Raw genomic sequence first — 138,240 nt, forward strand, 5'->3', positions numbered from 1 at the left:
TAAATTTGATTTATGGAGTTTAAAAGCACCAGGTTGGAGGCACCTGGGTGGCTCAGTAGGTTAGGCATCTGCCTTTAGCTGAGGTCCTGATCCGGCTCAGCGGGGAGACTGCTTCTCCCTCTTCCTCTCCCCCTGCTTGTGTTCTCTCTCTCTCTCTCTCTGTCAAATAAATAAAATCATTAAAAAAAATAAAATACTCAGGAATAAATTTAATCAAGAAGATGAAAGATCTATACACTCAAAACTAGGAAACACTGATGAAAGACACTGAAGAAGATGCACAAGAATGGAAAGCTAGCCTGTGTCGATGGATTGGAAGAGTTGCATTGTGAAAATGTCAATACCAGGAGCCTGGGTGGCTCAGTTCATTGGGCGACTGCCTTCTGCTCAGGTCATGATCCCGGAGTCTGGGAATCGAGTCCCGCATCGGGTCCCCAACTCCATGGGGAGTCTGCTTCTCCCTCTGACCTTCTCCCCTCTCATGCTCTCTCTCACTCACTCTCTCTCAAACAAATAAAATCTTTAAAAAAATAAATAAAATAAAATGTCCATACCATACAGAGCCATCTGTAGATGGAATGCAATTCCTATCAAAATTCCAATGGCTCAGTGGGTTGGGCCTCTGCCTTCGGCTTGGGTCGTGATCTCAGGATCCTGGGATCGGGCCCTGCGTCGGGCTCTCTGCTCAGCGGGGAGCCTACTTCCTCCTCTCTCTCTCTGCCTGCCTCTCTGCCTACTTGTGATTTCTGTAAAATAAATAAGTAAAATCTTAAAAAAAAATTTCCAATGGCATTTTTTACAGGAATAGAAAAACAACCGTAAAATTCATATGAAATTACAAAAGACCCTGAATAGACAAAAGAAAAAAATCAAAAAACAAAAACAAACCTGGAGAAAGAACAAAGCTGGAGGCATCACTCTTTCTGCTTTCAAGTTACACTACAAAGTTGTAATAATCAAACCAGTGTGGTATTGGCATAAAAACAGATATATAGATCAATGGAACAGAACAGAGCCCAGAAATAAATCCATGCATATTTAGTCAATTAATTTTGACAAAGGAGCCAAGAATATACAATCAGGAAAGGATAGTCCCTTCAGTAAATGGTGTTGGAACAATTGTATATCCATCTGCAAAGGATGATACTGGACCCCTGTCTTACACTATACCCAAACACCAACTCCACATGGATTAAAGACTTGAATTTAAGAAGAACTCTAAGAAGAAAATGTAGGGGATAATCTCCTTGACATTAGTTTTGGCAATGATTTTTTGGACTTGACATAGAGCAAAAGCAACAAAAGCAAAAATATAAAAATGGGACTAAATCAAACTAAAGCACACCAAAAAAAAATAACAGGGAAAAAAACCCATCAACACAACAAAAAGAAACTATGGAATGAGAGAAAATACTTACAGACCATATGTCCAATAAGAGGTTAATACAAAAAATCTGTAAGGAATTCAACAACTCAACAGCAAAACAACCAAACAAAACATATAACCCCGTTAAAAAAAATTTAAAAAAAAAAAAAAACAGGCAAAGGACCTGAATAGATGATAATCAAATGGCCAGCAGGTACATGAAAAGATGCTCACTAATCATCAGGGAAATGCAAATCAAAACTACAGTGAGCTATAAGCTCACACCTGTTAGAACAGCTATGATCAAAAAGATAAATATTAAATGCGAGCAAAGACGTGGAGAAAAGGGAACCCTTGGACATTTGTGAGAACGTAAAACCACTCTGGAAAACAGAATGAACTTTTGTCAAGAAATTAAAAATAGAGGGGCAACTGGGTGGCTCGGTGGGTTAAAGCCTCTGCCTTTGGCTCAGGTCATGATCTCAGGGTCCTGGGATCGAGCCCCACATTGGGCTCTCTGCTCCACGGGGAGCCTGCTTCCCCCTCTCTCTGCCTACCTCTCTGCCTACTTGTGATCTCTATCTGTCAAATAAATAAAATCTTTAAAAAAAAATTAAAAATAGAAATACCATGTGATCCAGCAATCCTACTTTTGGGTATACATCCAAAGTAACAAAATAATTATCTCAAAGAGATATCTGTACCTCACTATTCATTGTAACACTATTTGCAATAGCCTCAACCTAAGTATATGCTGACAGTAAATATGATTTTATGTATATATAAGTTCAGCCATAAAAAAAAGTTAATCCTGGGGTGCCTGGGTGGCTCAGTGGGTTAAAGCCTCTGCCTTCAGCTCAGGTCATGATCCCAGGGTCATGGGGTGCAGCCCCGCATCTGCTCAGCAGGGAGCTTGCTTCCCTTCCTCCTCTCTCTCTCTGCCTGCCTCTCTGCCTACTTGTGATCTCTGTCTGTTAAATAAATAAATAAAATCTTTAAAAAAAATTTAATCCCGTCATTTGCATCAACATGAGTGAACATGGAAAGGCATTATGCTAAGTGAAATAAGCCAGACAGAGGAGGACAAGTACTGTATTCTATTATTACTAATATTCTATATTATATGTGCCTCAGAGGAAAAAAAAAAAAAAGTCAAACTAGAAACATAGTAGGATAATGGTAGACAGAGGCTGGGGAGGAGGGATAAGGGCAGGTTGGTAAAGGGTACAAACTTTCAGTTATAAGATGAACAATGTATGAGGATCTAATGACAGCATGGGGACTACAGTCATTGAAATTTGCTAAGAGAGAACTTAAGTGTTCTCACACACACACAAAAGTGATGGAAGGTGGGAATTCTTTCACAATGTATATCAAAATATCACATTGCACAATTTAAATATATTGCAATCTCTTGGGGCGCCTGGGTGGCTCAGTGGGTTAAAGCCTCTGCCTTCGGTCATGATCCCCGGGTCCTGGGATGGAGCCCCACATCGGGCTCAGCAGGGCCTCTCTCTCTCTGCCTGCCTCTCTGTCTACTTGTGATCTCTACCTGTCAAATAAATAAATAAAATATTTTTTAAAAAGTGGGGTTAAATATATTGCAATCTCACTTGTCAGTTATACCTCCATAAAGTTGAAGGGGAAAAAACAAGGTAAAATCGAAATGATGAGAAAGATGGGAAACGGCTCATTCTCACAGACCCCAGTGTCTTCTACCTCTGCCCCACAAGGTGTCACTGCTGAAACACAGAAGATCAGCTATGTTACATGCTCACCAGACAGAGCTGTTACTGAAACAAGTACTCAGAGTCTGCAGTTCCAATGTTACAAACACCAAGGGCTCTTCCTCTTAGGACACACAAGAGCGAAATTTATAAAGACTGAGCTGGAAGCCTGTCCTCCAGGCCAGCAAGGTTAGGTCCAAGCACCCCCTCCTTTGTGGTGAATTGCTCCTGGGTGGCCCTTGTGTCTTGCTGCCGTCTCAGGTCGGGGCCACTTGAGGGCGTTGACAGTGCTATCATAACACTAACCCTCCTGAAGAAAGCGGCCCGGGTCTCAAAAACTTCCTTCTGAGAACTTCCTTCCTTCTTCCCGGGAGACCTCCCAGAAGTCTCCTTCGTCTTTGGGAAATCGACTGACTTGCTCCCAAAGAATCTGACAAGAGGAGCAGCATTCACAATTCCCAACGTGCCCCACTACACCCTTCCCCTGCTTGCCTTACTCCTACCTAATTAAAAGGAATCCCCCTTCCAGAACAAAGGATAAGTGGGGGACCTCAACCAACAGAGACACAGCTGTCAATTTTATTTTTTAAACTTAGTTATCTCTATAGCTAGTGTAGAGGGGATTGAACTTAGGACCCGGAGATCGGGAGTTGCATGCTCATGCCAGGTCGCCCACAGCTGTCAATTTTTTCTTTTTTTAAGACTTTATTTCTTCATTTGAGAGAAAGAAAGAGAGCATGAGGGAGAGCAGCAGAGAGAGAGGGAGAAGCAGGATCCCGCTGAGCAGAGAGCCTGATGCGGGGCTTGATCCCAGGAGTCTGGGATCATGACCTGAGCCGAAGGCAGCTGCTTAAGGGACTGAGCCACCTCACACCCCAATAGCTGTCAATTTTAAATGGTATTAGCTCTGTAATAAAAATGCAAAATTCTACCTTGCTGAGCAGCTTATTACATACAAAAATGGGATTTCCGAGGCGGTGGGAAGGCCGCTGGGCAGCCAGCAGAGGCAGGTCCTGAGGGCCACACACCCCCGCCCCCGCGCCCAACCAGCTCTGCGCCTCTCGTGCCGCCTCTCCCACCCACCAGCCCCAGGCCCCTAGTCCCCCAACCACCCAGCCCAGGACAGCGCCCCGCCGCAGCAGCCTCTCCACCTCCTGGGGGAACGCCCACATCCCCCACCTCCAGGCGGGAGGGACCTGTCAGGACGTGGCCACCGCGTGCTCTAAGGATTAGCCGTGGGCGGGGGGGGGGAACCTTCGTCAACATCACGCCAGCGGAGGTTGGTGTCCTGGTTGGCAAAGACCCGTCAAGTTCTTTCGTGAATGGACTGACACTGGGGAGCCCCAAATGTTCTGTTAAGCGGGACTCGCTGCTGCAGGACGGGGAATTTCAGCGGAGCTCCAACTGTCAACATCACTGTTACCACGACTGCCAAGCCGCTAGTCCTGCTGACCAACAAAGGTGTCCACCGCAGTGAGATCAACAAGAAATGGGATGAAATGGCCTCCCACCTGCAGCGCTCCCAGTTACCTGGGCTGCCCCTTTAACACCCCCCCAACACACACACACACACACACATACACACACACCCGCTTTTGCACCCTTCCCATACACACACCTTTTTTATTTGGAGGGCCCTTACCCCCACAGGCCTACTGCTGCCAAAACCATATGGACTGGGGCTGGGGCTGGATGGACAGACACCTACCCCTACCCCTACCCCTCCTGTGTGTGGTTGCCAAAGTTTTTTGTTTTGACTTTTGTTTTGTTTTGAATAAAAAAGATCCTGCCAACAAAAATACAAACAACAAAAGTTGGATTTTACCACACATACTGTCTTAAGTCTGTTTTCTTTACTTGCAGTATCATCCAGTGGTTAAGAATGTCTAGAATCCCAATGTCTTCATCTACTCCAACTTCTATAACAAAAATACCACAAACTGGGTGACTTAAACAGCAAACATTTATTCCTCACAGTTCTGAAGGCTGGAAAGTTCAACGTGGAGGTGTGGGCTGATTTGGTACTTGGTGAGGTGAGGGCCCTCTTCCTGGTTTGCAGATGTCCTTCCCTGTATCCTCACGTGGTAGAAAGCAGAGAGAAGCAATGCTCTCCTGGCTCCTCTTATAAGGGCACTAATCCCATCATGATCTAATTACTTCCCAAAGGCCCCACCTCCAAAACCATCACATTGGGGATTTGGGTTCCAACATACGAATTTGTGGGGGAACACAAACATGTAGTATAAAACCTGACTGACAAATTTTGAATTCTAACTTCAACATTTATTATCTGTGCCACTTTGGGCCATTTATTCAACATCTCCAAGTATCACTCTTCACATCTAGAGATATGCAATACTACCTACCCCAAAGGTTTACTGCAGAAATTAAATAAACTATATTAAAGACTTGACAGGTTCCTTACCACACAGTACATACTCAATGCTAGCTACTGCTAAATTATTTTGTTGTTATGATTGAAAGCCTTTCTTTGTATCCCCTCAAAGACTGGAAGTAGAAGTAGTTCATCACTAAAAAAGAAACAACATGGGGTACCTGGGTGGCTCAGTAAGTTAAATGCTGGACTCTTGATTTCAGCTCAGGTCATGATCTCAGGATCATGATCTTGGGGTCATGAGATCCAGTCCCACATCAGGATCTGCTTCTGGGTATGGAGCCTGCTTCTAATTCTCCCCCTCCCTCTCTCTCTCTTCCTGTCTTAAAAAAGGGGGGGGCAGCAATATATTACAACCCATTAATGATTTTTATACAGAAGTAAACAGAGCAATGGAAATTCAATATAAAGCAGGAGGAGAAAATGCAAATAAGGAAACAACTAAAAAATGACATAGAAGATGTTTCTCAAACTGTAGACAGACATTGTTTCTGTTCAGATTGGTGGAATAGCTATATTCTTAGGACAACCCTGGTCACCTATCTAAGGTGACAACACAGCCAGAAGTAAAGTAGATTGTGATTCCTTGGTCAATTATGGAATCGGATTACTGGCACCAAAGGAGGAAATATGACATTAGGTTTCCATACTTCTGTGGCTCCCCAATATCAAATAAGAGAGTGGAGCCTCTAGGTCTCTCACAACAGAAGGCAAATATGGTCTTAAGGATATGTTGGCAAAAGGGAACCAAAATACCTTTATTACTGCTACGCCTGTGGCTACACCTCTGACTGTGGCCTTGATGTTTCCCCAAACAGTTACACAAAATAGGGGAAACTGGAGGAGAGTACACCATCTGCCAGCCTCATGCTAACCTATTATAGTCATGCAAAAACCAAGGAACTCAACATGATAAAGCATATAAAACTAAAGCATATAAAACTGAAACAGGAAATGAGTGTGATAGTAGGAGAAAAAAAACACTGCTTGGGGTTAAAGAAGATAAAGGAACTAGGCAAATAACCAAGGGAATATTTCATATTGGACTTTTGAAAGTTAATCTAATAAATGCAAATTTTATATTAGAAAACTAAAAACAACATTTCAAAGATGAGACTAATTTTGACTAAAGTCAAAATAACTTTGTAGGAATTGAAAAGATAAAAAAAACACATGCATTACCCAAAATAATGATAACCTTGAATTCTGATGTTTTGGCAAAGGACTGTGTGCTTGATAGTGCTGTGTAAGCTTGTATCCTGGGAGCTGTACTTGGAAATGTAATTGTCAAGGAAGTTGCACAAGGTGGCTTAAGGCACTTAACTTTTGGTCAGTTGGTGATTGGATATGGCCCCACGTCGAAGAGTCCTTTTTCATGTTTACATTGATAATATTAGGAATATGGTTGCTTACACTGGTGATTAACGTATGATGTGAAAGAATGTGCATCAACGTAGGAAGATAAACAGAATATAATTGTGTGTGATTAAGATTGCAATTGATGGAGACGCCTGGGTGGCTCAGTGGGTTAAGCCGCTGCCTTCGTCTCGGGTCGTGATCCCAGAGTCCTGGGAGGAGTCCTGCGTCGGGCTCCTTGCCCAGCAGGGAGCCTGCCTCTCTCTCCGCCTCTGCCTGCCTCTCTGCCTGCCTCTCTGCCTGCTTGTGTGCTTTCTCTCTCTCTCTCTGACAAATAAATAAATAAAATCTTTAAAAAAAAAAAAAAAAAGATTGCAATTGATGTAGAATCAGATGGTGGGCTGGTATTTTTGTGAACTTGGATTTGTTAGGGCATTAAGCCCTAGCATTCATTAGTGTCTGAGTGACTTGAAACCACAGGATGGATTGTGGTGGTTTGATATGATCTCAAATCCACTCATTTATGGCAAAGACAAAATTGTGGGGTTTTGGGGGGGGGTTAAAGATTTTATTTATCTACTTGAGAGAGAGCGGGAGACTGAGAGAGAGCCCAAGCTGGGGACGCTGCAGAGAGAGAGGGAGAAGCAGGCTCCCTGCTGAGCAGGAAGCCAGATGCAGCTCAATCCCAGGACCCTGGGACCAGGACCTGCATCAAAGGCAGATGCTTAACCAACTGAGCCACCCAGGTGCCCCCCAAAAGTTGTTTTTCGTAATAAAGTTGTTTTGGTGTAAGAAAGAAGTGAGTCGTGTCAGGATGTCATTGTCTCTTCTATTCTCACCCATGAGAACTCAGTAGTAGCTCTGCGGCAGAGGGACCCCGTGGGGGTTCACCAGTGGAAACATAGGAAGATGCCACTAGACAGACAAAGGGACATTTAGAACATGAATCCTAGGAGCTATAAGGACTCTCTGAGAGTGCTCTCAATGGCAAGTTTCCACTTTGCTCATCTAAAGTATCTTTCCAAACACCTTGGAGAAATTCGCTGCTGCTACAGCAAAGGAGACACTTTCCAGACAGTGGTAAAAGCCATGCAAAGGCCCCTCAGCAAAGTACATCTTGCCCATCAACACCAGCACCCTCCTTCCCTGAAAGGTGCTCTAGCATTCCTGAACTTTTACTCCTGACCTGGCAGCTGAAGATGAGAACTCGACTGGCTCAGTCAGATGTCTCTCCAATTACCTACTTATAAAAATACAGCTCAAATTAATTTGAACTTTATTCCTTTCTTCTCCCCTTACCTGGACAATAGTGTGATTAATGGGATTGATCTAACGTGGAACTATGTTACTTCTGTAATGGTCAATTTTTTTTTTTAAGATTTTATTCATTCAGGGGCACCTGGGTGACTCAGCGGGTTAAGGCCTCTGCCCTTGGCTCAGGTCATGATCCCAGGGTCCTGGGATTGAACCCCGCATCGGGCTCTCTGCAAAGCAATGAGCCTTCTTCCCTTCCTCTTTCTCTGCCTACTTGTGATCTCTGTCTATCAAATAAATAAATAAAATCTATAAAAAAAAAGATTTTATTCATTCATTAGAGAGAGAGAGAGTGCACCCACAAGCAGGGAGAAAGGCAGAGGGAAAGGGAGAAGCAGACTCCCGGCTGAGCAGGGACCTCGATCCCAGGACCCCAGGATCACAACCTGAACCAAAGGCAGATGCTGAATCATCTGAGCCACCCAGGTAGCCCTGTAATCCTGTCAGTTTAAAACACAATCCTGTATGCTGTTGGTTGGAGAAATCTACACAGGGAATCAGCACTAAAGACAGTGTTGGCAAAGACATAATCAGTCTGAGCATTATTTGCCCCCCAAATCAAGCAGATGTCAGGGAGATCATGTGCATGTGTACACTCTCGGGCTGGGTTTAGGCAGACGCCAGGTATCCCCAAGAGCCTGCTACTGTGACCCACCCTTACCCAACATGGCCCCCTGTCCCAGGCTACCTTGACCTGTGAGGCTCACATCTGAGCAGGACACAGCCTGTCAACTACCCATGGAGCTGGGGTCCATCCCTAATTGCCTGCATTGCCTCAGGTGTGGAAGGGGCCCACCCCTGAAATTCCCTTGGAGGCAGCCCCTGAAATGGGTGGAGGCCAGTCCCCAGGGGTACTTACTGTGTGCAGCAATCCTGGGCTTCTCCAACAATCAAGCCTCCCAGGTTTCCCTTTTTGGAGTGGAGCCTGACCATCCCAAAGGGCACGTACGTACCCAGCAGGTCCAAATTCCTACACCTCTGCCTTCAGGGAGAATATACTCCTTCGTGTGACTTGTGGCTTGGAATTATGAGGATGCCACGTATCCGTGGTAGCCCCCCTTCCAACACGGCCTCTCCTACAGCTGCCTGCTTCAGATCCATGGACATACTGATGTGTACAGCTCCTCCGTGCACCGTGAGCACATCGCCTAGCCAGCAGGGTGCAGCCGGGCAGGGGAGCCCTCCAGGCCCATGGATCATCCGCGCAACCCCAAACCACCCGAATATCCTTCACGAAGGTAGGAGACCTCCCACAAAAAGACTTTTCTGAGGCTGACATGTTAAACAGTGCTTGCCAGTCTACATACCCAGTGGACAAGCTGCCTGACAGAATCTCCGGCTTCTCCAGCCATCAAGGCAAACAGGGTCCCTTACTGGAGGACATTCCAGCCATAAGCCAGGTTCCCCAACCCCCAGTCTGGCAAAAATGACCATTCGCCTCAAGTCCTGCCTTCAGAGGGAAAGGTGTGCGCTTGTTTAGGCTAGGCGGGGAGCAGGCAGAGACGGGGACGCACCCCTCCCCACCCCCCACCCCGCCAAGCCTCACCGATGGCCTCCCTGCAGTCACTTGGCTAGCACATAGGCACCGCACTCCACCTCAGCGTGCCTGAAACAGCTGGCGCTGTCTGGGCCTGAGCCTCAGGGGCCTTAGGGCTCACCCTGCCTAAGCCACAGGGCATACAAAGCAACACATAAAGCTCTTTGTGAGGTGATGCCATTCAACTGAAGCCACTCAGTCCCTATTTCGCCCAACTGCCTGTTGGGGTCCTGTGCTTACCGCCATTCAAGGCTCCCAAGTGTCTGGTACTGAACAATGCCCATGCAGCCCAACAGGCCACTTCTGGGCAACACAGCCCATAGTCCTCCAGCTTCACCTTCCAGAAGAAATATGGATGCGTGTTTTTGTAGGTTAAGGCCTTAAAGTAGGCAGACACCCGGTAGCCCCAACTGGTTGTCCAGGGAATCCATGCCCTCAAGACACTTAGGCTAGGGTCCCAAGAATTCTGAACTGCACAGCCTGGCAGTCATACTGTGCACTGCACATGCCTTCCTCGGGGCAGCTGGGGCCACTCCAGGCCTAGAAGCCGGAGCCCCTCTGGAGGAACCACTTGCTTTGGCTAGTGAGCGAAATGTGCCTAAGCCAGATATTTCTGAGGCAAAGGCTAAGGTGACAAAGGTCAGTGTCCATCTGGGCTAGCTGCCTGATAAGAGCCCAGACCCCTTCAGCAGTAATAGCTCCCAGATGTCTCTCAGCGGAGGATAACCCAGCCAGTGGCCTCAGCCCCAGGCTGGCAAAGGACTTCATAGCTGACAGTTCTCCATTTAGGGGCATGGTCAGTTGCCCACCTCCTCTGAGCTACGCAGCTCCCAAATGCGCAGTAGACACCCCGTACTGCCTCGCAGGGCCCACCCCTTCCCCACCCAGGCTTTAGGGGCTGTGGCCAGTCTGCACCCCTGCTAGGCCCCTGGCTGGAGGGAGCTCAGCCCTGAAGCTCTTGCTGAAGGTGCGGTTTTTCAAGGGGCCAGAATCAGTCCCTAGCCCTTTTGGACTAGCTGCCTGGTGAGCTCGCAGCCACAGCCATCCAGGCTCCCAGGTGTCTCTTGTTGGAGGAGGCCTAGCAGCCTGCTAAGCGCCTGGTAAAACAGTCCAGCCATGACAAATACACGCATTTGTGCAGGTCAGGGCTTGGAATTAGGCAGCTGTCAAAAAACATCACCAGCGGGCGGCCAAAACATCCCCACTGGGCGGCCAAAACTGCCTGCCCTGCTCCCCGTGGGCCTCTTCCCAGACTCCCACTACTGGCCAGGCCAGACTGGCACGTGCACAGTAGGCATCCTGTCAGCCGTCGTGCTGCCAGTAACCGGGAGCCTGAGCAGTTCATTGGTTCCCGAACCACCTGCTAGGGCTCGGGGCAGAGGAGCCCACAACCAAACATCTTTCTGAGGTGGCAGCTTGAGAGTGCCCCACTCAGTCCCCATTTCCTCTGACTGCCTGATGGGGTGGTGGGCTTCCCAGCGATCACCGCTCCCAGGTGTCCCTTGTAGGAGGAGCCCCGGCAGCCCTACCATCCCCAGCTGTTCAAGGCAGGCCACACTCCTCGAGTTTCCCCTTCAGAAGGAAAATGGACTCGAGCTTGTGTAGGTTGGGGCTTAGAAGGAGGAAGATGCATGTACCCCCAACAGCCTGCTCTTGGAACCATCCTCTACAGAGCCTGGTTGCATTCCAGCCCCACCCCCAACCCTGACCTGGCAGCCTGCGCTTGAGTAATATGCACTGCCTCAGCCTCCTAACTCTGACCTGCCCTTTAGACCTGAGGGCTGTGGCCAGTCCCACACCCCCTGCCTAGGTCCCCAGGCAGAGGGAGCCCACCCCTGAAGCTTTTTCTGACTTGGCCTCTCTTAGCAGGTGTCAGTTGCTGTCCTTTGGGCCCTGCCTCCTGATGAATTTCTCACTCCACCAGCTGTCAAGTGTCTGTGGTTCCTCTTATGAGAGAGCACCATCCCTACTAGGGAGTGCCATCTTGTCAAGGCAGTCCAGACTCCTCCAGCTTTCCTTGTGGAAGGAAGACATATGTTCATTTGTGCTGCTTAGGGCTTGGAAGGAGGCATAGGTTTTTCTGTTCAACAGCCTGTTCTCATGACCTGATCTCTTTAGACACTCCGTTTGGGTCCCTGGTAATCCTGATTGGCTTGGCTTGCACATATGCACAATATAGAACCCATCAGCTCATCTGGAGCAACCTCGTCCCTCAAGGTTGGTGGTACTAGGCACCACCAGGCTTTGGGAGCTCAGGCTGTATGGCAACCCACTGAATAGCCTTTCTAGGAGGCTATTCCTCGAGAAGTATATTCCCCCATCTGGCAGCTAGTCCACCTGGGGACTGTAGGTCACCAGTTTTAAGCTGCTGCCTGATAAAGAAACTCAGGGTGGGATCCCTCTGCCCAGGACTACGCAGGTGTTTCTGGACCAAAGGATCTTTTCAGGCCTGTGGGTTCTTCACCACCCATCCTAGAGTATCAAAAGTCATAATGTTCATTCAGGAGCATGGCAAGTCAGGGTAGCCAGGGACCTGCCATCAGATAGGCTGATCACAAGATGAGCTGTTGGAATACAAGGCATCTTAGCTTCTTTCCAAGGTCTAACATACACAAGTGTACATACTTATTCTCCCTTAGGGTAAAGCTGGAGAATTTAGACTGCCTCGCCAAGACAGGTGCTGAGAGGCTGCAGGGATAGTCTCCCATGAGAAACACCTAGCAGTCTTGATTACTGGAAAGCAGAGACTTCATCAGGCAGCCAGTCCAAATGGGCACTGTCACCAGATGAAGGATGCTGCCTTAGAAAGATTTTTGTGGGATGGACTTTCTTTGCCCTAGAGGCAGGCAAGTGATACTCAACTGATACCAGGTACACAGGTCTTAGGGTCTTGGCCCCCTTGCCAGACTGATGGAGGACATAGTGTGTGCGTGCAAGTTGCATGGATCAAGGCCCCCAGGGTCCTTGAACAGGACTGTGTATCTTTTTTTTTTAGGACCGTGTATCTTGAGGCTGTTTCATGGAGGGGATTATCGGGGGGTACCCGCATCTGCCTAATTCCAAGCCATAATCTATACAAATGCACATATTCCTTCTGAAGAGAAAGCTAGAGAAATCTCAACTACATTGCCAGGGCTAGGAGGAGATGGGACCTTGCACAGAATGGTCCTGTCGGCCTGGTTCCCAAGCCCAACGTACACACATGAGCATAGATATTGGCTTTTCCTCCATCCCTGTTTTTAACTCAGGTCACATAGGACCACATGCCCAAATAAATGACTTACACATAAGATTTAACAGTAAGATCTGATTTCAGGGGCATCAGTGTCCATAAAAATTATTTTTTTCAAAAAAATTATTTTTTTTCGGATTATAGAATCAGCTTTTCAAAGATACACAGTAAAGGAAAGGAATAAGATTTATTCTAGATTCCTGAAGATTCCTATGAGAATTCCTTCTCCCATATGTACCCTTTCCCTCAAGGCTGCCCACGCCAAATCCCATTCCACCATCATTTCTTGGAACTCAATAAATCACAGCCACTTCTCTCTGCAAAAAGCCCAAAGAGGACACAAGTGGCACATGGCAAAGGCATATTACCAAAATAAGGCTGAGGCCAAGAGTTTCTATGATGGACGAGTCTTTTCACTCTGAGCAATCTCAGATGCAAGCCTGGCCAACAAACTTAATGCTCAGAAAGCACCTTCGACCATGAGTTCTACATGACTCAGAGCAGACACCTGCAGTATCTGATAAACCCATTACTCTTTAACACTTGATCTCTTTGGTCCATATTTCTGGTTATAAATATAACCATGGACTATGTTGAGCAATTTATCACTTTCACCATAATATTTTACTAAAAATAATTTTTTGGTCAAAAAAATATATATATATGGTTTCTTGACCAAACAATTTGTGATCATTGGACTTTTGAGCAATTGTCATTAATGGATAGTTTTTTAAACAGGATAATTTCACGACTCTCATGCAAATATAAAATAAGAACAGGTCAAAGATGTTATTTAACACATTGACAAGTTAGAGGACAAAGATAATTACAATTGGTTCAAAGAATAATTCAAATATATATATGTACACACACACACACACATGCAGTCAGTAACACTGAAATGAATTTATAAATTGTTGCAAAATTGGAAAAACTCCAAGAGAAAGGGAACCCAATTGCATTTCCACACATCAAAATTTATCTGCATGTCTGTGGATAAGAGGCGTTTGCATTGCTCTCAGCCATCTACAATTCATAGACTTACAAAAGGATCACTCAGAAGGGCATGTTTAGACAATATCCACCTGCTTTTCTATTAAACACACCTGGTAATCATTTTGCTCTGTTTCAGCATCTTTCACATCTCTCCCCACGTTGTCTTGTTTAATCCCCTCATTTTACAGATAAAGAAAAGGAGGCCTAGATGAAAATAGCAGCCATTATAATATATTTGCCACGCAGAAGTCAGTCAAATCTGAAGTTCCGGGCACCTGCTTCTCCGGGACCTGGACTTTGTGTGTGTGTGTGTGTGTGTGTGTGTGTGTGTGTGTGTGATTTTATTTATTAATTTGACAGAGACAGAGATCACAAGCAGACAGAGAGGCAGGCAGAGAGAGCGAGCGCGGGAAGTAGACTCCCTGCTGAGCAGAGAGCCCAATGTGGGACTTGATCCCGGACCCCGAGATCATGACCTGAGCTGAAGGCAGCGGTGTAACCCCCTGAGGCACCCAGGTGCCCTGGACCTGGACTTCTGACCTTCACTTCTCCATCTTCCTTCAGTCACTACGTTCCTTTATTTCCACTGTTCATTGAATTAACCTATTGCTTTTCATTTCCTAATATCATCCTTCTGCCAACCTCATTCTTACCCTAGGTCAAGGTGACAGTCTGTTTTGTCTAGTGACTTCTCATAGGTAACCTCAGCTGCTGTCATTTTATTTGCCAAACTTGGAATAAAGTCAGAGCCTTATGTTGTTTCTGCATTGCTATCCACCGATAAACCCGAGGTTTGTGATCAGAAGACAAGAACTGCTTTGAATCCCACAGACCAAAAAAAAAAAAAAAAAGTAGGTTAGCTCAAAGTATCTTTTCGTACCTTGCTGGTTTCTCAGTTTCTGTTTTTTTCTCTCAGAAGAGTTAACAGAGAATGCAAACCAGAGGAGATTTCCCGGCCGGTTAGCTGGGACTGCTGTCTCTCATGGAAACTCACCTGTCAATCTCTTCCTCCACCTTCCCTACTTTCAAATCCTCTGCATCCTCTAATACTCTGCCAGAGGCAAAGTCCTTCACAGAGTGGCCTGTGTACAGTTTAAAAAGGGGTCTTGATATATACTGTGGGATGACTATGCTTTGAATCAAGAATGATAGGGACATGAAATAAAGCAAAAACCCACGACAGGAAATCAGATAGCAAGACTTGTCCACTACAAGCCCCATGGGACTGCAAGCCCCATGGGACAAGATGGAAGGACACTTGGGTCAGATTTCCTAGCATTCAGTGCCACTGAGCAAGGTTAAGCTGCTTGCAGGGCTTGGGAAATATGGCTGCAGTCATCTAAGGAAGTGAAAAAGCAACAAGGAACCAGAACAATCAATTTACCTACAGAGAAAAGGTATCTTGATTTATTTCCTCTTGTATTGTTTGTTATAAATAGCTTGGCATTGGCCTCCTTGTACTTGCTTAAGGGAAAGGATTTGAGGTCTTATTGTTCTTCCTTCTGTTATACTGATACATGAAAGGGCAAAGGTGGAAGGTTACTCCCCATTGGCAAATTTCTGACACCAAACCAGCTGAACTAAGGAGGAGACTCATGAGATTGGCATGTTCAGAGATATCTGGTAGTCCAGACAGAAGTAAATCACAAGAAAAAAAAGAAGTCATAAGACTCATTTCTACAGAAAGGAAGTGGCTAATACATGGTAGACAATACATACAGAATGAACAGGGGAGAAACAGAGTGAGAGACCACAACCAGTTTCACTATATGGTTACTTGTTTAAAGGTTTTTTAAAATTCATATTGGAGGGTACCTGGGTGGCTCAGTCAGTTAGGCATCTGCCTTCCCTCCAGTCATGATCCTGGGGTCCTGGGATTGAGCACTGTGTCAGGCTCCCTCCTGGGCGGGGAGTCTGCTTCTTCCCCTCCCTCTGCCCCTCTGCCCTGCTCATGCTCTCTCTCCCTCAAATAAATAAATAAAATCTTAATAAATAAATAAAATCTTATTAATTGATTGATTGATTGATTGATTCATATCAGGACTGAATCCACTATATGTAAACTTGACACTCCTGAGGGAGGGCGGATCAGACATTCTCAAGGAAAGCTTGTCTTCAAATGCCTACCCTAAATGTGGTATACTGTGCTTTGGGACAGGGTGCCACCTGGTGGTCAATGGTAAATTTGTTTTCAAGTTGGGGGTCAGTAAGCCAACCAAGTCAAAAGTCTGAACTAGTACTGTCCAATTTATCTGTAAAGCGAGCCACATATGTGGGAAGTATGTGGAGAACTGAGGACCATGTGGGTGCTAGCATGTGTTAGCAGTTTCTGTAGAAATGGGCAAAGGTTGTGGGAAACATTTCTTGAGAATAGAGATGATGAGAGACGAATCTTGGTTTGACACTAGATTCTTCTCACTAGGCCATCCATCTCATCTAAGAATCTGTTGAATGATCCACAAGCTCCAGGAACTGAGCCTTATTCTGGGTACCCAGCTTTTTATTCAGGAATATTTTGGACCACCTGTATTGACCTGAGGTCAGAGTGGGTAATGAATGAGGACTATTTGTGCTGAGCGTACTTAAGTGGAGCCCCAGAGTACTAGTACATATTATTTAACTCCAAGTTTAACGAGGGTCACCTGGGGAACCTGGGTGGCTCTGACGGTTAAGCAGCTGCCTTTGCCTCAGGTCATGATCCCAGAGTCGGGAGGTCGAGCGCTGCACTGGGCTCCTTGCTCAGTGGAGAGCCTGCTTCTCCCTCTGCCTCTGCCACTCCCCCTGCTTGTGCGCACACTCTATCAAATAAATACATTAAAAAAAAAAAAAGTTGCATGCACCACCAACTGAGCCAGGCAGGCATCCCTCATAACCTCACCTTTTATGGTTCAGCATTCCTAACCACAAAAAGACTTGAAACCATTCACAATCTTGAGATGTACAGGTCTATACCTGCATAATGGCCTGGGAGTTCCAGAAGGAGGAGACACGACTATACTGAGAGACAGCAGGTACTGGAAAGGAGAATGTCCACAGGACAGAAACCCTATTTAATTCACCCAGAGAGTGTCTGCATTTGCTTTTTCCTCCATCGGTACCTTCTCTGACATATGTCTGCACAGCTGTCATGCCATGGAAGAAAGTTATATATATCAAGATGTTGATTGTAACACTGAAATAGCAAAAACTTGGAAAATATCTCAGTAATTATGATCCCTATGGAACTCTTTAATATGACTTGTATGGCCAGGCATCTAGCTTCTCCCTGCCTCATGGACCTCATCTGTGCTTAGTTCTCTCTGTTCAGGCCACACTGAACATGTGTTCATCCCTCACACCAGTATCCCTCTCACCACAGGGCTTTTGTATCTGCTCTTCCCTTTACCTTTTTAACTTTTCCTGACTTTCAGATCTCAGTCTCCTCAGGCTGTCCCTGACCTTCTGACAAGGAATCCCTAATCTTTAAGCTTTCCACTCTTACAAATATGTACTCTCAGAGCATTTTTCTCATCCTTCTACCTCTCATTTTTCATGATGTATATTCATATGTATATACACACAACTGTTTTGATTAATGTCAGTGGCCTCCATTGGTGTGTAAGTAGACAGGGTCAGTGTTCAATTTCATTCTCTATTTCATCAACACCTAACACAATACATTCCATAACTATTTGTTTAATATGTATATCAGTGAATGCAATTCTTATTTGTGGTGATTTTCAAAATACTTAACAACTAATATGGCACGGACCCTTCTCATTCACCACTGGAGATAGCCATTAAATAACCAGCATAACTACACATGTCAATGTAAGGACCTGTTTAGCCAGAGTGACTCCATGTTGGGTAAATAGCCATTTTGTTGTTTGTGCAGTAAACTTAAATTGACTCTCTCCCCCAGAGAAACTTACTTAGAAACAAGTCCGGCAAACCAGTAAAATGTAGTCGGCTAGTTCCTGATAATAGAGCCCAGAATACAAGGACGAGTCAGGCCAGATGGAGACATCTAATCAGTACGAAGTACTGTTTGTAACAGTGAGAAGGTCTTGCCCAAACCAAAGTGACTCCATCTTGGGAAGGACGACAATCTTATTATTCACACTGAATATGTTAACTGACTAAGCCTTCCCAGAAAGTACTGTTTGTAACAGTTCCTGGTATATAGTAATCTTGAATAACACGTCACCAGACCAGATAAAACTAGCCAATCAACAAGAGACACACAAACCCGGTGGGCTGAGATACTAAAATATGGGTTACAGTTTTACCCAATAAAAAGTAGCCTGTAAGATTGGGAGGGGTCGCTCTCTTCGGAGGTGGCCCTGACCGGTCTGTCAGTCAATTTTTGAGCCTGTAAGCTGGGGGTGGTCGCTCTCTTCAGAGACCACCCTGGCTGGTCAGTCTGACTTCTAATGCTTGGCATAGAATAGAGCTTTGCCTAACTTTAACTTTGTTTCAGTCTCATTCCCCTCGCCGATCAATCTGATTTCTAATAGTTGGCATAAAATAAAGCTTTAAATAACTTTCACTTTGTCTCAGTCTCGTTTTGTTTAATAATGGACCTAACAGTCAACACCAACTATATATTAATCCTGACTGTATTACAATACCAAGGGTTCTTTCTTTTTAAGTTTATTTATTTTTTTAGTAATCTCTACACCCAATGTGGGGCTTAAACTCATGACACCGAGATCGAGAGTTGCATGCTCTTCCGACTGAGCCAGCCAGGCACCCCCACGATCCTAAGGGTTCTAACATAAACTTACTGCTTTCATTCTGACCTATTACAGGATTTACATGGGACTGTAAATAATTAAACAATAAATTTAAAATACATGCAAAAATCAAATCAGATCTAGATCTACGTGCTGAGTTTGAATTAGATACTGAATCATTTAGGTTTAGTATCAGCTGCATGTAATAGAAAATCCAAATTAGGAGCACCTGGGTGGTTCAGTCAGTAAAGCACCTGCCTTTGGCTCAGGTCATGACCCCAGGGTCCTGGGATTGATCCCCACATCAGGCTCCCTGGTTAGCACTGAGTCTGCTTCTCCTTCTCCCTCTGCCTGCCACTCCCCCTGCTTGTGCTCTCTCTCTCTGTCAAACAAACAAAATATTTTAAAAAGAAAGAAAGGAAGGAAGGAAAGAAGAGAGAGAGAGGAAGGAAGAAAGGAAGAAAGAAAGAAAATCAATCCACGTTAACAATGAATAAGTCTTGGGGTGCCTGGCTAGCTCAGTCAGAAGAACATGTGAGTCTGGATCTCGGTGTTGTGAGTGTGAGCCCCACACTGTGTAGAAATTATTTTTAAAAATAAAGTTTAAAAAAATGAGTAAGTCTTGCATGCAATAAGTTTTCATCATCACACATATACATACATTCACAAATCCAATCTGGAATTAGTATGGAGACTTCAAGATATCATCAGGAACACAGGCTCTTCAAGCTTTCTGCCCCTGCCTCACTGGAATGTTTGTCTTCATGGTCTAAGATGGCTGTTGGAGTTCCAGCCATCACATTTACATTCTAGACACAAGATGGAATACTAAGGTGAAAAGCAAGAGAGAGAAAAAGACATGTATCAACCTTTGAATCAGTTTTCCAAAAAGTGCCATATGATTTTAATTCCTTGCATCTCACTGGCAAGAATTTAGCCATGTGGCTACACCTAGCTGCACGGGAGACTGGAAAAATGGGAGCATTTGATCTAGGCAGTTATGTGACAAGCTAAAATCAGAGATTGTAGGACTTTGGAAGATGAAGACAAGTTGGGGTAGGTGGCTAACAGTCTCTACTTCAGACAGATTCATATATTACACTATTTCTTTTAATGGGAGGGAATACATAGAAATTTAAGAAACTGGTTTAAGGGGTGCTTGGAAAGGGGTAGTAAGAAGAGGAGAATGGGAATGGAGTAATACAGATGAGGATGGAGTTATATTTCTTTTTTTTTTTAAGATTTTATTTATTTATTTGACAGAGAGAGAGAGAGATCACAAGTAGGCAGCGCAGCAGGCAGAGAAAGGGAGAAGCAGGCTCCCCACTGAGCAGAGAGCTCAATGCAGGGCTCAATCCCAGGACTCTGAGATCATGGCCTGAGCCAAAGGCAGAGGCTTAACCCACTGAGCCACCCAGGTGCACCTTCTTTTTTTTTTTTTTTTTTAAGGTTTTATTTATTTATTTGACAAAGAGAGAGAGATCACAAGTAGGCAGAGCAGAAGGCAGAGGGAGAAGGAGAAGCAGGCTTCCCCAGACCACACGGTTTTGGGTTTGAATTGACCAATCCAGCCTTAGCCCAGAATCCCCAAAGCCCTCCCTACCTATGGAGAATGATAAAGGCATGTGCCCCAGGTCCTCTCCCTCTCTGCCTGCACCTGCCCTGACCTTTCCAAGTGCTCAAGTGGCCCCTTGCCCCATGCTGTGTACTTCCTCCAGATCTTGTGAGTAATAATCCTCTCTTTCAATTTCCCTCCTAATCTTTTGTTGAACCATGGCAACACTGACATCTTGCATTTCTTCAGCAAATATTAATTTAACAAAATTATAACAAAAACAGGGACGCCTGGGTGGCTCAGTTGGTTAAGCGGCTGCCTTCAGCTCAGGTCATGATCCCGGCATCCTGGGATCGAGTCCCACATCGGGCTCCTTGCTCGGCGGGGAGCCTGCTTCTCTCTCTGCGTCTGCCTGCCATTCTGTCTGCCTGTGCTCGCTCTCTCTCCCTCTCTCTCTGACAAATAAATAAAATCTTTAAAAATATATATATTAAAAAAATTATAACAAAAACATATTCTGGACTTCTAGAATAAGGAAAGGAAACTAAGAAATTGGAGGTATAGTGCAAGAAACCACAATGTAAGGGAAAATTTCCACAAGCAACATCAAGACATTGTAGACCCATTCACCAGTGAAACCAGTGAAGATTTTGTTAAAAAGCAAGCAAAAAAAAGTGTTTGTCTTTCCCCACCACTGCCACCGAGTCTCTGGGAGATGGAGGCTCAGGTGTGCTCCAGATTGGACTCCACCAGTAACCCACTGCCATGGCTGAGGAAGGCATGGCAGCTGGCAGTGGAATGGGTGTTGGGACTCTGCTTTGCAAGAGGTGCAGAAGACCATCCTCCTCCACAACAGCCTAGCATGTGGAATTCGCTAAGCAGCCAAAGCTTTAGACAAGCTCCAAGCCCACATTTGTATGCTTGCATCCAGCTGGGATAACGCTGTGTCTGTCAGTTTGGTGGAGGCCTTTGGTGCTAAACACCAAATCAACCTCATTAAGGCCAATGACAACAAGAAACTAGGGGGATGGGTAGATGGGTAGGCCTCCGCAAAGTTGACAGAGAGGTAAAACCCCACAAAGTGGTTTGTTGGAGTTGTATGGTGGTTATGGCAAAGACTCTCAGACCAAGGATGTCGTCAAGGAATACTTCACGTGCTCAAAATGAACAAATAAAAAACCTGGTTCTTGTTGAAAAAGAAAAAAAACAAAATTATTTAAAATCTCTAGAAATGGGGCACCTGGGTGGCTCAGTCGGTGAAGTGTCTGCCTTCGGCTCAGGTCATGGTGTCAGGGTCCCGAGACTGAGTTCCATGTTGGGCTCCCTGCTCAGTGGGGGAGCCTGCTTCTCCCCCTCCTCCCTGCTTGTGTTGTCTGTCACTATCTCTGTCTCTCTCAAATAAATTTTAAAAATCTTAAAATAAAAATAAAATCTCTAGGGGTGCCTGGGTGGCTCAGTGGGTTAAAGCCTCTGCCTTCGGCTCAGGTCGTGATCCCAGGATCCTGGGATCGAGCCCCGCATCAGGCTCTCTGCTCAGCGGGGAGCCTGCTTCCTCCTCTCTCTCTGCCTGCCTCTCTGCCTACTTGTGATCTCTGTCTGTTAAATAAATAAATAAAATCTTTAAAAAAAAATAAAAAAATAAAAAAATAAAATCTCTAGAAATGGTCCCTAGGACATATAGCCTGTAAAAAAATACTAGAAAGAAAAAAAAAAGAAATTAATTTACTAAAACAAAACAAAATAAAAACTACTAAAATTCAGTACAACTACTAAGAGTCTATGGTAATTAAGCTGAGACCTGCCCCTCCTTACCCCACTCCCACTCAGCAAGATGAACACTCAGGACCAGTACAGCCAAGAAAGAACACAGCACTCCCTCTCCCCCCAGTTGGAGGGCTATTTCCTACATGCAGCAGGACATCAACATTTCTGTCTGGTCCCCATCAACCTTTTGTGGAGGCTTACTTTTTCTGAGTGTCACTGGGAAATGAGGGCTCCTTTCTTCTGCCCAGTTCTCACTCACAGGACTGAGGCTCTACCCTGGATGTGGTGCCTCTGGGAGTCCACAGTTCTGATTGTCCTCGCTTCTGCTCACCAGGCAGTGGTTCCAAGCTGGAAGAGGCAAGCCAGGAAGATGTGATGTTACTACCCCCTCTCTACTGAGTGCTCAGTTCCTATGGCAAGAGTGTCACTGGGAGGGGCGCCTGGATGGCTCAGTGGGTTTAGCCTCTGCCTTCGGCTCAGGTCATGATCCCAGGGTGCTGGGATCGAGCCCCACATCGGGCTCTCTGCTCAGTGGAGAGCCTGCTTCCTCCTCTCTCTCTGCCTGCCTCTCTGCCTACTTGTGATCTCTCTGTCCAATAAATAAATTTTAAAAAATCTTAAAAAAAAAAAAAAGAGTGTCACTGGGAGAGAAGTGTGCCACTGTCTCCCATCCCCCCTCGGAGTACTGGCTCAGAGATTTTGCCTAAGGAAAGAAGCAGGATGAAAAAGACAGCTCTTACTCTATTCGCAAAGACACTGACTATCTGCTAACCATGCGGAGAAGTTCAAGCCTGAGGGTTCTCTCAAAAACAGTGGAGATTGTGGTGACAGGCAACTAAGAGGAGAATGACATCTTTATTAGATATATAGGTAAAGTATAGGCCAGCTAGAAAACCTGGGAAAGGGAGGAGGGAAGAGCCTACCTGCGATCAGAATAAACTCAAATACTGCTCTCAAAAAACCATTCTGTCTGGGCACCTGGGTGGCTCAGTAGGTTGAGTGTCTGGCTCTTGACTTCAGCTCAGGTCATGCTCTTAGGGTCTTGAGATCAAGTCTTCTGTTGGTTCAGTGCTCTGCGCGTGGTGTGGAGTCCGCTTGAGATCTTCTCTCCTTCTGCTCCTCCCTTAGCACATTCTTCCTCTCCCTCTCTCTCTCTTTCAAAATAAATAAGTAAGTAAAATCTTGAAAAAAAAAAGGATTTGAATTACTTATTTTTCTTATTTTTCTGAAAGACAGAGACAGAGAGAGAGAACACAGGGAGAAGGGCAGAGGCAGAGGGGGAAGTGGGCTCCCATCCAAGCAGGGAGCCCAATATGGGCTTGATCCCAGGACTCTGGGATCATGACCTAAGCTGAAGGCAGATGCTTAACCAACTGAGCCACCCAGGTGTCCCACAATAAACAAAGTCATTAAAAAAAAAATTCTATTCTGTCAAAGGAGCCTGAATTGCACTGGTTTCATCTGAAGAGCAATTTTTGCACCAGGCCTTTGCCAAAAATAATAGAGTAACCAGTGGGCAATTTAGTGGAGTCTAACAGCGGTGCGGTCCAAAGAAGAGATATTAAAGAAAGCCCTGCCAAAATGTCCACATCCCAGAGTGACTAGGGATGATGAGGGCAACATTAGAGGTTTACCACAAGTGAAGGGGAGGGTGGAGAGAGAGGAGGGTATGCTAAAATGATCCAGCCAGTCACTAAACAAATAAATAAGCAAGTAACAACAGCAAGCCCTATTGGAAGGGTTACTACGATATTATTGGAAATGTCCAGTTTCTGACCAAAAGAAAAAAATTACGGTACATGCAAAGAAACAAGAAAGCATGACTTAACGCTGAAACAAAAAAACAAAAACAAAAAAACAGGCAACACATACTGCATGTGAGAGCATCCAGATGTCAGAGTTAACAAACCAAACCTTCCCAGTAGCCATTTGTTTCATGTTGGTACCAACCTATAGAGAGAAAAGGTCCTGGCTAGAAATGCCTGGGGGCAATGCCACTTCCCCAGTGTGTTCTTACGACTGCAAGATGCAAGTCAGCAACAGCCATGAGGAAATGCTGGGGGAATAAAATAAGGTTTATTACTGACAAGTCCTGGAGGGTTGGTACATGGTTCATCCGGGGCTATACAGTGAGATCAGGGGTATAGACAGAGAACATGGCCCTGGGGTTTTGCCGTTACTGCAGTCAGGGCTGGGTTGCCTAGGGTTTTACAGGTTCATTCTCTATTGGTGAATTTAAAACCTAAAAGTAGGAATTAAAGTGCATGAAGAGAAAAACATAGCCCCTCAAATACTAGCAAACCAAGTGGCAATATATAAAAATGGTGCACCATGACCAAGAGAGATTTTATCCAAGGAATGTGAGTTTGGTTTAATATAATTATTTTATTTATTTATTATTTTAATGCATCATATCACTAAAATGAAAAAAGAATCACATGATCACCTCAATAGACACAAAAAAGCATTCGATAAAATTCAACACCTTGTCAGGAAAACAAAACACTCAACAAACTTCAACAAACAGGGACAGAAGGGAACCTGACAAAAGAGTATCTATAGGGTACCTGGGTGGCTCAGTTGGTTGAGTGAATGCCTTTGGCTTGGGTCATGATCCTGGAGTCCCAGAATTGAGTCCCACATTGGGCTCTTCTCTCTCTGACCCTCTCCCTTCTCATGCTCTCTCTCCCTCATTCTCTCTCCCTCAAATAAATAAATTAAATCTTTTTTTAAAAGAGTGTCTATAAAATCTCACAACTAACATATTTAACAACTAACATATTTAATGGCGGAAGACTGGATTTTGGGACACTTGGGTGGCTCAGTTGGTTAAGTGTCTACCTTCAGCTCAGGTCATGATCCCTGGGTCCTGGGATAGAATCCCACATCAGGCATCCTGTTTGGTGGGGAGTCTGCTTCTCCCTCTGCCTGCTGCTCCCCCTGCTTGTGCTCTCTCTCTGACAAATAAATAAATAAAATCTTAAAAAAAAAAAGAAAGAAAGAAAGACTGGATGTTTTCCCCCTAAAATCAGGAATAAGACTAGGATGTCCACCTCGCTATTTCTGTTCAAAGTTGTAATAGAAGGTTCTAGTCAAGGAAATTGGTCAAGGATAAAAGAAGGCATCCAGACTGGAAGGGAAGAAGTAAAATTATCTCTGCCCACAGATGATGTAGCCTTAAATAGAGAAAATCCTAAGGAATTACCCGAAAAACTATTAGAAATAAGAAACAGTTCTATTTTCATCAAGGCTACAGAAAACAAGATCAAATTTTTTCTATATACTTTCAATGAACAATCTGAAAATGAAATTAATAAAATAATTTCATTTGAAATAGCATCAAAAAGAATACAACTCGGTTGCCTGGGTGTCTTAGTCGGTTAAACGTCTGCCTTCAGCTCAGGTCATGATCCCAGGATCCTGAGATCAAGCCCTGCATCAGACTCCCTGCTCAGCAAAGAGCCTGTTTCTCCCTTTCCCTCTGCCTGCTGCTCTGCCTATTTGCACTCTCTCTCTCCCTGTCAAGTAAATAAAATCTTTAAAAAAAAAAGAAGATAACTCTTAGAAACATACTCACAAAACAAGTATAATATTATATGTTGAAAACTATAAAACATTGCTGAAAGAAATCATAAGACATCTAAATAAAGTGAAAAAATTCCATATTTTTATATATCAGAAGATCAGAAGACAATATTATAAAGGTGGCAGTATTCCCCAAATTCATCTACAGATTCAATGCATTCTCTATCAGAATCCCAGGTGACTTTGTAGAAATTTACAACCTGATTCTAAACTGCACATCTTATTACAAGAGCTTCTGAAAAGCTCAAAACAATCTTAAAAAAGAACAAACATGGAGGACTCACATTTCCTCATTTCAAAATACACTACAAAGTAATGGTAATCAAAACAGTATGGTCCTGGCTTAAGATTAGACATAAAAATCAATAAATAGAAGTGAGAGCCCAGAAACAAACCCATGTGTCTAGGGTTTATTTATTTAGTTATTTATTATTACTAACATATAATGTATTATTTATTTCAGGGGTACAGGTCTGTGATTCATCAGTCTTACACAACAGACAGCATTCGCCACAACACATACTCTCCCCAATGCCTATCACCCAGCCACCTTATCCCCCTACCTACCTCCCCTCCAGCAACCTTCAGTTTGTTTCCTGAGACTGAGTCTTTTGTGGTTTGTCTCCCTGTTTGGTTTCATCTTGTTCCATTTTTTCCTCTCTTCTCCTATGAGCCTCTGCCTTGTTTCTCAAATTCCACATATCAGTAAGATCGTATAATTGTCTTTTTCTGATTGACTTATTTCACTTAGCATAATACCTTCTAGTTCCATCCATGTCATTGCAAATGGCAAGATTTCAGTTTTTTGATGGTTGCATAATATTCCATCGTATATATGGACCACATCTTTATCCATTCAACTGTTGATGGACATCTAGGCTCTTTCCATAGTTCGGCTATTGTGGACACTGTTCCTATAAACTTTTGGGTGCATGTGGCCATTTGGATCACTACATTTGTATTTTGGAGGTAAATACCCAGTAGTGCAACTGTAGGAGCCATAGGGTAGCTCTATTTTCAACTTTTTGAGGAACCCCCATACTGTTTTCCAGACTGGCTGCACCAGTTTGCATTCCCACCAACAGTGTAGGAGGGTTCCCCTTTCTCCGCATCCTCGCCAACATCTCTTGTTTTCTGACTAGTTAATTTTAGCCATTCTGACTACTGTGAGGTGGTATCTCATTGTGGTTTTGATTTTTATTTCCCTGATGCCAACTGATGTTGAACACTTTTTCATATGTCTATGGGCCATTTGGGTATCTACTTTGGAGAAGAACATAAGATTCTTGGTCTCAAGGTCATGAGTTTGAGCCCCACATTGGGGGTTGAGATTACATTAAAAATTTTAAGAGGCCCCTGGGTAGCTCAGCTGGTTAAGCAACTGACTCTTAGTTTTGGCTCAGGTCATGATCTTGGGGTTGTGAGATCAAGCCCTGCATTGGGCTCTGAACTGAGCAGGGAGTCGGCTTCAGATTCTGTCCCTCCGTCTCCTGCTGCTCCTCCCCCTTTCTCACGTTTTCTTTATGTCTTTTTTAATTTTTTTAAAGATTTTATTTATTTATTTGACAGAGAGAGACACAGAGAGAGAGGGAACACAAGTGGGGGGAATGGGAGAGGGAGAGGCAGGCCTCCTGCCCAGCGGGAAGCCTGACGCAGGGCTTAATCCCAGGACCCTGAGATCATGACCTGAACTGAAGGCAGACACTTAATGACTGAACCACCAAGGCACCCCTTAAATATCTTTAAAAATTTTTTTACACTGTCTTGAGGTTTTTTATTTTATTTACATTTATCATGCCATGAATTCATAGGGAATGGATTCTAGCAGTTCGGGCTCCTTTCCACTGGTTCTCACAAAATGTGTTTCTCTGGGTGGGGCAGGCTGGCACTTGAGTTGCACTCAAGTACCTTTCTCTTTGGCTTCCTTCTTTTTCTGGTGATATTCCTTCACACGTTTCAGGAAGCTATCTCAGCTCTTTGAGTGTTTAATATGCTCAATGCATACCTTGATTCTCTTGCAAGAATCTTGCCCTTAATTTGTTTGTTTACAACAATGCCAACAGCATGTTGAGTAACATTATAGACTCTTCCAGTTTGTCATGGTGACATTTGTGGGACATGCCTTTTTGAACAGCGCCCATTTTCTTCATGTCCCCAATGTCATCTTTCTCGTAGATTCCCATGTATGTGGCCAAAGGAACAACTCCATCTTTTCTAAAAGGCCTAGAGAACATATAGTGGACACCTCTCCTTTTTCCCTTTGTGTTGGTCATTTTGGTGAATTACTGGATGATGGCTGTTCCAGATGAAAGGAAAGCAAAAATTTTTAAAACTAAAATATAAATGGGGTGCCTGGGTGGTTTAGTTGGTTAAGTGACTGACTCTTGGTTTAGGCTCAGGTCATGATCTCAGGGTCATGGGATCTAGCCCCATGTCATTGGGCTCTGTGTTCAGAGAGAGATTGGCTAGAGGTTCTTTCTATCCTCCCCCCACACTCTCTCTCTCCCTCTTTCTCTCTCTCTAAAATAATAAATAAATATTTAAAATAATATATAATAAATAAATAAAATAAAATATTAAATTTTAAATTTTCTTTTCTTTTCTTTTTTAAAAGATATTATTTATTTATTTATTTGACACACTGAGGGAGATCACAAGTAGGCAGAGAGACAGGCAGAGAGAGAGGGGGTAGCAGTCTCCCTGCTGAGCAGAGAGCCTGATGCGGGACTCCATCACCGGACCCTGAGATCATGACCTGAGCCGAAGGCAGAGGCTTTAACCCACTGAGCCACCCAGGCGCCCTAAAAATTAAATTCTTTTTTAAAAAATTTTTTAAAAGATTTTTATTTATTTATTTGACAGACAGAGATCACAAGCAGGCAGAGAGATAGAGAGAGAAGGAGGGGAAGCAGGCTCCCCGCTGAACAGAGAGCCTGATGCAGGGCTCGATCCCAGGACCCTGGGTTCATGACCTGAGCCGAAGGCAGGGGCTTTAACCCACTGAGTCACCCAGGAGCCCCTAAAAATTAAATTCTTAAAATTAAGAACATTAAAATGGACAAAGAGGAGCACCTGGCTGGTTTAATTGGTAAAACATGTGACTCTTGATGTCAGGATCATGAATTAGAGCCCCATGTTGGGCATCAGTCATGAAAAGGAATGGAGTGCTGATATATGCTTCAATAATGGACAAATTGTGAAAACATGTTAAGTGAAAAAAGCCAGTCACAGATGGCATACATTGTATGATTCTCTTTCTGTGAGGTGTCCAGAAGAGGCAATCCTCAAATAGTCAATTTGAGACAGAAAGCAGATTAGTGATTGCCAGGAACCGGGACATGGGAGACCAGGAAAGAACCAGTGATGCGTGCAGCGTTTCTTTAGGAAGTGATGAAATGTTCTGGAATTATATAATGGTGATGGTTGCACAACTTTGTAAGATACTAAAACCCACCAAACTGTACACTCTAAGTGGATGAATTCTGTATGGTATATGAATTATATCTCAATATAGCTATTTCTTTAAAAAGGAAGCAAGGATGAGCAAAGATACTGGAGAACATGAGGGTATATCTAAAACACAAACATAGCGACAGCTAAATAAGGGATTAAATGAGTGGTAGAATTAAAAAGAAAACAAATCATTGGGGTCGTGTGCTTCCACAGGCACACATGGAATAATTTTAATTTCAAAAAGGGTAAGGACTGCAGTTGATTAAAACATATTGAATATATAAAAAGTCATGAGTTCAGAATAATTTTTTTAGAAAGGAAATAGTCCTAGAGATAGCCAGGCCATCAACTTATTCCTCTGAAAATTGGAATTCTGCTTTTCTAATACAAATAAAACTTCAGTATAACCTAATACCCCGTGGATAAGGGAACGTATTTCAGTACAGAAGAATTCTAGATAGGGCTGGGACTAGGGTAAGGTGAATCAAGGGCCTAGGGTAGAAAATTTAAGGAGTACTTGCTTAGCCTTGATTCTAGTTAACAAATGCAGGCATATCCAAGTTAGAAAATTGTTTCAACCATTAGTGAAATAACTGATTCAGGCACTAGTCATTAATGCTGCTGAAACAACTACAAGAAAAACTGATAGGAAATGTATAAAAACAGGTTGTCACCAACCAAACTCAACAATCAATCTTAAAGTCACAAAAAGTGAGGAAACCAGCATCCCATGCCTCGTGATGTGGGTACAGAAAGTACACAGCCCCACTTAGTGAGGATTCTCAGGGAAAAAAATTTAAGTCATAATGAAATCAAACCGGGGCACCTGTGGTTCAGTCAGTGAAACATGCGAGTCTTGATTTTGGGGCTGTGAGTTTGAGCCCCACGCTGGGGGTAGAGATTACTTAAAAATAAAATCTTTAAAAAATAATTATAATAGTGCAATCAAAACTTTAAAACTGACCCCTAGTCCACAACAAATATTGAGCATAAAGGATGCAGTCCACAAGGAAGCAATACACAAGATGTCAAAGGAGGGACTTTATATTAGACTCTAATTTCATCAGCAAGTCAATGAAAGGAAAAATAAAAGGGGTGGGGACTGTTCTAGATTAAGAGAAACATAAGACTTGAAAGACTTATGAGAAACACAAGACATAACAACCAAATAAAATGGATCCTGTTTGATCTTGATTAACAGAAATTACAAAAAGAATTTTTATTACAATCGAAGAAATTTGGCTTCGATTACCCAGTATGGCTGGGTAATTGAATAATATTAAATAATTATTTGCATTTTGTTAGATGTGATAATGGCATTGTGGTCACGCAAGAAAATAAAGATTTCTTTTTGAGTTGCATACTGAAGTGTTTAGAGGTGAATGGTACAATGTTCGGGATTTGCTTTAAAATACTCCAGCAAAATATACAACGGAGGGAAGGGGTGGATGAAACAAGTCTATGGTTAAATGAAGTTAGGGGATGGACACACGGGGTTTGTTATATTTTCTAGTTTGGGGCACGTTTGGAAAGTTTTACAGTAAAAATCCTGAAAATATGGGTACACCATTATTCAGCTAAATCCCACTGTAGATAGTATATACCCTAGAGAAACTCTTATGGCTATGCACATGTTCAAGAGGGCTTGTGCTTTGTAAAATGCAAACTAGAGATGAGTTCAATGTCTGTGAATAAAAGAAGGGATAAACCGGGTAAAGTGCCAGCAGCCGTAACCCATTCCTCCTAGTTAACAAAATCCTAATTTTATTTATCCCTCACAGAAATATTTTGTGACTGCGGTGTGATGGATCCAAGGTACGAGTTGTAATCTCATTTCTTCTTATAATTGATAAGTAATTGATGCAGTGGCAGGCAGGCCACAACTTTGCCAATGAGAACAAAGGGAAAGAGTGAGAGTCCAGGGAAGTTCCACCATGCTTCACTGATGCCAAGGCACACAATCTTTCTTTCATTTCTAAAGCTGGCAGGCTTCTCACAGTTGATAGCATCTCACGAGTACTGCCATGGGATGACTGGTATAGTGGGTTTGTCAACCCTGCATGTGTGCAAACATGATCTGAAAACCTACACTTTATGAAATCTTGTAAGATGCAGAAAGTACTAGAATTACAACTTGCAGAATGAGTCTTCAACATTCTGTGAGGAGATGAGACACAGTCAGTGTTCTTTAGGGCAGAGAAGGTAACATTATGGGGGAAAACATGGACATGGAAGGTGCTGATTTGAAAAGTGATTTAGAGTAGAACTCTGGTGAGAAGACATCCTGAAAATACCCTTAACTAATTTATTTCACTTCTATATTTGCATTTTGTGTACTGAAGAGTAATATATAATTCTAAAAAAAATTTTTAAAGCATTTCACTTATTTATTTGACAGAGAGAGATCACAAGTAGGCAGAGAGGCAGGCAGAGAGAGAGGGGGTAGCAGTCTCCCTGCTGAGCAGAGAGCCTGATGTGGGACTCCATCATCAGACCCTGGGATCATGACCTGAGCTGAAGGCAGAGGCTTTAACCCACTGAGCCACTCAGGTGTCCCTAATTCTAAAAATTTTGTGTCTAAGCTTAAAGGGCTATTTTTAAGAGTATAAAACAAAAATTTTAAGGTGTAAGAAAGCATTTTCAGTTTTAAGTGTTGGAATTGTGGGATTTTTAGTAGTTAAAAAAATGTGTGCCTTATCATTGATGGAATGTGGTTGTTATCTTATAGAGAATAAGGCTAGAAAATGGGAATTCTTCTTTGCTCCCCTTCCTTCCTTTCCTGCTTTGGACTGGCAAGCAAGAGCACAGCTGTGGTAGTTATTTTAGGACCACCAGAGGAAGACAAAAAGGATCCCAGGGAGGCTAAATTGCATCCTGACATTGCCGAGTCGCTAATCTAGCAATGGAACATCCTATTTGCAGATTTCCATCAATGAGATAATTAATGCCTATATTATTTATAAGACTTTTACTTAGTAATCATGCTACAAAAGTATACTGAAGTGATAATCATTTAGTAGAATACTGAACAGCATAAAATACACTATATAGTTTAATATAAATTGTATTTTGCATATTTTAACATATATTTGTATAAATATATTTTATATGAATACTATGTATTTTATAAATATATATTTTGATATCAAAACTATGGTGTTGGGTTAAAAAAAGAAAGTTTCAGAATAATAACTGTGCAATACTTATATAAAGTTGAATGATTAATAATGTGTTATTTATATGTTTTAAACATGGACTAGAAAGATACATACTATCTATAGCATAGTGGGTATCACTGGGAGGGGAGTAAAGGAAATGCAATCAGGAAGGGAACATAAACTGGACTCATCTGTTCCAATAATGATTTGCATATTTTTCAAAAGAATATTCAAAGCAAATGTGACAAATACTAATATTGTTAAATCTGAGTGGTAAATAAACTTGTCATATTCTTCATTTTTGTTTGTGAAATAGCTCATAATTATGATGATGAGGATTAAAAAAAACCTGGTTACTTAATTTTCCAGTGTTTATAATTGAAATAATCTCAAAGTCATATTTTAGAGAATTAAAGTGTGTTTAACACACATAAATTTTTTTCTTCACTTGTAAATTAGAAATGTCCACTGGAGGTGGCGCCAAAGAGTCATGAAAAACACTAGGCTATATGATAGAATAATTCTCTCTCACTCTCTCTCCCTTTTTTTTTAAATTTATTTATTTATTTGACAGGCCCAGAGAGAGCATAAGCAGGGGGAGTGGTAGGCTCCCCCAGGGAGCAGGAAACCCCATGCAAAACTTGATCCCAGAACCCTGGGATCATGACCCGAGCTAAACTCTCAACCACCTGAACCACCCAGGCACCCCCAGACTAATTCTCTTAAAGGTACTAGATATAATTGTGAAATCCCACATAGATTATTAAGATTTCTAGCAACAATATCTTGTATTTGCACATTAGTGGTTCAGAAATAATGATAAAGACACAAATCTAAATGCCATTTGTAGGACGCCTCCAGAAGAAATATCCAACCTCCTTTAGGAGGGCTTAGGATGAGAAGGGACTCCCCAACTCAGTATGTTGTTTCTAAGTCTTTTCCCAAAGGATTTTTTTTAAAGATTTTATTTATTTACTTGACAGACAGAGATCACAAGTAGGCAGAGAGGCAGGCAGAGAGAGAGGGATGGCAGGCTCCCCACGCCAAGCAGAGAACCTGATGGGGGGCCCGTTCCTGAGCTGAAGGCAGAGGCTTTAGCCCACTGAGCCACCCAAGCATCCCTGCCAAAGGATTTCTATTGGTCAGAGTCTAACTAGGAAAACAGAAACCACTCTAAGCACTGAAGAAAGGGGGAAAGCCGCTCATACGGGGAATTAGAGGGAGGGGCCCAGAAACGCGGCTACGCTAGGAGGCAACTCAGCCCTTAAAAGAGCCGGACACCACTATTGCCCCCTGCTGGAACAAGGCGCGGGAAGAAAGGAAGCTGCAGAAAATCATCAAGTCCAGGGGCTGGGGTCATTGAGCAAATAACGGTTGAGGGAAGAATTTGCCGGAAAGACTACCTGAGGCAGAGAAAGAAGAGGAGAAATACCCCTGGTTTCTCCCTTCCTCTTGCCTTCCGAGTTCCCAATGATGCCTCTCATTGGCTGGACCTGGCCAGAAGTCAGCTAACTTGGAAGCGTGGGAAATAGCCTATAGGAGTCGGCCCGGTGATACAAAGCAGAGCAGAGCAAGGGCAAAAATGAGATCTGAGGGCAGAGAGGATCCACCCCATTAGTTTCAAAGTTAAGTAGTTAACATTACATTTTCTTGTTTCTCATATTTCTTTTCAAAATGGTTCTTGCACACCTGGGTGGCTCAGTCGGATCCTGGAGTCCCAGAATCCAGTCCTATATCCCGCTCCCTACCCAATGGGGAGTCTGCTCTCCTTCTGACCCTCCCCGCTCTCATGCTTTCTCCCTCTAGCTCTCTCTCTCTCTCTTAAATAAATAAAATCTTTAAAAAATAATAATAATAAAATAAGATAAAATAAAATGGTTCTTAACTCCTGAATACCCTGAGTTGCCAGAGTTAGACAATGGGAGGGGAGACATGGGATGCCACTTGAATCTGAATTTCAGATAAACAATGCAATATTTGGAATATATTTATAACAATAATATTTATCTGAAATTTAAATTTAACTGGGCATCCTGTGCTTAAAATTGTATCTCGCACACTGTATACCATATACCAAGTATAACTCTAAATGAAACACTTTAAAAGGAAAACTAACTTATACACCCAACTATACAAAACCAGACTTTATCCTAACTTGTACATCTGTAAGACAGTAGGAAAGACTATTTCACAAAATTGGATAATGCCACTGTGCTCCAAACATTCTGGTGACATAGCCTTTGGATACAGGGCCACACATAGGATAAAGCAAGTGAAGCACTGACCTTGGGTACAAAATTTAATGGAGTGTCAAAAAACTTAGAAAGCAATTAAGATAAATAATATATTAATGCAATATTTTGAAATAAAAATGAATACAAAAAATCCACAAAGAACAAAAAATTGAAAATTTTAATATAACAGGATCAGTAACAGCGCTGGGCTGAGACATACTGAAACCTGAGAAAAAGGAAGAATCAGTATTTACTTACTTTAAACCCATCATTACTTAAAATATTGATATACTGCTCATCATGAATATATTAATTCCTGATTTTTAAAAATATTGCCTCAAAATACTGTTCATCTTGATTACTGAATTTTTTGGCACTTCCTTAAATTTTTCCACTTGAAGTGAGTGTTCAGCACTGTTTGGATCCATTTCAGGGTCACACAAAATTCACCAGATTGGGTCAAATGATTACTGGCACACTTTAAGTTAGCAAATAGTTTTGCCTTAGAAGCTTGATTTGATTGTGAATGAAAAGTTAAGTTGGGACAGGTGCTTGATGTCAATCCCTTTGGATGTAACTGCTTTGGCAAAATGGGTAGAAATATATGCTTTCACATCTTTGAAATATTTCTTGGTAATTATGTATTCACTGTGATGAATTATTTGCAAAATAATCTGTAGTTTCCACCAGAAATTTGATTATGGGAATAACATTTGATTTAGCCCTTTGTATCAAAAAAAAAAAAGAAGAAGAAGAAGAAGAAGTCCAGGTCTAGAGTCCAAGAACTCTTTCCAAGTTCCAGTTCCAGTTCTTATTAGCTGAGCAAAATGATTCATAGGTTTACTTCTTGGAGCCCCAATTTCCTCACCCTTAAAATGGGTTTGAATATCCGTATTACAAAAATTTTGAGGATGAAAAGAAACAATCATTGCAAAACCTCTTTAAGAAACTGTAAAAGAGGGGTACCGGGGAGGCTCAGTGGGTTAAGCCTCTGACTCCACTCAGGTCATGATCCCAGAGTCCTGGGATCGAGCCCCATATCAGGCTCTCTGCTCCACAGGAAGACTGCTTCTTCCTCTCCCACTCCCCTTGCTTGTATTCCCTCTCTCACTGTGTCTCTCTCTGTCAAATAAATAAATAAATAAATAAATAAATAAAATCTTAAAAAAAAAAAAAAGAATATGTAAAAGACCATTCAGAAGTGTCAACACTCCTAATACACTGGGGAATTCTCATCTTTGTAGGGAGAGGGGCAGAGGAGGAGGGAGACAGAACTTTTTTTTTTTAAGATTTTATTTATTGGGATGCCTGGGTCACTCAATGGGTTAAGCTTCTGCCTTCAGCTTAGGTCATGATCCCAGTGTCCTGGGATCAAGCCCTGCCTATGGCTCCCTGCTGGGCGGGAAGCCTGCTTCTCCCTTGCCCTCTCCCTCTGCTTCTGTTCTCTCTCTGTGTGTGTGTCTCTCTCTCTGACAAATGAATAAATAAAATCTTTTTAAAAAAGATTTATTTATTTATTTGATAGAGACACATCGAGAGAGGGAACGCAAGCAGGGGAAGAGGGACAGGGAGAAGGAGGCCTCCTACCGAGCAGAGAGCCTGATCCCAGGCTCCATCCCAGAACTCCAGGATCATGACCTGAGCTGATGGCAGACGCCCAACAACTGAGCCACCCAGGCGCCCCGGGAGACAGAATCTTTTTTTTTTTTTTTTTAAGATTTTATTTATTTATTTACTTGACAGAGGGAGAGCACAAGCAGGCAGAGAGGCAGGCAGAGGCAGAGAGAGAAGCAGGCTCCCCACTGAGCAAGGAGCCCGATGAGGGGCTCGATACCAGGACCCTGAGATCGTGACCCGAGCCGAAGGCAGCGGCTTAACCCACTTAGCCACCCAGGCTCCCTTAGGGAGACAGAATCTTAAGCAGGCTCCACACCCAGTGCAGAGCCTGACACAGGGCTCCATCTCACAACCTTGAGATCATGACCTGAACTGAAATCAAGAGTCAGATGCTTAACCGACTGAGCCACCCAGGCGTCCCAGAATTCTCATTATCTTAAAGTCATGCTGCATTCATTGGCATGCTTGCTAAGCATCAATATAATGATGATATTTAAAGACAGTATTTGAAGATTACAGCTGAGGTGACAGAGAGAGGATCCATATCAAGAGATTGTTTCCGTAGTGCAAGAGAAGATTTGAAAATGGTTAGTAGTCTTTGGCAGTCAGGAACATCTTTCTGAGAAAATGATGCCCGTGTTTCCTGGGAAGGAAATGGCATTAGCTACAAAAGAGGGTGTTTATGGGATAGAAACTGAAAAGGGATTATAGGCAGGTCATGAAGTGTCTTAAAAGTCATTTTAAGGCGTTTGGAACTGGGGCTAAAAGCAAGGAAGTGTCTTAAATGGGTATGGACATGATCAGATTAGCATTTTTAAAAACCTGTCTTGGGGCACCTGGGTTGCTCAGTCCATTGAGCATCTGCTTTCAGCTTAGGTCATGATCCCACGGTCCTAGGATCAAGCCTGACATCCGTGTTAGGCTCCCTGCTCAGCAGGGAAGTCAGCTTCTCACTCTGCTTCTCCCTGCCACTCTGCCTGCTCATGCTCTCTACCTCTCTGTCAAATATAAAAATAAAATATTTTTTAAAAAATAAAAAAATAAAACCTCTATCTCTGGCTAAATGAAGACATTCTGGAAGGGGAAAGACTGGATGACAAGGTTGCTGTGGCATTTATCTCAGAGGCAATAATGACTTGGGTATAGAGTGGCAGTGAGAATGGAAGGATCCATTAAATGGAGGAGGTAGAATCCACATACCTCAGTTGGTTGGTTGAACCAGATGGGGAATGAAGAATTGGGAGATGCTGTTTCAGTTATCTATTGTTACACCCTCAAATTTAGCAGTTTAGAAGAACAACTTGTACATCCACATGCAAAAGAATAAGGTTGGGGAGCAATTGGGTGGCTCAGAAGGTTAAGGATCTGACTCTTAATTTTGGCTCAGGTCATGATCTCAGGGTCATGAGATTGAGCTCCGAGTGGGGTTCTGAGCTGGGTGTGGAGCTTGCTTGGAATTCTCTCTCTCCCTCTCCACCGCCTCTCCCCTACCCACCCCCCCTTTTTTGAGAGAGAGTGTGCATATGTTTGAAAGGGAGAGGCAGGGAGGGACAGAGGGGAAATGGAAGACAGAAAATCTCAAGCAAGCTCGAGGCCCAGTACAGAGCAGAGCCCAGGGCTTGATCTCACCACTCTAAGATCATGACCTTACCTGAAATCAAGAGTCAGACGCTTAACCGACTGAAATAAAAATAGAATCTTAAAAATAAGCCATTCCTTAAAAATAAAATCTTTAAAAAAAATTTAGAAATTGGTAATGACTGTACAACATCATGAATGTACTAAAAACCACAGAATTGCACACTTTACAAGGGTGAATTACATGGTATGCTAATTATATCTTAATTTTTAAAAAATAGATTTAAAAAATGCAACAACAATGCCTTAATATTTTTTGCCATTCTGGGGGTTGACTGAGTGGCTTTTCTACTTCGTATGGTATTAGATGGGATCATTCATGTGACTACATTGAGTTGGTAGCTAAGTTGAGCTGGAAGATTCAAGAAGGCTTCATTCTTGGGGTGCCTGGGTGGTTCAGTCAGTTGAACGTCCAACTCTTGGTTTCAGCTCAGGTCATGATCTCACTGTCCTGGGATCAAGCCTGTGTCAGGCTCCGTGCTCAGTATAGAGTCTGTTTGGGATCCTCTCCCTTTCCCTCTCCCTACCCCCTGCCTCTCTCCCAGCTCACACATGCTCACTGTTTCTTAAATAAATAAATAAATAAATAAATAAATAAATAAATAAAATCTTAAAAAAGAAGAAAAGAAGAAGACTTTATTCTTATGTCTGGAACCTTGGTGCTGGCTCTCAGTTGGGGCATCTTGGGTCTCCTTCATGTGGTCTCTCTCCAGCAGGACAGCCTGAGCTTCCTTACACCTTGGTGGCAAGAACAAGAGAGGAAAAGTGGAAGGTGCAATACTTTTGAAGGACTAGACCTAAACCTGGCTCACCGTCCCTTCTGCATTTTGTTGGTCAGAGCAAGTCACAGCTTGGTTTCAAATAAATAAATAAATATTTTTAAAAATTATATGTATATGTGTGTGTGTATGTATGTATGTATATACATATATACTGTATGATCCATTTGTATTAAATTTGAATACAGGTGAAATTAATCCATGGTGTTAGCCATCAGTATAATGACTACCCTTGTGGAGAAATGGAGGAGGCATGAGGGGGGCCTCTACTTACAGATAGTTTATTGTCCTTTCTCTGGGTGCTAGTTATGTGGATATGTTGAAAATTCAATAAACTGTACTTATTATTTGCACACTTTTCTATGTGAACGTTAATGTAAATAAAAGAGGTTTTTTTTTTTAAGTGGGCAACCACTTAAAAGGGACACAAGAGCCTACTGAAAAGGCTCCTAATTAATAAAGCTGAAACAATTTCAGCAACAAAATAACTTAATATTGGATTGTAAATATAGTCATGAGTCCATACACATGAGATATATGATTAAATAAGTAACTAAATGGGGGAGAAAAGACAAATCTCCCTTAGAGAAGATTATCTACATACATACTCCTCACCATGGGAGGTAGAGTTTAAAACATCCTCCACACCCCAACCTAAGTGTGAACTGCACTTAATGACTCATTTCCAAAGAGTAGAGTGTGGAGGTAATTTTCCAGACCCTATGTGAGCCAGGTGATCACAGTTAACATCATCATTTGCTAGCATGTACTCTTCACTTGATGTGATGGGAATGGCAAGTCACCTCTGGTTTTCCTCCTAAAACCCCATAATCCTAGTCTAACTGTAACTGAATTCAATGGGTGGTACACTTGGGATGCACAAATCCCAAAGAAGTGTTGAAAGCAAATAACCTTTCTTTTTTTCAAACTTTTTAAAGATTTCATTTATTCATTTGAGAGAGAGAGGAGAACACAGAGGGAGAGTGAGGAGACTCCCTGGAAGTCTCCTGGAAGAGGAAGCAGACTCCCTGCTGACTAGAGAACCTGATGTGGGACTTGATCCCAAGACCCTGAGATCATGACCTGAGCCAAAGCAGATGCTTAACCAACTGAGCCACCCAGGCACTCCAAAAACAAAGAAATTTCTATTACTTGTTATGTGTAAGGAGACGGTTCTCAAAGCACTATCTTCCCATGGATTAGCACAGGATGCTTTTAGTCACTGTCTTACCGGCAGGACAGGTAGCTTGCATATAGATGAAGAAACTTACACATATTCTATTACCCACACTCTTTGCTTCAACTATGCTTGTCTAACACATTAACATGCTAGTGCATATAGGTATGTTCAAAAAATGGCAGAAAACCCTGCCTATAGGAGGAAATATTAGTACTATAATGAACTAAAGGCAACTTCAAGACAACTCAGGGGGATAAATAATAATAATAATAATAAGCAAACAAATAAATAATGGGGCTCTTGGCTGGCTCAATTAACAGAGCATACAGCTCTTTGATCTCAGGGTTGTAAATTCAAGCCCCATGTTGCGTATAGAGATTACTTAAAATTAAAATCTTCTCGGGAGCACCTGGGTGGTTCAGTCCGTTAAGTGTCCAACTCTTGATTTTGACTCAGGTCATGATCTCAGATTTCTGAGATCGAGCCCTGTGCCAGGCTCTGTGCTGGGTGTGGAGACTGTCTAAAATTCTCCCTCTCCCTCTCTAACAACAACAACGACAGCAGCAGCAGCAGCAACAACAACAACAATAATAAATACAATCTTAAAAAAGACAACTCAGTGGGGCTTCTGCACAGATCCTCAGCTCCAGTCCCTCTCAAACTGGCTCATGTAAGGGGCTACCAGGTGAAACACCTAGCTGGATAGTCTCCTTGGCTGGAACTGCTGATTCTGCAAAACAAAACGCATTCCTTCCCTGCTTTTGTCCCTTCCCCCTCATTCTTCTGCTGAGACTTTTGGCCCTCTGATAGAAGTAACTACCCTGCTGGATCCTTGCTAATTGGGGTGTCCTGAGAAGGTAGACCCTGTTGACTGAAGGCCCATGAAGTTAGCGGGTGTCCTGGTGTCCTGGTGCCACTTTGTCTGATCCTCTGTAGGTCTTTTCCATTTCAAGATACTTGGAATCTAAAATATACCTTTTTTCTTTATGTTAAAGATTTCATTAGGTATATTTGGTAATTGTAACTCTAGAGTAATGTTGATTAACTACTTGTCCCACAGGTTGCTTTTGAAGATAAAGCAGGCAGGCATTCCTATCCCTTGAAGCTAGCTAGGCCTATGTGTTCCTCCTTTGGTCCAGCTATGCCTGGGGACAATTTGACTGCTTCTGTTCTGAATTGACAAGATGAATGTCTGGGTGCCAACTTCATAGCCATGAACAAAATAAATAAAATCAGATGTGCATTATTCAAAAGTCCTGACCAGTACTCCTTAAAGCTGTCAAAAGCATCAAGGACAGGAAAAATCTGAGAAACTATCACAGTCAGGATGAGCATAAGAAGACATAACAAATATAACGTGGTGTCCTTGACAGAATACTGGAACAGAATGGGGGCATTGGGGAAAACTGGTGAAATTAAAAAATAGATTTTAAGAAATTTTTTAAAATAATAATTAAATTATTATTTTGTTATACCAATCAAGGTCGTTTCTTAGACGTGACGGATGTACCAGTTATTTAGTCAAAATTTAAGATGCTCACAACACGGAAAACAAGGTGAGGAGTATACAGGAACTCTATGTATCATCTTTGCCATAGTTCTGTAAATATAAAACTATTCTAAAATAAAATGTTTTGTTTTTAAATGGGAACTGCAACAGTGCCTTCTTACAAAATTGGGAGAAATCGTACTTGGCCTGAAAGCGTACAGGCCAAGTGCACGGCTCATTGCTCAGCACACAGTGTTATAATTGTGATTTTACGTAAAATGCGGGAGGAAAGCTCGGACACTGCAGAATTTTAAGTAGTATAAGCCAGAGGTAATCGCGTGCAGACCCCGCCCACGCTACCCAGCACACGCCCACAGCCGCAAGATAGCGTCCGTCGGGCCCGGCGCGCACGCGTACGCACACACGCGCGCCGCCGTGGGCGGGGCGCTCGGGGGACGCCAGCGTGGGGCGGGACCAGCTTGCAGTTCCCACACGGGCGGCGGCCCCCGGAAGTGGTGTATACCGGGAAACCGTGCAGCGGAAGCAGTGTCTGGCAGGAGACTGTGGGGCTACCCGGCCGGAGACGCTGCTTCTTGTTGCTAGACGACGCGAGGTAGCCTTCGTCACTTCCTAAGCCCGCGTCAGCCCACTCCCCAGGCCGGAACCCAGGGGCCCAGAGCCTGGGTGGACTCGTCTTCCGAGGTTGAGGATCGCAGCCGGCACGGCAGCTGGAGTCAAGGCCACGCCACCTGCGGGGAAGAACATAAGCTGGGGTGGGAAGATGGCTGCAGACAAGCCTGCAGGTGAGGTGCCCACGCCCGGTGTGCTAAAGCAGTGGGACACACAGGGGTGGGCCGACCCTGGCGCGGAGTTGGTGGGGACACGAGGGCGACTTGAATCTGGGTGTGCATTTCTCTCCCACGGCCGTCCGTGAGTCTTTAGGTCCCCAGATCTAGGTTTTTTTACCCACGTGCAGTATGAAGTCACTACTGACCGCCTCTCTCCAGAATATCTGACTTAATTTATTTAACCACTTCACAGGCTTTTCGGTTTTCTGGTGGGGAAGGCAGAATAGGTAAAGTTCACTCTGGAGCACACAGCTGCCTTGTGTCCCCTGGCTCAGGATAAGACTCACCTGGGCTGTTTTGCCCCACATAAGCCAGCCTCTGGTCTGCGACGTCCTATGTAATTAGCTTTGTGAAAACTACTTGTTTAAGTAGACGTAAAATTAGAGTGTCTCTCTTCGTTCTGTGCTCTCAAATATCTTGTGTTTGTAACCTATTCTCCCGTAGTTCCTTAAAATTAATTAATTTAATCTCGATTTTTTTTTTTTAATGGATTACTGCTCCATTCCTAGAAACTTCTCCATTATGGTATATAAAACTCTTTCTTGCCTACTTCTGGGACGGTCTGCCATATGTGTCTTGTGAGAAATTAATGTTCTATGTGGCATCTCATTTATGTTGGGAAAACTTAACTGACGGATCTTAGAAGTGGGCAACAACTTAGACTTTTTGCAGTGAAATTTAGAAAAAAAGAAAAGACAGTCTCTATATTCTGTAGATTTTGATCTCAATAACTGACAGATGGACTTGATTTGAAATAAAAGTGAGCCAATCCTCATATAGGTACAGATGAATAAAATTGTTGAAAGTTTCTTCAGTAAACTGAGAAGAAAAACAATAGAGAAAAGGTTTACAAAGTGAGGATAATGGAGTATGCTATAGAGTTTTCAGGTAGGCTGGTCACAGAAGGGCTCGGGTGGGGGGATGTTTGAACAGATAACCCACATGAAATGAAGGAGAGAGCCATGTGGAAGGAGTAGGATGGATGGGGAGAATGTTCCAGGCAGGAAATAAGCATGACTTGTCCAAGGCTGGACCAAGTGGACCAGCATCTTCCTTATCTTTTTTTTTTTAAGATTTTATTTATTTATTTGACAGACCGAGATCACAAGTAGGCAGAGAGGCAGGCAGAGAGAGAGAGAGAAGGAAGCAGGCTCCCTGCTGAGCAGAGAGCCTGATGCGGGGCTTGATCCCAGGACCCTGGGATCATGACCTGAGCCAAAGGCAGAGGCTTTAACCCACTGAGCCACCCAGGCGCCCCAGCATTTTCCTTATTAATTAAAGGCAGTATCTGTTTCTCAGGTTTACCTTTCCTACTGGTGTCTTTTGCACCTCCCTGGAATTACCTTTTTAGGCCTAAAGCGCATCTAGTTTCCAAGTTCTATCAGTTATAAAGCACTCTTCAACTTGTTCATTCACTGACAAAGATTAAGTACGAGGCACTGCCTTGGATATTGAAGAAATGAATAGAACATACTCCCTGCCTTTGAGGACCTACTGCTCAGTCTGTGAGACACCTAACATAGTAGCATATCCATTTGGTAGTATGTAAGTAATATAACCAGGTACCATAGCTGTGTAATATGTGTAGTGGAAGAATAAGGTCCAGGACGTTTTGGGACTGTGTCTTTAGTTGAAGTTTATGGGTCACAGTGTAGGAAATTCTTACCTAGATAATGTTAAATTTGTATTAAGTAGATGAGTGTTTAATATCGTTCCTTTGAATCTCTCCTCCTCTCCATCCCTCTTTCACCTGCTGTGATTCTAGCCTTTATTTTTTAATGTGGTCTGTTTCACATTAAGCAGCCTTCTGACTGGTGTTTGTTTCTCTTCCTTTCCAGTCCATTATTCTCACTACTGTGTTTTTATTTCTAAAACGCTAATTGGAACACACCATTCCCATGCCTGTAAACTTTGTAAGATTGTACCATCTCGTGTGCATCAAATCCTCACTCTTTAATGTCATTTGTGAAACTTTACAGTCTGTTTCCAGCTAATGTTTCTATATCAACACACCTAGTTCTTCACACCAGAAATGACTTTCTTGAAAAGCATTGTGTTCTTTTGAGTTTCTGAGTGATAAGAAAGAAGAGAAAGTAGTATCTTCCTTTCTCTTCTCAATCTGGTAAACTGTGTCTTTATTCAAAGTCTAGTTTATATGCTGCTTCATCTCTGAGCTCCTGAGCTCAGAGCCCTTGTCATGGAGGATATTGTGTGCTTATTCTTAGTTAGTTAAGAAAAGAAACCCATGGGGCGCCTGGGTGGCTCAGTGGGTTAAGCCTCTGCCTTCAGCTCAGGTCATGATCCCAGGGTCCTGGGATCGAGCCCCACATCGGGCTCTCCGCTCAGCGGGGAGCCTGCTTCCCCTGTTCTCTCTGCCTGCCTCTCTGCCTACTTGTGATCTCTCTCTCTCTCTCTCTGTCAAATAAATAAAAACTAAAATCTTTAAAAAAAAAAAAAAAGAAAAGAAACCCATGAAAGCCTTTAAGAAAGTAAGTGACCTGACCACAGTGTGGGAGGGGGTAGATTTGAATGAAACAAGACTGGAAGCCCAGAGAATAGCTAAAGCCAGCTAATGTTGTTATATTAATGTATTCAGTAAATATTTACCCATGGCCTGCTTTGCCAGGCACTAACGTAACTCTGTAGTTATGAGGCTTATAGTATGAAAAACAGGGTAAACAAAATAAATAATTGTGGGTTTTTTTAAAGATTTTATTTATTTGACAGAGTGAGAGAGCACAAGTGGGAGGAATAAAAGAGAGGGAGAAGCAGGCTCCTCGTTGACAGGGAGTCTGATACAGGGCTCAATTCCAGAACCCCGGGATTACAACCCAAGCCGAAGGCAGACGCTCAACCGTCTGAGCCACCCAGGCACCCCAGTAATTGTGATTTTTAAGTTGTGATAAATATTGTGAAGAAAAGGAAGATGAGTAGGACGACAGAGGATAACTGAGAGCAAGAACCCTATTTTGAGTAGATTGGTTTGAAAAGGAAGGGCTCTCTTAGAGGTAACACTGGAACAGAGACCCTGAATATAAAGAGCTAGCCATGTGGAGAAAAAATGATCCAGGTAAGAGGAGCAACAAATGTATAGACCCCTTGGAAAATGTTTAAAGAGAGTGAGAAGACCCCTTGACTATAAGCACCCCGAAGAAAGGTACTTTTATCTGTGTTAGTCTTGCTCTTATCTCCAGTGCCTAGAACAAGGGCTGGCATATAGGAGGCACTAGATATGTATTTATAGTGTAGTGAGCAAAGGAACATAAAAGAGATGAATTCAGTTGTGTCAGGGGCTAGCTTATGTCAGTTTGAGTTCATTGTAATCAGAAGCCATTGGGAGATTCAGCAAGAGCATTGTGTGACCTGATTTATGTTTTAACGGAGCTAGGTGAGAACTGATGAAGAAGTTAAAAACAAGGGAATTGAAACCAGACAGCCTGGGTTCATCCTACCAAGACACCACTTGGTATCCGTGTGACCTTGGGCAAATTTTCTTTTTTAAAGTAGGCTCCAGGGGCGCTTGGGTGGCTCATTGGGTTAAGCCTCTGCCTTGGGCTCAGGTCATGATCTCAGGAGCCTGGGATTGAGCCCCATATCGGGCTCTCTGCTCAGCAGGGAGCCTGCTTCTCTCTTTGCCTACTTGTGATCTCTGTCTGTCAAATAAATAAATAAAATCTTAAATAAATAAATAAATAAATAAATAAATAAATAAATAAATAAAGTAGGCTCCATGGGGTGCCTGGGTGGCATTGGGTTGAGGCCTCTGCCTTTCGGCTCGGGTCATGGTCCCAGGGTCCTGGGATCAAGCCCGGCGTCGGGCTCTCTTCTCAGCAGGGAGCCTGCTTCCCCCCTCTCTCTGCCTGCCTCTCTGCCTACTTCTGATCTCTGCCTGTCAAATAAACAAATAAAATCTTAAAAAAAAAATGAAAATAAAGTAGGCTCCACACCCAGCATGGAGCCCAACAGAGGGCTTGAACTCGGTGACCCTGAGATTAAGACCTGAGCTGAGATCAAGTGTTAGACACTTGGGGTTCCTGGGTGATTCAGTTGGTTAAGTGTCCAGCTCTTAATTTCAGCTCAGGTCATGATTTTAGGGTTGTGAGATTGAGCCCCATGTGGGGCTCTGTGCTCAGCAGGGAGTCTGCTTGAGATTCTCTCTCTGCCCCTCTGCCCTGCTCACTTGCTCATGTGCTTTCAAATAAATATATAAATGAGTCAGACGTTTAACCAACTGAGCCACCCATGCACTCCTTTGTTAAATGCTAAGACCCTTTTTTTAAGCCTCAGCTTTCCTCTGTGTAAAATGGGAATGATAACAGTATCTATGTCTCAGCATTAGTAAAGGTTAAAAGGACATCATCTGAGGCCCTGATTTTATTTTAAATGTGGGTTAGTATTACTTTGGGGTTGGTGGGATGGTGAGGAGAGGCAGATATGAGAAATGTTTAGGGAGTAAAACTGGCAGAATTCGTGACTAATTGGGTATAGTAAGGTGAGCAGAAAGCCTTGCTCCTTAGGAAAGGTTCTTAGTTGAACCTCAGTTTCTTCATTGGTAAGATGGGTGTTCTGATAGTTTTCTAACTTTTTTTTTAAGATTTTATTTTTAAGTAATCTCTCTACCCAACATGGGGCTCAGACTTAACCCTGAGACCAAGAGTCACATGCTTTACCAACTGAGCCAGCCAGGCACCCCCTAACTTCTTTTTTTTTCTTTTAAAATTTTATTTATTTATTTGACAGAGAGATGGTGAGAGAGGGAACACAAGCAGAGGGAATGGAAGAGGAAGAGGCAGGCCTCCTGCTGAGCAGGAGCCTGCCGTGGTATTCGATTCCAGGACCCTGGGATCATGACCTGAGCTGAAGGCAGATGCTTAACAACTGAGCCACCCAGGCACCCTACCCCCTAACTTCTAATAACATTTATTTCATTTATTTTTTTGTCTTTTTTTTTAAGATTTCATCCATTTATTAGCATTTTTTGTTTGTTTGTTTGTTTAAGATTTATTTATTTGTTAGAAGGAGAGCACTGGCAGGCAGAGGCAGAGAGAGAAGCAGGCTCCACGCTGAGAAAGGAGCCCGATGCGGCTCTTGATCCCAGGACCTTGGGACCATGATTGGAGCCAAAGGCAACCACTCAACCAGCTGAGCCACCCAGGCATCCCCATTTATTAGCATTTTTTACTAAGAAAGTAGCATCAGTGTTTTAGGATGATTTATTTGACCTTATTTATTTATTTATTTTTTAAGATTTTATTTATTTATTTGACAGAGAGAGATCACAAGTGGGCAGAGAGGCAGGCAGACAGAGAGAGGAAGGGAAGCAGGCTCCCTGCTGAGCAGAGAGCCCTATGCGGGGCTCGATCCCAGGACCCTGAGACCATGACCTGAGCCAAAGGCAGAGGCCTAACCCACTGAGCCACCCAGGCGCCCCTGACCTTAATTTTTTGTGGTTATCTGAAAGGAGAAAATGGCTAGAGTTAGGACACAAAATCCTAGATTAGAATTTATCTGAGAATTTGAACTATGAGCCTGGCTGTAGTAGGCTTAATAGGAAAAGATTGATAATATGAATAAGGGAAAGATCAGACCTAATGGGTAATATGAAATCAGGAGAAGGGTACTTACAGATGGCTTTGGAATTTTAAGCCAGAATGGCCATAAAAATGATAATAACAGGGGCGCCTGGGTGGCTCAGTGGGTTAAAGCCTCTGTCTTCGGCTCAGGTCATGATCCCAGGGTCCTGGGATCAAGCCCCACATCGGGCTCTCTGCTCAGCAAGGAGCCTGCTTTCTCCTCTCTCTCCGCCTGCTTCTCTGCCTACTTGTGATCTCTGTCTGTCAAATAAATAAATAAAATCTTAAAAATATATATATACATATATATGTATATATATGCAGGGTTGCTTGGTTGGCTCAGTTGGTTAAGCTTCAGACTTGTGCCTCAAGTCATGAACTCATAGGTTGTGGGATCGAGTCCCACTCCATGCTCAGGGCAGAGCCTACTTGAGATTATTTCCGCCTTCCCTCTCCCTCTGCTCCTCTGCATCCATGCACGTTCACACTCTCTCTCTCAAATAAATAAAATCTTTATCTATCTGTCTATGCGGATGAGGAAATAAACTATGCAGTACTCTTCTACCATTTGCTTTCTTCAGGGTCCTGTGAGGAATCCAGGCATATTTGATATTTTTTCAACTTTGTATTATAGATGATTTCAAACTTCAAAAAAATTGAAAAAATGAGTATCCATATGCTCACCACCTAGTTGAACAATTGTTACATTTTGCCATATTTATTTCCTCTCTCTAGCTACAGCTTTTAGTGTTGAATCATTTCTAAATATTTCTAAATATCAATATTTCTAAATATTCATCTCTAAATATTTCACCATGCAATTTTTTCAAGATTTTATTTATTATTTGATAGAGCAAGCACAAGCAAGGGGAGTAGAAGAGGGAGAAGCAGGTTCCCCACTGAGCAGGGAGCCCAACACAGGGCTCGATCCTAGGACCCTGAGATCATGACCTGAGCCAAAGGCAGATGCTTAACCAGCTGAGCCACCCAGGCGCCCCTCACCATGCATTTTTTAAAAATAAGGCCATTCAAAGAAAAAAAAAAAAAAAGGCTATTCACTTGTATAACCATTGTCATACTTTAGAAAATTAATATTTGAATATATTAAGTTTCCCAGTTGTCCCAGAAATGCTATTTAAAGGCTTAAAGAGGCTGTGCTTACCTGGCAAAGTATCAGTTAAAAGATAATGGTAAGTTAAAAAGATGAAAAGTACAGCATAGGGAATAGAGTTAATAGTACTGTACTAACGTTTTAACTGCACATACTGTGGCAAGCACTGAGTGATGTATATACTTGTTCAGTCAACGTGTTGTACACCTGACACTAATATAACACTGTTAATTAAACTTCAATTAAAAAAAGAAAGGTGTGCTTTTCAAACTAAGATCCAGTCATAGTTTACACATTTGTGTGTGTGTGTGTGTGCATGTGTGTATAAAATATATTGGGTTTGTAAGTTCAAGCCCCACATTGGGTGTAGAGACTACTTAAAAGTAAAATCTTTAAAAAAAAAAAGTCTAAGTTGAATATAAAAGCTTAAGGGAAATCTAGGCTTTCTGAATGTAGAGCCTTAATAAAACAGGTATTAATATTTGAAAACCAGAGTAAATCTCTTTTCTGTACATAAAAACTACTCTCCAATATGAAAATTAAAATACTCCCCAGCAGGGGCACTGGCTGCCAGTCAGTGGAGTATGCTCTTGATCTTGGGGTTGTTTGAGCCTCACAATGGGTGTAGAGATTTACTTAAAAATAAAATCATAAGAAAAAAATACTCAGCATGGTAGAGGTCTGGTTTGTCTATATTCCACAAAGCATGTTATTGTTAATTCTTGATTATTTTCTTCCTTTATTTCTGTTGTGCAGCACAGGGTGCTCAAGTCTGAGGCATTGCTCGTCACAGATTTCTCTGATTATGTAATAATCAGCTGTTATATGTGTAGGGTTTCGATAAGTCAGAGACACTTGTCCAAGTGATAGAAAACCACGTGAGCTATGTGAACTTTATTTATATGGTGACTTCGACAGGCCTAAATGATTTTTCTTTGAAATGGCATCCTTCTTTTTTAAAACTTGCCTTCACAAAGGCATCAACACTACTTTGTGACCATATTAGTAGGTTTCCTTAGTTTTTAACATTCCTTATTCCTATGGGGGAAAAAATGTCTTTTCTTGAACATCATTGGAGCTGTATTTTAAAATGTGTAGCTTGTGTGGAAACCCCTCCTCCAATCAGATTTGAATTGTTAACATTCTGTATTAGAATGTGTCTGTGCTTTCAGTTAACTGACTTCTTTCAGTTTTTGAAAAGCAGTGTATTTCTTTTCTACTTACTTTAAACCTAAAGGCAATTGTTTGGTTCAAAATGAAGCCTATTGGCTTAAAGGGTGTCAAGGTTTTTGCTCCTAAGAGCTCTGTGCGCATGGAAGGTCAGCCATGTTCATTAGGCCAGAGTAGAAGGAAAGTCAAGCTTATGGATGAACGGCCATACACTCTTACAATTGGCAATGGAGACTACTTTTGGACAAATAAAGACACATTATGGAATTACGTGCAGACTCTTTCTGGTAAGAACTCTGAAGTTACAAATAATGTTTTAAAAACTGATTATGAAAGTAACACCCATTCCATATGGAAAACTTGAAAGGTGCAGAAAGATAACAAGGAAGATAAAAATAGTAAACCCATTGGAGTATTTTTGTTTTAAAGTTTTATCTTGAAGTAAAAGTGCAGATAAAATAATGGTTGGTAGCCTTGGGAAAGGCTACCTCTTGCACTGATTTCTCCAAAATATCTGTAGAAATGACAATTTCAGAGTCTCTTGTCAGCCTTAGAGTCTAGCTTGTTTATTATATTAAAGTTGGCATCTCTCTTTGCTTGGAAGATTGTAGGAGGCTTTTACAGTTCCTGAAGGATAATGATGGAAAGTAGAAACTTAAACTCCTTTTTTTTTGAAGATTTTATTTATTTCTTTGACAGACAGAGATCACAGGTAGGCAGAGAGGCAGGCAGGGTGGGGGTTGGGGGTGGGAAGCAGGCTCCCTGCTGAGCAGAGAACCCAAAGCAGGGCTCAATCCCAGAACCCTGGGATCATGACCTGAGCTAAAGGCAGAGGCTTTAACCCACTGAGCCACCCAGGCGCCCCTACGGATTTTATTTTTAAGTAATCTCTACACCCAGCATGGGGTTGGAATTCACAACCCCCACATCAATAGTCACATGCTCTACCAACTGAGTCAGCAGGTGTCCCCAAAATAAAATATTAAAAAATAATAATAATAGTCGGGGTGCCTGGGTGGCTCAGTGGGTTAGAGCCTTTGCCTTCGGCTCGGGTAGTGATCTCAGGGTCCTGGGATCAGGCCCCGCATCGGGCTCTCTGCTCAGGGGGAGCCTGCTTCCTCCTCTTTCTCTGCCTGCCTCTCTGCCTACTTGTGATCTCTCTGTCTGTCAAATAAATAAATAAAATCTTAAAAAAAATAATAATAATAGTCAATAAATAAAGTAATTGATCCTTACTGTTATTGTATACATAAAAGTTTTGCTAAACAGATGTATTGTGAAAACAGGTTAACAGTAACTCATTGTCATTGACTTTCTAAAGAAAAAACTATTTAACAGTGTCTTTACTCTTTTTTTTTTTTTTTTTTTAAAGATTTTATGCTTTAAGTAATGTCTACACCTGGGGCACCTGGGTGGCTCAGTCAGTTAAGTGTCTGCCTTTGGCTCAGGTCATTTTTCCAGGGTGCTGGGATTGAACTCCCACATAGGGCTCCCTGCTCACTGGGGAGTCTGCTTCTCCCTCTGCCCCAAAACTTACTTGTGGTTGCTTTCTCTCTCTCTCTAATAAATAGATAAAATCATTTTTTTTTAAATATTTTATTTATTTATTTGACAGACAGAGATCACAAGTAGGCAGAGAAGCAGGCAGAGAGAGAGGAGGAAGCAGGCCCCCGTTTGAACAGAAAGCCTGACGCGGGGCTCGATCCCAGGACCCTGGGATCATGACCTGAGCCGAAGGCAGAGGCCTAAACCTCTGAGCCATCCAGGCGCCCTAAATAGATAAAATCTTAAAAAAAAAAAAAAAAAAAGTTATGAAAATTTTCAAAATTAAAAGTTGGGGGAGGGGGTTGGAGAATAAAAAGATCCAAAAAAAATTATTAGAAAAGTTGATTGGTGGTTTTTTTTAAATCAAAAGAAAGTTTCCTTCCTTCCTTCAGAAAGAGCACAAGCAGGGGGAACAGCAGGCAGAGCCTGGCAGAGGAAGAAGCAGACTCCCCGCTCCCCGCTGAGCAAGGACCCAGATGTGGGACTCAATCCAGGGTCTTGGGATTACGACCTGAGCTGAAGGCAAATGCTTAACCAACACTGAGCCACCCAGGCGTCCCAAAGAGAGTTTTCTAAGTGGGAAATATTTGTAAATTGTAGAGGACAGTTTCTAAAGACTGATCTTGACTAAGTACAACTTTTAATTTGAGTTTAGTACCTCAGGGAAAAGCAGGAATATCATGAGTAATTTAAGATTAAATGAAGTTAAAATAATCCATGGCATTAAAGCTGGCTATACCTTCTCAAGGTGCTATCTTTCCTCCCTTCCCTGCAATTCCCGTTCCCATAGTCTTTATTATTACGGCATTGAATAAATGTGAAAAAGGCTGAAAGATTTAAAGGATTTAACTTTTTTTACAGTCCCTTGATAGGCTAGATGCTGCATTTTTTTTTTTTTTTCAAGAATGAGGAGTGTTTTGTGTGTGGTTTTTTTTTTTAAGATTTTATTTATTTGACAGAGATCACAAGTAGGCAGAAAGACAGACAGAGACGGGGAAGCAGACTCCCCGCCTGATGCGGGGCCCAGTCCCAGGACCCTGAGATCACAACCCGAGCTGAAGGCAGAGGCTTAACCCACAGAACCACCCAGGCACCCCTAGATGCTGCATTTTTATTAGCTCTGTAGATGTGGTTACGTGGAAGTATTTATTCTTACTAATTTTTATGACTTTATTGTCTCCTTTCCTTTAAAGAGTAATTAAGAGCTCAGGTATGTTTCTTAGTGTTGAATGGAAACTATGTTTTGTGGCTACTACATGTAATTTTACAGAGGAAACTTCAAAGTTTGTGAAAACTGGATAAGCATGATGCTGTCTCCAGAGTGTGATATTATGGTTTAGGTTCTTGTCAGTTATCTGACATCAAGGCCCCAAATCCCAAGGAAAAGAAAGATTTCTGCCAGCCCCTCTCCCTAAAAATCTCTGCCACAGTATGTAGATGAGGCTTAGTCCAGAAAGATCTCTTGTGAACAAGAAGAGATGTGATCCTTTGACTGCATTGTGCTCACAAATGTTGGGATCAATGATGCTGCTTCTTGCGTGAAAGAAAAAGTATTTCTTCAGGATACCTGGGTGTCTCAGTGGGTTGAGTGTCTGCCTTCTGCTGACGTCATGATCCCAGGGTCCTGGGTTTGAGTCCCACATCGGGCTCCTTGCCCAGTGGGGAGCCTGCTTCTCTCTCTGCTGCTCCCCCTGCTTGTGCTCTCTCTCTGACAAATAAATAATTTTTTTTTAAAGATGTATTTATTTTGAGAGAGAGGGAAAGAATCTCCCACAGACTCCCCAGTCAGACAGAGCTCAATGAGGGGCTCAATCGCACTACCCAGAGTTCATGAACTGAGCCAAAACCCAAGAGTCAGACACTCAATCTGAGCCACCAAGGCACTGCAGAAAAAGTTCTGGGGTTTTTTTGTTTGTTTGTTTTGAAGCATTTGTCAGAACAGTTAGAAGTATTGAACTCGAGTAGTTTGAAACTTGATTTAGCGGAGATTTTTATGTTTATTTTGGAATTTGGTTTTCAAATAAAAAATATCTAATTTTGAAGTACTGAATTGTGGCGCAGTAATCATTAATCTTAGAAGGTATATGGATACTTAATCATGTTAAGGAAGCTTTTTAAATGTGTTAATCTTGGCTTTTGGATTCTTAAGCCTATGACCTAGAAATTAACTATGAGTTCTTATCAAAGTAGTTTTCTAATTGTTAAATGTTACTGTATTCCAACTGGATGATAAACTTTTTGAAGGTATTGTATATATATTTATAATCTTTTGTCTCTGGAGCGAAGCTTCTGAAATATGTAGGACTTTGATATATTGCTGGGGGGCAGATCTAACTTTTTTAAGTGAACACAACATTCTCAGCCCAAGTGTCCTGATGGACAGAGCTGTAATCTTTACATAAGCAATGGTGGGTTTTCATTGTGCTTGACCATGGCTAAAGAAAACATTTCTTTAAGTTTTTGGAGGAGTGGCTTCTAACTCACCTATAATACTAATATGCCATCGTAGTTGAAAAAGTCCCAACTGTAGCAACTTCATTAGGAAGAAGACAAAAGAAAACTAGGGCACATTCACTGTATAACTTTATTTCTAAACAACTGTGAAACTTTTGTGCTTGCAGATCAAGGAGCAGAGAAACATGAAGGGACAAATCAGTCCTCTGGGATCACTGATCAAGAGAAGGAGTTGTCCACCAGTGCTTTCCAAGCTTTCACAGTAAGCAGTGGTTTCTTTCTGTCGGCTCTAGTTTTAGGGTCTGTCGAATATGAATCTTTTCACAGTGAATTTTTTAAATTTAAAATTTTTGTTCTGTAGTAATTCAAGAATTAAGTTTAGGGAGTAGGTTTAGTTTTAATATTTAAAAAATTAGAGTTTAAATATGATAAAAGGAATGGGAGTAATTGGAGCCATTACCAAGTTTTTGTGTTTTCATAAACATGTTTAACTCTACTCTCATAATCCTTTTTAAGTCTTTAAAACTTAGATTTGTAAATATGTGGGTCATTCTTTTTAATTCACTGCTTTGTTCAATTCTTTTTCTCAAATACGCTTTAAAATGGAACTCCAAAGGTTTCTTGTCAAAACTTTGAGTTTTCTGACATTAAACTATATGAAAGTAAACCTTATTTAATTTTCAAGTTATATACATGTAAGCAGAAGAATTTGATACTTGGGTATTCAAAGTATATTTACTGGAAATTAAAAATTAGAATAATCATATCACCTTTCTTGGCTAGCCTCAGCTATTATGTCCTACTAGCAGTATACACCTATATATAAATATATATATATATATATATATATATTTGTGTATGTCATGTTGTTTTATGCATATATAGAGGTGTATGGTATACCTATGTGTCTATGTATGTGTCTTATACAAGTATTGGTGTTTGAGTTTGAGCCTTAGGAAATGTCTGCAATTTTTTTCCAGCTTTATTTTATTTTATTTTATTTTATTTTTAAGATTTATTTATTTGACAGAGAGAGAGATCACAAGTAGGCAGAGCAGGAGGCGGCGGGGGGGGGGCGGGGTGCAGTGAGCAGGCTCCCTGCTGAGCAGAAAGCCCGATGCAGGGCTTGATCCCAGGACCCTGAGATCATGACCTGAGCCGAAGGCAGAAGTTTAACCCACTGAGCCACCCAGGCGCCCCTTTTTCCAGCTTTATTGAGATACAATTGACATATCCCAGTTTCCTTCTTTCTTTTTTTTTTTTTTTAAAGGATTTTATTTACTTATTTGACAGAGAGAGAGTGAGAAAAGGAACATAAGCAGGGGGAGTGGGAGAAGAAGAAGCAGGCTCCCCACCAATCAGGGAGCCCAGTGCGGGGCTTGATCCCAGGACCCTGGAATCGTGACCTGAGCTAAAGGCAGACGCTTAACCGACTGAGCCACCCAGGCACCCCTTTAAAGACTTTTACAATGAAGAGTGAAATATATTTGGAAATGATTGTATAGTTTTAAAGCTGATATGTAATTTTGTCTGTTTTTGTGTTTGTTTGTTTTAGGCTGGAAATTACGATGCCTGTCTGCAACATCTTGCTTGCCTACAAGAAGTAAACAAAGATGATTATAAAATAATTTTGAATACAGCAGTGGCTGAGTTTTTTAAAAATAACCAAACGACAACAGATAGTTTGAGACAAACGCTTAACCAGCTGAAGAATCAGGTGATACACAAATGAATTTAGCTGTAAAAGTACTGTGGTAGTCTCTCAATTGTCCAGTAGAAATACTTGAGGAAAATTAATAGGACATGTCTGATACTGATAGCATAATTTCTAATGTATCTAAAACACTTGCATCAGTTTTATTTATATAAAATTATTATTCCAGGAAATGAAAGATATGTTGTATAATTTTATTTTCTGTTGCATTTTTAAATTGAACAGAATAGACTAATATACCAAATTTGAATGAGTTTTGGAGTTCTGAGAAAAAATTAAAGTGGAAATATATGAAAAGCTTAGCTACTGAGATTATCTTTTTTATAACTGCAAAGATCAGATTATTTATAATAATGTTAAGATTGTTTTAGCACATTGGATCAGGCATGATTAATTGATTAAATAGAAGATATTCTGACTTATATATGGTTTGGGGTTTGTCTTAGTCATTGGTCATAGCAGCAACATTTCTCAGATCACAGAGTTAGAGCTTTGATAGTCAAGACGGCTGATGATGATGATAGGATCAGATAGCAGACATTTATCGCTTATTATGGAACAAGGCCCTGCCAAGAACCTTATATGCAACATGTCACTTACTCTTCCCAGTAGTCCTATGAAACAGCTACTATAATTTTTCTCATTTTACAGATGGGAAAGCTGAGGTACAGATAGCTTATATAATTTGTCCAAAGACACAAATCTCTTAAATGAAGAGAGCTCCATCAACGCAGTCCTGTTTGACTCAAGGGCCTGTGCTTCTAATTATTGCTTCATGCTGTAGAAGCACTTAAGACCTTTTTGAGCTTTTGTCCTTGTTCATGAGTACCACTGTATGGTAGAGTATCACCCTAATATGTGATATAGACCCCTTCAGGACCTTTATAATTTTTTTTATAGGAGTAAAGCTACCCTGCAGTATCACCCAAACTTGGTATTGTTAGAAATAAGTAACCTGTTCGTGCTCTTCCTAATTCTTTACAGGAGTAATTTTTCAACTCTATTACAGTTCTTCAATGAAAATGAGAGTAATAAAGGTGCCTGCCTGGCTCAGTTGGTAGAGCATGCAAATCTTTTTTTATTATTATGAACATATAATGTATATGTTTCAGGGGTACAGGTCTGTGACTCACTAGTCTTACACAATTCACAGCACTCACTATACACATACCCTCCCCAGTGTCTATCACCCAGCCACCTCATTCTCCTACCACACCTCCCCTCCAGCAACCCTCAGTTTGATTCCTGAGATTAAGAGTCTCTTATGGTTTGTCTCCCTCTCTGGTTTCATCTTGTTTCATTTTTTCCTCTCTTCCCCTATGATCCTCTGCCTTGTTTCTCAAATTCCACATATCAGTGAGATCATATGATAATTGTCTTTCTCTGATTGACTTATTTCACTTAGCATAATACCCTCTGGTTCCATCCATAGAGCATGCAATTCTTGATCTCAGGGTCATGAGTTCAAGCCCCCCCCCTTGGGTGTAGAGATTACTTTAAAATATAATTTCTTTCTTTTTCAAGAAAAGAAAATGAGAATAATAGTAATAATAATAATAATAATATTCCAGGTTAAGTGCTTTTTATATTTTATCTCAAATAATCCTCACATTCAGCCCTTAAGATAGGTACTTTTATCTCAGTTGTATAACTGGGATTTAGGGAGCCTGATAATTTTAATTTATATAGCCAGAGAGGGGAGGAGCAAGATTTGAATCAGACCTCTGATATATATATATTTTTTTTATTTAATGAATATAGTTTTTGTTGTTTTTTTTTTAAGATTTTATTTATTTATCAGATAGAGATCACAAGTAGGCAGAGAGGCAGACAGAGAGAGAGGGTGAAGCAGGTTCCCTGCTGAGCAGAGAGCCAGATGCGGGGCTCAATCCCAGGACCCTGGGATCACGACCCGAGCCGAAGGCAAAGGCCCAACCCACTGAGCCACCCAGGTGCCCCTGATTTTTTTTTTTTTAAGGTAAATTTTACATGCGGGTTTGAACTTAACGACCCCAAAAATCAAGAATTACATGTTCTACAGACTAAGCCTTCTAGGCACCCCCAGACCATCTGACTTTCGAGCCTGTTTTCATAGCTACCCCATTCTTCACACATTTATATGACATCACATTTCTGTATTTCTCTAGCTTAGTAACTGTGACTTTATCTGGAGTTCCAGAATCAAAGGAAAGATGATGTTTGTGGATATCTAGTACACATACCCTATGACCCCATAGACTGTTTATTCCATCCTTAAAACCCTTTTTAGGGTAAGAGACTCCTGCAGACTTCTTATTAAGCCAAGAAAACAGTTTTGAAATCCTTTCACCAGCCTTGGTTCTTTTTTCCTTTTTGCTTTTATTTTTGATAAGGCTGGTTCAGTAATCCCCCCTCCCCCATGCCCTCCACCTCTCTTAAAACCTAGAAGTATTTGTACCTGTGTCTCCTACTTTTCTCTAAATCACACTTCTGTTCAGAGTCTTATGTCCTCAGCCTAGTTACATACCTTTACAACCTATTCCACTTTTATTGATGTTTTATCTCATTTAACAAGTAGTTTTTGTTCTGGCTGGAGCAATTACTAGATGCTTTTGGTAAGTCCTAGAAAATGTTGCTGTTATTTATGTCATATGTTCAACCATTTGTGCTTTTCTTTTTTGTTTTGTTTTTTAAGAAGAAAGAATTTATTTTTTTTTTATTCATTCATTTGCTAGAGAGAGAGAGAGAGAGAGTACTTGCGTGCACACAGAAACAGGGGGAGTAGCAGGCAGAGGAAGAAGCAGGCTCCACACTGTGCAAGGAGCCCAGTGTGGGACTTTAGGACCTCAGGATCACGACCCAAGCTGAAGGCAGAAGCCCAGCCGACTGAGCCACCGAGGTGTCCCTACTTACAAAAAACAAGTCTTAAAAACAAACCCATAGCGATCCCTGCCATTAGACAGCAAACTCCCAGTGCCCAGTAACTAGTAATCTGCTTTGTCTATTCATTTGCCTACTTTGGCTATTTCATGTAGCTGAACGTTCAACCATTTTTTAATCCAGAATTCCTTAATTTGTCCAGACCCCTCTTTTCTGGCTAAGAATTAACCTTTTCTTAGTTCATTCTCTCTCCATTATATTACCATCAGCAAGAATTGTTTTTCTTTGGAAATTGAGTTTTCTCTAAAGAGACTATTTTTAGTCACTTCAAGACTGTGACTTGGTAAGCGAAGGTTATACAGACTGCAAACTAATGGAGGTGCAAGTGCTTGTGGTCAGAGAGGACCAGTTGTTAACATTTAAGCTCATCATATGGATGACTGAAGTCACAGGTGTCTGATTACAAATTACTCTGTATCATGAACCTTCTGGTTCCTTGCCATCAGCCAAACCAAAGTTAAGTTCATCATGTATATCATACTCTCACTGCTTGATATAGGGAAGTGTCAGTCTTACAATTAATTACTTAACATTACTCAATAATTTGTTCCAATCTTTAGGGGCACCTGGGTGCCACAGTTGTTTGGGAGTCTGACTCGGTTTTGGCTCAGGTTGTGGTTTCAGGATCGTGAGATCAAGTCCCATGTAGGGCTCCAAGCTCAGTTCAGAGTCTTCTTGGGACTCTTTCGCTGTTCCTCTCTCCCTCCTCTACGTGCACTCTGTCTCTCTCAAATAAATAAATCTTTAAAACAATAATTTATTCCAATCTTACCAGTGGCAGAGAAAAATTGGTTTTAATACAGATAGATTTCCAGTTTTGTGTGTTAAGTGAAATTACAAAGTGTTTGCAAAACTTAATTAAAATTTGCAAGCCTAGGGGCACCTGGGTGGCTCAGTGGGTTGAGCCTCTGCTTTCGGCTCAGGTCATGATCTCAGGGTCCTGGTATCGAGCCCCGCATCGTGCTCTCTGCTTGGCAGGGAACCTGCTTCCTCTTTTCTCTCTCCCTGCCTCTCTTGCCTACTTGTGATCTCTCTCTGTGTCAAATAAATAAATAAAATCTTTAAAAAAAAAAACAACAATTTGCAAGCCTATTGCTTCAGCTTGGGGAGCATGCAGGTAGTCATTAGCTTTAAAATGCAAAGTGGTGTGATTTTTTTTTTTCTGGTATCAGATCAGATGTAAATGTTAGTGTTTTAGCAAAGCCATTAAAAGCCTATTTTTGTTGTTTATTACCTCAAACATTTTTTTTTTTTTAAGTTATAGGAACAAAACCTGAAAATAAGAGGAATATCAGAAAATATACTTCCTAGCTATAAAGCCTTAGGCAAGATAATTAAGCTTTTTGTGCTGGTCTCCTTATTTATAAAATGGAAATGATAATAATTTCTCTGTCCTCAAGGTATGGTGTGGATTAAATGAGGTATTCTTTATGAAAGGTTTAACACAGCGGGCCTGGCACGTAGTTAAGTAGTTAGCTCTTGTCTATTAATGTTTAAATTTTACTTTAGTTTTTACAAAATGAAACCAAGGTTATGTATACATAGCGCATAACATAGTGCGTACAGGAAAGGTCTTTGAGTTTTACCCACTCCCAGAGAGACTAAAAAGTGGGAGACTAATTTGGAAGCCATGCTGGCAGTTAAAACATTGATGATACTGTCACAGTAGCAAGGAAGAGACTAGCCTTGCTTTGTGCTAGGTACTAAAGTCCACGAAAATGTTTTACTTAATGGAATTTTATTATGAATAAACTAATTTTGAATATGTGAGAATAATTAAAATCTAGAGGTCCTGTAGAAAAGATGGAAAAATTCAGAGTAAGAAATGGCCTGTGTTTCCGTTTGTTCATATAGATCCTTTCACTTTTGCTCTTTATTTTCTTACTGTGTGAGAACATATTCTTTGTTGATTTTGTTTCATAGGTCCACTCGGCTGTTGAAGAAATGGATGGATTAGATGATGTGGAGAACAGCATGTTGTATTATAATCAGGCAGTCATTCTTTATCATCTGCGGCAGTACACAGAAGCGATAGCAGTTGGTGAAAAACTTTACCAGTTCATAGAACCTTTTGGTATGTTCTGTCAAAAATTTTCCTATCTTTGGGGGACTTGGGTGGCTCAGTTGGTTAAGTGTCTGACCCTTGATCTCAGCTCTGGTCTTGATCTCAGGGTTGTGATATCAAGTCCCACATCGGGCTGTGCACTGGGCATGGAGCCTGCCTGGGATTCTCTCTCTCCCTCTGCCCCTCTTCCCCTCTAAAAAAAAGAATTCCCTGTCTTCTCATACTTGCAGTGGCCTCTGGTCCTTTTACCTAGTTAACCAAAATCAGGGAATTACCTGTTAGTATTTAAAGAAAGAAAAAAAGCTGTGTCAGGTTTTCTTGATAGCTAGAAAAGATAAAAAATGACATCACTTTTAGATGAACCCAGGTTTTCTTTTAGCATTTCCTCCCCATCTCTCAACATTTTTTTTTTTTTTTAAAGCTCTCATCCACTCATTTGAGAGAGAGAGTGAGCAAGAGAGAGAACAGGAGCAGGGGGAGCATCAGAGGCGGAGGGAGAAGCAGGTTCCCCACCAAGCAGGGAGCCTGATGGGCAGTCTGATCCCAGGACCCCAGGACCCCAGGATCATGACCTGAGCTGAAGGCAGAGGCTTAACCCACTGAGCCACCCAGGCGCCCCTACTCACCCTTCAGTTTTTAAAAATAACTTAGGGGGAGGGCTCCTGGGTGGCTCAGTGGGTTAAGCCTCTGCCTTCAGCTCAGGTCATGATCTCAGGGTCTTGGGAGGGAGTCCCTCATCTGGCTCTCTGCTCAGCGGGGAGCCTGCTCCCTCACCACCACCACCGCTGTCCCCCCCCCCGCCTGCCTCTCTGCCTACTTGTGATCTCTCTCTCTCCCTCTCTGTCAAATAAATAAATAAAATCTTAAAAAACAAAACAAAACAAAAAACTTAGTGCCTGGGTGGCTCAGTGGGTTAAGCCTCTGCCTTTGGCTCAGGTCATGATCTCAGGGTCCTGGAATCGAGCCCCACTTCAGGCTCTCTGCTCATCAGGGAGCCTGCTTCACCCTCTCTCTCTGCCTACTTGTGATCTCTGTCTGTCAAATAAATAAATAAAATCTTTAAAAAAAAAAACAACTTAGAAATTATGTTTCTGATTGGAAAGACTTCATGTTTTTTCTCTGCTCTTTAAACACCACTTAGTGTACCGAATCCATTCTTACTTGAGCAGTATATTAAGGCGTGTTCAGGGATGTTAAGGGACAGTGAAATATTTTTTCATTGCCTTACTGACATTTTTGTGGGTAATCATAGAATATATAGTACAGACTATGCTCGTTTTCTTGGTATCTTAAGTTACTTATTTTACGGTTACTAGCCTTGAATAAGTGAAGTAAGAAAGGTGAGGGCAAAGGAACAAAGAGGGAGCAAATAAAGCAGCAAAGCCAGGTTCAGGAAATGGTTGTTAGAGAGGCCTGTTTGTTTCCAGTCCACAGGCAGGCAGAATTCAGTTGTGATTTTTGTCTTTTTCTCCATGTTACTTTCTTTTAAATTCAAAACACTAATGCCAGTTCCTGATTATTTTAAACACCTGAGTGCTGATGTGGTCCGCCACAGGACAAGAAGTAGAGTGTGATGGCTTCTCTCTGGGACTTTGGGAAGAGTTAGAAGATCCCTATTTGCTGTCAGCCTTTGAACAGTGCTTACTGTGACTCTAGGGAGGCATTTTCACGGTGCTCCTCTTCTGTACTGAGGCCATGGTGGCTGGACAGATTGGGTAGGGAAACACCAGTGGTGAAGATGGTGTAAATTGTGACCTTTCCCTATAAAACTGGAAATCAGCATTATACTTCTATGTTTTTCTATAAAGCTGAGAGGGAGGTCTTCTGTTTTTTGTTAAGTAATCTCCACCTAAGTGGGGCTTGAACTTACTACCCCAAGATCAAAAGTATCATGCTCTGCCAACTGACCCACCCAGCCAGGTGCCCCTATAAAGCTGGTTTTTAGAAATTCTGGAACAGTTCATAAAATTCTGTTGATCTATACTGTGGCTGAGTATGGAATATAACAACCAACTAGGTAGAATTCAGATCCATTTTTATTCCTTGAAAATTATTATTGCTCTTTTTTATTTTATTGTTGTTTTTTTTAAAGATTTTATTTATTTATTTATTGGACAGAGATCACAAGTAGGCAGAGAGGCAGGCAGAGAGAGAAGGGGGGAAGCAGGCTCTCTGCCGAGCAGAGAGCCCGATGCGGGGCTCGATCCCAGGACCCTGAGATCATGACCTGAGCCGAAGGCAGAGGCTCAACCCACTGAACCACCCAGGTGCCCCTATTTTATTGTTATTTTTAAAGATTTTATTTTTAAGTAATATCTACACCCAATATGAGGTTCAAACTTACAACCCCAAGATCAGGAGTTGCATGCTCTTCCAACTGAGCCAGCCAGGCACCCTCCGTTATTGTTATATTTAAAAACGTTACTAGGGAGATAGATGCCTGGGTAGCTCAGTTGATTGAGCGTCCAACTCTTGGTTTCAGCTCAGATCATGATCTCAGGGTCCTGGGATTTAGCCTCGCATCAGACTCCATGCTCATCGGTGAGTCTGCTTGTGGATTCTCTCTCTTCCTCTCCCTCTGCCCCTCTCCCAGCTTGTGTGGGAGCTCTCTCTCACTCTCTAAAATAAATAAATCTTTTTAAAAAAAGTATAAAAATATCACTACTTGGTTCTTCTACAACATGTATTCATTGAGCATGTACTGTGGACCAAAATTGTTCTGTGATGTAAAGATAACGCAGTGAATGAAATAAAGTCTTGACCCTCATTAAGGTTATATTCTAATGGGAGAGCAACACAATAAATATAAATTATGAGGTAGCTGAATGCCACGAAGAAAAGCTAAAATTGGGTAAGAAGATTGGAGATGGATTGGGAACATCATTTTTAGATAAGTCAATCAGGGAAGGCCTGAGATAAGGCAGTATTTGAAAAGAGACCTGAGTGAAGAGAAGAGGTGAGCCACATGGCTCTTGAGGGGGAAAGCATTCCAGCCAGAGGTGATAGTTTATGCAAAGAACCTGCGATGACCTTAAGTTTGGTGAGAGGGGAACAGCAGAAGTCCATTGTGACTAGAGCTAGGTGGGGAGAACAGAAGCAAATGAAGTCGGAAGTAGCCAGGGGCAGAACAGGTAAAGTCCTGTGGCCTAGGTAAGGACTTAGTGTATTAAGAGTGATGGGAAGCCCTTGGCCCTTTGTGCATTGACCACCTTGATTTTAGTTTTAAATGGAATCCACTCTGTTGCTGTGTAAGAGCAAGAATGGAATCAGGAGGACTTGTTAGGAGGCTTAAGGGCTTTTGAAATTTTCTGTTCTTGATTTTAGCATTCTTTTTTAAACCTTATTTTTTATTTTTTCTTCTGAAAGGAAAGGAAAATAGTGTGACATAACTGGTTACCCTTCCTCTCTTTTTGGGCTCTTCCTCCTTTGAAATCCTCCTCAGAGTTGGAAGGACCTCAGAAGATCATCTGGCTCACCCCCCCCTGCCTTCAGGCAGGTGAAGTATTCTCCCCATTTTATAGGTCTGCTAGCTGAGGTCTAAAAATTAGCTCAGTGATATGTAGAGGTCACATACCTAGTAAGTAGCTAAGTGGGTACTGGAATTAGGGTTTCCTTCTACCTAAAGTAATACTCCTCATTTGATGCGTTGGTGTTTGGTAGATACTTTTTGTCAAGGGAGTATCTGTCACTGCAACGAGAGGCCTTGAGATGCGGAATAGAATAGCATTGTTGGTATTGTAAGTTGTTCCATGCACGGCTCTAGGTGATGAACATTCATTTAAATAAAGACTTAAGTGTCTTTGCTCTTTAGAACTTTCTGAGGAGGAGTGGTCTGAAATGTTTGCTTCACTTTGGATTATAACTTTTCTTTTCCTGTTTTTTCCCCCAGAAGAAAAATTTGCCCAAGCAGTGTGTTTTTTGCTTGTAGACCTATATATATTAACCTATCAAGCTGAGAAAGCTTTGCATCTTCTTGCTGTCCTAGAAAAAATGATTTCACAAGGCAGCAACAACAAAAATGGGAAGAATGAGGTAAGAGTTCTGAGGTGATCAGATTAAAATTTATGGTTAATATTTTTGGGTTATTAAATATTTTAACAGCTTTATTGAAATGTAATTCAATACAGAATGACCACTATTCTTAATGATACCGTAGTATTACATACTCGAAAATGGCCAAGCAAATTGATCTTCAGAGTCCTCAGTACAAGAATAAAAACCTTTTGTATTGTGTATAGTATAGTGATAGATGTTTCAATTAGACTTATTTATTTCACAATATATACAAATATCATTATGTTGTATACCTGATAGTGTTTACGTCAATTATACCTCAATTTAAAAAAAATATATTTTTTTAAGATTTTATTTTTTTATTTATTAGTGATCAAGAGAGGGAATACAAGCCAGGGGGGTGGGGAGGCAGTGGGAAAGGGAGAAGCAGGCTTCCCACTAAGCAGGGAGCCTGATTTGGGGCCCTATCCTAGGATTCTGGATCATGACCTGAGCCGAAGGCAGACACTTAACAACTGAGCCACCCAGGTGCCCCTAAAAATTTTTGTAGTAAATAAAAAATCAGAAGAATTGGGTGGCTCAGTGGGTTAGAGCCTCTGCCTTTGGCTCAGGTCATGATTCCAGGGTCCTGGGATCGAGCCCCACATCGGGCTGTCTGCTCAGCGGGGAGCCTGCTTCTTCCTCTTCTCTCTCTAATTGCTTCTCTGCCTACTTGTGATCTCCGTCTGTCAAATAAATAAATAAATAAATAAACCATTGTAACCATCCTAATGGATGTAAAGTAGTATCTCATAGTGGTCTTAATTTCTCCACTTACTAAGGGAGTGTGTTTGCATCTTTTCACGGGTGAAATGTTCAATTTACTGGATGTAAAGAGTAGAATTAAGACAATAGAAATTCATAATTTGGATAGACAGGGCAGCTTTCACTAGAGAAAAATTCATCATTTAAGTTCTTTAGAAGTGCATATTTATGATATATTCTGGAATAAGGGATTTGGTGTACATTAAGAATACTCTTAGTTCTTATCGGTTTTTTATTTTTAGATTTTATTTGTATTTTTAATTTTTTTTTTTTTTTGAAGATTTTATTTGAGAGTGTGTACATGCAAGCAGTGGGGAGGGCCAGAGGGAGAGGGAGAAGCAGGTTTCCACCAAGCTGGGAGCCCAGTGTGGGCTTTGGTCCAGGGCTCCAAGATCATGACCTGAGCCAAAAGCAGACACTTAACTGACTGAGCCACCGAGGTGCCTCAAGATTTTATTTTAAGTAATCTCTACACCCAGTATGGGACTTAAACCCACAACCCTGAGATCAAGAGTCACATGCTCCACTAAGCAGAGGTGGGCACCATGAGGTGCCCCTTTTGTTTTTTGTTTTGCTTGTCCTCTAATTGTCAAGGGATGGTCATTCTCTCTTTCTGTTCCTGCCCTTTTGTTAGAAAAGGAGTATTTGTAGGGCTCCTGGGTGGCTCAGATGGTTGGACGTCTGCCTTCAGCTGAGGTCATGATCCTGGGATCGGTTGCCCGATCAGGCTCCCTGCTCAGGGTCTGCTCCTCCCTCTCCTTTTTTTTTTTTTTTTTTTAAAGATTTTATTTATTAAAAAAAAAAGATTTTATTTATTTACTGGGGACAGAGAGAGGGATCACAAGTAGGCAGAGAGGCAGGCAGAGAGAGAGGGAAGCAGGCTCCCTGCTGAGCAGAGCCCGATGCGGGACTCCATCCCAAGACCCTGAGATCATGACCTGAGCCAAAAGCAGAGGCTTGAACCCACTGAGCCACCCAGGTGCCCCTCTCCCTCTCCTGCTGCTCCCCCTGCTTGTGCTCTCCCACTCTCTCTTTCAAATAAGTAAAATCTTAAAAAAAAAAAAAAGGATTATTTGTAGAAAACAGATTGTTAATAGTACCTTTCTTTCTACCTGTGTAAGTTCTCTTAAGTTTAAAAATAAACATTAGCATTACTTTTTACAATTTAACAGATGTGGATAGAAAAGAACTGAGTTAAATCATCTTAGCATTATTCCTAAACACGGTGTGGTAAAATACTTTGTTTTTATATTCAGTACTTATGAATGAGTTGATAAAAATATAATTCTGTTCAGCAGATGCTTGTGTCCTTTGCTAGATACTAAAGTGACAAAAATAAAAACCTTGTAGTTCACACTTTGTGTGAGAGGAGAAAGATGGGGCAGCATTTCTCCAGGCACTGGGAGGAAGGCGGGTAGGTATGATTTTGGAGAAGTTTTAAGGGTGCCTGGGTGGCTCAGTTGGTTGAGTGTTCAACTCTTGATATTAGCTCATGTCATGATCTCAGGTTCATGAGATCAAGCCCCATGTAGGGCTTTGTGCTCAGTGTGGAGTTGGCTTGAGATTCTCACTGCCTCTCCTTCTGCCCTCCCTCCTCAGATAAATAAATAATTATCTTGGAGAAGTTTGGATGTCTGATTTGGGCCTTGAAAGATGTAATATAATATAATTCAACTAGTCAGAAGCAGAAGGATGGAGCAGAATAACTGTCATGGCAGAGAAAACATCACAGAAGGTGTGAGAGTGGTACTTGGAGGAATTTCTGGTAATCTGAAATGCATAGTATACCTGAAAAATGTAGGTATAGGAGATCAGGAGATGAGATTGGCAACTCAAATATTGGTCACATTGTGAAGGATTTGGGATATTACTGGGAATCTAGTGTATGATGTTGGCAGTGTTTATATAAGAAAAAGCTTATATGACATGGGGGCACCTGGGTGGCTCAGTTGGTTAAGTGTCTGCCTTTGGCTCAGGACATGATCGCAGGGTCCTGGGACTGAGCCCCACATCAGTGGAGAGTCTGCTTCTCCCTCTCCTTCCTCTCCCTGGTACCCCCCCCCCCCAAATAAATTCTTTTTTAAAAAATGTAGACATTGATCATTACATTTTGTTTTTGTTTTTAAGAATTTTTTTTTTAAGATTTTATTTATTTATTTGACAGAGAGATCACAAGTAGGCAGAGGCAGGCAGAGAGAGAGAGGAGGAGGAGGAAGCAGGCTCCCTGCTGAGCAGAGAGCCCAATGCGGGACTCCATCCCAGGACCCTGAGATCATGACCTGAGCCAAAGGCAGAGGCTTAACCCACTGAGCCACCCAGGCACCCGATCATTACATTTTTTTAAAATGTAAACATCAAAAGTTTAGAAAAGGGCTGCTGGATTGCTCAGTCGGTTAAGCGTCTGCCTTCTGCTCAGGTCATGATCCCAGGGTCATGGGATACAGCCCTGCATCTGGCTCTCTGCTCAATGAGAAGCCTGCCTCTCCCTTTCCCTCTGCCTGAAGCTGCCCCTGCTTGTGCCCTGTCTCTGTCTCTCTCTCTCTCTCTCTCTCTCTCTGACACATAAATAAATAAAATCTTAAAAGGAAAAAAAAAAAAAGGAAGTTAAAAAATAAAGAAGGAAATGACATCTGTTTTGGGTTCAGAAAGATAATCTTGAGTTTGCCTGAGTAATATCCATGCTTTTTAAACCTGGTATATCATTATCTTCAGTGAGAGTTTCTCAAAAGTAGAGTTTTCTTTAAAAAAAGGGAAGGGGGAGTGCGACGTTAAGTGTCTGCCTTTGGTTTGGGTCCTCACCTGGGTCCTGACCGAGACCGGGCATCCTGGGATCCAGCCCCGTGTAAGGGCTCCCTGCTCAGTAGGGAGTCTGCCGGCCTGTGTTCCTTCTCTCACTGTCTCTGTGAAGTAAATAAAATCTTTAAATAATTTTTTTTTCCTGTTACCTGCTCCAGATTATTACATCTGAATCTCTGGGTGTAAGACCTGGGATTCTGTAGTTTTAAAATGTTTTAGGTGATTCAGGTCAGCTCACTTATAAATCACTGATTTAAATTACGGTAAAAAATTTTTAATTAATTTTGATTAACTTTGTTTAACCACCCTACAGACTGGTAATAACACCAACAAAGACGGATCAAATCATAAAGCTGAAAGTGGAGCCCTAATAGAAGCTGCAAAATCAAAGATACATCAGGTAGCATAAATTCTAAGAGAGGTTATGCATCACGTATATTTACTAATAATTAAGAATGATGAAGAATATGATAGATCATTGAAAGCAGTAAATAATTCAAGGCATGTATGTTTGTTTGGCTCTGAAGTATTATAATTTAAAAGCATATTTATCCTTCTAATTGTATTTGCTTAAAATGATAATACAGCATCTTTTCTTTTAATTACTTAAGGAAAGATTGAGTGAAATGGCCGAGGAATGTATTGGATGATAAAACCAGTTTGTAGACTACTAAAATTAATTCTTAATTAGTCAGGTGTGGATAAAAAATGGTAGGAAGTAGAGAATTGCTGAATCACTATATTGTGCACTGAAACTAATGCTGTACGTTAATTATATGGAATTAAAATATAAATTTTTTTGAAAATTTTAGTGTTTTTGCTTGGAATTTAAGTATAAATTTTATTCTACCATGTTTTTTGTTTTTGTTTTTTAGAATGTATTCTAAGAGTATAGTGAAAAATAGGTTATTTAAGATAATTTAAAACTTGCTTTTGAAAATAACTGTTGTAAACAGGTTGGTTTGAACTTTCATTTAATTAGAAAGTAAAACTTCCAGCGTATGTAAATCCATCACAGTTCTCACATACTAGCATTTTCCTTTGACAGTATAAAGTAAGAGCTTATATCCAAATGAAGTCCCTGAAAGCATGCAAAAGGGAAATCAAGTCAGTCATGAACACAGCTGGAAATGTAAGTTTCCTCTTAATTTTTCTTTTCTTTTTTTTTCAAATTTGTAACTTTTATGTCCTAAAACTTTCTTGTTTGGATAGTAGGTATTTGTCAGTCTTAAATAATTTATTTTAGTCTATTATACTGTATATATATATATATATATATACCACTAGATATAGAGCTTGACAATGGGATGTAAAGTGGTGATCATACTGTGGCTATAATTTAATACTTTTCTCACTTACAATTATAGCAAGCATTTATCTTGGTGTGTAGCCCTCAAAACCACCATCTTAAATAGCTATCTAGTATTCTGGAAATGGCTTATCACAATTCACGTAAACATTTACTGTTGGACACTTCCGGGTTTTTTTAGTTTATACCAAAATATTTATTAAAGACGTACATACAGTTCAGCTGTATCCCAAACCTGCCACTTCCAAATGATCTTTGGCTTGATAGTACCTTCAGTTTGACTAATGCTGCTAGAATATTTGAGATAAAATTACTCCTTCCTTCCACTCCCTCCACCCCACTCCTCCACTGATAACATAATTTTTAAGATGGTGGAGGAGAAAGAATTATGAACATTCTTGATGCTTTTGGGAAAACTGTTAATATTTTAAGTATGAAGTCATAAAGAGAAATAGTTTGGTTTTGAAGTACTGTAGTAGTTTGTACTACAAACAATAGTTTGTAGTAGAAATGGTTCAGGAAAAGTGACCCTAGAAATCCTAGGCAGGGTCCACATTAGTCACTGGGTCAGTACTCAAGTGATTTTTGAGAACAAATTGTAGCCAAAGTCTGAGGAGGGTAGACTTGAGGCTAAGAGGGAAAAACCTAATTAGCCAGCTAACCATTATCAAATCTTTTTGAGATAAAAGACCTGATCCTTGCCTTAACAGAAGCTGTAGCCACAGGGAAGAGAGAAACAGGAACATAAATAATTGTAATGCAGGGTAGTAGTAATACCTAAATCAGGAGGAAGTACTGCTACCTGGAATAAGCTTTGGAAGCCCTTGTTTCCTCAACCTGGAGGCAGAGCAAAGCATGACAAGGACTTAGAAGAAAAGCCTATAGCTAAGCTAAAGTGAATAAATGATGAAATCAGGATCCCTGATGTCCTCCTAGATGAATGTTCAGTCTGTAGATCTATGCATGCTTTTTGCATTCTAAATAGGTATGATACACAGCCATCAAAAGAAATGAAATCTTGCCATTTGCGACGACATGGATGGAACTAGAGGGTATTATGCTTAGTGAAATAAGTCAATCAGAGAAAGACACTTACATGATCTCCCTGATATGAGGAAGTTGAGAGGCAGTGTGGGGGTTTGGGGGGTAGGAAAAGAATAAATGAAACAAGATGGAATTGGGAGGGAGACAAACCATAAGAGACTCTTAATCTTACAAAAGAAACGGAGGGTTGCCGGGGGGAGGGGCGTAGGGAGAGGGTGGTGGGCTTATGGACGTTGGGGAAGGTATGTGCTATGAAGTGTGTAAACCTGGTGATTCACAGACCTGTACCCCTGGGGCTAATGATACATTATATGTTAATTAAAAAATTAAAAAGTAAAAAAGTAAATAAATAGGTATGATACAGATGATCCTCCACTGGGAGGATTCTTAGGGGAAGTGAAATGTAGTCTGCCATCCAAAATGTGAAATTTGTCACAAGCAAGATGAGCTCTCGAAAATAAGGCATTCTGTTAGGTAATTCTTTCATCAATAGAATGATACTTCTTTTTTTCTATCTGGAAAGGCATTGGATTATTTGTATCCCTTTGGGTTCTGATGAATGTGCATCTACCCTAAAAAATAAGGGAGACCTCCCGTCTTTCTAAACCTTCATTGAACTGAAGAACCTAATTAAATTGGCTTCCAGTTAGTAGTATAATAGATGAAGGCAGTCTGTTGATGATCTGCAGACTGTATTCTTATCCATATATACTGTATGTATTTTTTTAGGCAGACCCTTAATTCAGTTGATAAGGTGCTCTCTGATAGGTTTAATTTTTTAGAACGTGAAAGCAATGAAAAATTGTGAAGCTACAGTTTTTTGTGAGCATGACTTAAATGATTCATTTATGCTCTTGAATACATGCCAATACAGCAGTATGATTATTATCTCACAATAGACATCTGAAAACAAAATATAAGCAACTTATATTTTCTTTACAGTCTGCGCCCTCTCTGTTTCTTAAAAGCAATTTTGAGTACTTAAGAGGCAATTATCGGAAAGCTGTGAAGCTATTAAATAGTTCAAACATTGCTGAACATCCAGGATTCATGAAAACAGGTAGAAGAAAATTGTGAAATTCTAGTATTGTCTTCCTGGCTCTTCTCTCTTTTGTTGTTTGTTTCCTACAGTGCTCTTCAGTATGATTTTTGCTAGTTTTTTAAAAATGAAATGTTTTATTATTTCTGCTGCAAAAAATTCTTAGAACTTATTCTATTATTTGTTTCTACTTTATTTATTTTATAGATAGATTTATTTATTTTAGAAAGAGAGGAGTGTGCACGGGGAGGGCCAAAAGAAGGGTGGGGGGGAGAAAGAGAAAAGCAGACTCCCCACTGGTTGCAGAGCCTGAGGCTGGACTGATCCCAGGACCTGTGTCAAAACCAAAAGTTGGATGCTTAACCTACTGAGCCACCCAGGTACCCCTATTTATTTCCAAGCTTCTAAAAGTAAACTTTTCTTTCACTTCACGTATGCTTTCTTTCATTTCTTTTTTTTTTTTTTTTTAAGATTTTATTTATTTTTTTGTCAGAGAGAGAGAGAGAGTGTGAGAGTGAGCACAGGCAGATAGACTGGCAGGCAGAGGCAGAGCGAGAAGCAGGCTCCCTGCTGAGCAAGGAGCCCGATGCGGGACTCGATCCCAGGACTCTGGGATCATGACCCGAGCCGAAGGCAGCCGCCTAACCAACTGAGCCACCCAGGTGTCCCTCATTTCATTTTTTAATACCAGCCAACAAATTATGTCCAGGACATAAGGTCCTTGGGCTTTTACTTTGTGAAATGAAATCTTTTAAGGAAATGAGATGATAACGTTTTTATTTTTCCCTTTTCTCCCATAAAAGCTGTGAGCATATGATGATTTTTTAGACTATTAACTATATCAAAAATATTTCTATAGGGGCGCCTGGGTGGCTCAGTGGGTTAGGCCGCTGCCTTCGGCTCAGGTCATGATCTCACGGTCCTGGGATGGAGCCCCGAATCGGGCTTTCTGCTCAGCAGGGAGCCTGCTTCCCTCTCTCTCTCTGCCTGCCTCTCTGCCTACTTGTGATCTCTGTCTGTCAGGTAAATAAATAAAATCTTAAAAAAAAAATTTCTATAAAGTTAAGGTAATTATCATTATCTGTTCTCTATTTAGAAAGTTGTTGTTTTTTTAAGATTTTATTTATTTGTCAGAGAGTGAGAGTGAGAGCAAGCCATTGAGCACAACAAAGGGGAGTGGCAGGCAGAGGGAGAAGCAGGCCCCCTGCCAAACAAAGAGCCAGACGGGTAACTACATCCCAGAACTCTGGGATCATGACCTGACCCAAAGGTAGAGGACTAAGGGACTGAGCCACCCAGGCATCCCTTTTAAGAAAGGTTTAATGAGGAGCGGCATCTGCATGGCTTAGTCAATTAAGCGTCCAGCTCTTGATTTTGGCTCTGGTAATGATCTCAGGGTAGTGAGATCAAGGCCTGCACTGGGCTCCGTGCGGGGTGTGGAGCCTGCTTAATTAAGATTCTGTCTCCCTCTGCCTCTCTCCCTGTCTAAAAAAGAAAATTTTAATGAGTTGCTTAATACTGTTGGTAAAATGAAAGGTAAAATTTGAGGTTTTCTTTTAAATTCACATCATTGCTGTTTTATGGGGAGAAAGGAGGAAAATCCATTCATTCAAGAAGTGAAGTCAAACATTTGAAAATGTTTTATCCCAAGTTTAAAATCAAAGATGGGGGGCACCTGGGTGGCTCAGATTTCGCTCTCTGCTCAGCAGGGAGCCTGCTTCCCCCTCTCTCTCTGCCTGCCTCTCTGCCTACTTGTGATCCCTTGTCTGTCAAGTAAATAAAATCTTTTTTTTTTTTTCAAATAAATAAAATCTTTAAAAAAATAAAATAAAATGCTAGGATGGGGGTGCCTGGGTGGCTCAGTTGGTTAAGCCTCTGACTTCTGGTTTCAGCTCAGGTAATGGTCTCAGTATTGTAAGTTTAAGCCCCACGTGGGGCTCTGTGCTCAGCGTGAAGTCTGCTTTTAGGATTCTTTCCCCCTCCGTTCCTCCCCGCCTTCATATGTGCATGCTCTCTCAAATAAGTAAATAAAATAAAATGCAATGGATGAATAAGTTTTTTGGGATGTTTTGTTTTAGATTCTATTCAGATACGAAGACAGAACACACATGCAAGGGCGCCTGGGTGGCTGAGTCCATTAAGCATCTACCTTTGGCTTAGGTCATGATTCCAAAGTCCTCGGATCGAGCCCCAAGACGGGCTCTCTGATCAACAGGGAGTCTGCTTCTCCCTTTCCCTCTGCCTGCCGCTCCTCCTTGTTGTGCTTGCTTTCTCTCTTTCTCTCTCCCTGTCAAATACATAAATAAAAGAAAATCTTAAAAAAAAAAGCATACCTGCAGACATACTCACTGCCCCCCCCCTTACCCATTCTGTTAAGTGGGGTTGTAAAAGATGGAGAAAAGCAGTTTGTTCTATTACAGTTCTCTTGGATATTATTTTTTTTTAATATTTTATTTATTTATTTGACAGAGATCACAAGTAGGCAGAGAGGCAGGCAGAGAGGAGGGGAAACAAGCTCCCTGCTGAGCAGAGAACCTGGATGTGGGGCCGATCCCAGGACCCTGGGATCATGACCTGAGCCAAAGGCAGAGGCTCTAACCCACTGAGCCACCCAGGTGCCCCTCTCTTGGATATTCTGTTTTTGTTTTTGCTTTTTTTATTGTCATAATTTCCCCTTAGAGGCCCATGACAACCAAACACTGAAATGATCTTTCAGACTAAATATTCAGTATCCTTTGAGAATATTTTGCTTAGGGTTGTCTTGATACAGATTTCAGAATCAATGTTATTAGGCTCGGGGCGCCTGGGTGGCTCAGTGGGTTAACCCTATGCCTTCAGCTCACGTCATGATCTCAGGGTCCTGGGATCAAGCCCCGCATCAGGTTCTCTGCTCGGCAGGGAGCCTGCTTTCCCCTCTCTCTCTGCCTGCCTCTCTGCCTACTTGTGATCTATCTGTCAAATAAATAAATAAAATCTTTAAAAAATATATTGTTAGACTCTACAGTGGAGTGAGGAGCAGGACATATAGTTGACTAGTCAGCAGTTAAGGTGATCTAATCGGGGGCGCCTGGGTGGCTCAGTGGGTTAAAGCCTCTGCCTTTGGCTCAGGTCATGATCTCAGGGTCCTAGGATCGAGCCCCACATCGGGCTCTTTGTTCAGCGGGGAGCCTGCTTCCCCCTCTCTCTCTGCCTGCTTGTGATCTCTGTCAAATAAATAAATAAAATCTTTAAAAAAAAAAAAGATCTAACGGGAAAGATTTTTATATAGTAGTTATATATTTTATGTACTAATATTTTTCCATAGTTAATTTTAAAATATTTCATTCATTTCTCATTTGTAAAATTTAGTTTTTACTGCTGATTAAATATGCTTATTGGAGAAGATTTGTGAATAGAGCATTTCTTAAGTTGCTCACAATGGCCCTAGCAGAGGCAGCCTCCTTTAGACATTTTAATGTATATCCTGCTATCTTCCGCTGAAGTCTACTATTTGTCTTTTTAAAATACACATCAGAAGAGAATCTTTAGATTTTAGTATTAAGCAATGATTATCCTGAGTGTTAATTTTGTCAGTCTAGTCTGGCATTTTATTTTTTTATTTTTTTTAACATTTTATTTATTTATTTGACAAAGAGAGACAGTGAAAGAGGGAACACAAGCCAGGGGCAGAGGGAGAGGGAGAAACAGCTTCCTGCTGAGCAGGGAGCCTGATTTGGGGCTTGATCCCAGGACCCTGGGATCATGACCTGAACCAAAGGCAGATGCTTAACCCAGGCACCCCAAGTCCAGCATTTTATATCATTGCGGAAAAGACTATCAGTAAATTGTTTTGGAGTATTTGAAGCAGTTTACAAGAAGAAAACTAAAGGTTGGGTTGTTTTCATTACACCAAAATAAAGCCTAAAGCCCAGAGAAATGAAGGGTTGAAATGTAAAAATCATAAAAGCAGCTAAAGAAAACTTGAATATTTTAATATTGGGGGGGGGGGACTTGAGTAAATTTCATCCAAAATGCAAGAACCGTAGAGTTTAGGAAAGATGATTAATATCACCACATAAAAATATAAAACTTTTTATGATTAAACACACATACATACACACTGAAGCAGGTCGAAAGACAGGTGACACACTGGCTTTGAGGACAATATTTTAAACAGATGTGACAGGATTCTGTAGCTTACTAACAAGTAACCAATAGGAAAAACATCCATAACCAAATTTTTAAAAATGGGTGAAGAGCAGAAAGAAGCAATATGTGTATTACAGGATAAGAAGTAAAAATACCTGGGGCACCTGGGTGGCTCATTTGGTTAAGCCACTGCCTTCAGCTCAGGTCATGATCTCTGAGTCCCAGGATCCAGTTCCACATCAGGCTCCCAGCTCCATGGGGAGTCTGCTTCTCCCTCTGACCTTCTCAGCTCTCATGCTCCCTCTCACTTTCTCTCTCTCAAATGAATAAATAAAATCTTTAAAAAAAAAAAAGAAAGAAAGAAATACAATTGCCTAATAAGCTTGAGAAGATAGATGTTCAGCCAGTGATATTTAAAGAAATGTGAACTAAAAGAACAGTGGAGACTTTAACAAGCAAAAGCAGGATATTATATATTCTGTTTTATGTGTTCTTGCTACTCATTTAGTATGTTTCCATATCTATTGATTCTTTGAAGTTTCTACATAATATTTTGTTGTGTGGATGCAATGTGTATAATGTTACTAATGTTACTTTTTGTCCTTTGCATTATTGTATTATTTGCCTATAGTTATTTAAAAATCAGAAGAAGAGATTAAGCAGGCTAACAAAAGCAATGGGTTGGGTTGGTTTATCACCTTTAATAAAAGATTTTATTTTTCTATTTATTTTTTAAAGATTTTACTTATTTATTTGACAGAGAGAGAGAGAGATCACAAGTAGGCTGAGAGGCAGGCGGGGGGCGGGGAGCAGGCTCCCTACTGAGGAGAGAGCCCGAAGCAGGACTCGATCCCAGGACCCTGAGATCATGACCTGAGTCGAAGGCAGAGGCTTAACCCACTGAGCCACCCATGTGCCCCAATAAAAGATTTTAAAAGGAAAGGAGCTTAGAAAATTTTCAGATGTCCTGAATTTCAGATGCCTTGTAAACTTTTCCATAAGGACTAGGTGGAATTGCTGTTGCACTGCCAATTCTAGTGTGGCATTTGTCAACTGTAACATTTTTGGACAAATTTATTTGTGTTTTTGTCAGGTGAATGCTTGAGATGCATGTTCTGGAATAATCTTGGTTGCATTCATTTTGCCATGAGCAAGCACAATTTGGGAATTTTCTACTTTAAAAAGGCTCTACAGGAGAATGACAATGTTTGTGCACAGCTCAGTGCAGGCAGCACTGATCCAGGTGAGCCCATTGCTGGTGGACAGTTTGTTATTTTACTACTTGAGAGCATGATATTAAAGATCAAGCGTCTGAGCACTGAGTAATGTATAACATTGTTGAATCACTTATGGTGAGTGCTGTGAAGTGTGTAAGCCTGATGATTCACAGACCTGTACCCCCTGGGGCAAATAATACATTATAAGTTAATAAAAATAATTTTAAAAAATAAATTTAAAAAAACAAAAACAAAAAACAATTGTTGAATCACTGTATTGTATACCCAAAACTAATATAACATGGTAAGTAAATTATACTGGAATTTTAAAAATAATTTTTTTTAAAGAATAAATAGGTAGAGGGTATGTGCTATGGTGAGTGCTGTGAAGTGTGTAAACCTGGCGATTCACTGACCTGTACACCTGGGGCTAATAATACATTATATGTTTATTGAAAAATTTAAAAATTATTAAAAAAAAAAAAAAGAATAGGTAGCTGGTGATCAGTGTCTGGTCAGAATGCACCCATATGCGCCTGCCTACAATTAACATTGACCCTGACCAACAGGTTTGACTCTGGGGATCTTTCGTAGATATGGCCACTTCAAGTAGCAAGGTGGTAGGAGTAATTATCAAGGAAATTTAAATTACATTCACTTTTTCATGGATTTGAAAATCAGTAATCCATTGGGATAATGTTACAAAGCAAAGTATGTTGCTAAGATTTCTTGATTACTTTTTTTTGTGTTTTTTTTTTTTGTTGTTGTTGTTTTCTTTTGTTTTTTAAGTAAGCTATATGCCCAGCATGGGGCTTGAACTCACAGCCCTGAAATTAAGATTTGCATGCTTGGGGCGCCTGGGTGGCTCAGTGGGTTAAAAGCCTCTGCCTTCGGCTCAGGTCATGATCCCAGGGTCATGGGATCGAGCCCCACATCGGGCTCTCTGCTCTGCAGGGAGCCTGCTTCCTCCTCTCTCTCTGCCTGCCTCTCTGCCTACTTGTGATCTCTGTCTGTCAAATAAATAAAAAATCTTAAAAAAAAAAAAAAAGTTGCATGCTTTACCTACTGAGTCAGCCTCGTGCCCTTAAACTAGTTTTATTATAGCTTCTTTCCAAGGTTTCACATGGGATGTTATAGGCAGCCTGACAGTCTTTATTTTTTTAATTTTTTGCACCGGACAATCTTTGAGCAAATTCCTGAAGTCTCTTATGTTAATATTCATATGCTATGGATCCTTGACCTGGAATGCTTAAAATCAATCAATTATTTAGCTTTTTTAAACATAAAAATACTGATGAAATGTGTATCCAGAATTATAAGTAGTCTTATTTTGTTGTAGACTGTGAAACTTCGAATAAGCAAGTAAACCATAGTCGTCATAGGTATAGTATATTTTTTATTTTCATAGTAAGGTTCTCAAACCCCTGCTAACATTAGCAGAATACTTCTGGCTAAGAAAGCACATTACAGGGACGCCTGGGTGGCTCAGTTGGTAAAGCAGCTGCCTTTGGCTCAGGTCATGATCCCAGCATCCTGGGATCGAGTCCCACTTCAGGCTCCTTGCTCAGCAGGGAGCCTGCTTCTCCCTCTGCCTCTGCCTGCCACTCTGTCTGCCTGTGCTCGCTCTCTCTCCCTCTCTCTCTCTCTCTCTCTCTCTGAAAAATAAATAAGTAAATAAATAAATAAAAGCATATTACAATAAAATGGTTAACCAAAATGAAAGTTAAAAAAGAAAGTGAATCTTCTAAAAAGGTAGCAAGGTGGTTTAAGATTCATAGAAGTCAGTGGGTCATGTCTTTGTTTTCCTGTCTGGACCATTGTTACCTGGGGAGCTGGCAAATAGACATCTCTGACTACGCCAGCACAAGCAACTGAGATGACTCTGGAGAATATTTGTGGGGTTGAAGATGAAGATCATCACTAGCAGAGAGCTATTACAACTTTACACTGGACCAGAACACCTGGGTGGCTCAGTTGGTTAAGCATCTACCTTTGCCTCAGGTCATGATCCTGAGTTCCTGGGATCCAGCTCCATGTTGGGATCTCTGCTCAGTGGGGAGTCTGCTTCTCCAGGTCCCTCTGCTGCTCTTCTGGCTTATGCTCTCTCTGTCAAATAAAATCATTAAAACAACAACAGCAAAAACTTCACACTGGGGTCCTTGGTATTAAACAAGGTAGTTTTTAAGTATTTAACAGAATAAATGTTTTCAATGTAACTGTTATTTTTAATCTAATGATTTTTTTTTACCTAATTTGTATCATTAGGCAAGAAATTTTCAGGAAGACCCATGTGTACTTTACTAACCAACAAGAGGTATGAGCTGCTATATAACTGTGGCATTCAGCTTCTTCACATTGGAAGACCTCTTGCTGCCTTTGAGTGTCTGATTGAAGCTGTTCAGGTTTATCATGCAAATCCCCGCCTCTGGCTAAGGCTGGCTGAATGCTGCATTGCTGCAAATAAGGGGGTGAGTGCTCCTTGGATATCTTTTTGAACCCATAACCTCCCCTTGCTTGTTGCATAGAAAACAAAAAATACTTGGAAACACACAAGACGTCATTCTCTTATAACTCTCAGGGAATTTATAAAGATAGTCTGTTCTTTAACAATTGTATAAAAGATTTGGTTTCTTAAAGTCATTGGTTAACATTCTGGTTCTTAAAGTATGGCAGGCCATATCAGCAGTCACATTAAAGAGGGGAAGCCAACGAGAGGGCCATATCTGTTGGAACAGTGATCTACTAGCTGTTGGAGCAGGGGCCATATCATCTGCTGGCCTGAGTATGGTATGTGCATCAGGTAGTTAGAGTAGGACTAAGACCATGAGTGTGGAAAGAACTGTACAACACTGCATTTCCTTCGGTGCCTACGGGCTTTACTTTTGATTTAGTAAATGGTTCAGAGTTCATGGATTATCAGGCTGTCTCCCTCACACCTTTGTCACCAGCGACTGAGAAATAGGCCAGTTTACATGGGTGTCCTTGCCTAGATTATCTGCATGTAGTGGTTGGTGGAAGCCTTTGGAATCTCAAGTGGGGAGTGGTCAGTAGGAGTAGAAGAAAGACAGGTTGTATCAGAATTACCAGATGCCTGTATCACCCCATTTCCTACCCACCCCCCACCCTTGCTGTGCTCTTTGGCTGTGTGGAGATTGGCACCTGAGGTTTGCCTGCCATAGGTGATATAGATGTTTTTGCACTCCTTCTACTGCTGAACAGCACTTCCTGAGAAACAGCTACAAAAACTAACATTTAGAAGTATGTTTGCCTGGCAGTATTCACACATGATACTGAAGTAGTTTATGATTTGGTATGTATATACCACTAAGGGAAGAGATAAGTGCTATCTTTGAAGGGCTTTAATCATTTATTTAAGTGTGACTTGTTTTTTAAAAGACAACTTTTTTTTTTTTTTAAGATTTTATTTATTTGAAGAGAGAGAGAGCACAAGCAGGGAGAACAGCAAACAGAGGGAGAGGGAGAAATAGGCTCCCTGCTGAGCAAGGAGCCTGATGTGGGACTCAATCCTTGGACCCGGGATCATGACTCGAGCTGAAGGTAGATGCTTAACTGACTGAGCCACCCAGGCTCCCTAAAAGACAACTTTCTTATTGGATAAATCTTAAATTAACTGACAATTCTAGGTAGTATTTATACTTTTTTAAAACAATCTCTAGAAATTTCTTACTCTTTAATCCATTGATGAATGTAAGGGTTGGAGACCTCTCATTTGGACAGTTACTGAAAACCAGGGAATTAGATCTTCTTAGGAGTAGAGAAATACAGTAAGGTTTAAAATTACTTATTTTTAGAAATAGTACCTTTAGGATTGTCTTCATTCTATGGATTTTATTATGAAATCCTCCTCCCCCCAATTTTCTTATACAAAGTTTTAAATTTCTAATTTTTTTTAAAAGATTTTATTTATTTTGAGAGAGAAGAAAGAGTGTGCACAAAAGGCAGTGAAGGACAGACAGGGAGAAGCAGACTCCATGCTGAGTAGGGAACCCAGTGCAGGGCTCATTCCTAGGATTGTGGGATCATGACCTGAGACAAAGGCAGACACTTAATCAACTGAGCCACCTACACGTCTCCAGAATTTCTGATTTTTAAAAAATGGTAGGGGTGCCCTGGATCGCTATGTCAGTTGAGCATCCAACTCTTGGTTTCGGCTCCAGTTGGGATCTCAGAGTTATGGGATGGAACCCTCCATCCAACCCTGTACTCAACAGTGTGGAGTCTGCTTGGGATTCTCCCGCTCCCGCCTCTGCTCCTCCCCCCTGCTCATACACACTCTCTCTCTCTCTGAAATAAAGTCTTTTTATTTTTTTTAAGATTTTACTTATTCATTTGACAGAGAGGGAGACACAGCAAGACAGGGAACACAAACAGGGGGAGTGTTAGAGGGAAAAGCAGGTTCCCCACTGAGCAGGGAGCATGACGCAGGTCTCGATCCCAGGGTCCTAGGATCATGACCTGAGCCAAAGGCTGCCACTCTAAACGGACTGAGCCACCCAGGCGCCCCAGTAAATAAAAATTTTTTTTAAATGGTAAAGAATGACTTGATTGCCATAATTTGGTGAATCTCGGAACACTCAGTTTGTGCTACAAATAGGACTTTACCAAAAATAATTATCTAGGGGCGCCTGGGTGGCTCAGTGGGTTAAAGCCTCTGCCTTCGGCTCAGGTCAGGATCCCAGGGTCCTGGGATCAAGGCCTGAATCGGGCTCTCTGCTCATCAGGAGCCTGCTTCCTCCTCTCTCTCTGCCTGCCACTCTGCCTACTTGTGATCTCTGTCTGTCAAATAAATAAATAAAATCTTTTAAAAAATAATAATAATTATTATCTATGTCTATACTTCTCCTTCTAAAAAGGATCTGAAGTGCCCTAAAAGACAGTGAAAACAAACCCCAAAATAATCCTGAATAAAACCAGAAAACAGGGGCGCCTGGGTGGCTCAGTTGTTGGGCATCTGCCTTCGGCTCAGGTAATGATCCTGGGGTCCTGGGATCGAGCCCCACATGAGGCTCCCTCCTTGGCGGGAAGCCTGCATCTCCCTCTGCCTGCCTCTCCTTCTGCTTGTGTTCCCTCTCTTGCTGTCTCTCTCTCTCTCTCTCTCTCTCTCAAATAAAATCTTAAACAAACAAACAAAAAACCGGAAAACAAAAACCCAATAAGTAATATAAACTCCAAATAAAATTCCATAGAATGTATTTACTCAGTATAGAGGGAATATTGAACAAAGCAGTTTGTACCTTCAGAAATAAAATCATTTTGGAGGTGCCTGAGTGGCTCAGTCTGTTAAGCAAGTATCTGCCTTTGGCTCAGGTTATGATCCCAGGGTCCTGGGATCAGGGTCCCTGCTTCTTCCCCTGCCTCTCCCCTCTCTTGTGCATTCTTTCACTCTCTCTCTCTCTCAAATCTTTAAATAAGTAGATAAATTCATTTTTTAATAAGAAGAACCAATTAATTGTTAAATTGGTGATGCTGAGATGATTTATGTCCTGTTTATGTGATGCTTATTGCTTCAGACCTGCTTTTAGCAGAAGCAGGGCTTACGCATATTGGGTAGGTATAATATATGAGAGATCTACTCATTATAGAATGTAGACTTAGTTGTAGGAAGGTATTTAAGCAATTTAAGAGAAGACTATTAAAATGTATAAATGAAATGTGCTGGGTTTTTTTCTTAGTTCTGAAACTCAAGATATGTTGAGTGCTATTCCTGTTATGGCAATATAAAATAATATTTTAATTACATATGATTCTTCGACATCATGACTCATCTGACACACTTTCTGGCTATTGGTGTATTATTTAAAGTATAGTTTATTGTTGTGGATTTTTATTTCCATTCCATCTTTGTTTTCATATATTACATATTCACATCTAGCCATCTGATCTGTGTGGATGACCTTAAAGATCAGGAAAGAATGTATGGATGAATCTGGGGCAACTGGGTGGCTCAGTGGGTTAAGCCTCTGCCTTCAGCTCAGGTCATGGTCTCAGGGTCCTGGGATTGAGCCCTGCATAGAGCTCTTTGCTCAATGGGGAGCCTGTTTCCCCCCCTTTCTTTGCCTGCCTCTCTGCCTACTTGTGATTTCTCTCTCTGTCAAAATAAATAAATAAAATCTTAAAAAAAAAATGTATGGATGAATCAGAATCATTCTAAATTTATCACCACCACTAGGAAAAGAAGTCAGAATGGAAGTCCCTCCCGGTACTGGTTCAGAATATCCACATTCTGTAATTTTTCATTAATGTTGCTTGGCTACCTCCTTGACACAAAATTTCCAATCAGAGAGGCACCTGGGTGGTTCAGTCAGTTAACGGTCCAACTTTTGGTCTCCACTCAGGTCATGATCTCACGGTTGTGGGATCGAGCCCCTCATTGGACTCTGTGCTCAGTGTGGAATCTGCTTCAGATTCTCTCTCCCTCTCCCTCACTATCTCTCAAATAAATAAATAAAATCTTTTTAAAATATTTTTTACTCAGAACAGTTTTGTTGTATTTTTAAGCATGTTGTATTTTTTAAGCACTGTGTTATTATTTTTGTTTAAAATGAATATGCAAGTGAGTCCTTGTTTTATTAGAAGTCATAAATAGAAGTACAACCATAATAAACTTATAGTAGGAACAACAAGTAACAGTACAGAAACATTATGCTTAGAGAAGGACTTTCTGCAGGGCAGAGTTTAGCTCTGAGTTCATATGGATTGGCTCCAGTTTATTCCTGAATATGAGAATCTGCCTGACTTTATATGACTAATTGGAAATCCACTGCAGGTAACTCAGACTTTGAGTGAAAGGGACGGTAAAGGCAGCTGACACCCACCATTAACTTGCCATAGTAACATGATGCATCTTAGTGAAATATCCTAAAATACTATATATGTGTAAGTAGCTTTTACTGTTTTCTTTTACAGGGTTTTAGGATTTTAATTTCCTAGAAGGCAAGAATTGAGCCCATGTAAATTTCAACATATAGCTTGTCCAAGTTTAGAAGTTGTTGACAATTTAATGCTTCCAATGAAGAAGGACAGGATTTGTGTTTTGGAAAATAGAGCTGTTTCCCTTTTTCATTGAGTTTTTGTGGCTCTCCTGTGTTTCTTTACTCTGATGTCAAAGTACTGTAATATGCAGCATGGTCCCTGGGATGTAGAATGTTCTAAAGAAATGCTTGAGTCATTCTTGAATTGCCTTTTTTCCTTAGTATTACCTCAGACTTCATATTAAAATACGACATGTATCACAGACCTCCTGCTTCATGTACTAATTACCCTTCATTATGGAACATCCTTCTCTCCGCATCAATGGATCTTAGGAACTTCCTTGGAGTAACTGGAAAAGTATTAGATCATTTTTCATATCCTGTCTTACAATTGCATTAAATTAATTGGAAATTATTTGTATTTTGTAGACTGCTGAACAAGAAACTAAAGGCCTTCCGAGTAAGAAAGGAATTGTACAGTCTATTGTTGGTCAAGGCTATCATCGTAAAATAGTTCTAGCATCACAGTCCATACAGAATACTGTATATAAGTAAGTATTTTGCAAAGAGGAAGTCTAGATATTTAACATTGTTTCACATAATACTATTTATGTATAAAAATATGCAAAAGACTCATCACTTCATGGGAGGAACCACTTTGTAGCTAGATTTTATTGCTACTTCAACAAATAAATCCCCGTGTATAGGTTCACAGTGAGTATTACGTGATACAGGATTTCATTTTATTACATCTGTGCTGAAACTTTTGATGGCCTAAGAGACCCTGGTCTATTCAGTACCATTATTCACAATGTCCAGAAGAGGGCATCTTGATGTTTCCTTTTTATATAATTTATTATATAATTTATCATTGATGCTTTTTATTTAGGTGTTTTCTTATAGTCCCTAAAACTAATTCTTAGTATTTAGAAAGAAAAGTACTAATAATACACAAAGTAACCAAAGCATTATAAAGCTGTCACATGTAAACCTTCAATAACTTTTAAATATGAACATTTTTATCTTGTATAAAGATTCCAATTTGGAGTTGCTGTTATTTCTAAAGTAGTAAGCTTTGTAAAAAATTTGCTGTAGTTTTACTTTTCCAAAAAATAAAATTGTTCCATTGCCATTTAAAAGTTCTCCCAAAGTTTTAATAATAGTAACTGGCACACAATAGTTTGGTCTTAGTTTATTTGGACTATAATGCACTTTTCTTTTAAAGGCTTAAGATGAAGGATCATCTTCCTACAATTTCAAAATTACTACTGCTTTTTACCTTTTTTTTCCTAATAAAGGTTAGTTTGGTGTATTGAAGAATAGAAAGTTACATAAAATCTCAAAAAAATTATAAGACAAAACTTCGAAGTATTTTCAAAATGAGATCAACCAAAATGAGACTCAAATGTGATTATCTATGTTCTTTCCAATTCTTACTGTACTTGCCCTGGTCCTCACTATAGTTTTCCTTATCTATAACTCTTCTGTTACATTAAAAGCAACATTACAGATAACCTTTAAGCTGGTTTCCATCCTTAATCCCATTCCTAGAGATACAATTTATGTGATGTGTGTACTTGCTATATATTATTCATATGTTTTAAAATTTTATATGTAATATTTAGGATTTAGGTTCTTTAGGATTCTCTTATAACTGTTTTTTTCCAAATTTCTACCTGTCAGCAAATTTTCATTTACAATTATATTGGTTTTTTTCCTGATACTAGAAAAGTCTTATTTATTTTTAAGTTATTTACTTAGCTAATTTGGTTTTGTTTTTTTAAGTGATGGACAGTCTTCAGCCATTCCTGTAGCCAGTATGGAGTTTGCAGCCATTTGTCTCAGAAATGCCTTGTTGCTCTTACCCGAAGAACAGCAAGATCCAAAGCAGGAAAATGGGTCTAAAAATAGTAATCAATTAGGTGGGAACACGGAAAGCAGTGAAAGCAGTGAAACTTGCAGGTATTCTAATCCCTTTGGCCCCCTTTGGTGAAACCCCTCAGGACTTCATCAGTAAGCCTCTTTGTCCTTCAGATGAATTCCTAAAATCTGGAGCCTGAATTTCCTAAATCCCCTGTTTTGAATAATAAGAAAGGAAAGTATGAATGTTAAGTATTTCTGGAAGAGAGAAATAATTTGAAGACTGAGGAGAGAACCTTAGAAAAGTGGAAAGAAACAGCTTTTCTTTAACAGGAGTATTTGTAAAGAAATCCTGTTGCTCTCAGAGAGAGTTTTTACATTTGTTAAAATACCTAAATCCTAAAACTTCTCCTTTCTTCTTAACCTATGCCTTTTCTTGTAATATCCCATAAACCATTAACCTCCAGAATATTTCTGTTAAATTCTAGTTTTTTAGTATAAGTTAAATATTAACCAGTCTCTAGAAATTAAGAGAACTTCCGATAATAATAAAGCACCATTATATATAAAGTTCTTTTTGCACATGGCACCTTTAAATTGAAGTGTTTCATTCCAGTGTCTTTTCTTGATTTTGATAGAAATATATGTATTAAAGAAAATTTGAAACAAAATTACGGGGGGTTTTGTTTTTTTCCTCCTCCAGGGGGTTATGTTTTACTGTAGTTGATAAAAAGCAATCAGAAGACCAAGAAACGTGTGAAAATACAGGAGTCGTTTCCTTTATAGAGATACTATTTATAATTAGAAATTTTTAGAAACAGTATTTTGTACTGGGGGAAAGAAACTGAAATAGAGTATATCTTTAACACACTGGTGATACCAGCCTACTAAGCATTTTGCATTTGTTGTTTTTGGCTCTTCTTTATGTTTGGCATAAACAATTGCATGTGAGTGGGGAGAGGGAAACAATTTTATATTTAATTGTTTATTTGCTTTTCATAATTTAGAGTCTATCTTTATTTTAGCAGTAAAAGCCATGACGGAGATAAATTCATTCCAGCTCCACCTTCTTCTCCATTGAGAAAACAAGAATTAGAAAACTTAAAGTGAGTATCTAAACAAAATTAGTATAGCAACTAGTGTACATTATTTCCAATCTTTGTTAATCTTATGAATTACATTGATGGAATGTCAAATGTTAAACCAACCTTTCAATCTTGTGATAAACCCCGCTAGTCAGAATGTGTTATTTTTTTTTATAAATTGTTGGATTCAATTTATTAATATTTTGCTAAGAATACTTACTTCTTGGGTGCCTCACTGTCTCAGTTGGTAGAGCATGCAACTCTTGATCTTGGGGTTCTGAGTTTGAGCCCCATGTTGGGTGTAGAGATTACTTAAAATCTTGATGGGTGCTGGGTGGCTTAGTCATTAAGTGGCTGCCTTCAGCTCAGGTCGTGATTCCAGAGTCTTGGGATCTAGCCCCACATTGGACTCCCCGCTCAGCCGGAAGCCTGCTTCTCCCTTGTGCACTACCCCCTGCTTGTGTTCCCGCTCTCACTGTGTCTCTCTCTGTCAAATAAATAAATAAAATCTTTTAAAAAATAAAATCTTGAAAGAGAAAAGCCATCTTTTATATTCAGCAACATAATTACCACTTTCAGCTGATTCTGATTTCCATAAGATACCATTTCTTTATTCTGAGGCTCTTCTTTCAACATTTCTTACAATATAGGTCTTAATTTTCCTAGGTTTTTTGGTTTTTGTTTTTATACTTTTAGCTGTTTAAATCTACAGTTGTTGGGTGCCTGGGTGGCTCAGTTGTTAAGCATCTGCCTTTGGCTCAGGTCATGAATCCAGGGTCCTGGGATTGAGCCCCACATTGGGCTCCCTCCTTGGCAGGAAGCCTGCCTTTCCCTTTCCCACTCCCTCTGCTTGTGTTCCCTCTCTGGCTGTCTTCTCTCTGTGTCCATAAATAAATAAGTAAATAAATCTACAATTGTCTTTATTTCATGTTCATTCTTAGAGGATATTTTTGCTAAAAATAGAACTCTTGGTTGGTAGTTTGTTTTTCCTTTCACTGAGTTCTTTGAAGAAGTCACTGCATTATCTTCACCCTCTGTTATTTGTGATTAGAAGTTTATAGTCATTGTACGGAGGTGCCATTTTTCTATCTATAGATTACCTCTGTTTTTCAGCAATTAGACTATGATGAGTCTGAGTGTGATTTTCTTCATTTTTACTCTTAGACTTAGCTGACTTTAAGTCTATAAATTTATCTTTCAACTAATTTGATATATTTTGACCATAATTTCTTCATATTATTTCTGGAGCTAGGCTGAACGATACAGCATTACTTTTAAAAATGATTTCAGTAGGGGGCACCTGGGTGGCTCAGTGGGTTAAGCCTCTGCCTTCTGCTCAGGTCATGATCTCAGGGTCCTGGGATTAAGCCCTGCATCTGGCTCTCTGCTCGGCAGGGAGCCTGCTTCCCCCTCCTCTCTGCCTACTTGGGATCTCTCTCTCTGTCAAATAAATAAATAAAATCTTTTTTTAAAAATGATTTCAGTAATAGAATTGCAAATTAAAATGAAGAGAAAGAGCCATTATTTCTTTTATTAGAATTACTACTTTTTTTTTTTTAAGATTTTATTTATTTATTTGACAGAGATCACAAGTAGGCCGAGAAGCAGGCAGAGAGAGAGGAGGAAGGAGGCTCCCAGCTGAGCAGAGAGCCCGATGCGGGGCTTGATCCCAGGACCCTGGGATCATGACCTGAGCCAAAGGCAGAGGCTTTAACCCACTGAGCCACCCAGGCGCCCCAGAATTATTACTATTTTTTAAGAGCCGTGATTTCTTATGTTTTTGCCTACTGCACAAGATTGACAAAAGTACATTTAAACATATATATGTTGCTGGTAGCATTGTAAATTGATGGATTACTTTTGGAAACATTTATTCCCATTTTTTTCTTAAAAGTGCTAGCCTTGTGAAAGGTACAGAGAAATTAGAGATAGAGGGAAAAAACACTGCCTTCAAAAAGAAGGGGTGCCTCAGTGGCTTAGTTGGTTAAGCAACTGCCTTCAGCTCGGGTTGTGATTCCAGAGTCCTGGGATTGAGCCCAGTGTCTGGCTCCTTGCTCATTGGGGAGCCTGAATCTCCCTCTCCCTCTCCCTTCTACTCTACCTGATTGTGCAAGTGTGCTCTTGCTCTCTCTCTCTCTCTCTCTCTCTAGCAAATAAATAAAATTAAAGAAAACAAAAGTAGATGGTGAGGAGCACCTCAGTGGCTCAGTAAGTTGAGTGTCCAACTCTTGATTTCAGCTCAGGTCTGATCTTCGATTGTGCAATCAAACCCCACATGGGGTTCCACACCCAATGGGGAGTCTACTTCTGTCCCCCTCTCTCTCTCTGCCCCTCCCCCAACTGGCATGCTCTCTGTCTCTCTCAAATAAATAAAACTTTTTTTTTTTTTTTTTAAAGCAGATGTCCAACACTTAGGAGAAAATGATATTAATTAGTAGCTTAGTTATTAGGTGGTGAGATTTGGGGTGTCCCTTTTTTTCTTGTGATAGTACCCTGAGAAGTGAAAAATTACATCACTTTAAAATTTTGCATTTCTTTCAGTCTGCTCAAGGTGCTCAGTCTGATGCCAAGGTTTACTGATGGCTTGCATTTCTTTTTCTGTGAACCTCCTATTTGTAGAATTTACCATTTTCATACTGGGATTTTCATCCTTTTTTTTATAAGAGTTCTTATATATTATAGAAATTGGCCTTTGTTTATGATATTAGTTGTAAAACAGAATTTCATAAGTATTCATGTAATGAATAGAAAGGCCTTCTTGCCTCCAAGGATGAGAAAATAATTCACCCATGTGTTCTAGCATTGTCACAACCACCAATCTAAATATCTGCTTCATCTAGAATGTATTTTATAGAAATGAATAAGGTAGGGATCTATCTTTACTGTGTGTAATTTTTCATAGTATAATCCATTTGATTAACTTCATTTAACTTTCAAATCAAACATGAAACCACTATAAAATGTTAAGATTTTAGGTCTAAACAGTTTAAAATTATATTTTTATAAAATAACATGTATATATTTATTTGCATAAAATAATTAGAGGGATCTATGTCAAAACCTTCATGGTGGTTATCTCTAAATGGTAGAATAACTGATGATTTTTATTTTCTTATGGGGTATCTGTTTTTTCTAATTCTTTAAGAAGGAAGATATTTCATTAATTTTAGCGATGCCCCTCCTTGCATACCTAGTATTTTTGGAGGAAGATTGGCCAGTGGATGTATTCTTTTCTCTCTCTCTCTCTTTTTTCCCCCATTTAAATAAAGATGTGCCCTTTTCATTTTTTTTTAAGATTTTTATTCATTTATTTTGAGAGAGAAGGGATTCATTAATTATAATAATTATAATCATTCATTAATTAGTAAGTTATTTATTTGTTTTTTTTGTGTGTGAGAGAAAGAAAAGGAGAGAGGGTGCTTGTGCGGGCAGGAGGAGGGGCAGAGGGAGAGAGAATCTCAAACAGACTCCACACTGAGTGCAGAGCCTTGACACAGGGCCCAGTCCCACAACCCCAAGATCATGACCTGAGCTGAAATCAAGAGTCAGACGCTTAACTGACTGAGCCACCCAGATGCCCCCAAGATGTGCCCTTTCCTGATCATATCCTGTCAGATCAGTGTGTTTATGACAGGGCATTGCTGTCCATGAGCACAGGGCTCTATGCACCATTCTCACCTAGACAACAACTTTTTATTTCTTTATTTTATTCTATTGAGGTATACCAGAAATTCCCTCTTTGCATTAATACCCCTCTCTGTCCAGAGTTTTATTATCAGGAGGAAGGAATTAATCCTCTGATTATATGGAGGATTAAATCTTAAGTTCGGTTAGAAATGAATTGGTCATTTAAGATTTTGAAAGTAAAGTTTTGGTTTTTTAAAACTTGACAAAGTTAATTACATGTTTCCTTGGGGCACCTTGGTGGCTTAGTCTGTGAGCATCTGCCTTAGGCTCAGGCCATGATCCCAGGGTCCTGGGGTCAAGCACTGCACCGGGCTTTCTGCTCTGTGGGGAACCTGCCTCTCCCTCTTCTCACTGCTTGTGCTCTGTCTTGCTGTCTCTCTCTCAAAAAAATAAATCTTAAAAAAAAAATGTTTTCATCAGTAATCTTTAGTTATATTAAAATTTCTTGAATTCTCGGATGACCCATAAGATAGCAAGGAGATAAAAGTACTATAACAAATTACCAGTAAAGGGACACCTCTATGGCTCAGTCGGTTAAGTGTTTGACTCTTGATTTCAGCTCAGGTCATGATCTTAGGGTCGTTATCTGCGCTCAGCATGGAGTTTGCTTCCCTCATGCTCTTTTTCTCTCTCTCTCAAATAAATAAATCTTAAAAAAAAAAAAAATTAGCAGTGAAACCACAGCAGTAACAAAATAATACAGAAGAGTATTGCTTCTGAGTGAAATAAAATTGAATTTTTAAAAAGCAGTCAAATTCCAACCATATTACTAAAACTCACCATGCTAGATTTTTGTCCTAAATGAAAATTTGTAAAAACAAAGCAAATTAAGTAAAGCTAGACTGTACTTGGTATAAAGTGAGCTGGTGGGAAAGAGGGGGATTATAGTGCTCAGCCAGTATGGTATTAGGGAAAATGCTTTAATTTGTCCAAAAAAATGTACTGTTTTTCCTTCAGTATTCCTAATGTTTTCTAGAGATATCTCTCTTTATGGAGCCACCTACATTTTATATTTATCTAAGGGATTCATCTATTTTAGTAGGTTATTGTGTGTGATAAAAATCTCAGTACAAAAAGTTATAGAGTATAGGATGCCTGGCTGGCTCAGTCAGAAGAATGTGTGACTCTTGATCTCAGGGTCATGAAGTTTGAGTTCTGTGTTAAGGTATATAGATTACTTAAAAATAAAATCTTAAAATGAAAAAAGATGTGGTATAAGTATACTATGGTATAAGTAAAATTTGACCTATCCCAGTCCTCTGTTTCTAAGATCTTCCCTGAGGGCCAACCAATAGAATTGCATTGTATGGATATGACATACTTTATCATTCCTTTATATTTAGCTGTGTTTTTGTTTTGTTTTTAAGATCTTATTTATTTGACAGAGAGAGAGAGAGAGATCACAAGTAGGCAGAGAGGCAGGGGGAAGCCGACTCCCTGCTGAGCAGAGAGCCCAAACCGGGGCCTGATCCCAGGACCCTGAGATCATGACCTCTGAGCCCAAGGCAGAGGATTAACACACTGAGCCACCCAGGCACCCCTATTTAGCTGTTTTTAGTGTTTCAGTCTTTGATGTTACAAATACTGCAGTGAATATCATTATACACAGTTTTTAAGGAGAATCCTTAATGAATAAGGTATTTTAAACAATTTTTAAATTTGATTTAAGTTTTACAATTTTTTTTGAGTACTATTCTTAGGATGGCTTTATGCCATTTAACAAGTATATTATTCTCTAATGGCTGAATAGCTGCAGATCTGTGTAAAATTAATTTTGCCTTTTGAAAGTGGCATTAAAGAGAAGGGTATGTGCAGAGTGGCATACCCCCTCTCTGAATTTTGTTCCCGTCATGGCATAACTCTTTGCTTTCCATGTGCCCTAGTAGGAGGATTGATGATTTTTAGAGAAAATAAAATTACTTCCTTATTTTCGTGGAAAGGGGCAAAGGGTCTCCATAGGGAATTCCATCATCATAAAGTGAGGTAAGGATGGGTTTGCTGGTATATATTAACCTTTCTTCTTATGGAGCAGATGGGAGAAAGGAAATGGAACAAGATGGAAGGAGCCTTAGGGTAGATTTATAAAAAGAGCTGCTATGCAAGACAGTAGTAATGGTAATGTGGAGACAAATGGTGCAGGGAGGGAGTTCTAAAAGATTTGTGTTGTAATTTTCAAAGCTATAAAAGCTCATAATACAGTTGGGCGTGTTAAAGGGCAGTTCTGTGGCAAGAGCCAGCTGTCTTCTGTAGAAGGTAGGAGACTGAGTACATTGGTTTTCTGTTAAGATCATGAAATTCTTAGAGATTTCATCTATTTCTGACCTAAATTCTTTATGTGATTGGAAATGTGTGTGACTAGTGTATAGTTTAGTTTTTATGGACTATTATATTTGACCCCTTGTGCCCTGTGATACCCAAGACAGCAATGTAAAACCTCATTTCCTATTTCCAGCATAACTAATATGCAGTAAATTATCATGAGTGTTCTACTGGCCACTTCTTACGGTATGGGTTCACAGCCTCTTGAGTACTTTCATTTTTTTTTTCATTTGTATATAAATGAAGATGGCTTCCAAAAAATATTCATTCTAACCAAGTTTCAAGTATGTTTTTGAAGACAGATGACACCTGAAGCAATTGAGATTCTATATTAGAATTAAGATATTTTTCAGAATAATATTCTCACAATTAAAACAGAAATTTGCTCCACATCAGGAAGTGTCTCAGAAATCAACTAAGCATTTTAATTGTGAGGCTCAGATGAACAGATGAACACTGTTAGAGTATTGTTCAGTTCCTGAATCATTCAGAGCTCTGCAAAAACTGATCAGTTTCATTCAGTTAGGAAAACACATGCACACACACACACATGCGTGCACACATTCTACAGCCTTAAATTAAGTAAATGCTGTGACTTAAAATTTTCAAAATTAAAAATGATTCTATTTTTAGGTATTTACCCAAGATAAATGAAAACTTGTGCATATAGTAAATCATAGCAGCTTTATAGAGAAAAACTAGAAATAGTCCACGTAACCATTAGGAAGAGAACAGATAACTAAATTATAACCACTCTATACACTGGAATACTATTCAGCTATAAAAAGCAACAAATTATTGATACACAACATCAATATGAATGAATCTCAAAACTACTGTATGATTCCATTTATGCCATTTATATGACAGGCAAAGCTATACTAAACTGATTTATGTTGATTGAAATCAGAGCAGTGGTTGGGAGGAATTAACTTGAAGAATCTTTCTGCAGTGATAGAAATGTTCTGTATCTTAATTGGCCTGGAGGTTACATGTATATATTCGAATTCATCAAACTGTACACTTAAAGTGATGCATTTTAGTATATATAAATTATATCTCATTAAAATTACAGTGTATTGGGGGATCTGGGTGGCTCAGTCAGTAGAGCATGTGAGTTTTGATCTCAGGGTTGTGAGTTTGAGCCCCATGTTGGGTGTAGAGATCACTAAAAAAATTTTGAAAAAAAAATAAAAGATAAAATGTTAAGGTATTTTGAAATCTTACAAAAATTAATATAATTCTAAGTATATTCTTTTGAGGGGTGCCTGGATCACTCAATCAGTTAAGCATCTGCCTTTGGCTTAGGTCATATCTCAGGGTTCTGGGATTGAGCCCTACATCAGGCTCTCTCTGCTCAGCAGGAGTCCACTTCTCCCTCTGTGCTCTCTCACTTCTCTCCCTCTTTCTCCCTCCATCTTAAATAAAAAAATAAAATAAAAATATATTCTTTTGGGAAATATAATTTAACCCCTAATGATTAATACATGGTTGGTTTCCTTTACATATCACTTATGAAGTAGCAGGACGTGGAAAATTTCATTTTCTTAACAACACAAAAACCATTTTGTATTTAGCATGTATTCTGCAGACCCTAAGTTTACAGAATCCTGTACCAGAGCTACTTACCAGGTCACTACTAAGCACATGAAAGGCACACTGTTTAAGTGTATGGTACAACAGGGATTTCAAAACTTATTACCAAAAACAATGTAAAATGTATCAGTAATTTTTTATATTGATGATATGTTGAAATGATAGATACAGTGGATTATTTTATTTTATTTTTTAAGATTTTATTTATTTATTTGACAGAGATGGCAGGTAGGCAGAGAGGCAGGCAGAGAGAGAGGAGGAAGCAGGCTCCCCGCTGAGCAGAGAGCCCGATGCAGGGCTTGATCCCAGGACCCTGAAATCATGACCTGAGCCGAAGGCAGAGGCTTTAACCCACTGAGCCACCCAGGTGCCCCTAGTGGATTATTTTAAATACATTAAAACTATTTTAAATACATTAAGCGTCTGCCTTCAGCTCAGGTCATGATCCCAGGGTCCTGGGTTTGAGCCCCACATCAGGCTCCCCACTCAGCAGGAAACCTGCTTCTCCCTCTCCCACTCCCCCTGCTTCTATTCCCTCTCTCACTGTTTCTCTCTCTGTCAAATAAAGAAATAAAATCTTTAGGAAAAAAAATATAGACAGTAGGAGCATGGTTAAGCGCTTGCCTTCAGCTCAGGTCATGATCCCAGGGTGCTGGGAGTGAACCCTGTGTCAGGCTCTCCGGTCAGTGGGGGATTCTGCTTCTTCACCCTCTGCCCCTCCCCTTGCTCACGCACTCACACTCACTCTATCATTCACTCACTCTCTCAAATAAATAAATAAACTCTTTTTTAAAAAAGAATGTAGACACTTGTGCAGGATTGATATTTTGACCATCTGCTTTAAGTATTAATGTTGCCACATGCATTTGAGAGAGAATGATTTTCTTATGCAGTGACTATATTATAAGGGTGTACTTTTAAGATCTTATTTAACAAATATTTATTGACTTCTACTGATACCTTAAATTTTTAAAACACTTATTGAGATACAGTTCACAGACCATGCAATCTCCCCATTTAAAATTTACAATCCACTGTTGTTTTTTTAAGATTTTATTTATTTATTTGACAGAGAGATCACAAGGAGGCAGAGGCAGGCAGAGAGAGAGGGGGTGGGCAGGCTCCCTGCTGAGCAGAGAGCCGGCTTTGCCCTGATCCCAGGATCCTGAGATCATGACCTGAGCCAAAGGCAGAGGCCCAACCCACTGAGCCACCAGGCGCTCCATCCACTGCTTTTTAAGTATAGTCACTGAATTGTGCAGCCATTACCACAGTCAATTTTAGAACATTTTCATCACCTCAAAAGAAACTGTACACCCTCTAGGTGTCATCCCTTTGCACCAGTCTACTCCCCAGCTCTATTTAATTTACTTTCTAGAGGCACCTGGGTGGCTCAGTTGGTTAAGCCACTGCCTTCGGCTCAGGTCATGATCCCGGAGTCCCAAGATCGAGTCCCGCATCAGGCTCCCAGCTCTTTGGGGAGTCTGCTTCTCCCTCTGACCTTCTCCCCTCTCATGTTCTCTCTCTCTCTCTCTCTCTCAAAGAAATAAATAAAATCTTTTTAAAAAATAAAAATAATTTATTTTCTAGCTCTATAGATTTTTCTATTCTGGACTTTCATATGAATGGAATCAGTGTCGTGGGCTTTAATGACTGCCTTCTCTTTCACTTAGGATGTTTTCGAGGTTTACCCAAATTGTAGCATATATCATATTCGTTTTTATAGCTGAATAGTATTTCATTGTATAAATATACCACATTTTGTTTATCCTTTCATTCATTAAAAGACATTTGGATTGTTTGTCCTTTTTTAAAAAATTTTTCAGGACTTCAGGGTGGCTCAGTCATTTAATCGTCTGCCTTGGGCTCAGGTCTTTATTCCAGAGTCCTGGGATCAAGTCCCGTATCTGGCTCCTTGCTCAGTAGGGAGCCACTCTGCCTGCTTGTCCTTTCTTTCCCTCTATCAAATAAATAAATAAAATCTTTTTTAAAAAATAATTATTTTTTAAAGATTTATTATTTATTTGACAGATCACAAGTAGGCAGAGAGGCAGGCAGAGAAAGAGGAAGGGAAGCAGGCTCCCTGCTGAGCAGAGAGCCCGATGCGGGGCTTGATTCCAAGACCCTGGGATCACGACCTGAGCCGAAGGCAGAGGCTTTAACCCACTGAGCCACCCAGGCGCCCCTAAAAAAATATGTTTTTAAGAATTTTTTTAAGTAATATCTGTACCCAATGTGGGGCTTGAACTTAAATTCCTGAGATCAAGAGTCACTTGTTCTACTGACTAAGCCAGCCAGACACCCCTTGATTATTTTTGTCTTTATGCTATTATGAATAATACTGCTGTATACATTTGTGTACAAATGTTTGCAGGCATATGTTTTTCTGTTTCTCGGGTATATACCTAGAAGTAAAATTGCTGGATCATAAAGTAATTCTGTTCAATCACTTGAGGAATTGCCAGAATGTTTTCTAAGTGGCTTTACTATTTTATAATCCCACCAGCAGTGTGTGAGTATTCCAGTTCACATTCTCACTAATGTTTATTTCCCATCTTTTTGATTATATATTGTAGAAGGTGTAAAGTGGTATCTTATTTGCTTTGATTTACATTTCCCTGAAAATTAATGATGTTGAGCTTCTTTTCATGTGCTTATTGGGTATTTGTATGTCTTCTTTGGAGAAATGTTTATTCAGATCCTCTGCCTGTTTTTTAATTGGGTTATATTACCCTTTTACTATTGAGTTTTAAGAGTGCTTTATACATTCTAGACATAAGACCCTTTTCAGATACATGATTTACAAATATTTTTTTTTCCCTGTTCTGTGGGTTATCTTCTCACTTTTTTGAAGGTAGCCTTTGAATCACAAAAGTTTTTCATTTTTTTTGTTTGTTTGTTTAAAGATTTTATTTATTTCACAGACAGAGATCACAAGTAGGCAGAGAGGCAGGCAGAGAGAGGAAGGGAAGCAGGCTCCCCACTGAGCAAAGTGCCCGATGCGGGGCTCGATCCCAGGACCCCAGGATCATGACCTGAGCCAAAGGCAGAGGCTTTAACCCACTGAGCCATCCAGGCACCCCAAGTTTTTCATTTTAATTGAGGTTTAAAAACAAAATTGAAGGAAAAGTTTTTCATTTTGATGTTCAACTTCCCTATTACTTTCTTTTCCTTTTTGTTTTTAAGATTTATTTATTTTAGAGAATGTAAATGGGGGGACAGAGGGAGAGAAATCCTCAAGCAGACTCCACAGTGAGCATGCAGTCCAACATGGGTCCAATCCCAGGACCCTGTGAGATCATGACTGGAGCTAAAATCAAGAGCCAAATAACTCAGCCACCTAGGCACCCGTTATTTTTTTCTTTTATTGACCATGCTTTTTGTGTCCCATCTAAGAGTCCTTCACCAAATTCAAGGTCATAAGGGTTTAACCCCTATGTTTTCTTCTAAGAGTTTTATAGTTTTACCTGTTACATGTAGGACTTTTATCTCTTTTTCAGTTAATTTTTATATATGATATAAAGTAAGGGCTCAACCTAATTCTTTCACATGCTAGTACCTTATTAACAGGAAAGAAGTAAGTTCATAGGCTTAGTCATATAGTAACATTTTATTGTTGCACAGTGGTTTAATAACTGGCTTAGGTATGTACTGATGTTTACATGTTGCATATTGTAGGACATCTTCGTTATTCATTCTGAGATTGTGGTGTTAGCTGAATTTTAATTTGTGAAACTAAAATGGAGCTGCTCTAGAACTTGGAAAAAAAAGTGTAACAGAACTGGAAAAGGGTAGGAAATAATTTGGGGGCCCACATGGCAAATGTCTGTGTGGGAAATTAAAATCACAGCATACGGAATAAAAATGAAATTTCACTTTGTCTTTTTTTTTTTTTTTAATAAGAGGCTCAAAAATGGATAAAAGGAAGTGTTCAGATCAAATTTAATTAAACCCAGTTAAGTTATTCTAAAGTAGAAATTATAAAACTTTAATTAGTTCATTTAGAATTTGATATAACACTTAGTGAATGATTTCCCATTCAGTTACAGGGACCTCCCATGACCCAGTGTTTTTGTGAGAAGATAAATCAAACAAATTGTTGATGACATAAGTATTATAGTCAGTTCTGGTGTACCTAAGGAATCCAGTTTCTTTTGGTTTTAGCTTAGTGGTTATATTTTAGCTGGTAAGACATACCTAAAACACAATTATGGCTAACAATCTTTTGAATCTCCTGTTGCTCTTACAGAGAGTGTATGGTCCTGCTAAAATGTATCCATCTATAATCAATTCTACCAAAGAAGGAACCTGCACATGTGACATTTCCTTCACTCGTCAGTAGTGTTCATATTGGCAGGGTTCAAGTAATTCTTCCGTGGTCTGCCATTGCTGTGGAAGCCCATATGGCCACTGCTGACATTGGACAAATCCTTTAACCCCTATAGGTCTTACTTTTCTGTCAAATAAGTGAATTGGGTTGGATGATATTCAGGTCCCTTCTGTATATAAAATGCTGTGTCTGTGACTTCCTGAATCTTATTTGCTGCCTAGACTAGGACTGGGTACATTGAGATGCTAGATTTGGTTGAAAAAACTTTTTTCAGCTTCTTTCTGTTGGGATTCTATTTGTTTTGGATTTGGGGTGTGTTGTGAGTATGCTGCTTTTTGTACAGAACTGTTACTAGAAAAGCAAAATGTTTACAAAACATGCAGTAAAAAAACGTTTGAATTTTCATAAGATTTGAATGTTGAGGGGCTCCTGGGTGGCTCAGTTGTTTGGCTTCTGCCTTGGGTTCAAGTCATGGTCCCGGGGTCCTGGGATCAAGCCCCGGATCAGGTTCCCTGCTCAGCAAGGGAGCTTGCTTCTCCCTCTCCCCCTGCATGTATTCCTTTTCTCGCTGAGTCTCTGTCAAATAAATAAATAAAATCTTAAAAAAAAAAAAAAAGATTTGAAAGTTGACAAGTTTAACATTTCAAAATTACTGTAGATAATGGAGATAGCTTGAAAGACTTTTTTTTAAAGTAGACTCCATGCCCGCTATGGGTCTCAAACTCACAACCCTGAGATCAAGAATCAAGAGCTCTACCAACTGAGCCAGCCAGGTGCCTGAATTTTTTTTTTTTAATAGTATAATCTAGTACCATATTCAGCTTGGAAGAAATAATTATTATTTTAAGATTTTATTTATTCATTTGAGAGAGAGAGAAAAAAAAATGCAGGCTCCCTGCCTAGCCTCCCATTGTGGGGCTCAGTCCCAAGACCCTGGGACCATGACCTGAGCTGAAGGCAGATGCCCAACCAACTGAGCCATCCAGGCACCTCCCCTGGTAGAAATTCTTTATTGGAATTTTTGGGCCAATTTTTCAAACATATTTGCTATAAGATTGCTTTATAAGTTTATTTTCCTTTGACACATTTTGACTGACTAGATTTACCCCCATTTTAGCCTCTTTTAAAAAGGGTTAAACTATTTCAGACATTTGGTTTAGAGTCATTTAACTCACAGAATATGTGGCTTGGCAGATTTTAATGCCCAGTCTTTTATGCCTTGCTGTAAGTTGATGCTTTAAAGAAAGTCCCTACCCTCATTTCTTTCTTCTTTTTTTTCCTTCCTTTCTGAGGGTTTGCATTCTGTGGACCTAGAGCAAGCTCCTCCCACATGTAGAGAAGAGAGTGTGGGGTTGTATCAGATCCTCCATGGCGTGGGGCGGGTAGGAGGGTGGGAAGCTAGTGTGTCTCTTCCCTTGAGGTATAGTCTTCCAGTCTGATGAACTGTCAAATCCACTGTGTGGTTGGTAAAGCAGATTGGACAGTGACTCGAGGAAATAGTGGGGTGGGGTTTGGAGGTTCAGTATTTAAGTAACAACTCTCTAAAGTAAAGTGATTTCTCCAGGGGTTTAGTAGATTAGAGCTATATGTGTTTCTAATGTTACCACTCTGTAGGAATTATGCAGAATGGAGTGTTGCTTCCTAGAGGAAAAGGAGGATGAGTGGGGATGATGAGCCATTGGGGTAGATTGTGAGGCATTAAGGGAAGAGGGGCCATAAATGTTAGTTTTAGTTTTGTTCAATGAAACTTGCTTAATCCTGACAGCTCTTAATCCAAATGCCAGCCACAGAGTTCTGCGTTGACATATTTAAGTATTTTTGAAAAGAAAGATTATTATTAGAATCTTCTACCCTGTTGTGATTTGATAGGATTTCTTCTGGGGAAAGAGGTACAAATTGAGGAAACCATATTTTTACTTGGTATATAACTGCAGTTTGGACTTCCTGGGCAGCAGAAACCTGTTGCCATCTTACATGACTGATTTCTGGACCCAAAGTGGGCTTGACAGTGGGCTGGAGCAGTAATAGCCCCCTACTGTCGGGAGAGGCCAGGGCAGGCTTTTCCCAGCAAGCCTGCCTAAGGTGTGGCTATCCTAGACACTAGGCCCTAGAGCATGCAGGATGGCTCTTGTGTCTATGGGAGCTGGGAAGGAGGTGGCTTCTTCAGCGAGGCAGCCAGCCAACAAGACAGGTAGAGGTCTGGATGCCTGGAGCAGTAAGTCAAAAGATATTGAAATCTGTGGTCTTCAGTGATTACCTATTAAACACCTGCTGTGCAGATGATGAGGAATTGCTCTAGTGTTAGTGCAGGAAACAAAAGATGGTGGCCTTCTGCTTTTAAGGAGTTTATGTTTTGCCCTGACCTTTAACCGTGTCACATTTGAAGATGGATATTAAACTTTATGATTTTCATTCATATAGATCCTGAGCTGATGGTTTTCTTAGGCCTCTGGAGACCTAGGCCTTAAAAGTCCTTTTCTTCATAAGCAATACTATGTCTGGCTGATGAGTGAGTGTTCATTGCCATTTTAAAATAGGACAAATAAGCCAAAAGAGATAATTAAGTCACCCAAATCTCACAACACAGAGCTAAGCACTGAGGAGCTTCTGCACAGAGGAGATAACTAGCCAGTGCCTCCCTTCTTTGGGCCCTTGCTTCTTCCATCAGAGAGAAGATGCCCCCCCTTCCCCCCCTCCAGGGGCTGTGGCCATAGGACAGCCTGGCTCATAAAGACAGCTCTTGGAAATACAGGGATATTGACCATAAGCTTGTCAAAAAAATCCCTTTAAGAAGGACATTACTTGTGTGCACTTATTCTGTTCTGTGAACAGGGTTTAGATTTTAAATTATGTGAACGGTAAAAAAAAATTAAACTTTGGAGGGATGCTTGGGTGGCTCAGTGGGTTGGGCGACTGCTTTGGGCTCAGGTCATGATCTCAGGGTCCTGGGATCAAGCCCCACATCAGGCTCCCTGCTCAGTGGGGAGTCTGCTTGTCCCTCTCCCTCTGCCCCTCCCCCTGCTTGTGTTCTTTTGCTTGCTGTGCTTAGCTCTCAAATAAAATCTTCTTTAAAAATTTAAACTTTGGGGGCACCTGGGTGGCTCAGTGGGTTAAGCCTCTGCCTTCGGCTCAGGTCATGATCTCAGGGTCCTGGGATCGAGCCCCACATCAGGCTCTCTGCTCAGCAGGGAGCCTGCTTACTCTTCTCTGCCTGCCTCTCTGCCTACTTGTGATCTCTCTCTGTCAAATAAGTAAAATCTTTAAAAAAAAAAATTTTTTTTTTAAAGATTTATTTATTTGACAGAGAGAGATCACAAGTAGACAGAGAGGCAGGCAGAGAGAGAGAGAGAGGGAAGCAGGATCCCTGCTGAGCAGAGAGCCCGATGCGGGACTCGATCCCAGGACCCTGAGATCATGACCGGAGCCGAAGGCAGCGGCTCAACCCACTGAGCCACCCAGGCGCCCCTAAAAAAAAAAAATTTTTTTAACTTTGAATTACATTCTGTTTTCTTCCCTTTTAAAGAGACAAGCTTAAATACCTACATTTGTATGCATAGTTATGTATGCATTGGGAAATCGTAATGTAATCTTTTCTTTCTACTTCATTTTCAGGTAGTCTTGTGAACCAATAGTAAGCAATATGATAAGATGGGAAGGGCAGTGAATTAGGAGTCCATGGTGTTGAATGTTAGTCCTAACTCTAATCACACACTCTAAGCTAGAGAATATATTTAATGACTATGGATTTCAAGCTCTATCTTCTTAAAACAAGGGACCACATTAGGCTCTCTTTCAGCCCCTACCGTTGTAGCCTACGGCTGTAAATCTCAATTTCTTTGTGTGACCTCGGGGTCCAGTCTCCTTTTCTGTGCTGTGAGGAGCTGAGGGGACTACTTTGCCTTTAGTGGGGTAATTTTCCAAGGTTCCAACAACGAGGACTCATCCAGTGAAGAGGATACAGCAGGCTATTTCTGGGTTTGCCCAGCTGTACTTTTAGAAAGGCCATTTCTAGTCAGGGGTTTCAGATTATTAGAAAACTGCAGGGCCGTGGGGGTTGCATTCTTCCTTAGACTGAAATTACAACCCGAATGCACTTAATGATACACATATGTACTGTAATTTGTAAACATAACTCAAAACCCTATATCTAAGTTGGGTCATTTGCGGTTGGCGGTTCAGACCTCATTTCTATTTGACAGCGGTTTATTTTAAGATTGCTTTTTGGAGCAGTTGTTTAACATTCAAGTGATCTATTAGTGTCAAGTCTTTAGCTAGACCTGTTTTAAATGAGCTGCCTGTTAAGTAGAAAACCAAACAGAAATTTAGCTTCCCAACACAACTTAGCAAAGTCAATGTAACTTAAATGTTCTTACCTTCACGTGTATTTATTCAGCCTAATTTCTTTCTTAAGTATTCATTTAGGGTAATAGTATGTGTATGAATGAAATTCTTTTAGTTATTCTTGATACTGTTGCTTAGCAAGAACTATAAACTTCTTAATAGATTCAGAGAATAACACTTTACAGTAAGCTAAATGGATTTTTTAGTGTGTTAATTGTGTTTCTTAGTGAAACAAGTTTGAAAGAATAGTATCTGCTTCTGGAGCTATATTTCTGGATATTAAATGTTCTCTGGGAAGTAAATTCTCACTAGGCCATTAACTACATTATTTTTTTACAGGCCAAATATTTTAACTCCTTTTGGTTATTTTGTTGAAGATGGGGGTCAGTTGGATGGAAGCTAAAGATGGTTTGAGTAGATAGCTACATTGTGCCTCAGATGGTAGTTTTATACATCATCCTAATTCTTACCATTACTGTTTTCACTTCCTCTCTTCTTTCCTGGTGTCCAGATTGTCACAGCTATAATTAGGGTGTTCTTCCCTATTTAATTAACAAATACAGCCATTGTCGATTTTGTAACTCAGGTTTTCAGCCCTTCTCTTTTGTGTTTCAGATGCTCCATACTTGCCTGTAGTGCTTACGTGGCTCTGGCTCTGGGTGATAACCTTATGGCTTTGAATCACGCAGATAAACTTCTTCAGCAGCCCAAGCTGTCAGGATCACTTAAGTAAGTGTGACTTCCCCCCCTCTGTCCTAGGGTCATTTTGTTTGGAGGTTTTCAGTTAGTTTGTGGTACATATTGCTGCTCTTTACTCCCCCAGTGGGATATATTATCTAGACAAAGCAACTGACTGGAACATTAATTTGGTAGTTTTTCCCCCTAACTGTATCTCAAGGATTAAGGGAAGTAGCGTTTGCTGCACTGAGTATCAGTAGGCAGGAACTTTGCACTGTCTAGTGGCAGCTACAAGCCCTGACTGGAGCATATTTTCACAAAGGGGTCCCCAAAAAGAGGAGTCCTCAGGAAGAAGACCAACCAAAAAAAGGAGTTTAGTCGGCATCATAAATCTGCTCCAAGGAATGCAATTTAAATAGCCATGAGAATTCTGACTACATGAGTTTTATTCAAACTCTTCAAATGGCTCTTTAGTATTAGTGTCATTGTCATTCTAAAATTTGCTAAATAGCACCTCTTTCCTTTCATGGATATTGAGTGAGATGCAGCATTTTTTGAATCTTTGTATGATGCCATGCTAAAAATTTTATTCAAAGCCACAAATACTCTGCTTATCATTAAGACAGTTGTTTTTTCATTCATCCTGTGGGTATATACCTATAATCTCCAAAATATAATTACTTTTGTCTTTTTGTGGTCTTTGTTTATAATGTACACTGCTTGCAATCGGGAAATCATACTCTGAGGAATAATTCTGTTGACGTTTATTTTTGTCTTTAAGAAAACTTATTACTTTATACAAGCATCTAAAATTAACATTGATTAAAGTTGTTTCAGGCCAGTGTTTCCCAAACATACGTTGTGTCTCCAAAAAAAAGGATAATTAAGAGAATATCCAGTAATTTAAGAGACTTTGCCACAATCAACTATAAGAAAGCTCCTGCCCTTTTTCCAGAAAGCCTTGTCTAACATTCAGGCCTGGAGGGATCCCGAGTTCTAGTTCAAGGCCATGGGGTTGCCTCTGAGGGCACCACCGCCCAATTCGGTGAAGTAGCAGCCCAGAGCCGGTGCCGCTGCCTTCGCTGTTGCCACCGCCAGACTCAGCGCTCAGGCTGTGGTGCGTGCAGCCATTATGAGAGCAGTGTTCGGTTTGCTTTTCTTTTTTACAAAAATGAAACACAAGTCTTCCCTGCTTTTTCAAATCCTTTGGTCGACATTGTGGTCACTGTTCTCAAATCCCAAGTAGATTCTTGGCATTTGGTGGAAGGTTTTAACTTTATCAACTTTTGAGGGATTGGCCAAGCTGTGTCTGGCGATTTCTTTTTTTAATTCTCGAGTTCTTTTTTAAGTCTCTTAATTGTTCTTTCCTAAGTATTGGTTTCTTAATTAATAACAAGGCCACTGTCTTGTCTTCCCAGTAAAGACAAGCAGGTGATTTTGCATTTGGCAGCTCACATACCACAGCAGCTTTACCCCACAGCTTTTTACTTTCTATATACCCGGTCAAAGATTTCTTGTCTTTGGGTGTCATGAAGCATTTCATTTGGCTAAAAAAGGAAAATGTTTTTTAATTGAATTCACAGAAGACGATTTGAAGTAGTTCTTTGAATTTATATGTTTGTGTTTTATAGTGATTACAGGCTTGTAGATACTACTTTAATTAAATTTTTAAATTATCATATTTCAAAATATAATTGAAGTTACTGATTTCTTTAAAAGTTGTCATTTCTGTTAGGGTATTTGGTAGAGAAGCAAAACGAAAGGTCATTGCAGCCCCTGGCAATTAGAAGAAATTGCTTAATAAAGAGTTAACTCTTGAGTAGTTAAAATGTGTAAATATCTAAAAAGGTTGTATTGAAAAAAGCCTAAAATTTGAGGACTTGAGATAATGGGGACAGATTCATTTGGGGGTAGACTAGCTAGAGTAGGTGAGATGTAGCCAGCCATTTAAAAGGAGGAGTAGAGAGGTGGCTGACTGGCTCAGTTGGTAGAGCATGCAATTATTGATGTCAGTTTTGTGATTTCAAGCCACATGTTGGGTGTAGAGATTACTTGAAAATGAAATCTTAAAGGAGGAGTTGAATTAACTTGTGGAGATGAGGCCAGGCTTGCCCAAGAAAGCCAGGCCATGGGGGAACAGCAGGTGTGCCCTGCCCAGGATACTGTCTGGTAGGAGCAGAGCAATTTTTGAGGCGGTGGGAATATTGACTGGACATAGAAAAGTGGCACCAAATTTGGAGAACTCTAAGTTGAAGAAAGTTCTGTTTTCATGTAGGAAAAAGTCAGTAAGATTTTTCCACAAGGGTATAATATATCTAATCCAATTTTAGTTTTGAAAAATCAATCAGGTGATCATAGAGAAAAATGGCCTGTAAGTAAAAGACTGGAAGAAGCAGGCTATTATAAGCCAGGAGGATACGTATGTGTCCTGAAACATCAATGGGCATAAAATAGATGATTTGAAAAGCAGGAAACTTTGGGATAGAAAGTAAAGTTGATCTAACCCAAATCTCTCAGTCCCATTTGGCACTCTGATGTCTTTTGACTGTTCCAGCAGCAGAGCCTGGAGGATTCATCCCTTGACCTGTCTCTTATTTTAGAACATCATTCCCTTCTTATGTTAATGTTATTTTCTGCATAAATAGAATAGTAAATTTGCCAGTTCTGAACTTTTTTCTTAATTGGTATGTGTCATTTGTTCCAGCTTAGCTAATATAAAAATTATTGTTTATTTTAAGATACTTTTATATAAAGAGATAGGATTTAAGTGGCCTTTAATTGATCCGTTTGTAAACTTCTATTTCAATTCAAAGATTCGAAATATGTGAAACATGTGTACACCAAATCTTGTTACACATTGGGTGTTTTGTGATGATGACCTACTTCTCAGTTTGGAATCTGTTCTTTTCATCTTAGGTTTTTGGGCCATTTATATGCAGCAGAAGCCCTCATCTCTCTGGACAGAATATCTGATGCCATTACTCACTTGAACCCAGAGAATGTCACTGATGTTTCCTTAGGGATTTCTTCAAATGAGCAGGACCAAGGTTAGTGAGGACACATTTGATAAGAACTGGTCATCATTTCCACTGCCTTTTCGGATATGTGGAAATTTAAAGGGAAAGAAGTTTTAGGTTGGCTCTCTACATATTTGGCTGTACATATTTTGGCTGAATAGACCTAAGAGTTGATTATCACATGGTCTAAATGCTCACATTAGAGGGTCGCCTAGCTGGCTCAGTCAGAAGGGCAACTCTGATCTCAGGGTATGAGTTCAAGCACCACCTTGGGTGTAGAGATTACTTACCGCCAAAAAAAAAAAGACTTTTTTTTTTTTTTTAAGATTTTTAATTATTTATTTGAGAAATCACAAGTAGGCACATGTAGGCAGAGAGGCAGGCAAAGAGAGAGGGAGAAGCAGGCTCCCTGCTGAGCAGAGAACCCAACGTGGGGCTCGATCCTAGGACCCTGGGATCATGATCTGAGCTGAAGGCAGACACCCAACTGACTGAGCCACCCAGCTGCCCCAAGAAAGACTATTTTAAAGAAATAAATAAATTCTCACTTTTGAAAGGCTGGTAGTAGAAAAATTTGTTTTGATTCTCATACTGTATTTTTCTCCTTAAAGGGATTCTGCAGTCCAGGGGAAAGTAGAAATAAGCATTCAAAAGTCAGTTGTAAATCATGCCTAAGTTTTTAAGAAAGTGTGACTGGTATTTACTTTATTCAAGATTATTACGCAGGAATGGGGTGGTGGTGGGTATCTTCTAATATAACCTCCGCAATATGAAAAGTAAACACTGTAACGTGACAGATTGCTTTGATACCAGATTTTTCATTTCATAAACAAAATTAGGGTTTCTAGAAAATATACTCTGTTGTCCTTGCCCCTCAGGTTTATTTTCATGTTTTGTAGGATCAGACAAAGGTGAAAATGAAGCAATGGAAACCAGTGAGTAAGAAGTTCTGTAAATACTTAAAGTAGCCTGGCTTGCATCCCAAAGATAGAGACTCAAGCCCTCTGTGCCCTTCATTTGTCAGCCTAAGAAGCAGCGCTGTGCTTTAGTCTGAGCAGTTGCTGGGGTGGTAGATTGGGTTGCCCCCTTGCTCTTGACCCAGCCTCTTCACCAGGGTCCACACTCTTTTTCCCCAGCTGGGAAGAGGGCCCCTCAGTGCTACCCCAGTTCGGTCACCTCTGCCAGGACGGTGATGCTGTTTAATCTTGGCAGCGCCTACTGCTTGAGGAGCGAATACGACAAAGCCCGGAAGTGTCTCCACCAGGTGAGGCTGGAGGTGGTGGGGCCACGCCCTCTTGTAAAGCAAGTGTTTGGAGTTTCTGGGTTTTGTTATTTTGTTTGGGGCTCTGGTCAATTTGTTAAAAATTGGAGTATTACTTCCCCAAGCTTAAAAATATTCTTATAAGGTAAACAACTGATCAGCTATTACAAGAGAACCTAGGCACTTAATGGAGGATTTTTCCCAATGGTTTTAATAATTAAAATTTCCTAAGATTGGAGGGGTGTCTGGGTGGCTCAGTGGGTTAAGCCTCTGCCTTCGGCTCAGGTCATGGTCTCAGGGTCCTGGGATTGAGCCCCACGTCAGGCTCTGCTCAACAGGGAGCCTGCTTCACCCTCTCTCTTCCTGCCTTTCTGCCTACTTGTGATCTCTCTCTCTCTCAAATAAATAAATAAAATCTTAAAGGCAGATTGGAAACTATCTAAATGAGGGATCACTTAAATAATAGTGCATCCATACAGCTGAACACAGTGCAGCTATAAACTCTGTGTACTAAAATGATATCTAAGACCTACTAAGTGAAAGACCAAGATGGGGGGGGTTATTACATATGCACATACACAGTTGCATTATAATTGTGTATGTGCATATGAGAGCTCTGGAAGGACATATGAGAAACCAGCAACATTGGTTATGGGGCAGCAGGATAAGTACTGTGTTGCTGGAGCACTAGAACAGGAGACTTAAGAAGACAGCTGGTGCCAAAGAAATTCTGCATACACTAAAGGAAGTGATTGGCTAAATATGACTAAAATATGCCTCTTAATTCTACCACTGAAATGATGCTTCATCAGTAGGTCTCAGGGAAGATTCTGATTGAGCCTCTTTAGGTTTCTTGGCCATCCCTGGACCAGTCATGGACATGGACCCTTACCTGCAGTAGGGGACCTGGTGGCCAGGTTTCACCAGTGGCAATTCCAGAGGCTATATCACAGACTTGGAAAGGGATATTAATTCAGCAAGCATATGAGTACTTCTTGGTAAGCCATGGGAATGAGATAGTAAAAATAGGTAGGCATGATGCAACCCTGCCTATAAAGGGAATTGCAAGGTCACAGGGTATGCAGAATATTAAGACTTTAATATGCAATTGTAATATGTGCCAAATTGTATAATCACCAGCAGCACAGGAGAGAGCCTGTAGGCTTTTCATCCCGGTAGGCTTTTTAGAGTAGCGGAAATTGAAATTAAAGCTATTCTCAAGAGATTTGTTGGCTTCTGGAATTGTTCTTCCTCTGAAGACCATCTTGTCATGTAGAGCCGTGAAGAATCTTACCATTTGGAAAATAACCACTGGTGATATTTAGTTAACTTAGTGGCATCTGGTCGGCACTTCTGATCCAAAATCAGAAATGTAAGTGGTCGATTATCCGGGGAAACATATTTGCTATTATCTCGCAAGCTGAGTCATACCACTTGATTGGGAAGGAGTTGACTATAGCCAGCAGGACTTCCTATCTAATGTTGCAGTATGCATGATCTAGCTCAGGTTCTCGTACAGCAGGTGGCCATGGAGGCTGCCACTCTGGGAGAGACAGATGGGCTCAGGCCTGGCTCAGGGTCTGAAGGGGGTTTTGTTTTGATCCCTTGGTTTTTAGGTTAATCCAGTGGCTGGATCTTTGTTAATTGGGAGGCCCGCCCTGCCTGGGAGGGCAAGACAGTGATGTGAAGAGTTGGAAAGGGCTCCATGGAGATATTTCTGAGGTTGCCTGCCCGCCACTAGCCATTCTGAATAGCTAGTAAGCAGAGCACCATCAAGTCTCATAAAGTTGCTGTTGTGAATTCCTGTATTTTAGAGAAAGCTGCAGACTGTGGTCAGCGCAAAGAACAATAAGTGACCGGTGTTAACCAGCCACTTGAGGCAAAATGGAGATTTTAATACCCAAAAATGCTGTAAAGATTATCTTGCCTGTATGAAGCTTGGCCTAGAAGTGTAAAAATCTCATTTTCTGAACTGAGTTGTTAGACCTCTGTGATGTGGTGAGAGGAATAAAAGCCTCCTTGCTTCGTTCATGAAGAACTTAGGGTGTGCCATGGACGAGAGAGTCCCTGCTCATTCGAGATCTCTTCTGAGGCTGCCAGGAACTGACTTTGCGCAAGCTTCTGGTCCCCCAGACATCTCGCATCCTCACAGCTTGGCCTTTCTCTAGGCCTTTCTTCCACTTTCTTCTTATCCAGAATCCACCCTGCAAGGACTGAGGCAGGTGCCCCATGCCCTGAAGCTCTCCATTCAAAAGAAACACTTTTCTCTCTTCATATTCACAGTGCATTCACTCTGTTCTCTCCCTAGCACTTGGGTAAATTTGTTTGGATTATTATTAGTTGTGTGCATGCCTGTTTATTATCAAAATGAGACCCTGTCTTACCCGTGCACTCACCTCTGGTCAGTAAATGTTTATGCAAGTATACTTTCTGATAAGATGAAGGGAAGAAGCAGAGCATCCTGGAAGCCAGACCACCTGAAACCGCATGGGGGAATACAAGTCGATAGTAAGGTGTGAGGAAAAGACTGCCGCCCAAAGAAGCGCAGACTGAGGGAATAAAGATTGACCAGAGCAGGCCAGGCTTCCTTTCTCAGGGCTAGGTAGAGAGAGACTGCTAGCTGGAGAAGTGACTCTCAGATCCAGGAAAGAATAGCGTGTTGCTTAAACAGTTAAATTATTTTATTTGACAAAATTGTACTGTTTCAGTCCTTAAAAATGGGGACATTGAACATGCTCAGTGATATATTTTTTTCTCTATTACCAACTTGTTAAATTTGAATTCTTATTGCTAACATTGAGAACTTGGGACCTACAATACTGAGTTGTTACTTAGGCAAACAAATGGACATGCAGATTTGAATGTAAGTGCAACCATGTCTGTGGTGAAGAGCCACCAACAGACCTGGACCAATGACTGGAGTGCAGAATCAGGAGTATCTGGTCACCCGTCCCAAAGCCAAATAGAGCCAAGACATGGAAGAAGAATCCCACATAGGTGAAAAGCTTTCCCGTATAAAAACCCATTTTGGTAAGGGAAAATAGTGAATCCTTTAATGAAAAATTATATGTCTGGTTTAGTCCGTGGGGATGAGATCATAGGTAGCTGAGGGACATCAGAATGGAATGATAGTAGTTGCTAGGAGGTCACGTGGGAATGAGCAGGCTTCCTCCCCACCCCCAGCATTACTTGGAGTTTGTGTCCTAAGCTGTTGGTTTTTCATGGGTATCTTTTTTGTTTTGAGCAAAGGCGGCTTCGATGATCCATCCTAAAGAGGTGCCCCCCGAAGCCATCTTACTGGCAGTCTACCTTGAACTGCAAAATGGTAAGTAATTCTTCTCTCTAGTTGGGACTGTATCCCTTCAGAGATGGCTGGCTCAGTTGGAGGAGCATGCAATCTTGATCTTGGGGTTGTGAGTTTGAGGCCCATGTTGGATGTAGAGTTTACTTAAATAGAAGTTTAATAAAAAAAAAAAAAAAAAAAAAGGACTGTATCCCTTCAAAGAGCCCAAGGTTTTGGGTGTCTGATTTATCTCTTCAAATTTGAAACTTTGCCTTCCTTGAAGATATTACCCATCAAGTTCTTCTAGAAAAAAACATAGCTAGGGAGTTTTTGGTGTCTTACAAATTCCTGCTTCTTATGACTTAACCATATTTCCTTTTATCTGTGAAAATGCAGGAAAGCATAACTTCTGACAATTATAATTAATCCCTACTAATTAACCTTTCTCTTAGGCAGCCAAATGACTTGCATTGAGAACATGAGTCAGAATGCCAGTTGCTAAGAGTTGTACACTGTAATATTTTGAACATAGATATCATTAATGAATTTTACAGTAAACCAGTTCTTGCTGACAGTTATCCAAACCTAAACCCAGGTCATACCTCTGGGGCACATACAACCTTTAAGGATGGGGCTTCTGAGAAAAGACTGTGAGCCCTATGTAACAGACAGCATGAAGTAGAGAAGAGACATGAATTGAAGAAATTAAATAGAAACATTAAGAGTTCTAAGTCATGCCTCCTTTCGACCATGGGAATCCTTACTTGGTTCCCTCTTTTGAGAGCTTGTTTAGGCCTTGGCCTCCTGAAAAAAGTGTGTTTGGGGTTAGTGCATTGGTCCTAGTGGCTTCTTCCATGCAGTCTACCTGGAGACAAGTTCGCAAGCCGGGTTATACCTTAGAAAAACCTTAGGGCTTTTAAAAATCCCTTTGCCCAGGTCGCACCCCCCAGTCTCTTAAATCAGAATTTCTGGGGATGGGATGGAGACATGGGAGGCCCCAGTGTACAGCAAATGTTGCAGACCACTGCTCTCCCAGACCGTCTTTTACTTCCTTTGCATGATGTTAATGGCATTCTTTTTATATGGTGGTATTGTTTATGCTTTTTTTAATGGGAAGTGTTTTTGTAGGTAATACCCAGCTGGCCTTACAGATCATCAAAAGGAATCAGCTGCTCCCTGCAGTGAAAACACTGTCTGAGATGAGAAAGAAGCCAGTGTTCCAGCCTGTCCACCCTATCCAGCCCATCCAAATGCCAGCTTTCACTGCACAGAGAAAGTGACATTTTTGCTCTTGGAAAACTGTTACTTGAGACCCAGGGGAGTACTTATGGGCCTTTTTAGTTGTATCACAGCAAAATGAATAAAAGCAAATGGTGAAAGGTGCTAGTTTTGAAGACACAATTTTGAAATGATTCTAATCCCTGGCTTTTGGGGATTTTTGTTTTGTTTTGTTTTTGCCAGAAGCTTACTTAAAATTAAGGATTCACAAACTCATTTTCATCTGTTTTTCTTTAATCTTACATTTTGTGCCATTTTGTGATGTATCCATGTCATAGGCAATTAAAACATGGTCTTATCAAAACGGCCTTGTATAATAAATACATTTTGTCTTTCTCACAACTGTTGGACAATTTTAGATCTGAGGTTAAAGTTTTAAAACTTGAGATACCTGTCAGCAGTAAATGAGTAGCCAATCCAGAAGCTGATCTGGGGGCAGAGAGGAGGGGAAGTTGATGTATTTTCTGCCTGGTTAAGACTAAAAGGACCAGAAAATGTATAATAGAACCCCTAGGGCCAGTAACATTGGCTTAAGAAGAGATGACTGGTTCGATAGGAATCACTTGCTTCAAGATTACAAACCAGGTTCAGGGCACTGATCATGCTCCTCCTGTACCGCTAGGCAGAGGCAATGGTTCTAGAGTCTGTTAGCAAGGAGCTCAAGGTTCATTGCTAACGCCTTTGCAGATGTAAACAAAAATTTTAAATTGCTTCTTTCCTGGGTGCTTGGCTGACTCAGTTAGTAGAACACATGACTCTTGACCTCGGGGTTGTGACTTTGAGCCCCATGTTGGATGTAGAGATTACTTAAAGAATTTAAAAAAAAAACAAAGCTTCTTTCGAAGAGACAGATCTATGTTATGGGATTAACATGGCCAAAATTTGACCAGAGGACTGGTATATTAACTTCAGGAAGGAAAAGCCATAATACAAACATTCTTTAAAAAAATTGGGTCAGGGCACCTGGCTAGCTCAGTTGAAGGAGCATACAACTCTTGATCTCAGGGTTTTCATTTTAGGCCCCACGTTGGGTGTACAGATTCCTTAAAAAATAAAATCTTTTTTTTTTTTTTAAAGATTTTATTTATTAGGGAGAGAGCATGAGTTGGGGGGAGGGGCAGTGGGAGAGGGAGAAGCAGACTCCCTGGTGAGCAGGGAGCTTCAAACAGGGCCCAGTCCTATGACTCTGGGATCATGACCCAATCCAAAGGCAGACACTTAACCGACTGAGCCACTCAGGTACCGCCAAAAATAAAATTTTTAGAAAAAAATGTGGGGCACCTGGTTCACTTGATTAGGTGTCCGAGCTCAGGTCATGATGGTCTTGAGGTCAAGACCTCAGCAGGGAATCTACTTGAGGTTCTCATTCACTCTCAAATAAATTTTATTTCATTTTTTAAAAAGGATTTTATTTATTTATTTATTTATTTATTTATTTGGGAGAGAGCATGAGGAGGGGTACAGAGGCAGAGGAAGAAGCTGGCTCCCTGCAAAGCAGGGAGCGCAATGTAGGGCTTGATCCCAGGACCCCAGGATCATGACCAGAGCTAAAAGATGCTTAACCAACTGAGCCACCCACGCACCCATAAATAAATCTTTAAGAAAGGAAAGAAAGAAAAATTGGTGACCTGGTTGAGATCATGTTTGGTAGGTTCATCAAAGCTTGCTATTTAGAAGTGTCCCTTGCTGTCTACATCTCTTCAGTTCCCTGGTTTGGAGACCAAGTTCAGATAGGGAAGTACGACACACCTGCTGACTCTGATGCTTCCTCACTTGCACACCTGGAGAGGAAAGTGTTTGATAACAAAGCATATAATTTACCCAAAACTTGATCTTACTCTGTTGCTGCAATCACTTTAGATAGGGATATCTACTAGAACAGGGTGTCTGTGATGTAATAGAAATTGCACATAAAGGACTCAGAGAAGGGGTGAGTTTCTTTTTCCACTTTTTTAAAGGTTTTATTTATTTATTTGACAGAGAACAAGTAGGGGGAGCAGCAAGTAGAGGGAGAGGGAGAAGTAGGCTGATGTGGGATTCGATCCCAGGACCCTGGGATCATGACCTGAGCCAAAGGCAGACTCTTAAGGACTGAGCCATCCAGGTGTCCCTTCTTCTTCTTTTTTTTTTTTTAAGATTTTGTTTGACAGAGAAAGCACAAGTAGAGCAGGAGGAGGGAGTGTAGAAGCAGACTCCCCACTGACCAGGGAGCCCAGTGCGGGGCTGGATCCCAGGCCCTGAGATCATGACCCAAGTCAAAGACACTTAACCAACCGAGCCACCCATGTGCCCTCTTTTTCCAGTTAAACACTGGAATGGGTTGGCAGAGGGATTCTGTTCTTTTAAGAGCCACACTGCTCTTGGGGCGCCTGGGTGGCTCAGTGGGATAAAGCCTCTGCCTTCAGCTCAGGTCGTAATCCCAGAGTTCTGGGATCGAGCCCCAAATCAGGCTCTCTGCTCAGCAGGAAGCCTGCTTCCCCCATCTCTCTTTCTGCCTGCCTCTCTGCCTACTTGTGATCTCTGTCAAATAAATAAAATCTTTAAAAAATAAAAATAAATAGCCACACTGCTCTTAAAATTTGTCTTTACAGTCTAAATTCTTCCAGGTAGATACTGAAAACAGTGCCCTAGCTTCCATGGGCCTCTCAAAACCATTTCCAGATGAAAGGAGGGTGCTCAAGCTTCACTGGTGTTGGTCCAAGTCTGTAGCCTTTGCTTTCCCACATCCAGACAAGCAGCAGCATGGTGGGACCCACTTATATGCTGTAGGGTAGTAACAGAATTTCTTGGCCTGGACATTTTTTGGAGAATGAGTCCACGGACCTCATAAAGGGGTCTTGGTAGTGTGAAGTAGGAAAAGGTGTTGTACTTGAGGACAAGGCATCTTTGGAGAAATCTCAAGAAATGAGAACTTTCCTTGTTTGCTGGTTAGTTTCTGGGAAAGTAGGAACAGCTATGAGGCTGGTCAGGCCCCATGTTGCTGTGTTAAATAGAATACATTTGGGGCACCTGGGTGGTGCAGTTGGTTAAGCTTCTGACTCTTGGTTTAGGCTCAGGTCATAATCTCAGGGCCATGGGATCAAGCCCCACATTGGGCTCCACACAGAGCCCTCCACACAGAGTCTCCACACACAGTCTGCTTGGGATGCTCTCCCGCAACTCCCTTTTCTCCCCACCCCACCCCCACTCACTGGCATGCTTTCTCCCAAATAAATCTTTTTTAAAAAAATACATTTGGGGCACTTAGGTGGCTCAGTTGTTAAGCCTCTGCCTTCAGCTCAGGTCATGATCTCAGGGTCCTGGGATGGAGCCCCGAGTCAGACTCTGCTCAGCAGGGAGCCTGCTTCCCGCACCCCACTTCTCTCTCTGCCTGCCACTCTGCCTACCTGTGATCTCTCTCTGTCAAATAAATTCTTAAAAAAATAAATAAAACATTTGGCTGCTAGTAGTAAACAATGGGTTCATGATATCAATGAGCAGAGAGCCCGACATGGATCTTGATCCCAGGACCCTAGGATCATGACCTGAGTCGAAGCAGATGCTTAACCAACTAAGCCACCCAGGTGCCCCAAGATCTTACTTTTACATAATCTCTACACCCAACATGGGGCTCGAACTCACAAGTCTGAGATCAAGAGTCATGCACTCTACTGACAGAGCCAGCTAGGTGCCTTTCAGGTGGCAAATTTTGAGAAGAGCCTCATCAGCTTCTGTTCAAACTCCACTACCCATTCAGCTTTGAAAAGGGAGAAATACACAGACCTGATGAGAATGTGATTGTAAGTGTTCCCCAAACTGTAAGGCACTCCCCCTCAGAAGAGCTGGAGCATTATGCCCCTGGCCCTCGTGCCATAGGATGGCCTCCTGCTGAGCTCCACACTGCCAAGTCCTTGATGGGCATCCTAGCCCACTTCCGCCTGCCTGTGCATGGATACCACATACCGTCCGCCAGCCTGTTACCGTGTCATCCTTTCACAACAACATACTCTGATATTTCTACCACTCACACTCCACTGTCTGATAGTTAGCTGGACCTCTGCCCCTTACTCAACCCAAGTGACCAAACCAATGACTTGATCTCTTGAGGTTTTTAACCAATTTGCAAAATGAGGGGGGCTTTCCTCAGCACCCGGTGTGAGGATTGCAAAGTGCACCTGGTGGACATTCAATACCAGTGAGTTCACATGCCCTTCTTGGTGTCTACACCCTGCTCAGCCCGGCCATCCTTCACACTTCTTCCCGTGACTGTCACCCCTTGAATCTCCCATCCATTCCCCTTCTTGGAAGCCTTCTGGAGAAAAGTGACTAATGACTTCATGGACCCAAAGCCAGACTCTGACTGGCTTCAAATCTTCGTTCTCTCACATACTAGGACAAGTCTGATCTGGAATAAGTTGTTTTGCTTCTTTGTGCCTCAGTATTTCCATCTGTAAAATGAGGATACTAATAGTACCTCCTCACAGGGCTGGAATGAGGTTTTAAGGGCCTGACCCTTGTTACTTCTGGAAGTGCCTTCTACTTCCAAATGGGAGCTCCATGATTTTCACTGTGCAATATAGGATATCAAAGCAGAAGCAGTTTTCTGCTTTATTAAGGAAACGTTATATATTATCCCATTATTGACCTAGCTCTGCAGGTGGCTGGTAGGAGCAGGAGGGCTCTTTAGGTAAACTATCTTCACTTTGGATATGTCCAATATTAAAAGATAATCTTTTTTAAAGTTAAAAGATAAACCCCGAGGAGCTGTACAAAATGAAAGACTTATGCCAGAAGGAAATAGGAACAAGGAAGTTATGCTGGCAAAAAAAGTTATTGCAAAGTATTTTAGGGATGCTAGGGATCTATCAGGCAGATTACTTAACTAAGGCTGATCAGGTGATTCCTGATTAACTGGTTTAAGATTCCATTTCTGGAAAACACAAAACTAAGTAGGTTGAGGCTCGGTTTGGTGATGAGGGGCTTAGCACAAGTGACTCTATTTGGAGCCTGTTGTCTTGGTTTTAATACCAGTATCTGAGGTGTAGTAGTTGTGTTCCCATCCCATTTTTTTTTTTTTAAGATTTTATTTATTTGACAGCAAGAGAGGGAATACAAGCAGGGGGAGTGGGAGAGGGAGAAGCAGGCTTCCCACTGAGCAGGGAGCCTGATATGGGGCTCAATTCCAGGGACCCTGAGATCAAGACCTGAGCCAAAGCCAGAGGCTTAACAACTGAGCCATCCAGGCACCCCTCTCATCCCATTCTTTCCAACCTTGCCCAGGCTCTTGCCCTCCAGTGAGAAGAGCTCCCAAATATCACTGCCTCACAACCCTCCTCAGCCGAGCCGGTAACTTCCTACAGGGCAGTGCTGAGTGCTGCCCAGGGTTCAGGAAGACCTGAAGGTCTTCCCTAGTTGGGGAGCCTCGCTGGCTCTCCCTAGTTCTGTTGCCCTCTCCCTTACGCCCCAGGTGTCACCCAAACGATTCTCTGCCATCGACCCAAGGAGTCTCCATTTCCCATTCCCTAGATATTCCTCTTCCAGTTTCAACATGTCAACATCCTAGCCACCCCACAGTACCTGTCCGCAGCCCTAACCCCCAAGGAGATTCATTTCTCCTACACCCCAGCTCTTCATTCATGCCAGCCATGCTTACCTAGGGTGTGTTCTGGGCTGGTGAGCTTTTTTGTTGAGCCCCATAGTAACAAATCTTCAGCCAGACTGGATGTTGTTTTTTGTCAGCGATTTTCTTCCTGCTCTGGGACTGCGAGTACTTTGAAGACAGGACTGTACATTATACAGTGTGTGGATTGTGCTAGATGAACAAAGTCCACTGAACAGAATTTTTGGCGACGTTTTTTCTTTTTAGGCCTGGCGGTGTCAAAAGACCCACTTCTTCCAAGGTGGGGGTGGCCTATTAACATAACCCCCAAGATTCACAGGGCCTCAGCATCCTTGACCTCCTGAGCCTTATCGAGTGAGATTTAAATAGTGGCCCAGGATGGGTGGGTTAGTGGTGAAATTCAGCTGGCCCAGCCTAGAGTAAGCAAACCCAGACTTACACAAAGCAAGCAATTTACACATTTGGCTTCTCTTTCTCCCCAGGAAGAGCAAGGCAGAAATACAGGCTCTGGTATGAGTGAGGGTGCCACGGGAGGAGGTAGCGAAGTTCATTAGCCCCCTCATTTGGGGCAAAGGGGATCCGTGTGGTGACAAACAATTGTCCTGGAGGATTTAGGAGGATTTGGCCAAGTGTCCCTGTGGGCCCCAAGCCTCCTCCTAATCCCGTCCACATTTCAGACTACTTAGGATCGCATTAAATGTCAAAGCCGGCGTTTAGGGAAATATCTACATTTCGTATGCATCGCTCGGGTCAAAAGAAAAGCTGAAACGAACCTTCGAGCATTTGGCGCGAGAGGCTCTCTGTGTGGTCTGGAGTGTGAATGGGGAGGGGGGCCGGCGCCCTCGCGGCCTCCCCGCCCAGGAATGCGGGCTTTTCACATGTAGAAAATGCTAATGCTTTGTTCCAGCCTCGGCCTCCCGGAGGCGCGGAGGCGCCCAGCCGGATTGTCACAGCTGCATTTGCATGTGAGCGGCCCCTTGTTCCCGTCCCCACCCCCATCCCTCCCCTCCCCCCAGCACGGCTGGGCCGAAGACTTCTGGGACTGCTGGAAAGGCCGCCTGCAAATGTCCTCTGCCACCCCCTAATCCCCCGGTCAGGCCACAGGTAGCTCTTCTGGAACTTTCTGAATGAATATCCTTTTCCTTGCCACCAGGCAGGTTAACATTTTTTTTTTTCTACTCCAATATCCATTTTATTTAGCACTTTCAGTCATTTCATATAAAGCAACTTAGTGCGTCAAGGAAGACGAAGGCGTTGGAAGAATGAAGCATTCACATCTGTGCCCTTGCGGCAGGAGCCCAGTGTTCCCTGTGACGCTTTGGAGGGCTCCATTTCGCGTTTCCTCCTTAGAGTGAGCAGCCGAGAGACCTCAGGTAGAGACCCCGCGGGGCGGGGTGGGCTGCGTGTGTGTGTGTGTATGCGTGCGTGCGTGCGTGTTTTTACGGAGGGGACACAGCCCACCCGTTGGAGAGGAGGCCGAGGGTCCCGCAGTACGGGAGTACCCGGCGCAGACGCTGTCCGGGAGCCAGCGCCAGGCGGACTCGATCCTCGAGGCCCAGGGCGCCACCTACCGGCGACGGGGTCACCGCGGCGAGCGAGTCCAGAAGAGCGGGGATGCTGTCACACCCCGAGGGCCCCTTCTCCTCCACGCGGCGCAACCGCGTTCCCCGGCTCGAAAGTCACGCCCCACCCGAGACGACCCCGCATTTCCCGGAGCCGAGCTTTACCTCTGGCCGACACCGGGAAGCCCGAAGATGCGGGCGGCGGAACGGGGTCCTGCCGAACAGTTTCCTTCAATGATTGCGGTGTTCATCTGATTAATTTCATTTTCTTTTTCACTTTCTTATATTTATTTGGTTTTTCATTTAGTTTCTTTTTTAGTTTTGTTTGTTTTACTTTCTTATTTCCTTAATTTTATTTCGTTTATCCCATTTCGTTCTTTTCTTTGGTTTATTATTCACATTCATTTCATTTTACTAATTTACTAATTGTATTTCATTAATTCCGTGTTTTAATTTCTCTTTAGCCCATTATTTAAATTTAATTTTATACATTCTATGTCATTTAATCTCATTTCTTTATTTGCGGGTGAAGGAAAAAGGTGGATACCTTTTTTCATCCTCTTTTGAGGTTTATGTAGTCTCTTGAATCTGAATTTTGAGAAATAGTGAAAAAAAAAATACTACCTTAGCTAACTACTCAGGGTGTTTGTCTCATCTCCACAACCAATCCTGAAACACCTAAAAGTCTGAGGCAAGGTTTAATATCATAATTGGGCCAGGGAAATACGTTCATTGGCTGAAAGTCATTAATACATATTTCTCCCTTTGGCATAGTGTAAAACACTCATTGTGGGTCCTGTCAGTCTGATTTCTAAACTCCAAGGCACCCATTCTGATCAAGAGAAACTGCCAAGTATGGGGGGTGGGGAGTCAAGTTCAGAGCACAAAGTCCTAGCCTCAAGAGGTCCAAGCCAAATAGAGGATGGAGACAAGGACCCAAGAATTCAAACAAGGCATCCTGGAGAAAGTCTCATTTCAGGTGGTCTGATGGGGAGGGGCAGGAGACTGCTGCAGGTGACTGGATCATAGGGGGCACATTCCAGATAAATAAAACCAGGAAAGAGGGCCTCTGTCACACTGCAGAGGGTGTCAGGTGCTAGAGGGAGAGTGGTTTGTATTAGGAGGTTGTCCAGGGGTCTTTCATCAGGGAAGTGTCAGTTCTCAGGCCCTGTGCTCCTGGGGGTTCCATAGAAGGCCTTAGTGCTTGTGAGCCCCCTGAAAGACCATGTATATTACAGTGTGTGGCCTGTGTTATTCTGGGGAACGGTCTTTATTTGCTATTGATTCTCTAGAAGGCTTTATGAGTTGCATTTCTAAAATTTCACCTACCCCCCTTTTATTTTAAGAAAGATTAAACATTTGAGTAGAAAAAAATGAAAAAAAAAAATGAACACCCTTATGTCCTAGATCCTCCAATTAACACTTGGCTAACATTTGGTTTAGTATGCTTCCCCTCTCTCTTCAACACACACATACCTCCAGTTGTCTATTTAACTATCTGCCTAGTGAACTTTTAAGATTAAGTTGCAGACACAATGATACTTCACCACTGAATGCCTCAGCCTGTATCTCTAAGAACAGGGCCATTCACTATGTAACAAAATGGAATTACAGCTCCCAAGAAATTTAACAACAATATGATGATTTTATTTAGTAATACACAATCCATTTTTAAATTTTCTCAGTTGCCCCCACAATGCCCTTTATTGACCTTTTCCCTCTCTGTCCAGAATCTACTCCAGGATCCTGTACTGCATTTGGTTGTCATAGGTCCTCCTTTTTTTTTTTTTTTTTTTTTAAGATTTTATTTATTTATTTGAGTGACAGAGATTGTAAGTAGGCGGAGAGGGGAGGGGAGAGCAGACTCTGCTGAGCAGGGAACCCGATGCGGGGTTCGATCCCAGGACCAGGACCCGGACCCAGACCCTGGAATCACTACCTGAGCCGAAGGCAGAGGCTTAACCCACTGAGCCACCCAGGCGCGCCTTTCATAGGTCCTCTTTAATTCAGGACATTCCTCAAGTGTTTTCAGTCACTCATGACATTAATAGTTTTGAGGGCTCCAGGCCAGTGATCTTGGAGAAGTTTCCTCTGCCTAGATTCCTCTGATTTTTCTTGATGATCAGACACGCATTTTTATGAATTGAAAGCCCACTGTTTTCATTTCTGATACCCCGTCCGCCAAGCTGGGGTACCTCTGCTCAGAAGCAAAGGCTATGATTTCTTACAGAGCTTTCTGTTCTTGCTTTCCTGTCTAGATTCCAACCCAGTAGGAAAGCACTAAAATGACTAGATTTCCGTGTGTGAAACTGGCACATTTTCCAGGTTGAGAAACTCAGTTTTCTATTGCCCATTAATTACTGTGGCTTTCATTAGCACGGAATGCTGGCAAGGGAACAGTCTGGGAGATATGGCAAGGTGGACCCAGGCAACAGCCGAAATGCTGCTGGGATGGGAAAGTACTGCAGCAGTGAGAAGCCACTAGGTATGGCTCCTCATGCCTGACCCACGTCTGGTGAAAGGCTGGGTGGACAGCAGTCTTGAGTTAGGATTACCCCATCTGCAGGTGGGGGCAGATCAGATCTTCGGGGGCCTCTAGCTCCGTTAAGGCTTTCCAAGTTTGCAGATGGGCAGGGATGGGAGGGGATCTAAAGAAAGAAGATATGTATCTTATTTATATATTATATACAGAAAGAAGCCTCCCTCCAGTCCTTGGACTCCATGGCTCCCGTTGCCACAGTCAGTAGTAGGACCAAGGAGCCTGCTTTGATGGGATTCTCACTGTCCCTGTGGGAAAGGGCTCCCTGGGAAGGGCAGTGCTGGGTGTCCCCGTGGGAAGGGCCCAGTGAAGACATTGCCCAGGCATGACTCCCAGTGAGACTCTCATCACTCAAACTGGGCAAGAGACAGTTTTTTGGGGGAGGTGTCCCACTCTGCTTTCTTCCTAATTTGTATATGATGCATCCATTTGTCTGCTCTCTCTTCCTGGAGCTGGCTTCAGGGAAGATAGGAAACACACAGATTCCAGAGCCCAATTACCCGGGGCCAACTCCCAGGTGTGCTACTTCCTGTGTAACTTCGGGAAACTCACTCTCCTCTCTTGCTACCGTTTCCTTCTTTGTAAAATGGAATCATAATAACAGGAACTTCAAAGGCCTCTTTGGAAGCTTACTTGGGTAATACTTGTAAAGCTCTGGGAGCAGTGCCGGGCATTTCTGAAGCACCAGGTCATTGAAGGTTAAGGAAGTCTATGCAGGGCTGCTATCACACCACATGGAGATCCTGAGTCCAGCCCTCCCCGACAGTGTGGGAAAGGAAGAAGGATGAGTTCATGGGAAAGTCTCGAGCTTTGGAACCAGACACTCTTGGGTTCAAATCCCAGCTCTGCCACTTCCTGGCTGTGTGGCTGTGTGCAGGCTGCTTGCCCTCTCTGGACATCAGCTTCCACATCTATAACATGAAAGAAGTCTCACTGTGTAGGGTGGTATTAAGGAGTACTTCCCTAGCAACCCTAGGAAAATTGGCTCAGTAAATGGCCTCTAGTCATTTTAGGAATGGTTCTTTGAGTTTCTGATTTCTGCCTGTTAAAAAATTCAGTCTGGGGGGCGCCTGGGTGGCTCAGTGGGTTAAGCCTCTGCTTCAGCTCAGGTCATGATCTCAGGGTCATGGGATCAAGCCCCGCATTGGGCTCTCTGCTTGGCAGGGAGCCTGCTTCCCCTTCTCTCTCTGCCTGCCTCTCTGCCTACTTATGATCTTTCTCTGTCAAAAAAAAAAAAAAAAAAAAAAAAAAAACTTAAAAAAAAAATTCAGTCTGCTCTGCTGGAAGGAGTAGTCTGAAGGGGCCTCCCCTGGCCTGATCCTGCCTTCCTGGAGCCTCTGATTTTTCCAAGTTTTCTCTCCTAGAGAGGGAAATGGGCTTTTTCTTCCTTTCTGGCCTTTCATAAAAACAGCAAAACCCCCTGAAAAACCCAACAGTGGTCTCATGGATCAGGAATCAGAAGTCACTAGCGGCCCCACATTCGACCCCTGTCATCCCCTCGGAGGCCAGAGAAGCCGGAATGTTTTATAGAGCTCTGAGTACGGGTTGTTTTATCTATTTATCTGTCTGTCTGTCTCTCCATCTAGTTGCCATCTTCAAGTCCAGGCCAGGGTTATCATGAGGACAGAGAGCAGGATTCTGGGAGGAAATGACAAACTTTGGTCCCTCATCCTCTGATTGGTTATGTAAAATTCATACCCACAAAGGGATTCAAGGCCCCCTGGAAACCTGCCCGAGCCTCAGAAATAGCCAAGGATGGTCTGGACTTTTCTAACTATGGTCTTTTGTATTGGGGGAATTTCAACTATGTTTTAGCTGTTCAAAGATTTTATTTATTTATTTGACAGTGAGAGAGAGAGAGAGAGAGTACAAGCAGGGGGAGCAGCAGGGAGAGGGAGAAGCAGGCTCTCTGATGAGCAGGGAGCCAGAAGTGGGGCTCGATCCCAGGATGCTAGGATCATGACCTGAGCCAAAGGTCATGCTCAACCGACTGAGCCACGCAGGTACCCCTGTTCAAAGGTTTTTTTAAATCAAAATAAAAAGGGTTTGTTTGTTTGCTTTATTATTATTATTTTTTAAGATTTTATTTGTTTATTTGACAGAGACAGCGAGAGACGGAACACAAGCAGGGGGAGTGGGAGAGGGAGAAGCAGGCTTCCCACCAAGCAGGGAGCACAATGCAGGTCTCGATCCCAGAACCCTGGGATCATGACCTGAGCCCAAGGCAGATGCTCAATGACTGAGGCACCCAGGGGCCCCTGTTTGCTTGCTTTAAATGAGAGTAACTTTCTGAAAGGGTCACAACAAGTGGCTCACTTGGGCCACAGGAGTGGTTTAGGCCTACCTACCAAAAGGATGAGTAGAGGTAGCCAAGAGGGCCTCAGTGGTGGGTTTCCTTTCTGAGAAGGAGAAGGGGATGTTTTCATTATAGTCCAAAGCAGAGGTGAGTTCAGGGTGCTGTATGGCTGGATTTTCCACCCCTCAAAATCCTACTCTGCTTAGAAAAGGTCTTAATTAGTCTAGCGGCCTTAACCTGACTAGCCAGTGTTTCTTTTTTTAGAGGGTGATCCTACTGAATTAAAATTCAATTAATCCAACTTTAAGGGCAAGAAAAACTATTTGTGAAAAATCATTAAACAGCACATAAAACCCTTTGAGGAACAGTGAATAGTCAGGAGAAGTACAGCCTGGCTTTTGTTAAGGTACTTTGGGGCCAACGAGTTAACTTTTTAAGGAATTTTAACAAGATAGTGGTCAAAGTGGAATTTGTTCACGTCGTTTATTTAAGGTTTTACGAGACCCTGAAACGAGCCCCTCCCCTGGGTCTGGATGAGAAGAGTTTGGTAGGAGTGGTGAGAGGTAGGATCATGGGGCGGGGGCGGGGGGGGTAGTTGGCATTTGAACCCTCTGAGGAAACAAAACTACTGGCCTGAAAGACAAAGGGCAGGGGGCATCTGTCCCAGGTTAACGGGGACAGGAGAGCCAGGGACACTGAAGGCAGCACGTGCCCTGATGGAGCCCGGGTAGGCAAAAACAAATGTGCCTAGAAAGGACATTATTAGGAGAACCAGTGAAATGTGGATATAGTCTGCAGATTAGGTAATCGGATTGGATCAATGCTAAATTTCCTGATTTCGGTAACTGTACTTTGGTTCTGTTAGTTAGATAACATTTATATGTTTAGGAAATGCACAAGGAAGTGATCAGAAATAGAAGGGTATCCTATCTCCTCCCAAATGGTTCAGAAAAACAGTTAACATATATAAAAAATTATTTTATGTGTGTGTGTATATATATATGTATACATATATATATATCGGGGTCCTGGGATAGAGCCCCACATCGGGCTCTCTGCTTCCTCCTCTCTCTTTCTGCCTGCCTGCCTACTTAAAAAAAAAAATTATATACACACACACACACACACACACACACACACATATTACACACACATACACAATTGGCCCTCGAACAAAACAAGTTTGAACTGCATTGGTCCACTTAACCTATGTGCGGATTTTTTCCAATTAATGTGGTACAGTATTGCAAATGTATTTTCTCTTCTATTTTATTATGTATTTCTCTTCTTTTTTTTTTTTTAAAGATTTTATTTATTTATTTGACAGAGAGAGAGAGAGAGAGATCACAAGTAGGCAGAGAGAGGAGGAAGCAGGCTCCCTGCTGAGCAGAGAGCCCGATGCGGGCCTCGATCTCAGAACCCTGAGATCATGATCTGAGCCGAAGGCAGAGGCTTAAACCAATGAGCCACCCAGGCGCCCTGTATTTCTCTTCTTAATGACATTTTCTTCTCTCTAGCTTACTTTATTGTAAGAATACAGTTTACAATCCATATAACGTACAAATATGTGTTAATCAACTGTGTATATTATCGGTAAGGCTTCTGGTAAATAGTAGACTATGAGAAGTTACGTTCTGGGGGAATCAAATATTATATGTGGAGTTTTGACTGCACAGGGGGTGATACCCTTAACCCCCATGTTGTTCAAGGATGTGTATAATACATACGATGTACATGTAACATATAAAATTAATGTATAGAGGCTCATGGGCAGCTCAGTCAGTGGGGCACGTGATTCTTGATCTCAGGGTTGTGAGTTCGAGCCCCATACTGGGTCTAGAGTTTACTTAAAAAAAATAATAATCATTTGGGCACCTGGGTGGCTCATTCAGTTCAGTGGTTCAGCGGCTGCCTTCAGCTCAGGTCATGATCACAGGGTCCCACTCAGCAGAGTCTGCTTTTTCCTCTACGCAACACCCTGCTTGTGATCTCTCTCACTCTCTCAAATTAAAAAAAAAAAAAAAAAAAAAAAAATCTATATATAGACACATAGAGGAGGCAGAGAGATAATGCAACTAAGGGGAAAGTTAACATTTAGGGACTCTGGGTGAGGCCATATGGGAATTCTTTGGATTATTATTGTAATTATTCTCTACATTTACAATTATTTCAAAATGCAAAGTAAACAAAAATAAAAATAAGTAAAACTAAAACTTAAGAAGAAGAAATAAAACCTAAGGATGCCTGGGTGGCTGGCTCAGTTAGTTAAGCATCTGCCTTTGGCTCAGGTCAAGATCCCAGGGTTCTGGGATTGAGTCCCACATCTGGCTCCTTGCTCAGCAGGGGGCTCGCTTCTCCCTCTGCCTGCTTCTCCCCTGCTTGTGCTCTCTCTCTCTCTCTCTGACAAATTAAAAACAAAAAAAATTATCTTTAAAAAAGAAGAAGAGATAAAAGCTAAAAAAAGAAAGAGAAAGAAAGAGGGTGGCATATAGGGAAATGAACAAAATGCTCATATCTGAAGACAACATTTACTGCTTTCCTCCTGCCTAATAAGACCCTCAGGAGGTGCCAACTGTCTGCACAGGAATTAGGAATCCCCCCAAGAGAGGCCTATGACCAGGCTGGGAAGACCTAAGGCACTCGCTTACAGCAGTTACTGAGTACCCATGCTCATTCACGCAGCCAGCGGCATGCGTTCTATGAAGAGTCACCAGGGCCACTGGTGTCCAGACCAGAGCTTGTGATTTAGCCCCCACCCCCACCCCCGGGAGCTGGCCGTTTTATATGGAGACAAACATGCATACAATTATTGCAGTGTGGTTTGACAGAAACCTATGACAGCATGAATGTGGGAGTTTGTGTCTAGGTCTGGGGAGGAAACCTGCCATAAATGACTTACTCCCCAGGTGGACACTTAAAGTCTTTTTTTTTTTTTTTTTTTTTTTTTAAATTTAAGGTTTTTTTTTTTTTTAATTTGAGAGAGAGCGCTAGAGAGAGAGAGAGAGAGAGAGAACACAAGCAGCAGGAGCAGTAAAGGGAGAGGAGCAGGGAGCCCGATGCGGGGCTCAATCTCAGGACCCCGGGTCATGACCTTAGCCAAAGGCAGATGCTTAATCAACCGAGCCCCCTGGCAGCCCTTAAAGTCAGTTTTGAAGACTGAGTAGAAGTAGAGGGGCAGTTGGCCAAGCCCAGAGGCTAGAGACAACGTGCCACTCCCCAGTAACGTTTTAGCAAGTGCACGCTGAGCAGAGGCAAGGGCCAGAGGCTGGACCGCTGAGTCACTGTTGAAAGGCTTAGAGGAGGTCAGGGTTTCTGAACTGGGATTTGAAGAGGAGATTGCCATGGGTGTGTGAAAACGATTACACACAGACGCAGGGAGTGTCTGGTACAAAAGCACAGAGGTCAAGAACGAGCAAATCCCAAGGTGAGGGCTGGTAAACACCTGGAGCCCATGAGTCTGCCCAGGTGGGGTTGTGCAAGGTGTTTGCTTCTCACCTGGGCCTGCGTGTTTTCATGTCAGTCCTCAGCCTAGGGCCCCTCCCTGCCCCCCCGTCAGGGGCAACCCAGGAAAACAGCGTGACTTTACATATTTATAAGAGGGAATTTCATGGAGAGATTTGGTTGGAGAGGCGATGCGACCCAAAGTTCAGCTGGAGTAGGAAGCTGCTGCCACTTCTTGCTGGAGGGTCAGAGGTAAGGGGTCACCTGCTGGAAGTTGAAACCACAACAGGCCCAAAGCTGGAGTCCCAGAAGAGAGGCAGTCACTGCTGGAGATGAGTTGCTACCCAGGGGGTGGGGGAGGAGAAGGGGAGAAGTACCCTCTTGTTTGCCTTTCCCCTAGCAGCCTCTTCCTGCACAAACCTAGCCAGAAAGGAACTGACTCTGGAACCTGGAGAGTATAGCCAGGATCAGCATCTGCACTCTGGGACACAAACCAAGCTGGGAAGGGCGAGAACAGGTCTGAGGGCACACAGGCCCACAGGGAGCCTTGGCAGGATCTCTCCAGGAATGATTTTTTTGGTCCTTCCCATAAACTGCACAATCCCTTTGGTACTAGTACCAGCATAAACCAATTCAACCCCCAGTATCACTGGTTATCCAGCTGCTCAGGCCAAAAACTCTGGAGTCATCCTCCACTTCTACTTCTTTTTGTCTTTCTCTTATCCAGCCCGTGAGGAAATCACCCGCTTCCCTCTCTGTTCCCTGACCCAGTTTTGACTTGAAGCACTAATCATGAGAAGAAATGCACTCTACCTTCATTCATATGTAATCTGTCTCTTCCTTCTAGGGGCATTCCCAAAGTCTGGCACATAGTAGGTGCTCAGTAAATATGCATTAAGGGAATTCACCTGGTACCTCATTCCCTCCCTGTGTTCACTTGGATTAGTCAGTCTGCTGGTCAGTTGGCAGGCAGGCTGGAGGTTGGCTGTTCCTGCACAGCCTCACTCACGAGTCTGTTGGAGGCCAGCCATCCCAGGGCTAAAGGGGGTACCTGGGCCTCCTACATGGTCACAGGAGTTCAAGAGCAGCAAGAGAGCTAAGCTTCCAAAGCTCAGATACTTTCAGGTTTCTACTTATGTCATGTTTGGTACTGTCCTATTAATCAAAGCAAATGATATGGCTGTGCCCAGTCTTTGTGAGAGGGTACTACCAGACGACATGAGCACAGGGAGGCACGGACAGCACAGGGACCACAATTCCTACGATGCCTTCCAATGGGAGAACATGGTAAATTTCAGAACAGATTGAACAGCCAAAGTGCAGTGAGCGTAGGAGGTGGCAGGGTGGAGAAATGACTTATGACAAAAGGTTATGGAAAAGCAGTGGACTCTAAGTGAGCCTTTATAGGACAGCTGCATTTGGATGGATGATGTAGAGGGTAAGGACGTTTCAGATGATATAGCATCAAAGTGCTTAGGGAGAAAAAGTATGATTAGCAGTATAAATAGCATACATCACATAATTTTCTGAGCTTTTCTATGTACCAGGCTCTGAGCTAAATATTTTTTTGAATTTAATTATTATTACTTTTTAAAGATTTTATTTATTTGAGAGAGAGACAGAGATAGCAAGAGAGATGAGCAGGAGGCAGGGTGAGGAAGATGGAAGCAGGCTCCCCCTGAGGAGGACCCCGATGTGGGGCTTGATCCCAGGACCCTGAGATCAGGACCCAAGCCGAAGGCAGATGCTTACCCAATTGAGCCACCCACGTGCTCTTTACTATTATTTTTTAAAAGATTTTATTTATCTACTTATTTGAGAGTGAAAAAGTTAAGCATGTGCGGGTGGGTGGGGAGGAGCAGAGAGAGGGACAAGTGGACTTCAGGCTGAGCATGGAGCCCAACATGGAGCTCAATCCTGTGACCCTGAGATCATGACCTGAGCCGAAACCAAGAGTCAGATGTTCAACAGACTGAGCCACCCAGGTACCCCATGAGCTAAATACTTTTAAAGCATTATCTCATTTAATCTTCATCATCATCCAGAAAGCTAGGATCTATCTTTACCCCAATTTTATAGGAAAGGAAAACAAGGCCTAGAGAAAGATTTTTTTAAATCATCAAAAGCACAATCCATAAAAGAATAAATTTAATACATTGGATTTCATAAAATTTATAATTAACACAAAAGAGAATGGGGCACCTGGTGTGGCTCAGTCAGTTAAGGTCTGCCTTCACCTCAGGTCATGGTCCCAGGGTCCTGGGATCAAGCCGCTAATCAGACTCCCTCCTCTTCGGGAAGCCTGCTTCTCCCTCTCCCACTCCCCTTGCTTGTGTTTCCTTTCTCACTGTCTTTCTCTCTGTCAAATAAATAAAATCTTTTAAAAAACTAAATAAAATAAAACCACAATGAGGGGTGCCTAGGTTGCTCATTCGGTTAAGCCACTGATTCTTTTTTTTTTTTTTTAAAGATTTTATTTATTGATTTGACAGAGAGAGATCACAAGTAGACAGAGAGGCAGGCAGAGAGAGAGAGAGAGAGAGGGAAGCAGGCTCCCTGCTGAGCAGAGAGCCCGATGTGGGACTCGATCCCAGGACCCTGAGATCATGACCTGAGCCGAAGGCAGTGGCTTAACCCACTGAGCCACCCAGGTGCCCCTAAGCCACTGATTCTTAATTTTGCTTCAGGTCGTGACCTTGGGTGGTGGGATCGAGCCCCTCGTCAGAGTCCACACTCCACATGGAGTCTACTTTAGATTCTCTTTCTCACTCTCCCTTTGCCCCTCCTGCCACTTGCACACATGCTTGCGTGTTCTCTCTAAGTGAATACATAAAAGTGTAAACACACACACACCATGAGAGATGACATGGATCTATTATAATGGCTAACATGAAATTAAAAAACAAAACTGAACATACAAAGCTGTGGTGAGGGTGTAGACAAAACCGAACTCTCATACCTCCCTGCCAGAAATGTAAAATGTAAAATGGTGCAGGCAATATTTAAAATATTTAAAACCTTGAAAAGTTAACATACACTTACCCTTTGACCCAGCCATTCTACTCATAGTGATTTTTCCAAGAGAGAAGATATACTTCTCCAAACAAAGACTTGTACTTGAATGGTCATAGCACCCTATTTGTAATAGCCAAAACTTGAAAACAGCCCAGTGACCATCAGCGGATGAATAAATCAACAAATTATAGTACATCTACACAATGGGATACTACTCAGCAATAAAAAGAAATGAATTACTGATTCACACAATTCAGATTAATCTCGAAGTCATGCTGAATGAAAGAAGCCAGACCCGTATTCCCCAAAAAGTACAAATTGTACGGAAGTGTATATATTATGTGGTTGCACTTACAGAAAACTCCAGAAAATGCAAATTGACCTTTAGCGACGAAAGCCTGATCAGTGGTTTCCTGGGGAGCTGTTCAATGGAGGGATTATTAAGGTGTTTAAGAAAACTTTTGGGGGTGAGATATATTCATTCTCATGTGGTAATGGGTTTACAGAAATATCCATGTATCAAAATGTGTCAAACTGTATACTTTAAGTGTGAATAGTTTGCAACACTTGGGTGTCTCAGCTGGTTAAACGTCTGTCTTCGGCTCAGGTCATGATTTCAGGGTCTTGGGATCGAGTCCGGCATCGGGCTCCCTACTCAATGAGAAGTCTGCTTCTCCCTCTGCCTGCCATTCCCCCTGCTTGTGTGCTCTCTCTCTGACAAATAAATAAATAAAATCTTACAAACAGGGCGCCTGGGTGGCTCAGTTGGTTAAGTGACTGCCTTCCGCTCAGGTCATGATCCTGGAGTCCCAGGATGGAGTCCCGCATCAGGATCCCTGCTCAGCAGGGTATCTGCTTCTCCCCCTGACCCTCTCCCCTCTCATGCTCTCCTTCTCTCTCATTCTGTCAAATAAATAAATAAAATCTTTAAAAAAAAAAATCTTACAAACATGTGAATAGTTTATTCATTGTATGTCAATTATGTCTCAATAAGGCTGTTTTAAAGAAATAGGAACCTTAGGGACATTAATCTGACAGAGAATGTGGAATAGGCTGGAGTGGGAGTGTCCTAATTATTTATTGCTATGTAACCAATGACCCCAAAATTTAGTGGCTTAAGATAACCACCATTTAATTTTATTTCACAGCTTTGTGGATCAGGAATTCAAAGTGGTTCAGTATAGTGACGCTCTGTGGCATCAACTTGGTGGTATTCAGGTTGGCATGGTCTGGAAGATCCAAGATGGCTTCACTCACTTTCCTGGCACCTTGGCAGGAGTGGGTGGGAGCCTAGGCTCTGGGCCCCTTTCCTTCTCCCTGGGACTCTCCAGAAGGGATGTCAGACTTCTTACATGGTGGCTCAGGCTACAAAGGTAGAAGCTGCCAGTCCTTTTAAAGCCTGGGCCCATGGCTCAGTCGGTTAAGCATCTGCCTTGGGCTCACATCATGATCTCAGGGTCCTGGGATCGAGCCCCATATGGGGCTCCCTGCTCAGCGGGGAGCCTCCTTCTCCCTCTCCAGCTCCCATACTTGTGTTCCCTCTCCCGCTATTTCTCTCTGTCATAAATAAATAAAATCTTGAAGGGAAAAAAAAAAAAAAAAAGATTATGCCCAGAAAGGGCATAGCATCACTTCTGCTGTGCTCCCTTGGCTGGAGTGGCCTAGACTCTAGAGGAGGGGGAGTAGAGCCCACCTTTCAGTGAAAGCTCTGGGAGTCCGGGAGAGAAAATAGCCAAGGCCAGTGAAAGACAATGCTTCTGAAGCAGTTGAACTGGGGTATACATAGATAGGCGGTGGGCAGGGTTTGTGTTGAAGAGGGACGGAAATGGAGGTTTGAGACAGAGCGGAGAGATCCTTGGTTGTCAGGTTAAGCTTTCTGAGTTAACTTTTAGGTAAGAGGGAGCCCTTGAAATTTGGCACAGGTGGAATGAATGAGGGTCAGGGTTAGGCCGAAAAAGGGAAATTTAAATGGGATAGAGATTTTTCAGCTAAAAAATCAGAGAGCATCTGAAGTAAGAAGCTGCTCAGGGTTAACAGTATGTACTGATTTAGACATAATTTGATTTTCTGCTATGCTCATCTTAAAAACAACCTTTATTGTTTTTTGCCCCCTTAGGAAAGACACACATTTCATTTTAGAAAATCTAGGTTTGGGGTGCCTGGTGGCTCAGTTGTTAAGTGTCTGCCTTTGGCTCAGGTCATGATCCCAGGGTTCTGGGATTGAGTCCCCACATTGGCCCCCACATCAGCACCTGCTCTGCGGGAAGCCTGATGCTCCCTCTCCCACTTCCCCTGCTTGTGTTCCCTCTCTCACTGTGTCTCCCTCTGTCATAAATAAATAAAATCTTAAAAAGAAAAAAAAGAAAGAAAAAAGAAAATCTAGGCTGAGAGCTTAGCTTCAACATGGTGGGCCACAGGCAGCTGCACTGGGGCCTGGAGAGCAGAGTTGGGGGCGGGAGCGGGGGGGAGATGGCAACTCTTGTTAGGGAGGGAAGGAGAACATGACTGCCTGTATGAGATGTGGAGGGCCCGTGGAACGTGGTGGTAAGGCAATGATAGAATGAAGTCGTAGGCACTCTGTGGAATAATGATGTGACAAAGCTAAGATTTAAACGTGGGTTTGCGCGTTTACATGTGACTGGTGCTATACGAGGCACAGTATATTTAGCAGCGCTTTGATCCTGGATGAACTAGGTGTTTGCACCAGTTACAAGCATGAGGAATCTGAGGTGCAGGGAGTTTACCTAACTTGCTCAGAGTGGTGGAGCTGGGTTGGAAACCTAGCTGAGCTCTGCACTTCCTTTAACTTCCAAAGCTGCGTACTGATTTTTTTTTTTACCTTTCGTATGTACAATTCAAGTATCTCTACTGCAGACTATACATTTCTAGGTGACTAGAGCTTACATTATATCGTCTGATTTGCTGCTATGCTGAACTTGAGATTGTTGAAAACAGCTGACACACGTCTGTCAAATGATTTCAAGGCCAGAGTCAGAGTAGAGTCAAGAGTTGGCCAGGTGTGTAGAACTCCACCCCCCAACCCCTAACAGGCAGGATGCAGGCAATGATTCAAGAGCGTCTGTTATGCTGGTTACCAGCCTGCTCATGGCTTAAAATAGTAATTGTGATGTAATATTTATTTAATGTCGAAAAAAGAATACTCTGCTGATTTATGTACCTAAAAATTATGTAAATGCACCCTCAGGATGCTGGTGAAAGGTACAATTTTGACAACAGAACATGTGCTGCATCAAATATTTAATTAAAGGACCAGATAAAAAAAGCAGATGATGGAAATGTGGTCTAGCCACCCCACCCCCTCACCCCAGCCCCAGGTCTGAGAGAGCAGCAAAGTCTGGTGTCATCTTTGAAAACAAAATATGAGTACAGATGAATTTGAAAAAAAAAAATGCAAATTTACTCTCTACATAATTTTAGGGCTGGCTTCTTCTAAAAGTGGCTATTAAAATACAAATGATTTATTTTCAGGATTCAGGAATGAATGTATTTATACTCCCTCTCTAATGTTACCTAGTGGAGAGAAAACTGGAAGGCTGCTTATTCCTCCCTTGCTAAGAGAGGGTGTTTATTAGCTAGGGTGGCAATGAAAAATTTAATACTAGTTTACAGCAGCGGACTGTCTTGGGGCTTTCATCTGGATATGTGGCTCTTACTCTTCTGATGGATAAGCTCTAGCCTTAGGAAGTCTAATCCTAAATTGTTCTGTATCACTACACCATATTTAAAAAACCCAACTATATTTCTATACAAGCGGAGTTCATCAGTTGCTTTAAAGATTACTCTCTTTCCTGCCTAGGTAAATGGACTTAATGGAAACTAGGAATGTGCTACTTTAAAAATTTACACTGCAGCCCTGTTTCCTGGCAATGTCCTGTCAATTCAAGAAAAGAAAGAAAGGGAAGCTACTTCATGACGAGAAATCAAAACCCTTTTTCTCCCTTCTCTTTCTTTTTTCTTCTCTTTTTGGTTTATTCTGAGCAATTGTCCCCAGGAAACAAACCCACCAACCGCTGTCAAGTTTGATTCCTGTTCCAGGAGTTAAACCTTCCTGCTCTTCCAGGATGTCTCTGCTGACTTTTCATCTTGGTCATCCACTTGCAAACCATCTAGAGTCTTAGGACCAAGAGGACTGTAGAGGGTTCCACACACCCCACCACCTCTCCCCCACCCCAGCCTTGGCACCTCTTTTTTTTTTAGATGCTGGAGGGTGGGGCCTTTTCTGACCCTCTGGGGCCATCTTCCTTCTGGCAATTCTCTTCCCCCATCTGTTTTCCTTTTGTTTTTGTTAAAAAAAAAAAAAAAAAAAAGAGAGAGAGAGAATTAAAAACAACCAAAGCAAGGAAAAGAAACCCTAGAAATACTATAACTCTGGAGCTAGGCCAGTATGGTGGAAAATTCTATAGGAGTGTGTAGATTCACGTGGGAGCATGTACATGTTTACACACAACTCTCAAATTATGGAAGAAACTCGTATTTGGCAGTACATGGTAGCAAGAGAAGCTCCTCCCTAATCTTTAAAGTCTGAGAGGTTTCCTTCTCTTTCATTGGCAGAGAAGGAGCTTTGTTTTGTATTTTATTGAGATACAATGAACATATGTTTTGGTTTTATGGGACATTTTTGTTCTCTTTGCACAGTTCAGTGAATGCTCCCTCAGCTTCGATTCGCTCCAGGTGCTGAGGAAGCCTTCCAAGGGCAGCTGAGGACCCCGGTGTTCATGGGGCGGCTGCCAGGCTCTTCCTCCACCTGGAAGCTCTCTTCAGGGCAATTCTTGGGCCTGGGGATGGATTTGTCCCTGTAGGGAGATGTTTCTGCAGCCTGAATCCTTCAGCTCGTTTTTCCAGCTGGGTTGATTTGAGAGCTTTCTAGATTGATCTTTCCCTGGAAAACTCCTGGAATCTGATGCACAAATTCAGAGGAGGAGCTGGGGAGGATGGTATAGTTGTGTGTGTATGTTTGTTTTTTTTTTTTTCCTTTCCTTTATCTTTTTGGTTATTTAAGCTAGACAAGTTTTTTTTTTTTTTAATTGAAGTACAATTTACACACAGTGAAATTTTGCACAGATCTTAAATGGCAGATTTACAAGTTTTGACAAATGTATACACCAATGATACACTTCTATTACAGTACCTCAGAGGGTTCCCTTATCCCCGTTCCCAGTCCAAGCCCCTTACTCCCAAAGATACTTTTTACATCTCCACAGCTTAGTTGTGGCCTGTTCTAGTCTCCTGTAAATGGAATCACACAGTATGAACTCTTTTGTGTTTGGGTTTTTCCTCCTATCACCAGAGGTTTTTGAAATCCACTCAGGTAGTTGCCTGTACAAGTAGAATCCACGATGTAACTAACAGCTTGACAGTGTTAGATGTGCCAATTGTTCCACCAGTTGGCCTTCAGACCAGACACCCTCTGAAGCCTGGTATGTGGCCCTCTCTGCTCCTCTAAGTCAATCTCTTTCCAGGGCCAACCAAGTTCCTCTCCCAGAACTGCCCAGGCAGCCTCAGACACCACCCAGATGGCCGTGGGGCCGTCACCCGGGTAGCCTCCCCTGAACAGCTGCCCTCTGCCCCCCCACCCCCCATTAAACTCAAAAGGAAACTGGCTTCTCCGCAGATCGGAATTCGGATTCGTTAAATTCCACGCATCCAGTTGAACACAAGTGTGTGTTTTGGTGTTGATATGCAGACTCCTTAAGAAAACGTAAAAAGGAAAAAGAAAAAAAGGGGGGGCCTAGACCTCACAGGCAGGGGATATCAGCCTCGGTTGAACCAGGATTCAAAATGAATTTTTTTCTTTTTTAAATAAACATAAGAGTCGCTCTCCACTCCTCGCTCGGAAGGTTTCAAAGGTCGTCACACCGAAGCCCGGGGGCGTTCATCTCCCCAGCGGCACGGAGAAGGGAGGAGGTTGGAGGGAGGAGGGAGGGAGCACACAAAAGCGAGCCGAGCCGAGAGGGCTAATGTTTCCTGTTTGCCTGGAACCCCCTCCCCTGTGTCCCCTCCCCCAGCCCCCTCCCAGCACTCGGGCGGAAGTGAGTTTGCTCCTTTGGAGATTAAAAGGATTCCGAATTCCGATCAGTCCCAATAACCCGCGTACTGAGAGGAGAGAAGGAGAAGGAGGAAGAGGCGGCAAAGCAGAGAAAGAGAGGGCACGCGCGCGCGTGCACGCACTCAGCCCGAATTGGGGGAGTTGTGCAAAGCCCCAGGAGGCCAGAGCGCACGGCGCGAGCAAAGGCCGGTAGGCGTAGCGCGGCCGGGACCACCCGAGTCTTGGTCGGTGACTCGTTTCAGAAAGAAGATGACGCGGGCCAGCAGCGTTGGCCACGCGGCTTCCGAGCTCACCGAGCTGGGCCGTTGCCGGTTCCACTGATTCCAGCGCGCCCCAGAGGAGGCTCCGTCCCCGCGGCTCGGGATCGGAGGGGGGACCAAGGCGAGGGCGAAATGGCCCGATGACAAAGGAAATGTGATCCCCCTTCGCTGCCAAGGTTTCAGAGAGGACGGACGTGAGGAGGAGGGGCGCAGGACGCGCGCGGAACTCGGATAGCATTGCACGACGGCTCGCGCGGAGCGGGCAGCGGGTACATCTAATATCTTCCTGCCGATGAATAATTCAGGACGGCCCGCGGGGACCTGCGGCCCCGCGCTGCAACGCGGCTAACCCGAGGGGAAGGAGCCCGCGCGGGAGGCGCCAAGGCCGGGCGAGGCGGGGGCACGAGGGCCCGGGGCCGCGTGGGGCGCGCGTGCGTGTTAAGCGCCGGCAGCCGCGGCCGGGCTAGGCGGCGCGCGGGAGAATCGAGGCGCGTGGGACGCGCGTGCGTACTACACGCGTGCGGCCGCGGCCGGGCCCCCAATAGCTGCAGCTGCGGCGGGGCCGACCGCCCTGCAGCGGAGGCCGCGCCCGGCCGTGCGCAAGCCCCGGGCGCTGCAAGCCGGGCCACCCAGGAGCCCCTGGCCGCCGCGTCATGCGGCGGGGCAGCCGGCGTCGCGCGGGGGGACACGGGCTTGGCGTCGCGCCGCTCCCGCCTTTACTAGTTTGGGGAGCTTTCCTCTCCCAAGAAGAGACTAACTAAATCTGTTGAAAGAAGAGCAACGCACCAAATACTCGCGGAACCAAATTCTGCTTAACCCGCCGGGACTGGGATTGCACAGCAGACTCTACTTTGGGGGACTTACTCGGCCAGGGAGAACGACGCTCCAGCTGCT

General features: G+C 41.9%; 1 protein-coding gene and 2 pseudogenes across 7 annotated transcripts; 2 read left to right on the plus strand and 1 right to left on the minus strand.

Annotated features, from left to right (window-relative positions):
* Positions 1-20,958: 20,958 nt before the first annotated feature.
* Positions 20,959-21,360, plus strand: LOC116869779 (annotated as a pseudogene).
* A 5,964-nt stretch (positions 21,361-27,324) lies between these two features.
* On the minus strand, positions 27,325-27,818 carry LOC116869780 (annotated as a pseudogene).
* Positions 27,819-41,586: 13,768 nt separating this feature from the next.
* CNOT10 (CCR4-NOT transcription complex subunit 10) lies at positions 41,587-112,902 on the plus strand. Of its 7 annotated transcripts, none has more exons than XM_032861300.1 (19): positions 41,587-41,893; positions 53,959-54,053; positions 55,347-55,508; positions 60,348-60,498; positions 64,379-64,521; positions 68,417-68,503; positions 69,152-69,235; positions 71,399-71,516; positions 76,717-76,866; positions 79,106-79,308; positions 84,262-84,383; positions 85,618-85,794; positions 86,718-86,798; positions 103,666-103,779; positions 106,645-106,775; positions 107,624-107,680; positions 107,882-108,009; positions 111,256-111,331; positions 112,418-112,902. In XM_032861300.1, exons 1-19 carry the CDS (start codon positions 41,872-41,874, stop codon positions 112,567-112,569), a joined length of 2,253 nt encoding a protein of 750 aa, XP_032717191.1. In that variant the 5' UTR covers positions 41,587-41,871; the 3' UTR covers positions 112,570-112,902. The 7 variants fall into 7 exon arrangements, with proteins under 7 accessions (XP_032717191.1, XP_032717187.1, XP_032717189.1 ...); XM_032861296.1 differs by lacking the exon at positions 41,587-41,893 and adding an exon at positions 49,860-50,079; XM_032861298.1 differs by lacking the exon at positions 41,587-41,893 and adding an exon at positions 49,860-50,079 and having other exon boundaries at positions 107,645-107,680.
* Positions 112,903-138,240: the final 25,338 nt, after the last annotated feature.

Source organism: Lontra canadensis, unplaced genomic scaffold, assembly GCF_010015895.1.
Source record: "Lontra canadensis isolate GAN:19392208 unplaced genomic scaffold, GSC_riverotter_1.0 scaffold20, whole genome shotgun sequence".
In the NCBI taxonomy this organism is placed as follows: Eukaryota; Metazoa; Chordata; class Mammalia; order Carnivora; family Mustelidae; genus Lontra; species Lontra canadensis.

What these genes read in the sequence shown, in the direction of transcription:
- CNOT10 (XM_032861296.1), top strand. Translation starts at nt 49,878, where the DNA reads ATGAAGCCTATTGGCTTAAAGGGTGTCAAGGTTTTTGCTCCTAAGAGC. An exon ending in AAGCTGTCAGGATCACTTAA is followed by an intron (nt 103,780 to 106,644) that starts GTAAGTGTGACT and finishes TTTTCATCTTAG; the next exon opens with GTTTTTGGGCCATTTATATG. An exon ending in CCCGGAAGTGTCTCCACCAG is followed by an intron (nt 108,010 to 111,255) that starts GTGAGGCTGGAG and finishes TTTTGAGCAAAG; the next exon opens with GCGGCTTCGATGATCCATCC.